The sequence below is a fragment of the Perca fluviatilis genome, chromosome 7 (assembly GCF_010015445.1).
Source record: "Perca fluviatilis chromosome 7, GENO_Pfluv_1.0, whole genome shotgun sequence".
In the NCBI taxonomy this organism is placed as follows: Eukaryota; Metazoa; Chordata; class Actinopteri; order Perciformes; family Percidae; genus Perca; species Perca fluviatilis.
Genome location: NC_053118.1, coordinates 10,657,122 through 10,773,666, shown reverse-complemented (window position 1 = coordinate 10,773,666; position 116,545 = coordinate 10,657,122). Strand labels below are relative to the sequence as shown.

General features: G+C 42.7%; 3 protein-coding genes and 1 long non-coding RNA gene across 6 annotated transcripts; 1 reads left to right on the top strand and 3 right to left on the bottom strand.

Annotated features, from left to right (window-relative positions):
- Positions 1-21,070: 21,070 nt before the first annotated feature.
- Positions 21,071-21,651, bottom strand: LOC120562885. The gene is made up of 2 exons (XR_005639862.1): positions 21,266-21,651; positions 21,071-21,166 (listed from the first exon to the last, which is right to left on the bottom strand). It is a non-coding gene; the product is annotated as an uncharacterized LOC120562885 (long non-coding RNA).
- Positions 21,652-22,475: 824 nt separating this feature from the next.
- LOC120561920 lies at positions 22,476-27,316 on the bottom strand. Its single transcript, XM_039805262.1, has 6 exons — positions 27,126-27,316; positions 26,943-27,020; positions 26,693-26,776; positions 23,084-23,194; positions 22,901-22,978; positions 22,476-22,738 (listed from the first exon to the last, which is right to left on the bottom strand). The coding sequence occupies exons 1-6, from the start codon at positions 27,210-27,212 to the stop codon at positions 22,643-22,645; spliced, it is 534 nt and encodes a 177-aa protein (XP_039661196.1). The 5' UTR covers positions 27,213-27,316; the 3' UTR covers positions 22,476-22,642.
- A 4,857-nt stretch (positions 27,317-32,173) lies between these two features.
- Positions 32,174-32,976, top strand: LOC120563133 (hepcidin-like). The gene is made up of 3 exons (XM_039807256.1): positions 32,174-32,364; positions 32,470-32,547; positions 32,714-32,976. Exons 1-3 carry the CDS (start codon positions 32,278-32,280, stop codon positions 32,807-32,809), a joined length of 261 nt encoding a protein of 86 aa, XP_039663190.1. The 5' UTR covers positions 32,174-32,277; the 3' UTR covers positions 32,810-32,976.
- An 11,569-nt stretch (positions 32,977-44,545) lies between these two features.
- Positions 44,546-111,189, bottom strand: rspo2 (R-spondin 2). 3 transcript variants are annotated; one of them, XM_039807254.1, is made up of 6 exons: positions 110,981-111,189; positions 110,096-110,440; positions 82,929-83,117; positions 72,243-72,386; positions 71,054-71,242; positions 45,922-46,037 (listed from the first exon to the last, which is right to left on the bottom strand). In XM_039807254.1, exons 2-6 carry the CDS (start codon positions 110,193-110,195, stop codon positions 45,922-45,924), a joined length of 738 nt encoding a protein of 245 aa, XP_039663188.1. In that variant the 5' UTR covers positions 110,196-110,440; positions 110,981-111,189. The 3 variants fall into 3 exon arrangements, with proteins under 3 accessions (XP_039663189.1, XP_039663188.1, XP_039663187.1); XM_039807253.1 differs by lacking the exon at positions 110,981-111,189 and adding an exon at positions 110,739-110,880; XM_039807255.1 differs by lacking the exon at positions 110,981-111,189 and having other exon boundaries at positions 44,546-46,037; positions 110,096-110,195.
- Between the last annotated feature and the right edge of the window lie 5,356 nt (positions 111,190-116,545).

Sequence of the window (116,545 nt, the reverse complement as noted above, 5' to 3'; positions counted from 1 at the left end):
CCTAGATTCAGAAGACTACCTGATCTCAGGTCAGTTGTTTAGCCTATATAAATGTTGGGGCGTGACCGTTCTCTTAATACACCCATGGGCATGACAAAGTTACAGGTCTTGGGAGGTTGACGTCAACTTCCAGCTTTATTGAGATTCACCCGTTTTCAGCGGCAGTTTCAAAATATGAGATTTTCATAGTAAAGGGGTGTCAATAGGATTTTGAGCTTCTATGTATGTCCTATTTACCCACCGAACTGTCGTTATTCATCTATGACAGGGTAAAATCAGTTTTGCATTCTATCACCCCTTTAAAAAGTGGGATTCAGTTCAGGTCATGGATTTTTTGCCCAATTCCTTACGAGAACAGTGTTAAGGAGGGTTCAGTTTTAGAGGTTGATTGCCATCGTCATGGGGCATCGGTCAGAATGCATGAGTAAGCCACAGAGAAGTTCAGTCCATGCCGCCCCATGTGAAGGTGTAGAAAAGACTGACTGAGAGGGAGTGCAGTCTTTAAATAAGGAGTAACCAGGTGAACTCAATCAGGTAATTAGGGTGGAAACAAAAGCCAATCAGTAGGGAGGAAAGGAAGTGAGGTAGGTGTGGAAAGCAAGTGCCAAAATAAGATAAAAATTAGGGATCTTTAGTACAGCCGCCCCCAGATTTCTAGTGAGAAATGTGATTACAGACCAAACCAAAATTAACGGTCATCAGGTAGGCCAGGAAGTGGGATTAGATGAACTACAGGTCTGATATAGGGCTTGTCTTTCACTGTAACTGCAGCTGTCCTATGTGGCCATCTTTGCTTGGTAGGAGGCGGGTCACCTTTCCTACAGGCCAAAGAGCTCTTGGTAGCTGGGAGTCTACAATCATCACAACGGAGTTCAATTGCAGATCTGGTTTGCCCTGCTGCCATTTGTGCCGTGTTTGAAGTGATGGTAGATAGGATTTGATGTAGTGTTTCCAGAAATGGTCAGACAATATTTGGGCATGGCGCCAACGCCGTCTACTGAGAAGATCTGAGTCTGGGTAGGACACTAGAGGGAGCGCTGCATCATGTTGTCCCATGATGAGAAGGTTGGGGGTGACTGGATCAACATCTGCAATATCTGAAGACACATAGCCGAGTGGTTTTGAATTAAGGATGCCTTCAATTTCAATTAACACTGTTCTCAGAACCTCTTCAGTGACCATTTGTGCACCAAAGGTTGTCCTGAGAGCACTCTTTACCGAGTGTACTTCCCGCTCCCAGACGCCACCGAAGTGGGGTGCGTGTGGAGGATTAAAATGGAAGTGGATTTTCTTCGTTACCAGTACTGACTGGAGAGTGGGAGAAAGGTTATGTAAAGCGTCCTGTGATTCTTTCTTTCCTCCTCTGAAGTTGGTTCCTTGATCACATAGGATCTCATTTGGTTTTCCTATCTGAGAAGTGAATCCTTGGAGGACCATGAGGAAGGAGTCTGTATCCATATGACTGAGGAGGTCAAGATGTACACATTGTGTTGTGAGGCATTTTAATATTATACCCCATCTTTTCTCAGATCGGCGGCCGATCTTGACATTGTGTGGTCCAAAACAATCTGTTCCTGTCGAGTAGAAGGGAGGTTCAAATAACCTGAGACGAGCAGCAGTAAATCAGCCATCTTTGGGAAGATTGGTTTCGCTCTCTGGAAAGCTGGATACGTTATTCGAGACATCGTTTGGAAAGCTGGATATGTTCTTCTGAAAGCTGGATATGTTCTTTGGAGCCGTGAACCTCTTCAGGGGTCAGCTTGGCCACATAACCAGCCTTCTCAAGGTTTGAAATTTTATCACAGTATGATATGGCTTTCTCTGGATCCTTGGATAATTGATATTCAGTGTTACGAAGTAGTGACATCACTGCAGAATGAGGAATGTTCAGAAGAGGAGAATTGGCTAGCCTAAGGAGGGGAGTGGTATAGCGTTCAACTCCTTTGACTTGAACCCTTTCTGTGGCCTGTTCAAGACGCTTCATGGCTTGTTGGTCTTGCCTTGATCTGATGCCTGCTTTCTCACTGCGTACAGGTAGAGTGTCAAGTTTCCAAAGTTTTTCAACATGGTAGTGCAATTCATCTGCAGGGGAACTGAAAGATGTAAACAGACATTGGACAGGCACAGATGTATCTTGTGGTTGAAAGTCTTTGATAGGGCCTTGAAGTGTCCATCCTTGACAGGTTTTGACAGCTGCTGGTGACCCAGAAGGGCCTAGTTGGACAGGAGCAATAGGTGTGATTAAGTGGATGTGATCTGAGCCTATAAGCAGCAGTGGTGATGCTTTATTAATGGATAGTAATGGAATGCCTTGGAGATGCTTGTATTTCCTTTGAAGATAAATCACAGGGTAGGTGATCCAAGAGTGCTAACTGGCTTGCTGTGAAGGCATGATTGACGGTGAAAGTCTTCTCAGGGTATGCAACAGGAGAGAGCTGAAAACTTACAGATGAGCCATGAAGAGTTTCAACATCTTGGTAAACAGTTCTGAGCGATAGTTTTTCAGCTTTACCTTTCAGGTGGAGATGCTGAGCAGCTGACTGCAGAAGAATGGTATGTTGAGAACCATCCATCAAGGACAGCATAAGTTTCCAAGGTTTTCTTCCCAAAGAAGCACTTTTACAACTTTCAGGAGTACACCATGGTGGCACAGAACTTCTGCAGGTCACACTTAGCGGCTTGGTGAGTGCGACCACAGTGCCAACAGCGTTTATTCTCCTTTATCCAGTTTACCTTTTGAGCTTTTGTCTTATTTGTGAACTCCGAACATCTGCTGATATGATGTTCACATGATGGGCAGTATGCACAGGTTGCTCTTGACTTTGGAAGGAGTTCTGGAGTTGGCGTGGATTCATTGGGTTTGTGTGCCCCATGTAGAATTGTGGTTGGAGCAGGTATGAACTTACGGGGATGTCTTTGGAAATTTCTTTTCTGGGTTGACACCGAGCTTCAGATTGCAACCAAGATGAGAACACAAGCAAGTCATAATTCATGATACCTTGGTTTCTGAGACATGTATGCCATTTAAAGCGACTGGAGTGTTCTGCAGGCAGCTTTTCAAGTAGACGATCCCCATGAGAGCCACAGAGAAGTTATGCATGTCCTTGATCTTCCATAGTGCTAAGTAGACCAACAAGTGCATGTACAAAAAGAGCAAAGTTATCAAGAGCATGACCATCACCTACTCTGATAGGAGGGAGATCCATGATGTTCCTGAGCTTCTTCAGTGCTGGTTGTCTAGGTTGCCCATAACGTTCATCAAGAGCATTGATGGCTTGTGTGTATGGGTTAGAATCATAGGAAAATGCAACAGCTAGGTGTTTCGCTTGGTCCACTTTGAGATATTCCAGGAGAACACGATATTTGAAATGCTCTGTTTCATTAGGTTCAAGTAAATTACTGAGTGCCATCTGTAACATCCTGTACTGCATTTCATCCTCTCGAGTAAGGTCTGGGAAAGAAGGACCCTCAAGCTTGTATACATGTGTTCTGCCTGTAGGGGGTGCCAAAGGTCTCCGTTCGTGGTGACTATGAGATGTAGAAGACTGATGCCTTAAAGGAGAATACTGCCTCTGCTGGCGGAAAAAGGAAACAAGAGGCTGAGCACATGGACTTTGTAGGTTAACCTCTGCTGGTGCTGCAGGAAAACTGGGCTCTCGTAAAAGGATTGGTCCGGGTGGACCAGCTGAAGGAATTGCATTATCGAGGTTTGGAAAGTCAGGTAAATAGGGCAAGCTCAAAGAAATTGCAACAGGATGATGTCTGATCACAGGTGGACAGGAGGAAGAGGCATTAGGCATTAGGCTCGTTCGAGATGAGCCAGATCTGCGCAGAATCGATCACCAGCGATCGCCGCCCAATGCATGCCGGTTAGATTTGTGTCCGACTTGATCCCAACTTGCTCTGACGTCATGCACACGTGGGCAACGATAATCTCACGAGACCAAGGCGGCCGCAGTTCTGAGACGCAGGCAGTGCAGTTGCTTTTCTCCAACTACAAGAGCCAGGCGGACGCAGGCGGACCCAGTGCATGCTGGGAAACGCCGGCCTCTCAGCTGATCGAACAGCTGATTGGTTCAGAATCGACAAAACACGATGACGTTTTATATAAACTTTTTATCGATTTTCAATCGGAGGGATTTTAACTGTGATTTGTCTGATTTAAAAGCTTATTCTGTACAGAACACATGTGTGGCTGATAGTATAGACTAAATCTGCGTTGTTAATTAAAATCAGCAACAGATCGCATGTAGAGAATTTTGACAGCTACTCTGTCATAATAAAAACAACTGGAGACTGTGTAGGAGCTGATATATGGGTCTGATAACATTTTATTAAATCGGAATCGGACCACAGTGTTTCTGTCACTTCCTGTTCAGCCTGAAGGCTGCTGGAATCAGCTGGAAAACTGTCTGACTTGAGAACGGACGTTTGTCACCGCCCCAGGCTGCTGCCACCTGCTCTCGTCTACTTTACAGGCGAGGCGCAGTTCATCTCGAACGAGCCTATTATTTAGCCAGTAATTCAACACTTGGAAATCCAGCAGCTTGCGGTTGTGCTTGAGAAACTACTGTTGGGCGACGCACTGAGTGTCTGCTCTCTGTAGATAACACAGGCCTGGATAAACAGGAGGAATCAGGAGTAGACGATCTATCCATCATACACTTAATACCCCTCATTGTCACTAAAAATTTCCTTCATGATTTCAACATGAGGATCATTCATCTCATCTTGCCCTTTAACGTCATCCTGCGACCCGTGTGTGTCTGTTGTATGATGTGGGCATACTGTCTGGCAAGCAGCACCTTTCACTCCAGGATATTGGACTTCATAATCTTCTAGATAAGCAGGAGGTTGAGTTTTCTGATCAGAACGTCAAGGAGTCTCATCTAATAACTTTGCATCCATGACAATAGTCTTAATCCGGAAGGATTAGGACCATGTTAAGGAGGGTCCAGTTTTAGAGGTTGATTGCCATCGTTACGGGGGCATCGTTCAGAATGCGTGAGTAAGCCACAGAGAAGTTCAGTCCATTCAATGAAGATGTATTTAACAAATGATAATAACAGAACAGACACACATGGGTTGGAGAATCAGCTGCCGCCCCATGTGAAGGTGTAGAAAAGACTGACTGAGAGGGAGTGCAGTCTTTAAATGAGTAACCAGGTGAACTCAATCAGGTAATTAGGGTGGAAACAAAATCAGTGGTGATGACAGGGGAGGAAAGGAAGTGAGGTACAGGAAGTGAGGTAGGTGTGGAACACAAGTGCCAAAATAAGATAAAAAATAGGGATCTTTAGTACAAATAGTCTTATTAAAGCCATTGGAAGAAACTCTGTTTTATCGACTAAGCCTCAGACATAACATTTGCCACATCAATGGACATCATCCTATCCCTCAAGCACTTAACATTCTCCAGGCATCTACTTCCATACCCAACGGAAATACCACCTTAGCCAACGTGGGCCTTTTTCTCTTTAAAGCATCACAAGACTGGTATTTTTTAAATCTGTTTGTGTGATGGAAGGCACATATTTTCAGAGAGCGTCACGCCAATGAAGCCAGAAAGTAATGACTGAAATGTGGAACGCTGTGGGAAACATTATGTTCATTCTATATGATTTACGTAAACAATAAATGGAAAGACTGAACGCAATCTCTCCCGCAATGAGTCACTTTTGGAGCAGACTGCATCATGGGAGAGCTTGTGCAGGCAGTACGAGGGAAGCAGAGCGCTTTGAGAATGTGTTTGCTGTAACATTTGACTGTGTATCAACAATATTAAAGTGAATATATAATGTGATTATTACAAACCGCCAAACACGCTCGCACACACAGTCACACCACACAGGCGTGCAGGATGCAGCGCTGGCTAGACGCACACACAAACACACGCATAATCCACACACATGGCGGAGTGGGAAACCACATATACACACAGGAGCACTCATTCGCCATAACCACATTCATACACACACGCACACTCCTACAGTGCATACCTCGCCACTATTGGTCCAGACCCAGACACCGCATGCCAGTGCACCTCGCTCCCTGAGCCGCAGGCCGCAGGAGTAGAAGAAGAAACAGATGGGTACCAGCTGTTTGGATGAGAGCCTCGGGTACACAGCTACTGTATTGCAACCCCACACACACACAGACACACAGACACACACACACATGCATGCATGAACACAAACTCATTCAAAGTTGTTTAACTGTGCCCCTGCCTATACTGCCTCTAGTATTTATTCACACAGCATTTACAGGTGATGTATTGTTAGGGCTCTGTTAAACAGCTGAAGATGTGAGGTCATCAATCCACTGATGTTAAGATGCTACACAGAGCAACTTTAAAGAGGATTTACAGTGCAGTCTGTAACTGTTTGGACGGAGCAATTAGTTTAGCTCTAGGCGGGCAACCTTCATTTAAGACAAGAGAAAAAAGGAGAAATGAAATATAGAGAAGAAAATGTATGAAACAAAGAAGTATGGCTGAAGAATGAAGAATCAAGAAATCTCCAAAGGAAACAAATGGGTTTTAAGATGTGCACTGATTTGGCTTCTCTGAGACGAGCACATTCCATTTGAATTGAAAGAATAACTACGAGGTTAAAGTGCTGACTTTGAATGTGTTCACATCCATGTAAAACAGTGTAGGAATGGTACAAGGCAACCAAAGGGTTTTTTTAGGCCAAAATGTTGAATTCCCTTTGACTGTCCAAGCCAGTCACCCCACTGAACTTGTGTTTCACTTTCTGAAGAAAAGAAAGAATTTAAAAAGTCAACCAGAACTAGACTGCTGCACTACAGGCCGGGCAGGGGAGACACCAGGTTTCTGCTAATGTCTGTGGTCAAATAATTTGCAACCAAATATTAAAGCTGCCCCAATCAATATTTATATGTTAACAATTGGTCAAATGACTGCATAATGTGAAAGGAGTCGCTACAAACAGTCCCACAGAGAATTATTACCTGACTTTGCAGGTTCGCCTCAGCTGTATGGAGAGTTTTCAGGTTGTTTTGGCACCTTCACTCTCACGACTATCAGTGTAGTTTCCAGCGGTAGCTGTTTCCAGCAAAATGCTCTGATGAGCTCACTGTACACTACCTACCCACCACCAAACAGTAAACAGACAAAGTTAGCACCTAGCTGGCCAACATAGCAGAGCATTTAGCAGCTAAAGAACCAGGTTTTCTCCTTCAAGAGTTGGTGGAGACCAAAACAGAGCTAAAAGGAGAGCGAACATCCAAATTATATTTGTCAGTTGGAGACAAATAGGCTACAGCTTGAAATTAATGTTAATGTTGCTTCACAGCTGCTGGATGTGTAAATACCTGTAGGTAAGTGTTTTCCATATCAACTTCAAATGTCCATAACATATCAGCGTGTTGTTTACAGCTTGTTCCGCTGACCTTAAATGTAAAATATATATTTTTTTGTTTTAAATAAGAGGTTTCTTTTTTAAATTGTTTATGTTAACTGTCAAAATTAGTAATGGTCTACTAAATATGTGGGAGGTATGTACTGTATAAAAAGGGACTACAATTCCCTCTATAATTAATTTGATCTAAATATCCTGAAACTGAGGCGGACAGTTTTTTGACAGTACTTTAAAAACTTAATTATTATTAAAAGGTTTATTTAGATAGGGACAGATACAAAAAAAACATAGATAAGCTTCAACAGTCATCTGATGTATGTATCATAGTGTTTTTAGCCGAAGCTAATTCTCAAATATTGTTTCAAGGCAACAGAAAAATGTGTCACTTGACTGTACTACTAGTTACAGGCTTCACTGCATAATGTAGCAATGTCATTAGTACTGGTGTAAGAGAGCAGGTGTATATGTTGAAATAGTATCACTTCGGAACAATACATGTAGAGAGTTACAGTATATTTAAAAAAAAAAAAAGATATGAAATGAATATGTCTTCAGATGTTTGTTTTCTCAACAACTGTGACCACTGTTGCTTAAATAGACAAGTTAACTGTGTACAATGAGGGCAGTGGATGCTGTTTATCCTTCAGGAAAGGATTCTTTCTTTCTTTCTTTCTTTCTTTCTGTTTTCTCCCAGAACCCAGCAATTTGTGATCCAACCTCAGCTATCAACTTTCTTCCTATGAGTCAACCGAGGTGGTGACTCCTTCAGCTCATTACAACATGACTTATTGAAACCAAAACTCTCCCTGTAATGCCTGAAATGTGCGTTTCCTCTGTCTGATGCCATTAGTTACAGCCAGCGGTTGTTCCCTCTTATTACATCCACTTTGAACCCAATCTGTCTCATTAAATAAAAATAAAAAAAGATTCTGCATTGTGTGATGTACAGTAAAAGTTAGGGTTTAATCCATCAGTATTTGAGGCTGCTTGTGACAGTCCTGCCACTACAAACGTGACATTAAACATCACAGAACGCCATCTGCGCAGCTTACCGGCATCCTGGAGCGACACTCCACACTACTGTACCAGCCATTGAACACTGTGCAGGAAAGAAATGACAAATGGAAATGGTATTGTGTGTATGGTTGACCACGGCCGTCCTGAGATTTCCAGCTTCGGCGCTGATGTGGTCGGGCCAGTGTGGGTTTAGAGGGCAGAGCGGAGCAACAGTAGGCTGGTTCGGGATCTTTTTCCCTCCCGAAGCCAACAGGATGTCTTTAATGAACCACAGTGTGTTTGAACTGTCGCATCTCACCATACAGCAGTCAGGGCCTCATCGCTGGCGTGCACAACATGAAAAGGAAGACGCAGTGAAATAAGAAACACACAAAAAAAAAAAAAAAATAGAAAGATGTATCACATCCAGTAAACGCCGTCTCCGAGTCAACGACCACAAATCAAATGTTGGCAATAATGGAGGGGAACATCTTTGGGTAGCGTATTGTAGAGGTTTCAAGTGACTGGGGATGGGCGGGGGCGGGGGGGGATTGCAGATTGCAGCCAATGTTTTAGTGAAGACTGTAGTTGCTTGTTGATTTATTTCTGAGTTGTTTTTTTTAGGGAAACCCTGTTGTTTACAACGGGGTCCACTGTGCTGGGGTTGACCCTGCTTGATTTCTACTTGCTGCTACTTGAGTGAGTTTACCTGCTCAGTCCACAAGATGGTGTTGCTGGTGTGTGGTATGAACTGAGCGAGCTGCGGGGCCATCTATTGTGGCAGCAACAAAGGGAAAACAGGCTTGCATCATTATCACGATATATCTGCAAACTGTGCTGATGGTTCAGTAACTGGGAGTGTTGATATGCTGCATATTGTTTCAATTACTCCAAACTGTTGTTCCGGACCATGCCATAGGAAAATGCTCAAAATACTCCATGTTTGATCTTGTGGGCTCTTGTGAAACTGGAAATGAATGGTGATTAACTATAATGATGATCATCATGGTGAAAGGTTTTGTGCCACAGGTTATTTGACTGTGTAGAGTAGGCCTTAAAAAAGGAAAGCCCCTCAAAAGGATTACAGTTTGGGAAGAATATTGCACGTGGATCTAACATTCAAGTCACATTGTAGTTGAGGAAACAGAGGCAACCATAACTTACAGTCAGCAAATAAACTTTTATCATATTTAATGCAAAAAACCAAAAAGAAAGGCCAATAGCTCACACAAATTCTATAAATGTGTGACAAAGTGGTTTTCTTTCCACGTTGCCTGGCAGTGGGAAACATGTGAACTGCTTAGGTCTAGCTCAGTTTTATTTATGTGTGTACGTGTGCATGTGTGTGGTGTTGTAGTGGGAGGCTTTGTCGTGTTGAGTGAGGAAAAAAAAAGGATATGGCTATGATTAAAGTAGGCACTAAAGCAAAGGTGGTAATTGGGGTCATAAACACTCACTTTTCCATTTACCCCCTTAATGAAGCATTCCTGTTTATTCTGAGCAGCCGATTCATCAGAAAAAAAAAAAACAGCATCCACTCCGAGCCAGATCTGCTTATGTTATGGTGGTGGCATGACGAAGGATGTCAACAAATACGGAATGTACAGGACGCAGCATAAACAGGCTTACGCTACTTACTCAAATCAGAACACGAAATCGGTCCACACAGATCCGATGTTTTCGTCTACCGCAGTGAAGCTTTAGTGGACATTTTACCCTCTGATGTGTGATTTATGAAAGCCTGAGTCAAAAAAATTTTTTAATGTGTTTTTACTCCTTTCAGGGCATGAAAAAAAAGAAAAAAGAAAATCACTTTTTTTTCAAAAATATGATTTTTTTCAAAAAGTTACAGACATGTCCACTACACTGGACTACATGTGCATAAGCACTCAACATTAACAGTATAAACTTAATGGAAGAATGAATCAAATTGAGTTTTATCATAAATCCATGAACAATTATTTGATGTTATGCTTTGAAAACATTCTATAGCCCTATTGCAGCAGCAGTGGCAGCCAAAACTGTCCTGTCCTGTTAGTAGTGTCCTGAGGAGACAGTCTCGGGACAGTCAGACACTGTCCTGTGACTCCATGACTGTCCCGGGACAGTCAGACACTGTCCTGTACACTGTCCTGTGAGTCCCAGACACTGCCCTGTGATTCCCAGACATTGTCCTGTGACACCCAGACACTGTCCTGTGACTCCCATGACTGTCCCGGGACAGTCAGACACTGTCCTGTGACTCCCATGACTGTCCCGGGACAGTCAGACACTGTCCTGTGACACCCAGACACTGTCCTGTGACTCCATGACTGTCCCAGGACAGTCAGACACTGTCCTGTTCACTGTTCTGTGACACCCAGACACTGTCCTGTGACTCCCAGATACTGTCCTGTGACACCCAGACACTGTCCTGTGACTCCCAGACACTGTCCTGTGACACCCAGACACTGCCCTATGACTCCCATGACTGTCCCGGGACAGTCAGACACTGTCCTGTGACACCCAGACACTGTCCTGTGACACCATGACTGTCCCGGGACAGTCAGACACTGTCCTGTGACACCCAGACACTGTCCTGTGACTCCATGACTGTCCCGGGACAGTCAGACACTGTCCTGTGACACCCAGACACTGTCCTGTGACTCCATGACTGTCCCGGGACAGTCAGACACTGTCCTGTACACTGTTCTGTGACACCCAGACACTGTCCTGTGACTCCCAGACACTGTACTGTGACACCCAGACACTGTCCTGTGACTCCCATGACTGTCCCGGGACAGTCAGACACTGTCCTGTGACTCCCGGACACTGTCTGACTGACTATGTGTCGCTTCTGGCTATGTCACGTACGGCTGTTATCTCATTGGTTGCGCTTTCGAGAGGTCAGCGGCAACTATGTAAAAGTTGAACTTTGAGCGCAGCTCAAAGCAGCAAATCCGAGCATTGCGCAACACCAGGGATAGCGCAGTGTATAGTTGGGCGGCACTGCTCTTCCCATAGGAAATCAATCACAAAGCGGTTTTGCCAGCTATCATGTGTACCCCCGGGAAGTGTTAGAATTTCTACTTAGGGCTGGGTGATGTATTGATATTATGTCAATATCAATATATGAGGCTAGATATCGTCTTAGATTTTGGATATCATGAAAATCATAATATGACACACATGTTTTTTACTGGTTTTAAAGGCTGCACTACAGTTAAGTGATGTCATGATGACTGTTCTAGCTGTTATATTATTTGCCGTTACCCACTTAGTCATTATCTCCACATCACTTTTGATTATTTATCAAAAATTATGTCATTGTGTAAATTTTCTGTGAAAGCAACAATAGTCAACCCTACAATATCGCTGCAATATTGACATCGATGTAGTTGGTCAAAAATATCGTAATATTTAATTGTCTCCATATTGCCCAGCTCTATTTCTACTCTATTGTTTTTAAATTGCGAAAAATTGAAAATGCGCATAAAAACAGGAGGATAGAATGTACTTACTTTCCTTTGGTTAATATGGAACATAATATGGAGTTCAATAAGGAGATGAAATATAAATCGTCCTGACTCTCAGCTTTTCTGTCCTCATCTCTTCCTCAGGTTTCTGCACGCACAAGCTGAAAGCCTATTGTTAACCAATCTCTTCAGACAGGAGACATTTTGGTCTACAACCTCTCACCTTTAGCCAAACATAACTCCTCCCCCCATCCTTAATGGATGAAGTGTTTTAAGGCTGGTTTAGAAAAGGGCTCAAAACAATTAAGGACCTATATATTGGCACCATGTTTAGATCTGTCCGCAACTCTCTAATACAATCTCCCACATTCATCTTTTTTTATATTTTCTAGATCGCCACTTTGTGAGAAACACCAATTCACAATTCCCACACCCCTAAATCTGCCTTCGATAACATCTTAGAGGTCAATATCAGTAACAGGGCTTCTATTTTTCGCATGCGTGGCTCATTTCATTTCCATGAGACCTGCTATCCTCTCTTTACGTACTACTGTATTGTTTATATTGGTTCTGGAAAATAAGAATAGAAAAATCAGCCTTATGATAACCTTATGGTTGTTTGTTTTTCTTTTAGTTGTAGTTTTATATTATTTCTTTTTGCATCTTTTTACATGATTTAAATGACAGATGAAACACGTAAGTGATAGCTGGAAATGAAAAGAAAAATGTGTAATATGTATGTATGTATGTATGCATGCATGTGTGTTTATGTGTGAGTATATATGCATGTATGACTTTGTATGCATATATAAATAAGTGAAAAATTGTACAAAAGTAGAAAAAGGGGATAGGACCAGAAAAGTTTTTTTTACTTCTTCCTATTCATCTTTGAACATTGGAATCCTTATTTGAATCATTTGCAATCACTTTGAAAGATATGTTTGCTGAGTATTTTTTTTTTTTTTGCTTGTGCTGAAATGTTACATGTTCTTATTTATCCTTTATCTTTTTATTTTTAACATGTTCAAAATTAACTAAACCGACATTTCTTTTACTACTTTACTACTTACTTACACACTTACACACAGCACTGATGGTGTGTGTGTGTGTGTGTGTGTGTGTGTGTGTGTGTGTGTGTGTGTGTGTGTGTGTGTGTGTGTGTGTGTCTCTGTATTTCTATATCTTGTTTTAACTTTTTTAAGTTTAGGAGCCGGAGGTTGAGGGCGGGGCGTGGGGTTGGGAGGGTGGATGGGATGGAGGAAGTTGCATTATTCATTATATTATATTCATTTTATATATTATATTAAGTGCCCATTACACTTTTATTGTATGGTTGCCTTTGTCATGGAAAAATCAATAAAAAGATTTGTCAAATAGTTGGTGGGAACACAGAATCCACGGCCCGCATGGATCAAGGCTGAAACAGATCCTGACAATGTGCACTGCAGGAGGGGGCCAGCCTGCTGATCATCCACACACATCAAGTTCCACCAGGACCTCACACGTCTCTAATGATAATAACTTCAGCCCTATTGCCAGCACAGAGTGGCATTTGTTTTGCTATATCATTCATCTGTTCAGCCATGTTGAGAATCACTGCTTACCCAGTTCTTACTCAGTTAAAGCTTTTGTGCGTAACTTTTTGATATTAACAAACGTCCGTTACATTCAAGCCATTACTAAATGAGTTGCTACAAAGCTAATTAAGACTATCAGCTCCACACCACGCTCTCTGGATTTCTCAGTATGACTATGTTCAGAAGATTGTGGCGTCCGGCGACTTTCCCGCGCAGAAACTCGAGTGAAGATAATGACCTCTTCCGAAGAGTCCATCATGTTTTTTTAATCCTCCGTGTCCTCCTTGGCTACTAGCAACTGTGTGGAGGAGGGCGGTCTGTTTTGTTGTCATTACTTATAATTCCTCATGGGGGCGGCAAAAACAGATTTAACTCCGAAAAAAAACAACAACTTGAAACATATAACACATCTCTCTCAGGAGAGCCCTATCAGCGTAGAACAGCACTGAGCAGAACAGCAATTACAAAATTGGTAAAGGTTGAATCACTGTTGTAGAAACTGGCAATAGAAATGGACATTTAATCACAGGAAAATATTAAGCAGAATTACTTTTTGGCAGGGTGAGGTCGGTTTTAATCGCAGGTTATTACAGACTGCCACCTCTGAAGCTGTTAAACAAAACAGAGACCAAAAAAAAAACGATTAAAAAATGTAAAAAAACATTCAATAAAATAAGTATATCTAAAAACCTGACCCATTGGTTTCATCCTCACACACACAAAACGCTCACAGCCGTGCAGGAAGATGTAGTGTCTTTAGTCTTTGGGAAACTGCCATCACTAAACTGAGTATTTCATGATGTCTAAGAAAGGGGAAAGTAAAACATAAGATTCAGGGGTTATGACAGGGTCAGGCCTAATTCGTAGCTTAACAGACATTTTTGTATCTATTTTTCTGCAATTGACCTGACTCGGTTTGCTCTCTGGTTGTGTCTTTACGGAGGTAGTCATAACTGGAGGACAGCGCTGTCACGTAGTCCAGACACAGGCTTGTTTTACTGCTCATCGGCCTCTGCCAGCTTCTCCGCACACACTGGCGGTGGCTGCTGCAATGCAGAGTGTCAAGACATAAGAGATATAAAGTCACAGTAACTGGCTGCTCGTCATCGTAAATATCAGGAGGGAAATGTCGCTGTTGACTCATAAGCAGTATCAGAGGACCCACGATGTCACAAAGGCCAAAAATTATAAACAGCTCATAAAACGGTGTGTGTGTTTTTTTTTTTCACTGGTCTGACAAATGCTTTATTACGACCGGAAGTGTTTAAGTAAATATAACGCCTGCCCTCTAGCTGCTTAGATTAGGATCTGTTTAACGTTCTTCTCTTTCCTTTTAAAAAGCAACACATATCTGTTAGGGCCATCTGCGTTTCCAGGTCAACCCCACTTTTAAACCTGATTCTTTTTTCGACTTTGCCGCTCGCCCCAGTACATGGAACGTTAATTTATCGTAATCCTTTGAAGAGGGGACCTGGAGGAAGCTCGCCCAGTCAGTGTGTTCCCTTTTGCCGTTTCAAGTCCAAATGATGTGTGGCATGTTTGACATAGGGAATGAAAGGAACAACGCAGGCTGTCAGCTAGGAGAGAGCCAGGGTACAAGGCCACGGCAATCAGGAAAACTTGGTCCGGCACTAGGCATGACCTCAATAAAATACCTCCAGTCCTACTTTTAAAAGCATTAGTCCAGGGCAAATTAAAAAGTAGAGTGCAATTAAAAGAAATCACTGTGTAAATGTTAGCATGTGGAAGTTTTTCTTTTCCCCCCTTCCTCCTAGCTGAACAAAGAATGCCCCAGAGGCAGAGCTGCGCAGCTGCTGAATATTACTACACCCATGTGTTTTAAATAAGACCCCATTATAATCAAAATCATAAAAAAGGTAATGTGGCTCTCTTAAACGTTTAAATTTAAGTTAACCAATGTAGAGTTCAAGCCTTTGTGAGCATTTTTGTAGTTCCTAATTGAATCTTTGGAAGGAACAGATTGAGCAGCCATCAAAGGAGCCATCATTATTTGTAACAAATACAATGCTCTATTGAAAGTACTTAAAGGAAAAGTACATGTGATTACCAGTTCTATTTCTGTAAACATTTTGTGTTTGTCCTTATGACCAGACGATGCATCCAGGGAAATGCCTCTGTTATGCAAGACCGAGAGAAAGAGTTTACAGAGCATGTTGACTGATACAATCAGCTGCAGCACACTGAAAATGTGTGTGATGTTATTAGGTTATTTCCAAAAAACTCAAAACTACATGGACTATGCAGCTGCACACTGGTAACATCAGAATTATGGGATGTCCTAGTGGTCTAGCGGTCTTGTAATGGATTCCTGGGTTCAATACACTAAGAGATAACTGTATTACCAGTTGTATGAATTTATATTTTAACAGATTAAAACAGATAAAAAAATGTATAATTAAGATGTAGTGTCTTTAGTCTTTGGGAAACTGCCATCATTAAACAGAGTATTTTATGGCAGCTAAGAAAGGGGAAAGTAAAACTTAAGATTCAGGGGTTATGACAGGGTCAGACCTTAACAGAAATTCACAGTTGTATTTTTGTTTATTACATTTAAAATTACACAATCTGTGCTCCATCATCTTTTATCCACTTATATTTATATAAGCGACTTTGAGTTCTTGAAAGGCGCTATATAAATCCAATTTATTATTATTATTATCCGCCACAGAGGTTGGTTTTCGGGGATTAAAGGACACGGTGTCGCTTTTTTGACTTGCCGCTTTTTTCGACTTTTGTGACCCTTTATACAATGTTTTTGTTGCTTTTTTCGACCTCTCTGAGGCCTTTCCGATGTTTTTGTTGCTTTTTTCGGCGTTTGTCGCTTTTTTTGACGTTTCTTTTTTTCCAAATGTTCCGTATTTCAAATTGTAGCTACACATAGTTTCCATTTTTTTAATTACGGGGCAGAGTCCAGGTAATGAGCTGCCAGAACTTTTTCTGTTTATTTACAGATTTATTTCTTAGAGTTAGCAATGGCTTTCAGCTTCACTGTGTCTGGGACGGCTGCTCTCGTGCATCCTCGCTCATAGCTCCTCGGAGATCCCTCGGAGATCCAAGCTCCTCGGAGATCCCTCCTCGTCTTTGGGACGGCCTTCACAAAGGAGGGCCAGAACGACTTCTGGTTCAGGCTAGGAGCAAGGCGATATCAAATGAGAGACTTGGGAAGCAGCCGTTGTTGCCTAAACTTAACTAGTTCCATTTCACAACGTTTACTACATGTTTAAACCTGCACTTGTGAAGTTAAATAGAACGGTCGCATGATTACGGTCACATGATTAATCCGCCACCGTGAAGCTGTAAATAGAATGGTCGTATGTGTCGTTTTGAGTCCATTGGAGTTTATCCAGAGCAACTTCCAAATTACTCTAGTAGACTCGGATACAACCGTCCTGTAGAACAAAACCCCCAAAAGAATAGACAAAAAAATATATACACTTCATTAAAACAGCTGACTTACTTAGACAACCTGCAGTAGTCAGAGGAGCTCATTCAAAGTGGATTTGAAGTGAATTAATTTTCAGAGAAACCATAGGACCAATTTGCGGATACATTCGGTGGGGCCTACTGGTCTGCAGAAGTCTGCTGTATGCTCAACCCTTTAGTTAGAAGTCACTGAGGGTGTCGCCTCACACCAGGACAGATGAGTTTCCATGGGAGGAACAAAGATGTCTGGCCAAATCCACTTTTCCCCCTTATTAAAATGGATATTTCCGAGCTGTCAGAGGGTGAAGTCTGGGTTTTCAGAGAGTCTCGCTGACTTCTCGCTGACAGAGGGCTTCCTTTCCCCATAGGTTCAATATCTCCTGTGGCTCTCCCTCCCACCGTGCGGTATAGCGGGTTCCCATTGGGTCCCGAGCCAGTACAGCTCTGGCAAGCTGTTCACTTTTCACTTAGCGGCACACACTAATTTACTGAGACTCTACACTGTTTCAGGTCCGCGGTGCATTTCCCACGTTCCAGCTGAGAAAATATATCATTAGTCCCTCATCGTGTAATGCTTGCCACGTTACGTTATAAAAGCTGGGTGTAAAGCGACATGGATAAAACAGGAGCGATTTCCAGTGTGCCTCATTTTGACTGCCTGCTTGGAATAAGTGGTGGGTGTTAAGAATTTAAAAAGGGGACAAGACGCGGTGTTGAAAAGGCCATTTTGCTTACTAAATACTCCTGGGTGGCTGGAAAACTAAGCATTTCCATTGCAAATGCCTCCAATAACGTATTACAGCCATACGAGTGTAAGCCTTTACGAGCCTGCCTTGAAAGTTAAATGGATTAATTAACTTTCCAGGCAAATTAAGATTCCATGCTAATTGTAGTCTAGGTATGTTTAATGAGATCGAAACAGAAGATGGGTACTGCACAAATAAGTCCCCCCACATATGGTTACGCTCTGCTGTAACGCTCGATAAAAGAATAAAAAGAAGTTTGTTTACCGCTCAGAGGCAAAGACTCCACAGTTAGGCCGACATCCACAGAACTGTCGCAGAGTCCAACCTTTGTGTTGCTCTGTCATTACGCGCCGAGTGTGAGCGAAGACCCTTTTTTTGGCACGAGACCACAGCTTTCTGGGTTCTTCGCTTCACAAACATTTTTACAGGCGTGACAGGCTGCGACCGAGCGGGCCGCAACAGACAGCTCTGTCACCTCAAAACAACCGCCCCGCAGGGCCACACGGGACGGCTAAATATATCGCCTCCCAGGAACTGTTGAGTCTGACCGGCTATCTTGTGGCTTAATTAACTAACACAGGACACAGGCGCAGCAAATTAGAGGCCAGTGGAAGCTCTTTGACTGGATGCTTTGCAGGCTTACCACATGGCGACCACAGTGCAAATGGCCTCTTATATCACTCATTGATGCCATATTGTACACCCAGTCACCCCACTTCATAGGGCTGGGATGACGTGCTTTAGTCCCGATTCGATTCTTTCACGATACGTGGCTGCCGATTCAATTTGCACTGCGATTTTCATTTCCTTCTTTAACAAAACCAAAAGTTGAAAAATACACTTCTAGAGACAATATATCATGGGACATTTCTATGAACTGATAGTTTTTCTAAGAAGAATGCACATCACGTATCATCAGTCAGTCAGTCAGTCAGTCTGACATTTATTTCATTTGTAAAGAAACTGCTTTCGCTCAGTTTTGCTGGAAACGGATATGATGTAGCGCAGCCGTATTAACAAAAAATATTTAGGTAAATCAATAGTAAAAAAAACATTTTTTTTAAAAACTATCGATTCGAAGAATCAATTAAAAGAAAGATAGTCGCAAAAGAAAATGTACCACTTTACATCATTACTCTGTGTTTAGCATTTTACCCAGTGCTCCTACCCGTCCACATTACTTAGAAACCATCTTCTACACCTCCATCCCTCTGTTTCCTTAATCACAAGTGCACAAGCCATTCATGTGGCAGCAATTTGGGCCGGGCCGACACCCAGTGGTGAATGTGCCTGACCCCCTTTCTGCCCCCTTTATCCCCCTGCCACACCCCTCAGGAAAGCCACATCTATGGCAGGAGCCTTCAGGGCCCTTACTGTCGGCCCCAGCCCATTAAAGTCAGGGTTGTGTGTGTTGGCATCTACGAATCAGAAGTATTACAGGTTACAAAATGTTGTTCTGGGCATGTAAGCGACTTCAGCAATGAGCATGGCATAAACACAGTTTCAGAAGCACTATAATCCTATTTAAATACCATTACTGTGCAGTTCCTATAAAAGTCTCTCGCAAGGATCACTGGCGTTTTAATGAAAGTCATAAGCATCCATGTTACCTAGTTAAAACCAGTGTGCCTTTGCAGTGGTATCTGCTATTATTTATATATTTTATCAGGAGTAGTGGAAAAGGATAAAAAGAGCTTACATTAAAGCAAAAATCCATGAATGCATTTATTACATCCTCATATTAGGAAATAGAGTAGCAGTTTCACTTTTTTTTGCATCCACAGTAGCAGAACACAGGTTTTGTTGGTGCAGGGGCTCCTGTTAAATTGTTTCATTGCCACAGAAAAGCAGTGCCCTTTGACTCCGTGCAGAAGACATCATCCGCTTACAAGCTCTCACAATAAAACCCACGCGCGCTGTAATAAGCCCCGCTTTGTTTCGAATACATCCAAGTGAAAACATTTATTGGACTAATTACAATGGTCTCCCATTGGATTTTCTTCCTGTCTTACACATGCTTTGGCAAAGTTCCCAGTATTGTGTCAGAACGTCTCACCAGCCAAGGCTGTGGTTCTAACTGCCATGCATGGAGAGGCGAGGAGAGGAAGGAAGGGAAGGAAACAAGGAATAGTGGATTAACACTGTGGCGGTCGTGTGCTTTCGATGGTCAGAGGCCATACTTGTCATCTTATTTTCAAACAGAAACGCAGATGGAGTTTCTGTCACGGCCTTGTTTTGAGGGAAGATGTAAAGATCGAGGTGCAAAGGAGCATGGGGGATGCTTTATGGGTTTGGTAGCGATTAGTCTGTCGTAAATAAGTCGAGTTAATTCCTAATAGGAACAGCAAATGCATAGGAACGGGGGGGTGAGAACTGGTCAGAGATGATGTTGAGACAGGGACAGACGGGGTCAGTGCAGATAGGTATAGTAACCCTCTGAGGTCATACCTCTTATGTCATATTCAGTATTTCCAGATCAATACAGTGCAGAGACTTATATAGCCTACAAATCTATATCTCTTTTTAACAATATATTTATTGTTTTGCACATAGAAAATATACAGTCACAGGGACAGTAACGTTATGAACATCCCCCTCCCCCCACCCTCAACAGCGTAAACATTCAAGGAAGAAGAAAGAAAAAAAAAAAATGAAAATATATAAAACAAAATCAATGGTGGTCCTATTTATTTTATAAGAGGCATGCCAGCTTCCACAAGCGCCGCCATTCAAATTGAATCATTCATTTCAGTCTGGTCACTTTCCAGGAACTGCATAAAAGTGTCCCATATCTCTGTGAACTTATTTAGTTTCATAAGTTAAACTAACATAAGTTAATTTCTCATTTCTCATAACCACATTCCAGGTGTAGGGCCGTCCATACTTTTCCACCTCAATGCCATCACTCTCCTAGCCTGCAGCAAGGACAGATCTCTCTACATTCTTAGATATTGAAAACAAATACAGTTTTTGCAGTGATGAACCGCACGTTTATTTTACATTCAATTACTTTTTGGACACAAATTATGCATTATATATTATGTAAAACCAATCATTACATCAAAATTGAATGTAAATATGTTTTTTTTTTATTTTGAACGTGAGAAATGTAACACTGAATTCATCGGTAACTTACTGGTTTTATCTGGCAAATTGTTACTTACATAAAATACACATTTTTATGTGTATTCAAGGAATATATTAAGTCTCAAACTCAAACTTAGACACAAAAAAACTGTCAAAGTGTACGGTGAACTTTTAAAAATTATGTATTTTGTTTTGTCCCTTATTGTTATTTTATATAATTGTTTATTCATCCCCTTCTACATAGATTCTTTGTTAACACTATTTTTGTGGTCATATTATTGTTTCTCTGGATCAGTATTTTGATTAGGTTACGTGTCTGAAATGTATATTTGAATGTTTTTTCAATAAAGTTGTGAAAAAAACACTGCAGACTTACTTTTTTTTTGTTTAGAAGCAGAACAACGTGCCGTTTCAACGAGGTCTTCCATGCGATTGTAGGCCATCCAGAAGCTTCTTAATACATCATGGAATTGCAGTGTCTTTGCACAATAAATCCATAATTATGAATCCATAAATCAAGTTACGTAATGTTCGATATTTCAGCATCATTTCAAGATAGCTTTGTTCTGATTGTTTACCACGATAGCTAGAATCTGGCCCTTTCCAGGGAGGTCTCCCACTAGGCCTTCCAGAAGCTTTCTAATCCAGTCTGAAACTGCAGTGTCTTTTCTGAGACTTTGAACAATAATTCAGGAACCATAAATCCACTGTTTACTGGCTCCAGCCATCTTGACTCCCGGAATGTTGTCAGGTGAGTGTGTCGACCAACCAGAGGCTGTCTTCCTGATCTGAATATCTTCTTTTTTGGTGTTTTCAATCACAATGTTGGAGATGCTGCCCCCTTCCTTACGGTGTTACTTTGACGCTACGTATATTAAATGTGGAACGAACACTAAATGTGGAGCGAACGGGCCAAAATAACGATATAACAGCATAAATGCAATCAATAATGCATCGATTCTCAGAGCCGAGCTGCAGGTTATTCAGGCAGCCCTGGATGTGTCGATGAGTGCGATTTGGATGTATCATAGCAGACATGAAGTGCATTGGAGATGGCACAACTAACTTTTTGGATAAAGCACATGGACTTTTCAATCTAAAGAGTAGTTTTTTTGTAAGTTACAGTAAACAGTGCTTAGTTTAATGCCCTCTGATTGCTAAGACGTGGGAGAACAATTTTCAAAATCCAAAAGCCTTACACATTATTGATCTCTGCGTGAGTTCAACCCATTTCTGTGAGATTCAATTCCAGTTTAGTCTTTTGTATTTATAGTCATTTACCAATGTATACATTCATGTGACATCCCAACAGCATACATGTCTTGATAGCCCAGGTTGTCCTGGAAAAAAAGGTCTATAACATGAATGTGCAAAACAGGGTTGAGATTATATAAGCATTATTACAAGGAAACCAGGCGAACCAAAGATTGGTTAAAAATGGCTTAGACCTCTGAGTGTTAAACACGACTGCAACGTTTTGTAAAGGTAAAAATACGATACAATGACGTTTTTCCCCTTCTTCAGCCATTGGCCTTTGTTCACAGCAGACATTTTGACTCGGTGTTACTCCTGACATTAAAGACGGCTCAGTTCTGTCCAAGTGTCCCAGTAAGTCGTGACAGAGTGACAGTGAGCCAGCGTGCACAAAACCAGGACCCTGAAACTGAAGCAGCTAAATGGAATTCTGCCATCATAATTAATGTTATTATGTATCCACCTGTGCTTTACCTACTGTGACTAAATGGCTTCTGTGAAAAAGCTCCATTTCTAATTAAAACACCGACAGAATTTCATATAGTGACATTCAACTTTATTGTGACAATCCACAGCAGTATCAGATATTTAGCAAAACCAGTGGACGATGCAGTCACATCACTGAGTACATGCACATTAACTACAGCATGATGAAGTTTAGAAACATCTGAATTGTACAGTAGTTGTTGGAGCAGGAATCCTCAGAATCTGCAGCACAATCCGCAGACACCGGGGGTGCAGCAGCCGCAGCAAAAGCGACACTTAAAGCCACGCTTGTGTCTGTTGTTATACGGCATCTGTGTGAAAGACAAAAGACATGAGCAATGTGTTCATCTCCAGCATCATCACTCACTCTATTCTCTCTCCTTCTATAGAGAGCATCAGGGCACTTTGTAGGGAAAACACACATTCACTTCCATTTAAATTAGCTCAACGTCCATTCAGTTAGCTGAACGTACCTTCCACGAGTCCACTGATGTCTCCTCATGTTCAGCAGCCAGATTCTCAATGCCCATTGGCTCCTCCAGCTCTTGCACCTGTTGAGGAGTTGTGCACATTTACAGAAGGAACCAAATTTTAGCATTTTGACAAAACATTTAAAGCTGATAAGTGAATGAAATGAGTTTAAGTCAGGCTCTTACTTCAGTGGCTGGGACAGCAGAGCTCTGCTGAATACAAATAAAGGTGAGCACGACGGCCACTGCAACTGCAACACTGAATGTCTTCATCTTAGGACGGTTCAAACTGTTCAATCAAGTAGACTTCTTCAGACCTTTAGGTGTCTCCGTCAGCTCTTTGAGTGATTTCCCCTGTGTGATGGCTGAGTGTGTAAAACATGCTGATATTTATACTCACTCAGGCCACTGTTGCTCCATCACTGGCAGCACTGACATGGCTCCAGGAATGGGCTTGCATCACTCCCTGGATGATGCTGGGAATGGTTGGAGGAAAGTCCAGAGGAATGGGATGTTCCTTAGTTTTGATTGTAGGATTCTAATGTTAAAAGGAGACTGTACACCATTCAAATGAAAAATAACATCCATTTAAAACAACACTGATGCACGACGATGCACATCTTACACCTAAGATAGGCTTAGATATGTACACAGGGTTTGGCTTATTAAAGCTGAGGTAATGTAAGACATTTTAAATAAACTCAAATACAGAATGTTTTAGTTACGAGAAACATGTAAAAATGAAAATAGCATTACAAAAGTTTACAATCCAGCTTAACATTTGGTCAGAAATTCAACAGCCTGCTGGTAATACTGTCAGAAAATGACTATTGAAATATAAGAAAGGAAGAGTTTATTTCTTAAAATGATTAAAACATAATATATATATATATATATAAACATAGCATTTAGCTAGAAAACATGACTGATGGATACATTTTGATAGAATACTGTACCTACATATAGGCAAGGTTGTAAACTCAAGGGCTCTGTGCATCACTGTCTCTTTTTCCTTTTTTTTCCCCTTTACTTTTTATAATTTTCTAAAATGTATTTATAGTTTAGTTTTTGTCTATGGTCGCACTATGTCTTCCTTTCATTCTATTTTGTTGTATGTGTACTGCTTCATTTTTCTGATATGCATGTGTGCTTAAATTTTCTGAAAAACCAATAAACTGTTAATCATAAAAAAATAAAAATTAATAAAATCCATTAAAAAAAAAATAATAAGCACACACACCAATTTTCCCTGGATGGAAATTCCCTGGATTGGACAAAGAAAACATGGTTAAATAAAATGTTAACATCATGTGGGACATCTTTTAGACTTCTTTTTTTTAGAGAAAAAAAAAAAAAAATAAATTAAAAAAAATTTTTTTAAAAAATTTGATAAAAGCTTCATTAGAACAAGTACACAACCAGGCCACTGAGAAGTTTTATTGTAATAATTGGTTGTATTATTAAAAGATAAGGTGATGAGTCCTCTTAAGATGAAAACAGATGTGGATCCATTCATGGTTTTATTTGTTGACACTGATGTTGTGGTCACATGACCATCACACAGGCCAGCAGGGGTTTTCCAGGGTAAATGAGAGGGAGTAAAGTCAGGGAAATTGATTTTTGCACAAGATACTGGGCGTTTCCCAATATGTGTTCTTCTATTGACTTGTGTGCTTGTGTCCCTGTGAAACGTCATCTCGTGTTGCCAAAGTACTGTCCCAATACACAAGTTCCCATTTCGCCAAGAACAGTTAAAATTCCCGGATGTATTCTTGACACGCCCATTTACCGAGGATACATCGGTTGGTAACTTGTATGAACTTCGCAGCACCTGTATCCCAACATTCATTTCGGCATTCAATGAATTCATCGGTAACTTTCTGGTTTTATCTGGCAAATTGTTACTTACATAAAATACACATTTTTATGTGTATTCAAGGAATATATTAAGTCTCAAACTCAAACTTAGACACTAAAAAACTGTCAAAGTGTACGGTGAACTTTTAAAAATTATGTATTTTGTTTTGTCCCTTATTGTTATTTTATATAATTGTTTATTCATCCCCTTCTACATAGATTCTTTGTTAACACTATTTTTGTGGTCATATTATTGTTTCACTGGATCAGTATTTTGATTAGGTTACGTGTCTGAAATGTATATTTGAATGTTTTTTCAATAAAGTTGTGAAAAAAACACTGCAGACTTACTTTTTTTTTGTTTAGAAGCAGAACAACGTGCCGTTTCAACGAGGTCTTCCATGCGATTGTAGGCCATCCAGAAGCTTCTTAATACATCATGGAATTGCAGTGTCTTTGCACAATAAATCCATAATTATGAATCCATAAATCAAGTTACGTAATGTTCGATATTTCAGCATCATTTCAAGATAGCTTTGCTCTGATTGTTTACCACGATAGCTAGAATCTGGCCCTTTCCAGGGAGGTCTCCCACTAGGCCTTCCAGAAGCTTTCTAATCCAGTCTGAAACTGCAGTGTCTTTTCTGAGACTTTGCACAATAATTCAGGAACCATAAATCCACTGTTTACAGGCTCCAGCCATCTTGACTCCCGGAATGTTGTCAGGTGAGTGTGTCGACCAACCAGAGGCTGTCTTCCTGATCTGAATATCTTCTTTTTTGGTGTTTTCAATCACAATGTTGGAGATGCTGCCCCCTTCCTTACGGTGTTACTTTGACGCTACGTATATTAAATGTGGAACGAACACTAAATGTGGAACGAACGGACCAAAATAACGATATAACAGCATAAATGCAATCAATAATGCATCGATTCTCAGAGCCGAGCCGCAGGTTATTCAGGCAGCCCTGGATGTGTCGATGAGTGCGATTTGGATGTATCATAGCAGACATGAAGTGCATTGGAGATGGCACAACTAACTTTTTGGATAAAGCACATGGACTTTTCAATCTAAAGAGTGTTATATTTGTGTAAGTTACAGACAGTGCTTAGTTTAATGCCCTCTGATTGCTAAGACGTGGGAGAACAATTTTCAAAATCCAAAAGCCTTACACATTATTGATCTCTGCGTGAGTTCAACCCATTTCTGTGAGATTCAATTCCAGTTTAGTCTTTTGTATTTATAGTCATTTACCAATGTATACATTCATGTGACATCCCAACAGCATACATGTCTTGATAGCCCAGGTTGTCCTGGAAAAAAAGGTCTATAACATGAATGTGCAAAACAGGGTTGAGGTTATATAAGCATTATTACAAGGAAACCAGGCGAACCAAAGATTGGTTAAAAATGGCTTAGACCTCTGAGTGTTAAACACGACTGCAACGTCTTGTAAAGGTAAAAATACGATACAATGACGTTTTTCCCCTTCTTCAGCCATTGGCCTTTGTTCACAGCAGACATTTTGACTCGGTGTTACTCCTGACATTAAAGACGGCTCGGTTCTGTCCAAGTGTCCCAGTAAGTCGTGACAGAGTGACAGTGAGCCAGCGTACACAAAACCAGGACCCTGAAACTGAAGCAGCTAAATGGAATTCTGCCATCATAATTAATGTTATTATGTATCCACCTGTGCTTTACCTACTGTGACTAAATGGCTTCTGTGAAAAAGCTCCATTTCTAATTAAAACACCGACAGAATTTCATATAGTGACATTCAACTTTATTGTGACAATCCACAGCAGTATCAGATATTTAGCAAAACCAGTGGACGATGCAGTCACATCACTGAGTACATGCACATTAACTACAGCATGATGAAGTTTAGAAACATCTGAATTGTACAGTAGTTGTTGGAGCAGGAATCCTCAGAATCTGAATCCACACCGAGACACCGGGGTGCAGCAGCCGCAGCAAAAGCGACACTTAAAGCCACGCTTGTGTCTGTTGTTATACGGCATCTGTGTGAAAGACAAAAGACATGAGCAATGTGTTCATCTCCAGCATCATCACTCACTCTGTCTATTCTCTCTCCTTCTATAGAGAGCATCAGGGCACTTTGTAGGGAAAACACACATTCACTTCCATTTAAATTAGCTCAACGTCCATTCAGTTAGCTGAACGTACCTTCCACGAGTCCACTGATGTCTCCTCATGTTCAGCAGCCAGATTCTCAATGCCCATTGGCTCCTCCAGCTCTTGCACCTGTTGAGGAGTTGTGCACATTTACAGAAGGAACCAAATTTTAGCATTTTGACAAAACATTTAAAGCTGATAAGTGAATGAAATGAGTTTAAGTCAGGCTCTTACTTCAGTGGCTGGGACAGCAGAGCTCTGCTGAATACAAATAAAGGTGAGCACGACGGCCACTGCAACTGCAACACTGAATGTCTTCATCTTAGGACGGTTCAAACTGTTCAATCAAGTAGACTTCTTCAGACCTTTAGGTGTCTCCGTCAGCTCTTTGAGTGATTTCCCCTGTGTGATGGCTGAGTGTGTAAAACATGCTGATATTTATACTCACTCAGGCCACTGTTGCTCCATCACTGGCAGCACTGACATGGCTCCAGGAATGGGCTTGCATCACTCCCTGGATGATGCTGGGAATGGTTGGAGGAAAGTCCAGAGGAATGGGATGTTCCTTAGTTTTGATTGTAGGATTCTAATGTTAAAAGGAGACTGTACACCATTCAAATGAAAAATAACATCCATTTAAAACAACACTGATGCCGACGATGCACATCTTACACCTAAGATAGGCTTAGATATGTACACAGGGTTTGGCTTATTAAAGCTGAGGTAATGTAAGACATTTTAAATAAACTCAAATACAGAATGTTTTAGTTACGAGAAACATGTAAAAATGAAAATAGCATTACAAAAGTTTACAATCCAGCTTAACATTTGGTCAGAAATTCAACAGCCTGCTGGTAATACTGTCAGAAAATGACTATTGAAATATAAGGGAAGAGTTTATTTCTTAAAATGATATTAACATAATATATATATTATATATTTATATAGCATTTAGCTAGCATGGCTGCCATGAATAACTGTGTATAGGTTACTTGACATATTGGCAAGGTAGTACAACTTGAAGATGGGCGCTGTGCAGGCGTCAAGTATCACTTTCGTACTCTTTTGCCCTTTAATTCGTTCTAGCTAATTTTTTTTTTTTTTTTTTTTTTCTAAAATGTATTTATAGTTTAGTTTTTGTCTATGGTCGCACTATGTCTTCCTTTCATTCTATTTTGTTGTATGTGTACTGCTTCATTTTTCTGATATGCATGTGTGCTTAAATTTTCTGAAAAACCAATAAACTGTTAATCATAAAAAAATAAAAATAAAATCCATTTAAAAAAAATGAATAAGCACACACACCAATTGTCCCTGGATGGAAATTACAAAGAAAGAACAAAGAAAACATGGTTAAATAAAATGTTAACATCATGTGGGACATCTTTTAGACTTCTTTCATCTTCAAGTGGAAGTAAGCTTAAATTGTTCAACTTCAGTTTCTTTAACGGATTTGATAAAAGCTTCATTAGAACAAGTACACAACCAGGCCACTGCGAAGTTCTATTGTAATAATTGGTTGTATTATTAAAAGATAAGGTGATGAGTCCTCTTAAGATGAAAACAGATGTGGATCCATTCATGGTTTTATTTGTTGACACTGATGTTGTGGTCACATGACCATCACACAGGCCAGCAGGGGTTTTCCAGGGTAAATGAGAGGGAGTAAAGTCAGGGAAATTGATTTTTGCACAAGATACTGGGCGTTTCCCAATATGTGTTCTTCTATTGACTTGTGTGCTTGTGTCCCTGTGAAATGTCATCTCGTGTTGCCAAAGTACTGTCCCAATACACAAGTTCCCATTTCGCCAAGAACAGTTAAAATTCCCGGATGTATTCTTGACACGCCCATTTACCGAGGATACATCGGTTGGTAACTTGTATGAACTTCGCAGCACCTGTATCCCAACATTCATTTCGGCATTCAATGAATTCATCGGTAACTTTCTGGTTTTATCTGGCAAATTGTTACTTACATAAAATACACATTTTTATGTGTATTCAAGGAATATATTAAGTCTCAAACTCAAACTTAGACACTAAAAAACTGTTAGAAATTATACGGTGAACTTTTAAAAATTATGTATTTTGCGAAAATCTTTGCCGAATTGACAATTTGCTCCAAAGTTTTCGGAGCTCCATAAATTGATGCGGCCGCCAGCTTACGCCTGCCGGGGCCACTAGCTCGGCGCTCGGACAGTCACACTCGGAGACCCCGCTGTAGGACCCCAGAGGTCTTTTATACCCATTTCTTTTCGGGAGACTTGTTTAAATTATGCCATAATAATGATAATTCCACATAATACTAATAGGAACACATAGGACACACCAGTGCATATGCCTATTTTTTATTTAAACTGACTTAAACTTATACACTAATAACAGGGATCGCGTTCCACTCTTTTGAATAAGTAAGGGGTGTTTGAGCTAAACCATAAACAATAAAATTAAAGCTCAATTAGTTTTATTTTTCAATATTATTGCAATAGTTGTAGAATTATGAGGTTTTCTTGTCCGGAGATTGTTTTAATACAAAGTGGTTATATTGTTGTGGTTTTTATTTCTAGCTGGTATTTTGGAGCCTTGCAGGTAGCCTCTGTGCTGGGAGTGTTGAGCAATAACAGGAAGAAGGCATCGTCTCAAACTGTTAACAGCGTTTTCTGTGCTTGTGAACTTGCGAGTTAATTCTTCCAAGAACAACCAGCAAGAACGTTCTCCCCAAGAACACAAGTCCGTACTTTGCATTCTTGGTATTGAGAAACGCCCTCTGTGTTTTGAAAGACTGAAGAGAATACAAATGGCCTCTGTTTTTATTAGTGCTACCAACGGGGGTCAACTTGGGTTTGATAAGATATGAATGAAGATAAGGAAATCAAAATGTGCTCATCATGATTGGACGTAACAAACCAGATCAAACGGTAGTTTCAGGAAATGCTGAAGGTGATGCTTCCCTTTCTATATTGTAGCACATGTGGCTGCCAGCGTGGCTTGCCCTCGGCACAAACCACAGCCAAGACAGACGATTCACAAGTAGGATTTATTTTATTGCTGCTGACTCATATCTAACATAAATTCACACTTTGAACGTACGTGTCACACAATTGTGTGAGGTCCTTTGTTACCAGTAAAACAAGGCATTTCCACTGTTTTCCCATCCACCTCAAACAAGCACATCATCAGGCAATTAACCATTGTGTTGTGTCTCTCTCACACACACACACACACACACACACGCACACACACACGCACACACACACACGCACACACACACGCACGCAACGCACACACACGCACACACACACACACACACACACACACACGCACGCACACACGCCAACCTTGCATTTGACGCATTTTTCAGTTTGTTTTTGCTTTTTCCAACGTTTTAAATAGTTACATTTTTCTTCTACACATTTTCAGCGCTTAATTCTACGTCCCATATTTTCTGATATAAAAAACAAAAATTTAAAACGGGTCAACATGACCTGAAGTCAACACAATTGTTAACCAAAACACGTTGGGAACAAAATGAAAAGCTGCCTGAAGTCACTTTCTGACCATACGTCTCTGGTTTCCCAGCTTCTCTCGCGCACAGTCCAGTCGCTCAGAGTTTTTAACAATAACATCTCACAGAGCAGCTTCCTCCTGTGTGTGGCCTGTGGCCTTCATCTGAAGGTCCAGCACAGCACTGCTTATAAAGGGGGGGTGTAATTAGAAAACAAGCTCCAGCTGAGTCAGTGAACACACCTGGCAGGCTCTGCTCCTCTGCAGCTGATTGCAGACCACGCTCACCTGCACACATATTCAAAAATAGGTATTAAGAAAGAAATGCTAATCATCTGTATATTGCAGCAGATGCGGAGCCCTTCACGGAACTGTTTGTTGACACTGACGTGATCATTTAAATCATTTACTATGGTCAAAAGTTTATTTATACTTTTTTTTGGGGTGGGGGCATTTCTGCCTTTATTGGACAGGAAAGCTGAGATATGAAAGGGGAGAGAGAGGGGGGAAGACATGCAGGAAAATCATCACAGGTTGGACTCAAACCCTGGACCTTGCGTCGAGGAATAAACCTCTGTATATATATGTGCCCACTCTGCCAACTGAGCTAACCGGCCACAGGTCAGGAGGCTTTTCAGTAAATGGGACAGAGTAACTGTACACAAAGAAAGGGCTTTTGGTTATTGCACAAGATATTTGGACGGACTGAAGTTCCTAGAAATTAAAATGACCCCTGACTGTATCAGTGTTAACTACACACTGATTACTTTATTTGTTTTTTGAATGTGTTTTTACAATGACAATCTTAAAAAGAAAAATAATAATGCAAAAATAATAAGTTGGGTGTTTTCATGTCAGAGTGTTTAAAATCTATTATATATGACATTGATCTATGAACAATCGGTAACAACCAAGACATCAGGATAACTATTGCAATAAGGTTCAATAAGGAAAAAAAAAAAAAAAAGCTTTTACAAAATCAACTTTCATTATATATGCCATCTTCAAGTTCAAGTTCAATACTTTATTACCATGTCAACACAGTTGATTGGCAATTTTCTTGGTGCCAATCAGGTTAAAGGCAATACATACACAGGAACATACAGTACATAAAAGACAATCACATAGACAATCATTCAAACCAGTAAAAAACTGTGAAGACCTTGTGCTATTGCAACTTCCCATGAAGTGTCTTGTGCAGTCTATAGAGTGCATTTAGTACAGGTTTACTCTGCAAGGTGCCTGAGCATTAAAGAGCCTAATAGTGGCGGGGTAAGTACTGTTACAAAAAGCGGGATGTTTTGCCTATGAGACTTTGAACTCTCTTTCCAGAGGGCAGTAGTTGGATGAGGGACCTGGCAGGGTGGGAGGGGTCATCAAGCACTTTCTGCACTTTGCTGAAGGACATCCTTTCATGACCCTAGGAAATGTATATACATTTTAAATAAATCTCCTATAATTCACATTTGTGCACACACACACACACACACACACAGTATATTTTTCTTCCATACTATTTATTTTAAAACATGTGCAGCAACATCTTCATGTATGGAACTGTGTGTTCTTTCTGTAAAAAATAAAGGTTCATGGTAGATGTCATATTGTCACACTGGGCCCTGACTTTTACCTTACCCTCCCGTTCCCATTCCTCTGGACTTTCCTCCAACCATTCCCAGCATCATCCAGGGAGTGATGCAAGCCCATTCCTGGAGCCATGTCAGTGCTGCCAGTGATGGAGCAACAGTGGCCTGAGTGCGTATAAATATCAGCATGTTTTACACACTCAGCCATCACACAGGGGAAATCACTCAAAGAGCTGACGGAGACACCTAAAGGTCTGAAGAAGTCTACTTGATTGAACAGTTTGAACCGTCCTAAGATGAAGACATTCAGTGTTGCAGTTGCAGTGGCCGTCGTGCTCACCTTTATTTGTATTCAGCAGAGCTCTGCTGTCCCAGCCACTGAAGTAAGAGCCTGACTTAAACTCATTTCATTCACTTATCAGCTTTAAATGTTTTGTCAAAATGCTCAAATTTGGTTCCTTCTGTAAATGTGCACAACTCCTCAACAGGTGCAAGAGCTGGAGGAGCCAATGGGCATTGAGAATCTGGCTGCTGAACATGAGGAGACATCAGTGGACTCGTGGAAGGTACGTTCAGCTAACTGAATGGACGTTGAGCTAATTTAAATGGAAGTGAATGTGTGTTTTCCCTACAAAGTGCCCTGATGCTCTCTATAGAAGGAGAGAGAATAGACAGAGTGAGTGATGATGCTGGAGATGAACACATTGCTCATGTCTTTTGTCTTTCACACAGATGCCGTATAACAACAGACACAAGCGTGGCTTTAAGTGTCGCGTTTGCTGCGGCTGCTGCACCCCCGGTGTCTGCGGATTGTGCTGCAGATTCTGAGGATTCCTGCTCCAACAACTACTGTACAATTCAGATGTTTCTAAACTTCATCATGCTGTAGTTAATGTGCATGTACTCAGTGATGTGACTGCATCGTCCACTGGTTTTGCTAAATATCTGATACTGCTGTGGATTGTCACAATAAAGTTGAATGTCACTATTTGAAATTCTGTCGGTGTTTTAATTAGAAATGGAGCTTTTTCACAGAAGCCATTTAGTCACAGTAGGTAAAGCACAGGTGGATACATAATAACATTAATTATGATGGCAGAATTCCATTTAGCTGCTTCAGTTTCAGGGTCCTGGTTTTGTGCACGCTGGCTCACTGTCACTCTGTCACGACTTACTGGGACACTTGGACAGAACCGAGCCGTCTTTAATGTCAGGAGTAACACCGAGTCAAAATGTCTGCTGTGAACAAAGGCCAATGGCTGAAGTAGGGGAAAAACGTCATTGTATTATATTTTTACCTTCACAAAATGAACACACCTGGCAGGCTCTGCTCTCGTTAGCCATGCCCACATCTGTCTCCTCTGCAGCTGATTGCAGACCACGCTCACCTGCACACATATTAAAAAAATAGGTATTTAAAGAAGAAACATCATCTAATCATCTGTATATTGCAGCAGATGTGGAGCCCTTCACGGAACTGTTTGTTGACACCAGAGACAGTATATAAAGTGGACCAACAGATCCCGTTGCTCTGGTTCAGTGAAGGATATTAGAAACACATTTTTTCCGGTGAGCGCTGAGCGTTACTGCGCAGCTTCCAACTGAGAGAGAAGATGTAGATGTGACGTGAGCAACCTGTCTGAAAGTTGTAAGTCTTCTGGTAGCTGTGCCAAGAGAAATCTCAATTATTCCCAATCTTGCAGAGACGGAGAGCGTAGGTATATGTAAGGAGATAACATGGGCACAGGCTAATTATTGCTAACTAAAATGCTAGTTAACATTAGTAATTAAGCCTAAACAGCTCATGTAAGAGCTTCTCCTGTACTATACAGTAATTCCTATACTATTGCGACAGTAAGTCTCGTGGTTATGACACAATCGTTAGCCTATTTTTATAAAAGCGTCTGCTACGGAGCCATAATGTGAGATACAAGGTAATGGAGCCTTTTATACATTGTCGTGTTTCTTTAGAAATAAACAATGGACAAATAGAGTCTTTAAACGCTTCAGATGTAAAGTTATTCACTGTCAAAGTGACGTCAAAATGAATGGCAGTCAGTGGAATGCTAACGGGAGGTGATCGTTTTGTAGCATCAAAATGGTGCCATAGGAGGTTTGAGTTCTGAAGCGAAGCTTACCCTTGGTTGACACTGACGTGATCATTTAAATCATTTACTCAGGTCAGAAAGGTTTTTCAGTAAATTGGACTGAGTTACACAAAGAAAGGGCTTTTGGTTATTTCACAAGATATTTGGACGAACTGAAGTTGTATCAGTGTTAACTACACACTGATTACTTTATTTGTTTTTTGAATATGTTTTTACACTGACAATCTTAATAAAAAAATAGAAAAAAAATTAATTATAATAGTTTTTCTGGACAATTCTTAATATTATGATATCACTGTGATTACATTCTTGTCAGAATGTTTAAAAAGTATTAAATATTTGTATGACATTGATCTATAAACAATTGGTAACAAATGCCAAGACGTCAGGATAACTATTGCATTGTGCTCAATGAGGAAACAAAAGCTTTTACAAAATCAGCTTTCAGTATAGATGTCATCTTGCACTACGCTGAAGGAACGTTCTTTCACATTTCTCCTAGGGAGTTTATATATTTTTTTAAATAAATCTCATATAATTCACATTAGTGCACACAAGCACAGAGGAAAATTTTGCTGCCTTACTGTATATGCATTTTAAAAAAAAGTATGAAACTGTGTGTTCTTTCTGTAGAAAATAAAGGTTCATGGTAGATGTCATATTGTCACACTGGGTCCTAACCTTGACCTTTACCCTCCCGTTCCCATTCCTCTGGACTTTCCTCCGACCATTCCCAGCATCATCCAGGGAGTGATGCAAGCCCATTCCTGGAGCCATGTCAGTGCTGCCAGTGATGGAGCAACAGTGACTTAAGTGCGTATAAATATCAGCATGTTTTACACACTCAGCCATCACACAGGGGAACTCAAAGAGCTCACGAGAGTCAACAAAATCTTATAACACCTAACTGATCTACCCTTGAAATAATTTACAACTAATGCTGGGTACACCCCACGAGAATCAAGCCAGTTTAGGGCCTGATTCTCAGCTCAACACAATGGTCAGCAAATCCCCGAATTATTATTATTTTTGTTCTAAAAAGTGTCTTATGTCTTCGCCTTAAGTATTTTAAAAGTGGCAAATATTGAACAAGTTCGATATTTACGATCCAATATCCTGTTGTGAGTGTGGACTGCATGCGGACTGTCAGAGTAGGATGAAACCATTACACATTACATGTCTGTGCTTCAATTGCGTACAATCAATAACACATAACTGTGATGATCAGGAAGAGAGAGTATAATGGTAATGGTACGCTGTAACTCTAACACTTAATATCTGCCATGCAGGCCAAAATACTGAGGTGTTCAAGTCAAGTCAAACAACAAGTTCCAGAGGCAACATCCATTTCCAAGGGTGATCTGCTGTCCAAGTGCTAAGCGGGGCCCAGCTCAGCTCTGCTACGCTCCGCCTGCTAGTGAAGGGAGGTATGGCATCTAGCCATGGTGGTATGCATGCTATTGTGTTACTTTCAGCATGGCTGGATCTCGCCTCACAATTATAATGACCACAAATGTCAAATAAATGGTCTGGTGTTAACTCAGTGCAGAAATAATCAGGGAACACACACAGATAGACTCTGTGATAGAGTTATGAATGGTGAACAAACATACAGAGAGGTCCACATGCTATAAGTGACAAGCAGAGCAATGGCGAACCTGTGGTTGCTATTTAAACCTATGCGATTACGATTTTATTAACCACACACGCACACAAGTGCGTGTACACGTCGGAGCACACACATTTGCTCACAGTCACACATGCACAGACTAGCAGTCTGGAGCCTGGCGGACTCCTGCTCTGATCCCACCCTCATGTAGCCTTGCAGGGGGTTGAGCGCCATGCCAGGCCTGCCTCGCGCCCAGACGGATGCCCATTACACGCCCCCATACCAACGGAGCTGCTGCCAAACCACACAAGGAGATAGTAAATGAGAGCAGAGGGTTCTGTTCAGCTTCCTCACACACACACACACACACACACACACACACACACACACACACACACACACACACACACACACACACACACACACACACACACACACACACACACACACACACACCATGTGGTTTATTTTATCTGACTCATACCCACATGCACACACAAAACACAATGCAGGCAGGCAGGCAGGCAGGCATCAATTAGGAGCCTGTTCATCAGTAAACTACAGTAGCTCTATAAATCTGCAAACTAGTGTTTTAAAGTGTACAAAGTGCTCAAGTGGAAAGCTTTTCAAAGGATGCTACTGTTATTGAGAAGAACTGGAAGCTTTCGTTTTCCAAATTTAATGTCAATTCTTCCAATAGTTGTCAAGACATTTTACTCAAATGTCAATTACACTCTGGCACTAGAGGAAGTCAGGTCATAGGCGCCGATTTATGTTTTCTTCCGCGGGTGCTCACAGGCGCACGCCCTTTAAAAAAAAATAAAAAATTGTAAAAAAATGTTTGCATTTTAGAACCTTAGGAAATGGACAGTGGTCGACACGAACACACATGCCTATTAACTCGATAATAAAGCCGTAATGTAGGCTATCTTTCAACTCAGGACAGCGCCACTTCTCACAAATACAGATAGGATTGGAGATAGAAGTTTAACTGACACATAACCACGATCAGCTTCGTGGATATGATATGATATGATATGGAGCAGGGGACTGACAGCGACATAACCAATCACACTATGACAGACGCTCCACTTAGCACCAACTGCAATGTTTAATTTTAAATGAATGTAGCCTACTGGCAGTCTGGCACACGTATCAGGTATCAGCGCCCATGAGTCACCAACGTCCTCAGGACACATTATCTGGGAACCGTGAATGTCACGGAAACCCATCTATTAGTGACTGACATGGCCTTCCCTGCTGCCAGCATGGCTAAAAATGACAATTGTATGGTATTTTCTAGCAAATTATATTAGCTAGCTTAAAATACGAAACATTTTACAGACCAATTTCTCTTTAGTGAGCCTTGCGAGTAATACGTTTTTTTACGTGAATATCTAAAACTCTGGAATTGCTTTCTATTAATGGCCCCCTTGATTGGATCCAGAGGTCCACATTATGTACAATATTGCCTGTAATATCTCATTTGACTGCTATTGTTTCAGACTCCTAAACGACAGATTAGTCATCACTTTCTACAGTTAATCACTTAAACCAGCAACAGCAGAGAGCCGAGTGTGAACCAGAGGCTCCACCGCAGGTCACACTCCACAGCAAAGGCTGGGAGCCATTCACACACGCACACACGCGCACACACGCACCCACCCACACACACACAGACACACTCAGGGCTAAGAACCACTGACATTAGGTCAAGACCTCCCCTACGACTGAGTTGATTAAACATGTTTCTACAACCCACACACTGCCCAATAAAATGTGTTGTGCCGAGGATGAGGACTGTGTTGCACACACTGGGAGCATCACTGGCTCCAGGCTTCCCAGAGAGCCCAGCCCAGCCAGGGAGACTGAGGTACAACACGCTGCTCCAGCGGCTCCACTTCCACCTCCTCGCTGTGCCTTGAGGGAGCAATCAACCTGGCTTGTTATAAGAAGGATAATGCCCGGGTGTACGTGTGTGTATGTATGAATGAATATTTCCTCCACAGACCCTCCAAGTGGAGGCAAAGGTTGCTTCGGAACCATGGCGCTGCATAATCGAGTCTTGAATGAAGGCGGGCGGGGGGAGATAAACATTCCTGGACAATGAGACCCTCCGTTACCCCCTGCTGTGCTCATACCCACTTAAAATTTGCTTACCCACAATGCAACACTTGGCTCAAGTGAATAGCCCCCCTGGAACCAGTGCAGTGCCACTACAGAATAACACAGCCCCGCTCCTAGAAGCCACAAGTGTCAGCTATGGTTCAGATACAAGCCTTCTGGGCCCTTAGTGAGCACATTATATCCAATTCAACTGGTCTTAATATACTTTAATAAGACCTGTTTTTGATTAATTCTCCCTTGAAACCGGTAGTAACACGGCTACTAGGCACATATAAAAATTGAATGAATGGAGTAAGGCTGCCAGAGAGTCAGAAGGGGGAAAATAGGAATCCTTGTGGATTTGTCCTCACCGGTTGGCTCTTGAGCCCTATATAATGCCTGTGCCCATGGCTCTGAGAGCACCAGTATAGAGGAAATATTTGCCCAGCCTGTAATGTGTTTAAGGTGCGCAGTATGATTCAGTTCAGATCATAAAGCCTGTGCGTGTCACATCCTGAGAGAGGAAGGACAGAGCTGCTCTCCTCTATATTCCCCTCAAGTGAACGGGGACAATGGCTTTGTGTTGTGTTTGGATCCCAATGTAAAAAAAAGAAAGAAAAAAAAGCCAGGCTTTTTAGAGCAATGTGAGGTTAAATAAGCCCAAAATACTTACAGCACCCATAGGAAACACCACACTGGGTTGTCTGTTCCATGTAATAGATGGTGATAAAAAACAAATCCCGTGTCCCCCACTGCACCTGTGGTTATGAGGCCTAACCGCAGAAACACTAGCACAGCAAGTGACCATAAATATTCCCCGATTTGTCAAATCAAGCACAGCATGGTGATATTAATGCGTAAGGTGAGCGTGAAGGACATTAATCTTTTGTACTTCCTGTTCAGCAGGTGAAGCAGATGTGGAGGGACTAAATAACTGGGATTGTACTTCCAGTATGGCTCGGGTTCTCTCTTTTTTTCTTTCCAGTTTCCCGTTTCAAATGTCTTTGCAGAAAAGCAAATAACTGTCACAGACAATTAGCTTTTACTGAAGAACATATTTATTTTTGGGATTAACTTGTAGCCTAGCAACTCCAAATGAAGCCAGAATCTGCACTGAGAGTTGACTTTGGATTGCATTTTTGCAATTAGGAGCGAGTTTAGTAATAAAAGTCCCCCATTAATGCCACCATTTAGCGGGCTTGTACACACCATGATGGCTCACATATGGCAAACTTCTTCAAAATATTAAGATCTGCTTGTCCTTTGACACCACTATGTTCCTACTCATTGCTGTTACAGCCTCTGCCAAACACCATGGCTAACCCATATGAAGATTAATGATTCCAGATTTCCCTCAGCTCTAAGGGCAAGCGATGGCTCAGTATATAGTTATTAAAAACTGCAAATTATTACAACATTTATTATCCCGGGCAATCTCATTTGCCCCACTAATGTCATAACTTCCATTTCTGCCATCTGCATTGGAACGAATGTGTCACATGTGCCACAACTGCACACTCACAGTAGGTTAATATGTAGAGCAGAGGTCCCCTCCCTCAGCCTCTCACTGCATTGCGAGCAGTGGTGGGCAAGTTACTCAGGAAGTGTAATACGTTCCTTTTGACTTATTACTCCTTAAAAAAGCAATGATATTACCTTGATTCTTACTTCCTATCAAAAGTAATTAGTGAACTAGCTCTGCGTGCACAAGGCGAGAGAGGAGAGGGATGCTACTCTGCTCACAGTGTCATTTTCCCACCCAGACAAAGCCTTTATACCATTTTATTGTTTATTTATCAGGGACAGTAGCTATAACATTATCACAACCAGATGTGAAAGATGCAAGGTGTTAAGGACATCTAGCTTAGATGCTAATTTGCAGTCCTTGTCCCTGGTCAGGCTTTTACAAAAACAACAAAAACAACAACAACTACAACAACAAAACAAATCTATAATCTATAAAATTCTCAGAAAATACAGAAAGAAAAGAAAAATACATAAAAGAGCTAAGAGACACCATTACTGCTCACGTCTCTGTTGTTGTTTAAACCATAATTTGGCTTTTGTGTTAAACACTTTTAGTTCTGTTTTAAAGGGATTTAAAGGGGCGCTATACAGTTTTGGCCATTTCTTCGCTGTTTTCTCGCTTTTTGCTCGCTTTTTGCTCGCTTTTCGCCCCCCCCCCCCTACAGCTTCGGAATAGATATTTGGCAGCTCTGATGTTTACTCGTGTCTGACTCCCCGCTCGGTCAGTCTGCTGTTTCCTCTTTCTCTGTTCCTCCGACAATGCTTTCCAAGCTTTCTCCTTATCTTTTTGCCGGCTCAGCCATGATGACAGTGTGAAAAACTCCATCGCTACCTTGTTAGCCGGTTCCTTAATGGGGGCGTGTATGTCTGCAGTGCCGTGAAGCATTTTGTTACATGGCGAGATCTGACATCACTTCCTGACGCTGAGGCCGGCGGCTCGCCGGCCGAAAGTTACAAGGGTGGCTTTTTCGCTCACAGGCGCTAGGGGGGAGCGAGACGGCCACCATTCAACCCGAAAAAAGTCATATAACCATTCCAATGAATCCGAAGCTGTTCAGTTAAAGGAATACGCCACCGTTTGTTGAAATATAGGTGGGCCAACGCATTTTTTGTCTCAGTGCAAGTAATTAGGTTGTTTTTTTGTCTTTTCTTGGCTCACTTTTACTCACAACATGCTAACCGGCAACATAGGATTCCATTCACTACGCTAAGCTAACTAGTGGCAGCGCTGCCGGAGTTGCACCGGACTAAAACGATGCATGCACAAAAAATGCGTTGGCCCCCCCTATCTACAGCTAGGGGAGACCAACGGTGGCGTATCCCTTTAAGGTAAATTAAGCTAAAAAAAACTGCATAGTTCCCCTTTAAGTTCCGTGGGTAAAGAATTCCATAAGTGTTCACCTTTTACTGACCTGAGGAGGTATTGACCAAAATGCGTCTGCACATTGGGACTCAATGTACAATTCTGGTTAGCTACTCGTTTTGTCGTGAACCGGCCATTATTTCTCTGTGTAATGAGTTCACGCCAGGGGCCAGCCCTTTCCAACACTTAGAAATAAGTTTAAAAAATGCAAAATTTATAAAATTGTCAAAATTCGAAAGTATTCCTCTCTCCGTCATCGTCCATCCTTTGTTTCACTTTTTGGCCAGTAGCCGATGTGACTTGACCTGCCGCGCGCTAAATTACAACAAGCTCACACGTCACGTCGTCATATAAGAAAGCCTGCCTGGGACAATAAAAGCAAATCCCATCCAGGTAACACAGCGTTTACTTGGATTAATAACTGTAATTCAATCAGGAGAGACTTTGTTGCAGATATGCATGATTTATTTGTAAGTTACATATGCAAAATATGAATTGTACATAGTCTTTGGAGACTATGGAGACTCCATCGTATAAAATGTAGATATATTTTAAAGGGTTATGAAAACCCGAACATATCCCCGATGGAGTCTAGACGCTGGTGGTGGTGGTGAAAGGGGATGAAGACCAGAACGAAGGAGTCGAAGGGAGCGGACAGCTGGAAGAAAGCCGAGAGTGGCGTGGGTGAAGATGCCTGGAGGTGTAAGGGGAGGAGGTGGGTCGCACTCTTGCCTGAAATGACAACTGACAGCTGTAGAGGAGAGAACACATTTAAAACCTGGATGTCATGCTGTGATTGGCTTGTGAAACACGAGGCCGAATCTGATTGGTTTGACTGAAAATCGACTCTCTCTCAAACAGCTGATCAGTTTAGGAGAAAAGTGATACAGTTATTGAAGTCTCCCTGAACGAATTTACGCTGAGCTACATTAGAAGTACTGTTTTTTATAATTCCAGGGAAGGAGCGCGTTAGTGCCCAACAGTGTATTGTGAGGTACAATATAGTGTGTACAGTAGATGCTCTTACGTGCCATAACAACCTGCTTTGAAAACACAGATTGCTGTCACTGATCTATACAGTAACAGTGTAGAGCCCACTGGGTCATTTCCTCCTAGTGGTTTCACTTGTTGTGCCTTTGAAGCAGGCTTTAATAATAGGACCCAACAGAAGTAATTAAAAACACTCTCTGTCAGATTAAAAGGGAGCTTCAGTCCCAGCCACCTAACCACATTCAGCACAAACAGTAAAACACACGCACACGCACAGAGGCATGCGTGCACACATACATACAGTTGACAGAAGTGGTTTACACAGAGAGGACCATTACTTCTGATGTGTGGATGACTGCTAACCCTCTTAACAACACTGAGAACAATATCAGTGTCCAGTTTCTCACAGCAGTAGTTAAAAAAAAAACTGGATTGATGTCAGTGGGGAAAGGTGAGGTGAAATAAAGACACCCATTTCTTCAAAATGTGTCATGCGATTCTCTCTGTATCCCTTTTTTCCCGTTGTAGATGCTGCAATGTGTGCTGTAGTGGTGGTCTTGTGCTTAATGAATCCACTTCAGTGCAGTTCCTCTCCGTAAGCCTTTAGGTTTAATCCCTCAGTCTGGAGCAGTGATAGTCTGGCCCAGGGGATGACATCTGTGAATCGTTCATTAACTCGTAACCAGCAGCAGATGTCTTCAAAAACAACTCACAGCATCGACGTCTCATTCCTTTTCGCTTTGCTTCATTCATGGTGTGCCCAACTGGCTACACGGAGCCGCTTATTGACCTAATACTTTAAAGGAATATGCAATTTCATGACAATGAAGACTCATGCGATGTTAAGGATTAAGCCTGTTTGAAAAGAATATGCACTTTTAGGACAACAATGTTGCGCGATATGGAGGCCTGAATGAGAAAATGTGATAAAAAGTTATCAGATATAAAGTACTTTTTTTTCCTTATCCACCAATCAGTTGTCTTAATGAAATAAAACATAATTAACTTGATTTTTTATTAGCTCATTGTATTTCTTTAACACAGCGCTGTGGAGGAGGGTCTGGCTACTCCACATAGCATTCGGGGATGGGAGAAAAACGTGCTCTGGTTTATCGGCATTTCTTTAAACCAATCACAATCGTCTTGGGCGGCGCTATGCGCTGGACGGAGCCGCTGTGCCGCTGCAAAACCTGTGTACAACAGAAAACTCCGATTGGACAGATAGTCTAGCTAGCTGTCTGGATTCACCCTGCAGAGATCTGAGGAGCAGTTAACCATAGTCCTCAGAAATCCACCAGAGTTTAGAATTACAACACAAAGAAGGTGGAAGGAAACGAAAAGAGTGGAATAATTATAGTTATTATAAGTTGTTAGTTGATACATGTAAATGTATTGAACCTTTAGAATTTTGGCACTTTTTACAAAATATAGCGTCAGTTTGTCTGTGACACTGTCATCCTTGACATTTTGTAGATGTCCTTGCTTGGCTCTAAGGGGTATCTAGCCCTTCCCCTTAGCCCTACCCCTTGATCAAAATGAGCATGGACAGCCCTTACTCTCACGTGAACGCGCAAAACTAAGGGGTGGGGGTAAGGGGAAGGGGTAAGACAGGGAAATGTGACGCAGCCGAAGTGTGAGATTTAATGCCTTCTGTCTCTTTAATATCATAATGTCTTGTTGGCTAAAATGCTTTAGCTAAGTATATAAATATTATAAGTTATGTCTTGTTGGCTAAAGTGCTTTAGCTAAGTATATAAATATTATAAGTTTATAAATTGCTGAGTTTGAGTTTATAAATTGATGCGACAGGCCGAACACAGCATGCAGGAAGTAGGTGACTAACATGCACTGGTTGGACGAAAGTTAGCTTTAGCTATGTCGCTTATTATTCTTTGCATAGAATGTAGTCCATTAGGTTTTTGCCTTCAACCCTTTATTACATTTCGTTAGTTTTCGGGGCTCCATAGCGCAAATGTCACTCGGTTGGAAGTGTTAAGCTGTGAAAATGAATAGCCTCCTCCTGTGTAAAATGTGCCGTGCCACTTTGAACACCTGTGAAAGATGTTTAGGCGAATAAAACTGCTCAGCATTAGGCCTTGAGATGGGCATGGAGCATATGAAGAGTTGGGTATTTCAACACTGACAGCCTCTCTATGGAAATATCATGTGTGACTTCAGGCGGGTTAACCAGAGCAGGAAGAATGTGGTCTGTGTCTCCCAGAATGATATATATGTGACACAGTCTGATTCATCTGCTACTGTGCATCCATAAGCTGTCCGGCAGATTTAGCTTTTTTTTTTTTTACTTTTGGGACAATGATTACATAGAGTGGATCTCGAGCTAAATCAGCCATGACTTGTATTAAACATTTTAATGTTTATAACATTTTTTCTTTGCCCATGTACCAGTCAGATTTAGCCTAGAGAGGCCTTTTTGTATGTGTTTATTTGATGTTTTGTGGACCACAAAAGTGAATAAGTGTGAATTGCATCGCATAAAGAGGTGATCGAAACTGTGTGTGTGTGTGTGTGTGTGTGTGGGCGGTGGTACGGTACGGTACGATGTTGGAAATGAATGAGCCACCAACAACATGCACTGGTTTTGTACCATTCCTGAGGATACGTCATCGTGAATTACAAGCCCCTTAACGGTGCCGTCATGCTGTTTAGGCCCAATCGACCATATCCAATCCTTTGGCTGGAGGTAGCACTTGTGTCATGCAGCACAACGTGATGGATTTCACAAATGTTTTTTTTTCTTTAAATCACATAATTGCACACTGAAGTGAGACAAGGAAACAGCAGTTTCGGAGTTCAGCCACATATATTATAGCCATAGACAATAATGAAAGGCTTCATCGTACAGTCACATGAAATGTATTTTAATAAAACACAATGTACACATATGCAGTCCTATGACCATACATTTGCTGGATCCTAATCATTAAACCTAGAATATGTCAAAGCATAGTTTTGTCTTTTTTGCTTCTTCTTGAAAACATTGAAATCAGTAGATGAGGTCAAATGAATGTAATACAAGACTTTGCATGACATCAGAACAAAAACCTTTTCCACGTGTTAAAGATATGCACTGTTATAAGGACCTCAAAGAATATTTCAGCATATAAGAGTTAACAGTATGAGGCAAACGTTCTCACTGAACAAAAAAAGTACAAAATAGAATTAATAAATAAATCAAATATATACCATATAAATGAAACAGCTATGTGGCGGCTATGTTTATTATTTGTTTTTAATCATTTTAATCTGTAGCTTGGTATTACAACCGTTTAATCTCTAAAACATTTAGAATGGTGAACAAGTCAATACTGAAAATACAGTAATAAGCTTTCATAATTCGATAAACTATGTACACATGAGTCTGTTGCCATGCTTGTCAAACAACTAAATTTCTTCTTTTTTTATATCCACACTATACAGTTAGAGCATAAAAGCGGTTTGAACGTAAACAGTTTGTGCTGAGAATAAAATACTTTGCAACTACGCATGGTAATTTCTTTAATATTACTCTCAAAAATGTACATAACATAAAGGCCACACATGGGAACGCTCCGTCTCCATTTAGAGGGGGAAGGTGAGGGTAGTTTTAACATAAATATAGGAACAAAAAAAAAAAAACTGTCTCTTTCAGTTCCAGATGCCCTTTTCTTGTCCATCAGCATCATTCGCTTCAGTCGAATCTCTATTGTCGCTTCATCTGCTCTCTTTTTTTAACATCCTCCCTGGTCTGATCCCACCCCCCACCACCACCACCCCCTTCTACGAGCAGTTTAGCTTGCCAACTCCCTCGCTACCTCTCCTATCCGCCTCTCCCGCCTCCACAGTCTCTGGTCGCCCCTGCGTCTTCCATCACTCTCTGCACGGTTAATGGCATTGTTAATGACAGGAAATGAGTTTGGTAATGTCAACTGTAAAGGTCCACAAGGCAAGGCAAGGCAAGGGGTGGGGCTGAGAGTCACCTGGCTGGTTACTGCAGCTGGGGGGGGTGGGGGGAGGGAAGCAGCGGGAGGCATGAAGCATGTGTTTAGTGTGTTGATACTGATACCGTACGTTAGACATATATATTTGTAGTGACGGACTTGTGAGTTATGGTTGTGTATCCCGGTGAGAGCACGGGGGTGGGGGAGGGGGTCAGAATATGGGTGCAGCAGCGGCTAGCAGCGTTGGCGTTGGTTTCTTTGTTCAATGGGAAGTCTAGTTTCGAGTTTTTAAGTCCTCACTGGCTGGAGCGCGCGGAGGCCAAGTGGTCGCTGTGCTGGTTCTGGGCCCGAAACCGCAGCCTCTGCTTGTTCTTCTTCTTTGGTTCTTTGGGTCGCTGCTTCCCTGAGCCATCTGTGGGGGGAGGGGGAAAACAGAGAAGTGGTTATCCCTTTGATCAGTGCTACCCGCACTTGTTCGATTCTCCAGGTAACGGCTTTCCTGTGTTTCAGACAACCTCATGTCAAAGTCCTTCTACTCCATGCAATGCGATCGGTTTCTATAGCAAATGTGACACGACTACCAAGGCTGGATTACCAGCAGGGCAAAGCGGCCCCAGACACTTAGGGGCCCTGAAGGCCAAAGGTTTTCAGTGTGGCAATTACTTTTACAATTACTACGTGGTAACTTGATTAATTGCAAATCAGTGTGTAAATCCGTCAATAGGTGCCCACATCTTGTTGTTGCCTCAGGGCCCCGTGGTAGCTTAATCCAGCCCTGCATGTAATCCCCCCTAAACCAGTATTTCTTAATAAATTCTCAGCTTTTTCGACACAAATATGTACTTCTGTTAACTTAGTCCTTATAAGGAGACAGACGAGAAGCTCTGACGCATCCGTACGAGAAAAGAATCTCAAACGTCAGCACGTATCAGGTATTTTGTTTGTGAAAAGATCCATGCAGTCCCACACAGAAAAACAGATCCATCACATAACCTCATTGACCTGGCCTCGCTTTAAAGAGATTGTTGGCAGCAGCATGGTGCTGCACTAAGCATATTTGCTTTTAGTGCGCCAGGGACAGGGCTGTAGTATTGGTGACTGCACTCACACTTGAATACTCGAATACAGTCAGACTGAATGTTGTGTTGAATTTGTACCTGTACGTAACAACCAGTGATTGGATGACGCAACGTATTGATGGGTGCAACGTATTGCTTTTCAAGCATCAGATTGATGACCAGTGAGCTTCACTTCTATTGACTTTACTGTAACACGGAGGTATGTAAAAGCACAGTCATGAAACAGACTGCTGTGGAATAGATTACATGAACTCAATCTGCTTATTTTGGGCTGGAGCACTCAGGTTTTGGGCCTTGGATTTGTTTCCACCATCCAAGAGTTGAGAAAATGTAAAAAGATAAAAGGTGATGGAATAGGAAGATAAGCACTTGAAATCTGTTTCGATTTGCACTACAAGCAACTACAAAAGAATCAAAGTGTGCTTCGGGTATAAAGCTTTCGTAAAAGCCCTAACAGTGACGTCTTACAAGTTCTCCAACTTTTGCCAATTTAAAAGGCTGCGCTACATAAAGAAGTGAACCTTCTATGAGGGAACATCACATATCAGGTCTTTGGTTTGCTCCACCACTCGGGACTGAACCTCAGTTTTCACTGCCACTGCAATAGAGAGGGGAGATAAGTATGGGAAGTTGCATAACTCTCTATCCAAGTTGGAAAGGTCCCCCCAGCCCAAGGTTAATCCATCCCAGGTTTCACTGGGACGGGCAAAGCATGCTGGGAACTGACTTCCTGCTCTCATGGAACCTTGTGTGGTGGAGGTTCTGCACCCACGTCTCTCGGTGACAGAGAAAACTCTGGCTACCGAACCGCAAGGCAACAATCTGGCTGCCAAGGCCACAAATAAGATAACGAGGTGTGTGTGCGAGATGTATGCGTGGGAGGGAGGGAGGGGGGAGTGAGTGTGAGGGAATTTAAGGGAAAAGAAAATCTAATGGGGGGAAAAGTGGAGTAAGGCTTGGATGATGAGACGCTATCTGAATCCTGATCTAGAACACAAAGAAACAAGCCACGCCATGGTTCGCAGAGGGGGAGCACAGGAAAGCCGCTACAGAAAAACAAGTCTCACCGTTTCCTTGCCTGATTCGTGGCCTTATTACTGCACTTGTTGGAGATTTTTCTCTCACGAAAAACAGGTAACGGTGTGTAACATGTGGCATTATCTCTAATTGCCTTCTCATATGTGCTGGCATCGCGGTGGCCTTTTAAGCACCCCTAGAAAAGACCTATTTCCCATTCTCAGGGCTACACTGTGAGGTCGATTTGAAAATATTCACTCGTTTAAGCCGACACGCATGAGAAAGCAAGATTTTGCTCTGCTAACAGGGTCTCCCGATGAATAATACAGATGCATGCAAAACATCAAACCATCTCAGAGCTATTTCCTGCAATTAATCTAATCTTGTTATTTTGAGTCACATTGCCAATCTGAGCCGTGGCAATAAAGTTTCTCGCGCACAGCTCCTATTTAAAATCACCCTTTGAACACAACTTTTCGCATCTCTTCCATCAACATCTCATGGCCTTCAATTGAAAAATATGACTTTGGGGGACTTTGTACACTTGCTTAGCTGATGCCACTTTGGATTTTTTTTTTTTTTGCATGATTTACGCTACGTCAAAGTAAATCTGGAGCTGAAAGGCATTTGGCCTACAGGTTTGTTTTCCTAATTGCTCTTTAAAGAGGTAATTTTCATTCAAAACAGTGTTGCTAGGTGCCTGATAAACACAGCTTACAGTGCAATCAACTCAAGACGAATTACATTTGACGGCAATAAAGTACATGATGCAGCATTAAACTCCCTCTGTAACGGGCAAAGCCTTCGTGGGCCATTCCTGGGACGCAGGGCTGCATTTAAACTGAAAAAGCCTGCATTTACAGCAACTGCTTGAAAAACAAAGACATATGTGGGTGTTAGGTTAAAACATACTTTTTCCTGGCTAGTTCGGGAATGGGCAGGAGATGTGTAATCCAAAGAGTTTTAACGCTCTCTGTAACAGCGCTTACAACACACACACACTCAAAACTGCAGGAAAGAAACAAATTCAGCAACTGCACATGCAGACTGAGTTCATGCCAAGCAGATAGATTGCATAGATACCCTAATTAGTCAACTTACATTGATAAGACACATTTTGAAAGCTTTGTGATCAAACTAACTCGTATTATGTCACCCCTTACATCCTTCTTTCCTTCCTTTTTTTTGTTGTTGTTGCAGTAATTGCAAAACTGAGCCATAAAAAACTAGCCACAGCTAGCCTTAGCTAACTCTAAATGCACCCAGCTGTTATTGCAAATGATAAAAATCCATTTTGATGAAGTGATATCTTGCTTTCCTACATATCTAAATAAGGTAGCTAAATCTTGTCAGCTGTCAAGACAGCGTACAAGTCAAATGATCATGCTGCACATGGGATTTACAAAACACTCCAAACCAAATCCACTCAGTAGATGCCAGATGCTGAAGCTTTCCAATTGTACCCTAAGAAATCACCAGATTCTGGATATTGTATCTCATATGGATATGGTATTCTAACAAAATCCAGTGTGCTGATAAGATCCACTCCATGTTATGTTTTATTTTGCTTTATTATTTTGTTTCCCTGCAGACACCGCATACTTTCAATCAAACTCAACACAGAAGTGCTAACTTGTTTCAAGCTTCAGCTGAAACTCCCCCGAATTAACTAACTGATGAGACATCATGAACTCACCTACACAACCATCTCAGACCACATTTTATAACCCAATCTCAACGCTGACAGCTAGAGGGCAACCAATCCCCACATAAGCCCCTCTCCCCCCATGCATCTGATACTAGAGAGATGCTCTATCATATCTAACCAAGAACTCCCGTTTAGCCTTTCCTCAGGGCACTGCGCACTCACTGAACACTGGAGCTTTCATCATCTCATATTTACGGCCGATGTAATCACTTAAGCTGATTACCGGGGTTCACAGAGGAAACAGTTTAATTTGCCTGGAAAAGAAATGATTAACTCATCTCAATTGCTTTCAAAACCAACAACAAATTCTTAAATCTTAGGGCATGTAAAGATAATTTTGTCTTGGAAGGCACGGTAGGTTTCAAATCATCTACTGTCTTTGTGTTGCGTCGTAACTGTAACAGGAAGGATCCAATCAAAGGAGTATGGCTTTTATCAGGAAATCAGAATCCTCTTTTTTTTTATACTTTTCTTTCCATTCTGGCTGCATTTTCTATCACTACTGCAAACCATAATTTCACCAATGTTTAGTTTTGCTTCGTAGATACCATCTTCCTCTGCCAGCTTGACATTTGGGTTTGAGTATGAAAATGAAAATGAAAATTCAATCAAACAAACAAACACAAATCTCAAGAGCAAATCAAAATGTTTTGTATTTCTGAATCAGAAACAGAGCCTGTGGTAGGACGGTTGTTTATCGCTGTCAAAAATGACCTCTGTGGAAGTCTTTTATGTGTCTGCGAGTGTGAGTGTGTGTGTGTGTGTGTGTGTGTGTGTGAGTGAATGATATACAGTACATCCCCCTTTATGTCTGTGCATAAGTGATTGTAAGATTCTATATCACCTACGTGAGCTTGAGAAATACTTAGTGTCATTTTCAATCGTTTCAGCTGCCAAACCAGTGCGAAAAAGAAATATTAAACTCCTGTTGCACGCTGTGGTGGACGTTCCTCAATAACCTCTCAAAGCCAGCCGAAATCCACCGCCTTTTTCTTTTTTCTTCCCCACCATTCTACTTCTCCCTTCTCCCTTTTCCCCTCTCCGTGTCCCTGCCGTTGCTATTTGAGGCTCTCAGCAATAATCGAGACGAAGGCATGGTGAAGGTCCAACTAAGAGTTAAGCGCTATTAGACGTATCATATTATTAGGCTCGCGCTCCAGAATAATATCTCCTTGCGGAACGGCAATATGACTACTCGTCCAACTGATGCTCTGAAAGATAATCAGTCAAATCCATATCCAGGGGGAAGGAAGCCAAAGCCAATGCTCCCTTCATCAGTGTCAAAGCTAATATCTTTGTTTTGGAAAAGGGGACCGAAGTCAAGAATATGCATAAGTTTACACGAGAGTCGGTGTCATATTCTCTGAAATAAGGCTTTTATTCACCATTTCGTCACTCAGCATAGATTAGAAGACTTCTCCGCAAAAGAAAAAAACTCTGTTGTATGTATCTGTATGTTGTCCTACAGTACAATCCCAGAGGCCACGACCTGCTTAGAAAGAGCAATGCACCGACTGTCGGCACAGGCCACGTGATTTCATCCACTAACGGCTCCGGCAGCACGGCAGGAATCGAAGGCCTAATCTTATCTCCTTTTGCTTGCGGTTTTAGAAAAGAATCGATGGCTGACCTCGAGAAGGCATTAAGACATACGGTAAATGGGATCCTATACTGCTGAAAACTCTCCCCTGCTCTCCTGTTACCTCATCCCTCCACTCGACGCAGACGGTCAATTAATAACTTTCGTAGGACAAAGAGAGGGCGGGGGATGTTGTTGGGCAGAAGAAAAAAAAAATCCTAAATTTTTTGGTGATGATTCGGGTGGATTTAAGGAAGGCAAAAAAAACGGGATTTTTTTTTTTGGCGGCTCGTGTTTTTCATAAACAGGCCAAAGCGGAGGCCATCATTTGTGAGGGAAGGAGAGAACTACTGGCGCCAGTGAGATTTGATTTCAGTGGCAGAAATTGGATTAGCAGCCATTAAGGGCCTCCTCACACATACATTTATAACGCTGTGAAGGGGAAAGGATCTGTAGCCAGCCAGTGCTCTCTTTACTCACACACCGACAACTCCTCTGTCTGGGAAAAGGTTACGGACGCTGACGCTGCCCTATTCTGCTGCCGAACCTTGTTTGCAGTTGATTTATAGGTGGGACACAGTGTATGACCTCAGGTGACCAATAGTTCATTAAGGCGTAGGCCAAAACTTTTATCGGCGCTTTGTACTGTTGTCTGCCTGCAGGGAACTGCTCTAGAAGGGTCATTTGACATTTGACAGATGAAAATAATGTGTTAAAAGGTGGGACTTTGTAACAAATACAGACCAAGTGAAAAAGCTACAATATTTGGGAGGAAAACTACCGGGGAAATACTGCGGCAGAGACCCAGACGTCAGATGTAGGAAAAAAGAAATCAGCCTTTTGACAGAGAGGACAATCATTTACAAGAAGCTCATCTTGCCAACCAACTGACAAGAGGCTCTCTGCACAGCATCACTTAGCCCTAACAAGGTTACTCTGGATCACACTCTTTCATTCACTTTTTCATTCTTTCGTTCCCTTTTCCCCCCACTGCTCTGCTTACTATCACCGCGCTGCGAGGCGAGGATGATGTAAAACATATGCATTCCGATTTTAAAAGCTAATGTTGGGATTAGGTCGGTCATTATTTTCTCATCTATGACCCAACGGAGGATCTGCGCGGAGATTAAAAAAGCAGGTTAGCTCACCGCTCGGGCTCTTTGATGCTTCGTTTCACTGACAATAAGTTAAAGCGAAAACCCGACTCGGAGATTAACGACTCTAAGCGGAGAAGTCCCGGCAACACATGCATGACTGAGACGGTGATTAATACGCCTGATGGTCAGTGCAGACAGCGTGTTCTTTCCCCCTCTGGAGAAGGTCGATCACACCGGCGAGAAGCAGCCACAACCTGCCCAGTAAGGGTACCGAACAGATGATGTTACATGTGACATTAACGTTCTTCTCCATCAGTCTACTCAGAGTTCAAAGTCACGCTCTGCTGCGTTTCACAATACGGGACTGTTTCCATTTGTGCTGTTTGGGTTCCCACCGCTGGCTCGAGCGCTCAAAGGTACGTTATCGAGTAGAAACCTTCGATGACAGATGTTAAATTAGGCCAACTTCCAAAAACGTTCAAACGGTCGGAATTGGCTTTCCAGAGCTGTTTCCTCTAGTACAAACTTCCCTTAAACACTTATTCTGTGTTTCAGAAATGTTGGAAAGTTGGGAATTACTTCTTCCTGCTGTACTAGGAAAAATTAAATGGCATAATCCCTTGGGTCAGATTTCCAAGTTGGAAACTTGGGGCATGATCTCTCAGGTTTCTGAGACGCACTTTGATGCCGACATGTCAACATGGCACTTGTAATCCTTAAAATACTCCTAAAGTCGATATACAGCGTTGTACTCTACAAATGCATTAAAACATCTGTGTGGAAAACTTAGTTAATTTAAGTTAATTGAAACATGTAAGCAGTTTCTTGTTACTCATTCAAAAATGACATTATTTTACATTCCTCAGCCCAGCTCAGTGCCTTTAAACAACTCGGAAGCCTTCATGCATCACATCTTCTGAGGTATATACAACTAGCTTAGCAACTGTGACTGCACGTAGAGCTCCAGAGGTCCCGTCCACACAGTGAAGCTGTGGGGCTAACACACCATGAAACTCTAAATGCAAAAAATGCAGGCTAAACCAACGTGGGCAAATGCTGCATTCACGCAACTTCGGCAGAATAGGAATTTGGAAGTGTTCATGCATTATTCCAAGAGGGTCAGCCCACTTTAAAAACTCATTATAGGCTACTAAGCTACATTTGCCTACAGTTAGCAATTTATCTAACATTGCACAACAAAATTGAGCTGAGCCTGTCGTCATTTATCCTATTGCATTGCTAAAATCAGGTTTGCAGAAGTAATAACGTTTGAGCACTACACGATTTCACAAAATCACAATGATAAGGACTTTATTTTTCAGGGGTGCTGAGATGATTTTTAGGGGTGCTTCAGCACCCCTAAAAATAGCCTAATGCCGCCTATGGCCAGGGGCGATTCTAGGATCAGACCTTTAGGGGGGCTCAGCCCCTAATGAGAATATGACACAGATACAGTGCCTTGCAAAAGTGTTAAACATTATATATTTATTGTTAAACAATAAATATACCTTTGTATTCAATTATAATTAAATTATCTTTATTGAGAAACTATTTCTTGTATTTATTCATACTGTATACTGTACTGCAAAGTAACTTATATGTCATACTGTTCAACTGTGTTAGTGTTGCCACACTATCCTGATCATTATAGCAGTAAATAGGAACAACCAAATGTCTTCTATATAATTTAAAACAAATACCATGATGACTAGACCTTGGTTAGGTGTTCTTATAATGGATGTAAGTATGGTGAACAGCAAGCAAATATTGATTATATGTCAGTTACTGCCTTTTGCCTTTGCATGACTCCTTGTTTTTGGCACATGATACAAAGGCAGAGTACAGTAACTGCCAAACAAGGGTCAAAGGTCAATTTTTAACTCAAGATTTTTTGCTTACAAACATTTCTTCATTATAAAAACTAGTTGTCAAATTTTGGGAGTTCTACCTATAATACTTTTGTCTGGACAAAACAGAAACTTTAAAGTCATTTTTCTCAGTTTCACACTCTAGCGAGTTAAGGTCTTTTGCCTTTGCAGGGCAGAATACATGACTAGTGCAGCAGGAACATTCTTGACTGGAAAAAGTAAAAAAAAAAAAAAGACAAGTAGTTTACATGGAAAAATACACCGTAGCTTTTGAGCCTACATTTAAAAATGGGCATCATTGTTGTACCTTTTTTGCCCAAATTCATTTCTAGTAACAGCTTTGTATACAACATAAAAACAGAAAGTGTTTCATATAAACTCCACATCAAAATATAAACATGTCTCTCCTAAACTGCGGCAAACGCTAGATTTCCTCATCCCAGTGGTAAAGCGGTTCAGCCATTATTCCTAAATGTCTGGTGGGGGTACCAGACACAGAGAAGAAGAAATTAGTTCTGAGTAGTTAAATCACATGACGTTATATGGTTTCTGGGCTATGACATCCTGCCAACTGTTAGGGTTTTCCCACTTCCGCTCGAAGCTGCCAACTCGTCGTCAGCTCAAAAGCAAAAAAATAAATAAATGTGTACGCACGCTGTCGCCCCCTGCAGCAAGGAGACGTCATTTAAATAGAAGCCTGCTGTTTATGTGACTCAGCCACTACATAAGTTAGAAAATGTGCCAGCCATTGAGGTTTGATACTCTCTCTTCATTATTCAGTTTTTTAAACGAAGGCATACAACTGATCATTATCGACTTTTTTTTTTCCCCCACTAAATGGAACCTTGCTGTATTGCGGCGGCTTGACACAGCCAATGGTGTCACGAGGCTAACGTCAGCAGCCAGGCAGCGAACAGGCATCGCGACCGGCCCGCTGAGTCTGATGCGCCTCGAAACCGCAGCACACAAAGAGTGAAGTGAGCAGGCCCCCTCTGCGGTCTGCTATCTCCCGACTGACTCATCGACACATCTGGGCCTAAGTATATGGGGCTCTCCTGCCGTTGGGCACTTGGGTAAATGAGGGATAATTAGCTTTAGTTGACTTTAATGAATGGCTTAATGTTGTGTTTCATTTCTGATGAGAAAAATATAAAGCTCAGCACTTATCAAAGGGAGGCCCTGCGCTGATGTTCCTGTAGGCTTGCCTCTGGGTGTGGGTCTGTTTGTTTTTGTATTTGTCGCGCGCGTGGGGGGCGAGGTCGGGCTGAGCTGTAGATTGCTGCAGCATTTGAGGGAGTGGTTTCAAAATGTGACCGCAGATCCACAGATCAGGAAACCTGCTGGGATACACGGTAGCAAATCCATAATTCTAGCAGCGAAGTTACTGCAGATGTGGAAAAGGGCCATAGCACTCCACTTTGATTCCCATGTCTTCTACTGTGAATAAAGATGAGACCTCTAAAGACCTCTTTGATCCATTTTCTAATTCCCACATGCTTTGATACTAATCTTAGTTTCCGAAAAGTGTATGGCATTGAGCTGATGAAATCAATCATACAACAGACACAAAATCCCTCATGGATTTAGGTGTTCTATTTAATCTTTGATAACCAGCTGCTCTCAAGCTACTCTGATATAACTGTCATCTACATTTCTGTGTCTTTACACTGATGCACTATCGCTTGCCGCTGCAGCTCAATACTGTTCATTATCTTTGCAGAGCCATTAAGAAGTAAAAGCTAATAAAAGCTGTACTTGGCAGATCAATTTAGTGTACTTTTACACACTACCTTTTTACAAGGTACCCACCTCGCACTGCTTTTAAACACATATTTGGAACACTTATTATTTATCCGAGGAGGGGAATCGGCATTTCCAGGATCTGTTGAGTATAATGTAAGCCTGGGCCTCGGGTAACGGAGAGGGGGGGCGGGGGTGTCAACCCCCAATGGAGGGCCCTGGCTTGGGGGATTTACCTGGCTCTGCCCCCTCCCATGAACCTCTAGGTCTTCACCAACAATCCCTCTGCATTATAGAACCCCAACTCACTTTATGGAGAGGAATAAAATGGTTGTTAACACAGCCATGAGGAGGCACGCAATAAGGTGTGCTAAGAGTAAAGGGCTTTCTGCAGGCCCATGGGGGCTATGAGGTGGAGCAGGGAAGGATGAATGATGGTTTCAACAAACAATCTGTCTACTACTGGCAAGTAGTACATGCTTAAAGTCAAAGTCCACGCTAGGTTGGATTTTGGTATGTCAGTGCACACTCACAGTTTGCCCTACCGCCCTGAACAGGGATGGTCCAATTATATCATATGCTGCTTCTCAAGTCTCCTATTTAATAGCTCCTCTTTCCTACCTTGAACCGGAAGCTGTTTCCGAGGAGCGAGGAGGGATCCCCGAGAAGCTAGGAGGGAGGATACACGATAGCAGCATTCCCGGAAGCCGTGCAGCTAAAATCGCCGCCCATAGAGCTGACAAATTCAAGTGCACTTCAGAGGAAAGGACGTCCCAGCTCTCTGAAAACACATTCCCTCGTTTCCTCTCACCTCGCATGATTTCCTCGCAGAAGAAGGGAAGCAAGTGAAGGAAACAGGGATGCAATTTAAGAACATGGAATGTACCAAAAATGGCATGCCTATCAAGCTTTCGCCGTATGTCCTTGGGGCTGCAGTAAGAGCATTTTGGAGACTTTGGAGAGGGGTGTCTTTTTTAGCCTTTTCAAAGCCAGAAACACACAAACAAAAATGTAAAGAATGGATTAGGTATTGTTGGTCTGCTCTAATGTTAGCTGCAACCAATTACATGACCAGCTAACTAGGTCCTTGCCTAGTAACCGAGCATTACTTCCAAGGCCAAAAAGCATTACCTAACTACATTAGTTTATGTGTTTCCAGATTACGATAAAAAAAAAGCTCCAGTGTTACAGTAGTGTTCCTCCACTGTGTGGAAGTCTGGTCCTGGATTCTATCAGAGTTTAAGGTCATGTTAGCAGCTCTGTCCTGCTTTTTATTGGAAGAGCAACCCCCGGCCAAACTCATTACCAGAGAGCGGTACATTTGGAAAACATCGGACAGTCCTGATCCTAAAAGGCTTTTCTGTTGTAATGTAAAAATTTAAACATGCTGTTTGAAAATATGAAGTATATAAACTCAGCTGCCAAAAAGAATGCAATAAACGTCTGATCTTTCACCTTTCCTTAATAGCTATATAATACTAGGCCTACCTCTACACGGCACTATAGGAACAATGCCGTTTCTTTACTTCTGTGTCTGTTACATGGATCATCTCTTAATTCGGGAACAATCGTGCTCTCATATTTAGTTCTTACACTGTGCTCTCTCTGTATACTTTCTTTCCTTTTTCATTTCATTCCATTTCATCTTGTCGTATTTTTAATAATGTAAATCTGTATTTCTATTTTTAACCAAAAGCCCTACTAGGGACTAGTGAATTAGCTTCGGCTAAAAACACTATTATACATACATCAGATGACTGTTGAAGCTTATCTATGTTTTTTGTATCTGTCCCTATCTAAATAAACCTTTAATAATAATACAATCATCAACTGGTGAGGATCTGACTAGGGATGGTAACGATTAACCTTTTAGTTAGTTGAACGGTTAAAAACAATATTATTAAAACAAAAATAAAAAAAGTTATAAAAAAAAAACGTTTTTGCATGATGAAAGAAAAACAGGCTATGCAATCTATTTCTTAACTGCTAGTTCATTTGCTAGTGCCAACTTTGCACTAGCGAGTTGCTTTTTAAGCTGCTCTTTTGTTTTCTGTTCGTAGCTCTCTTGTTGGGTGGTGCTCACAATGGAGAGCTACGAGACACATGCTGGTATATCGATGAGGACTGGTGGGTTAAATCGGCCGTCCTACGCAGTAGGGTAGAGTATGCCAGGCAGACACACCGCTAACAACCACGCAGGTGGTTGCGGTGGAGACAGGCTGTTCCAGGAAAGTGGCTGCACGTGTCCACGTCAATGCACAGAACATCGTGGGGTGAGCGAGCGGTACAAGTCCGCATCTGTCCACGGAACGCGGAAAGTATGTCCGAGCCTCCTGGACGGGTAAACTGGGACTCCGTTGCCTGCTTGTCGATTAACGGTTAGCGATCGGGTTAGCTAGGATCCGCTATCGGTAAGAAAACCCCCCTCTAAATTAGCATCCCTAGTTATGACTTACGATATAATTAAGGCTACATAATTAAGACAACTTTAGTATCTCCACAGCGCTGCGTCAGTGCTGGGGAGAGCCTGGCTGCCCAAGTTGACATTCTGCGATAGCTAGGGGGAAAAAAACTTTTGTATTTCTTTAAGCAATCTGTGTCCTTGCAAAAATAGATAGCGGAGATAGCGCAAAGGGAGGAGAATTACGGCTATTATCCCAAACTTGTAACCAATTCTTTCCATAAATCAATGCTATTAGTCCCCCTATACGTTTAAACAGTGCCAAGGCGATTCCGCCTGAATTCATCTGAAGTAAATAGCTTAGTAAAATGTTTCCAACTTAGCCTTTTTTCATTTCCTGAAAAACAACGGTTTTGGACATACAAGGTTTTCAACCAACAGCGATGATGTGAGCCCTGTGCCGTGTGAGAGCAGAAAGCTCGACATAGCAACAATAACTAAGCGGGGCAGGGTGCTATGGGTATACTGAGAGAAAACAAGGCGACCATGTGTGATCCACACAGTCGCCCTCTCCACCTCGCATGCGTACAACAATGTGTGTTCATGCACGTGTGCGCACACACTCTCCGTTCTCTACTTCCACCTGGTCTGCATTTTTCTCCCCCCCCGGGGTCCCCACAAAAAAAAGAGATTTTTGGGAATTTTTCCCCCATTTTTTTCTTTTTTTTTTTTATTTCTGCACAAGTCCCTTTATCCATTCTCCTCTCTACTAGGAAACCCCAGGAGGAAATCCCTCACATGTTTGGACGTGGAGCACAACTGTCCCCGAAACAGGACCAGACCCTAACAAGCTGGGAGCCAAGCTAAGTCAGACGGGCTTAGACACTAAAACAGAGACAGGGGCCATCAGGATCATGCCGCAATCCCCGTGCAATGTCCAGTGATGAGGGAATCAAGTCTGGCCGGCCGTGTTTTGTTTTCTTTGATTGTTCAACTAACTCTCGGAAGGCGCTGGTGTTCAGTCTCCTCTGATGATCCAACAGACTGCGCATATTTTTTGATAAAAATAGTTCATCAGATCACGGCGGAAGAAAGGGGGAAGGGTGTGTTTGATGTGCTCGCAGAGCTCCTGTTGCATTGGGAGAGAGGTAAAGCCAATCCAGGAAGGGCTTGATCCCCTCTAAGGCCTGTGCTGCATCAAACACTTGTCAAACACCAGGCAGACGGACAGCTGAGTGGCTCTGACAGATCTGATCACAGACACGGGCAAATAAGAGCCATCACCGCTCAGCTCCCTCTATCCAGGCAGCGCTCTCCCACTCTTGTCAATAATCCCCCTTTGACTCACTAAAACACAAACAGAGGGCTCTGAGGCATATGGCAGACATTTTCTTGTTGTTTTTAGCTGCGTATGATTACAGTGCAATTTCAACGGTCATTTCAGGGTCTCACCTCGCCGAGGAGAGGTTTGTGTACTCCAGAAAGCAGCAGAATCTGTCAGAAATGCAGCAGGGGAGAGAGAAAGGAATCAAATCAAAGGGATGCTTAAGCTCCCACTAATCCGAAAGAAATGTCTCAAGGCCTGCCGGGATCATGGTCCTGAACCTTGCCACCCAGCGGGAAGGAGCATTTATGTTTGAAGGGATTTGATATGGTACCTGGGAATGGGTTGAGTTTCGTGACACCGACCACTCAATCATGTCTGGAGATTTTTCCTCGGAGAGCCATCATGTTAAATTCACTGAAAAGGCAATATCATAGGTATTTCTCGCATAGCAGATCACTCAAAATACGGACATGGGAAAAGTACTCGCCACATGCGAGTATCCCAAATTAGGGAGGTCGTCACGTATCCTAGAAAATGTTAAGAATCAGACGCATAGTTATTTTATAGCTCATAACTGTATAATGTTGTGCAAAAAACTGCATTCTTATCATTGACTCTATTATATTATAGTCTTTGTGTTAACGTATCAAATATAAATTCACAGAATTACATATTTCACTTTTTGACATTTTAAAATGTAAATTTAAATATTTAAACACTCAATATGTTTACTACATTTGGCTGCAACCACCAAAACTGAACAAATACTTAAGTTTGAGAAATCATCCTTGCATATACATACGTCTAAAATGACAGTTATATCACACTCATAGCAGCATATTTTAGAGAACAAATTCCCCTTGTCTTTGACTTACATGATGCCTGGGACTAAGGAGCACAGAGCATCATTAAACGAGCATACATTAATCTGTAACTTTACCCCTATTTTCCACTGGGTGTGGAGACTTCATTATATACTTTTAATGTAAAAAGAAACACATTATTTTTCTGAATATAATGTATTCACTCTCTGTCTGAAACGCTCCATTTTAGTGCCTGTCTCTTTAAGCCCCACTCCGAAAAATGCCCAGTTTGCTCTGATTGGTCAGCGTTTCCAGGTCTTCTGCATTTGCGTTCTCAGAGTCATTGCTGCCGGGGGAAAGACTGTAACGGCACTGTTGAAGCACTTTCTACATATATCTATATATAGTATAGTTGTGACATCACAACCGTACAGAAGTCCTTACGGCTTGTTTAAAGGCACCGTTTCTGAATACAGGCTGTGGATTGTACATTTACTTTCACAGTATTTATATAGCACATCGACATCGTATAAATCCCCTGCTCTGAGCAGGCTGCTCATAGTTACTGGCTCCAGACCAGTGACTTTTCTTTCAACTCACAGATAAGCAGCACACAGGCATGTGTCACTAACTTGTGCTAGTATTTTCTCCGTTAAGCTGAAATTGCTAACCTGTGACATCACCTTAGTGTTCAGCTTTTTTTTTGTTTTAATGGGGGTGTAGTGCTCTACAACCTTGGTAAATTGGCCTTGGCCTTTACTTACCACTATAATGGCACTGTGATTAGTCTGCGATCCCCCCTGTATTTGTCACTGTTAATTCATACACACACACAGAGAAAAACACCCAGACACACAGAGAGCACACAGCCAAAGGTCTGGCAGGTCTGTACTTGCTGCGTTGTTGTGTCTGCATGTCTGTGCTCTGGGTCCACGCTCATGGACGCGAGTGGGTCAGAAGCCACAGGCTCTCTCTCAATCACCAGCTGTAATTAAAAGCTGTGATGTCTCTATAAAGATGCCCACCAGAGATGGAGAAAGAGAGGGAATGAGGGTGGAAAGAGTAGGAGTAGTAGTGGCTGAGCCAGTGCAACTGTGCACCAGATGTTTTCTGGCTCCCCCGTTCGGCTTCCTTCTTTTCTCCTCCAGCCAGACCACTGGAGAGGGAGGACTCAAGCGCACGCAGCAGCGCTGCCTCGCAACACTGGTGCGCCACGCGAACACATCCTCCTCTGTGGCGTGCACATTGTTCCTCAGACGGCTCCGCGTCGTGATATGCGATACATGAGCGAGAGGGTGTCATTCGAGTGCGAGACAGGAAAAAGAGAATGGAAACAGGGACGAGAAAGAGACTGAAAAAGAACTGACTTGTTCTGCCTGTGAGGTCTGTTTCTTTATTGTTTGGCGGTGTCAATTACACGTGTCTTGCACTCACGGATGCGTGAATGTGTGTTTGTAAGTGCGTGTGTGCGTGTGTGTGTGTGTGTGTGTGTGTGTGTATGCGTCCTCATCTGCCTGGTGTGGTGGAGATGTGGAGATGAAAGTGTTTGCGGCCCACAGGAGAGCTGGCAGCAGCGTCGGACTGGAGGTCTGGCAGACAGAAAGAGGTGGCGCAGGGATGCAGCGCCATCAGACAGATCCCACGCTATGACGTCTATACGAGGTGAGAAACCTCGACACAGGGGCTTACTCCAGCGTAGGGGTCGGACCGACACAGGCACTTGATGTTTTTTGACCAAACTGGAGCAGAAAACTTTTTTTTTTATATGGTTGCATTTCACCATTCCAAACACTTCCAATAAACTACAATTTTCCAGTTTTCCAGTTTCCTATGAATGTTACGCCTATCGCGGTGGAAGAGCCTCTGAAACTACATTTGGATCGTCACAGCACACTCCAAATCCGTACTAATGAAATGTTTTAAAGCAGGGTAAGCAGGTTTCATTATAGGTTTTACAGATTGCCACCCCTGAAGCTGCTCTGTAAAATCCTTTAAACACCTCACTGTATCGATTTCTCTGGCCCGCCTTCTGATATAAAATGAGGAAGATAATCACAGACTGCGGTCAGGAGCAAACCTCCATCGTATCACAAGTGGACCGTTCTGGCTGGTAGTCACCAGATATTTCATAAAACAGAGGTCCATGTATGAATCCAACCCTACTTCAAAGATCTCATCACAAGCTGTTGCCATCCATCCCTGTAAAGACACAGACCGTGTCTCGTCTGCTGTAAAAAAAAAAAAAAAAAAATCACAGGGTATAACAGCACAAACTGCCCATCAAGGGAACGTTCAGTGAAGGCGCGCTTTATGGCCCCGACCGTGTCATGGGCAATATCAGCCCATATACTGCTCAGCGGGGGGAAATAGCTCCCGTTTGTGGGACTTGAGAACATGAAAACATTCCACCTCTGTACAGTATTTTCCCCTTCACCTCCTCCTCCTCCTCCTCCTACTCCTTCTTCTTTCCCCCCTCCAGTTTGCTGCCACTTTGTTTGTTTGCGTACGTCTGTTTTTGATGGGGGTGTTGATGTCGGCCCATATGCCTCATTTCCTCCGCCAGAAGAACGACAACGGAAGCCTCGCAAACCAACGCGGCGTTCCTCCTCTTTGACAAAGTCACGCCGAAACAATATGTGCAAGCAGGATGTCAAGCTTACAAATAATCCACTCGGGTCATGATTTCATAAAACTATGCAGCTTGTAAGTCACTGCTGAGAATGAACATCAACTTTTTGTCCGTGTTTTGGCTGCCGAATAGACATCTACTTGACATCAAAGAGCAGTCTTGAAAGATATCTACATCCGCTAGCTTGGATTTATTGGAATAGCGTTGCTACCGGTGCACACTTCACAATAAAGCGAGTTAAACAAATAAGAGGACTGCTGTATCTAATGTGTGTACATGAGTCTACAAAAGGCAGCTCAGCAAAACCACAACTCAACTGGGCCAAAGAGTGTGAAAAAAAAAACCTTCACTAACACCCCCTCCCTCTTTCTTCCTGCTTGGAAAAGACCAGATGACAATAATGTGGAGTATGGAGCCCCAGTGAGCGCTGCTGACCCCTCCTCTTCCACCTCCCTCCTTCCATCCCTCCACCCCCTTGGTCTTTGAAAGGCCTCCACATGTTTATGGCTCATGCCTGTGGTATGACGATGGATTCTCCATATAAAAGCCAGCAGGATCATGGGGTGTTTCAAATATTGCTCTCTGAAGACAGTTGCTGACAAAATGACAGCAGCCATATTTATTTTGGTCAGAGAGCACGGGCACTTAGTGGGAAGTTAATCAGAGACCCCCCTCCCTCCTCCTCCTCCTCCTTCTCCCCCCCACCCCACAATAAGGAATGTACCCAGGGCAAAGAAGTCTCTGAGACTGCTGGTAATGACTTTCTCCTCCGACAGAAGATTTAACGCTGCTAAACTGCACGAGAGGCAGAAAAGTAAACCCAAAAGTTTGGTTTGGGAACATCAGCATAAAGCAAGTGTTGATTGCCTGTCCAGACATGAGCCTAGATAATCAATTTTCATCTGGTTAGGAGGAGATATGAAACATAAGCGTGGAGACTGGGGGTTGGGGGTTTGTGGGGGGAGAGAATAATCTATGGCAGAGATTAGCAAATATGTTATAGCTGAAACAGAGCTTGTGTTAATTTGTGACTGTGACCGCAGCGGTGACCGTAACTGCCATTGGCATTGGGATGCTGGAGACCTGGCCAAGTCAATGACAGGTTGATGTGTCATTCCTCTTCACCCATACTCTTATTCACTACAGCGCAGTGCAAAGCTTCCAAAAAAACTCTCTGTCATCTCAGCTCTACAGTTTCGCAGTCGTGTGTACAGCATGTGGAAATCATCATTATGTTTCTGTTTGAGTTTCTTTTTTTTCATCTTCACAACCAGATTTCTCCAGCATTTAATTCAACTAATGAACGACGCAAGCGCTGGTGCGGTGGTTAGGTCTTGGGTGTGGGGTGTGGGGTGTGGGGTGTGGGGTGTGGGGGTGTGTGTGTGTGGGGGCGGGGGTTGTCACAGTCAGACGCCAATCCAGGCCCTGTGTCCGGAGCCAGGCCATCCATGCTGTTCAAAGGAGGCAGGGTCCTTCTGAGGCCTTCTCACCAGCTACTGTGTCAGCCCCTATGGAGCTGCCTTATTAAATGAAGATTAAGCTGTGGCTCCTCCAATCACAACAGGCTGCGGTGTGAGGCATACATAATCACTATGACAGGTCGGCTGCCAATTAGTGCTCTCCTTCTGTCCTGGGAAAACGCTCCTCGCTCCGCTCCCGCTGGCGGGACGAACTGATCCGGATTGTTCATGATATTACCCGGGCCAGAGGTCGCCGTTAATCACCGCCCGTCATTCCACTGTGGCAGAAATGAGAGTGGGACTTGTCATCTGTGCACCAGCTCTCCCTTCCGACTCTCCTGACTTCCCGTAGAGCACACCCGGGGAACATTAATTGGAATAATGAGATAAGTACACGAAGGAGCAGAAGTGCAAACCTCTGTTCTCAAGTGCTTTGGGTCGACTTCAGAGCGGTGGCTCGAGCAGGCCTCGATTTGTTGTTTGGCTTGGACAAACTGCACCGTGAGCGCTGAGGCTGAGAAGAACACACTCCATCAATTAGCTTTAAGTTGAAAGCGTGCATCTGTTTCAGAGAAAAGCTGGCCCGATGGTAAAAGGCTACATCTGACAAAAACACATCCAGAAATGTGTTTGGATGTCGGGGTTTCCAAGCCAAACACAAGCCAGACTCAGATGTGATCACACTGACTGCGTAACTAGAACGCTCAGAAGTGAATGGCATCTTTCGCCAGAGCTTAAACCTCTTGGCTCAGCGAGCGTAAACACCCCAAATTGTGTGTCACACGCTCGTACGCACGCACGCGGATTAACTGCCTGCTCGTACGCAAAGACTGCCAGAAACCGGAATTGTTTGGTGTCTCGAGCAGCGTGCGCTACAGACAAGGCGGTTGAGCTTCCTCCAGAGCGGATTTGAGGCAATCACCATTGCTCTGTGCATCGTTTTACAGGAGCAGAGACTTTGGAGCAGATGGTTCGCAGACGGCGAGGACCAGGAGGTCCACAGCACTGTGGATTCACCACAGAACCACACTGCCTTCAGACAGAACCTGGCTTAAATCCCACCAGTCAACCAAATCCTGCTGGTCTGGTCGATCCGGGGCGGATCTGGGTTCACTTTGGTTCCCCTGCCCCAGTAGGTGCTTGTTGGGGGAAATTAAACAACTGCCCGCCTCTCTGTCGTGTCCATGGCCTTAAATGTAAAGATAAAGGACCTCGCGGGGCCTTCAGATGTCACACTGCGGAGGAGTGATGACGTGGCAAACTGAGTCTAGGTGGGTTTATCCTGTGTACCAAAACTTGTTTATCCAGGGTTTCAAATTGATGGCAGAGGGAACAGACTGGGCATCATGGCTACAAGAGGTAGTTATCCCAGTTACAGTACAAACACAAACTGCACGCAGAAGTTATGACAGACAGTATTAGTGGTGGCTGGAACAGAGCACTCAGATGACTGATGGGATGGAGGGCTTGGCCTCGACCGAGCCCTACAGCAGAAATGGTTTCTCTGGTTACACTCAGGGGACATCAATAGCCCCACAAAAGGTCTGTAACTCTCCAAGCACAGGTACATAATCCAATGGCCAAATATAATCATTATGTGCTCCTTCTTTCTTATTCTTCCCTCTTTCTGCTTTTCCTTTCCTTTTCCTTTCCCTTTCCACGGGGTCAGCAGGGTGACTGTGAGTCTTCATGGGCTCGTAGAAGCATTTAGAGTGTAAATCGAACTGCATTGTTCTGGAAAAAGCCAGGTCTTAAATACGTTTCTGTTTTCAGTTCCAACATTTGCTAAGCTATAACCTTCTACTGTTCCATAACTTCATATCGTAAAACTCCTGTTCTCGTTTGGGTTAACTTTGGGCTTGGCCGCCTCCTGCACTACAAATGCCCCGCAGATTCAATCTACTTTTACCTACAAATCAAGCAAGCAGAGCTGCACAAAAAGTCTGTATGGTAGCAGGCAGGAGTGACATGCCGTCTGAGAATCTGAAAGCCGATTTGTAAAATTAGCCCAAGTTGCAATGGTGCGTTTGTGTTGGACTTTAGTCCCTCTTAAATTGCAAATCAGGGATTACATTAAGAGTGGGAGTTTGGAGAGCTTTCACATTTTAAGTTGTTTACACAAGATCTAATGTCAATGACATGGCAGAAGCAGCTGTTGTTCAAAGATTATAGTAGAGTGGGTGGGCAAGAGAGAAAAAAAAAGGAAAATAACCAGATGGATTGATTGGCAACGCAGAGCAGCAGAAAAGAAAAAAAACGAAGCAGAGAAAGAGCGATCTAACCTGTCACACATGTCTGTTTGTAAACCAGTGAATCTGGTGACAGGGGTTGCTGGGAAATATCTGTAGGGAATTCCATAATGGCATCAATGTGCAACAGCCGGGTGCTGCGGCTCTATCAACTCCGCTCACCTTCCCTCTTCTCTCCTCCCATCAGCTCACAAGACAGAGAGGGTGGGGGAGGGGGGGGGGGGACCCAGTCTGTCAATTGTGATAGCGCCGGAGCAGCTATTAATATAGTCTCTTTATTGTTTATAGTCTGTTCAGAGCACCACTCCAGGGATACAACGGATAGAAGAGTGTTTTACCGTCTCAAGGGTGCTATGCAAACGCCTGGCTCACATGCCAGCCATTAGACAAGACTTCCTTATTCCCTAGAGCACTGGTTCTCAAACTGTGGTACAAGTACCACTGGTGGTACGCGGATGGAATCTCTTATATAAAAGAAGAAAAAAAAAATGTAATGAATTAATTTAAAAACAATACTATAGAAATACTACAACATTTCCAATAATAATATTATATATAATATAATATAATATAATAATATATAATTAACAATATGATCAGTTAAAAGTAATTTAAAATAAGTGTTCAGCTTGCTACATAGGAGGGGCGCATAAATCCATAATTAGTTACGCTGTGATGGCAGGAGAGTGGTTATAATACTGCAATCGTGGCTCCAACAGGAAGAGAAGTGTGGATGAGGAGGACAATATTTCGAACAGCCCTGTTGAAACTATATTGGACGAGCACAAGTGCTAGTCGCTACTTAAAAAGCGATGGTGAAGTCTCCACAGCGCCTGCTAGCAGCAAAGCGGTAAGGAGATATGACCCGAGTCACCTCAAATTTGGAGCGGGACGGAGGAAGTAAAGTACAGCGTGGCTGTGGCTGTCGACAAGAAATATTGTTTTAGGAATAAACCTGCCTCCTGCGTGAACTGTCCACAGCTTAGTCTAAATCCACGACGTTCCGCTTCCGGGATTGCGCCGGTGGCGCCGGAAATTCCGCAGTATGTCACTCTTTTCAGCCGGATGTCCCGTTACCTTCCGCTTTCTTTGTGTTGGCATTTTAAACTGCGGTGGATTTGTGAGGACTATGGTTAACTGCTCCTCAGATCTCTGCAGGGTAAATCCAGACAGCTAGCTAGACTATCTGTCCAATCGGAGTTTACTGTTGCACGACAAAAAACAACTTTAAAACGTACACACGTTCCACCAAAACAAGTTCCTTCCCGAGGCTATTTTGCAGAGGCACCGTGGCTCCGTCCGGTGCATAGCGCCACCCAAGACGATTGGGACTGGTTTAAAGAAATGCCCAAAAATCAGAGCACGTTTTTCTGCCATCTCGGAATGCTGTGTGGACTAGCAAGACCCTCCTCCGCAGCGCTTCGGAGGAAGATCTGGCAATGCGAGACTATATGTAGCTGAATAGGGTAGCGTACGCTACTCTATCTTAATGTGGGCCATAATGGTGGTACTTAGACAGCCTAATATTTTCTGAAGTGGTACGTGATGTAAAAAGTTTGAGAAACACTGCCTTAGAGAGAGATTGTCGAGCACATTTTCCATTGAAGTATTACATAAAAGCTATCCACCAATTTTAAACAGCTGGTAGAATTTGACAAAGATTTTCATCAACAATGCACGGACGGTTTTCTAATCACTCGATGTTTTCAAAAGTAATGTGATTAACAGCAATTGGAATACTTTTTTTCCAAATAAATAATGCTGCGGTTGTTTAATCTCACTGCCAAAAGCACACACAAAAATATGATGCTTCGTTCAACGCAGACGGTGGAAACGTACCAAATTCTCATTTTATTTTTTGCCAAACTTCAAACGTTTGCTGAAAATTTCGCTTGACAGTTGCATGGAAATAACGCTTGTGACATTGGACCACCACATATATTTGTCTGTCCATGTGCTCCACACAATCTTTCCCTACGATTTTGGGGACAGAGTGTGTTATCAGGAAAATGCTGTTCTGGCAAACACCGGCTGAGCTCAGCAAATGAATCCCAGCAGTGCGAATGATATATTGTTTACACTGATCAGCAACTGGTACGGAACACATCAGACACGGTTTACACAACTCGTCATGTTTGCTGTGAATGCCTCGCCTCTTGACATTATCTGGGCTTTACGTCCTCTGCTTGTGTGTGTTGTACAGAGGGATTAGATCTTTGCCAACACAGAGGGAAAAGAAGAAGATCCTTTGCATTGTCCTTGTGCGTCTCGGTTAAGCTGAAAGACGGGGATCGGTCTTTGTCTTTGACGTCCAGTGTAATTTAAATACGTGGATATGTAGAAATGCAAGCCCGGGTGATCAGATAAGCATTGCCATAAATAGTGCGTATACCTACATGCTGCGTCCTCTTATTTCCTGTCTCCATTTAATCCGCAGCATCCTTACGGTCTGCAGTTATATAATCCTGTGCTTATCCTAAACATTGGTGTCTGGAGTCCAGCAAGAAGAGCTGATAAAGTCTTAAGTTCCAAGTGATCATTACAAGCACTTCTTATATTTAGATTTCCTTCTGAATATAAAACACATACAGTACGTTGGGGTTACAGCTTTTAACATTCTATTGAAAAGATTCAATTTACCACACTGCATTGCAAATCCTGTTATTTTAAATAGTACTAGGGACCTACAGTATGGCTTGCAAAGTCTGTGAAATTTGTATTAATTTAAAAGGTCACATAGCAACATATTTCATTATGAACTCAGCCATATTGCAGCCCTTTCTTGAACCTTCACTTCCCGATCACCTGCATTTCAGAGGGTGGCCTGTCCTCCCATTGGACTGTGCTTTATTATCACTCACGGGAAGTGATTATTTTACAATGTCAGTCGGCTGAGCTCCCATGTGACGGCGCTGGATCGCTTCCCGTTCGACTTTCGGCAGCTTACATTTTTACATTGTGTTTATTTGAACTGAAGAGTGTTGCATTTCACTGGCTTTTGCCAAGTGGGGATTTTTCACTAGCGGTGGAGCTGCGGGGAATTAACAACACATGCCTAAGTCTGAAATGTACCTTTATTAAACTGGCCACCACAGCTCTTCACGAGCCCGGAGAGTCCTAAGATGCACACAGGGTGACACGTTTACACACAGCTTTTAACCAAAGAGCTGAGGCCACTGATCTTCCAAAGAGACGTAACTCAGCCATTGGATAAGGAACTGCACTGAGCGGTTTGCAATGAACAGTTGCTTCAAGTAAGATGGACATGGGGAGTCTGCTGTCAGTTTATAAAGGACTGAAGAAGAATGGTCCTGCTACGCACTCAATTTAGACTTCACGACAACTTCCCATCAGTGACTTCATGCTTGGGATAATTAACGGCAGTAACCATGCGCAACAATGCTAACTTTTAATTAAAGGAGGTCATAAAGTTTTTTGGAAAAGGTCAAACAGGCATGGCGAAGTCATGAAGAGGCACGTAGGGGTTGGGGAGAAATTCCCTGACAAACAGCACAGGGCTTTAGGAACTAAATGTGCCATGGAATCACAGTTTCCTACCCTTGATAGTGCTGAAATATGAGAAAATATCAGGGTTTATTTCAAGTTTATTTACTCTTTCACCACTTCACTAAATGATCCTCCCATCCAACACTCCAGGCCAAAAATGGAGAAAACTCCGCGAGGTTAGGTTATTTTCCTCTTTCTGTTAAACAATGTTTTTCTTCTTTCTTTTTTTTTTGATAGCCTGAATGATATCTGCCACTGTAATTGCTTCCTTATTTGGTGAATTAAATATTTACACTTGGCCTATCCTAATCCAAAGTTTATGAGAGACCTAAAAGTGCATTAAGGGAACAGACATTTATTTTAAAAGCACTGCTAACTGCGGCCGTCACCCCCAAATGGTTAGTTTGGACCGTCTGAGAGAAACGGTTTACTTTTTGAAAAAAAATATTTCCCTTAGCTGTATTCACACAGAGAGAAATTCCAGAATTGACTTCTCATTTAATGGCCTGACATACATGCTGTGTGCACCGCAAATATCTCTCAGGCTGACGGGAGGAAACAGAGACGGCCATTGAGGAAACCTGCAGTCCGTACTTTGAAGAATTCCACTGAGGAGAGGAAAGGAGATGGGAGAGACGGGGGGAAAAATATACCTCAGAAAAAGAGCTGGCTTGAACAAGGCCGCCATGGAAAAATACTGATATTTCGTGCATAGGAACGCCACTGTGCACCTCAAAAACACAGACGGTAAAAAAAACAAGGCTGAGTGGAAGGTACAAAGGTTACATGAAACAGGTGGAACTCTGAGATGGGCTGAAACAGTTCTCCAATGGAACAAGTGGGCTGTTTTCTTTAATATTCACCAGAGTAGTGTAAACTTTGAAGTGAACATGGATGGAGTTTGGACCGGTTGACAGAATATCTCTCTCGCACACATTAACATATGGCTGTATAACATCCTTACCTCTCCTGCAGTGCCTCATGGCCATTTTGCACATCCTGGACTCAGCGATGGTGGGACAGGGTATTGTGTCCTTGGGTGGTTTCTTTACAATATGCCGCGTCCGGGTCTCCAGACCCCACTTATAGCCACAGGTTTTGTTTCTCCTGGTGCAGGCTCCCCATTCGCTCCACTGGCCCACCTCACAGCCCTCTGTGGAGACACGCAGAAACAGGGATGTGCAAGTGAACCCACGGCGGAGTGTAATTTAGAGGCAACTCAAAGACCCCAGGTCGAGCTTTAATACAGGGCGAAGGCGCTTTACCGGGATGCTATAACCTATTTGTGTGTGGGTCCCAGTTCAACTGGGAAACACCTACCAAACCGAACTACAGTCGTTATATGCACATTACAAAAGAGAGCAATCAGAATCGTCAATAACGTTGGATATCTGGAAAAGACAAATCCATTATTCTTTAAGTCACATATACTGAAGTTGACTGAGCAGGTCCAATTTAAGATGGCACGAATCAAGTTCAAAGCACGAAATAATCTACTTCTGGGAAATTTACAAACTAATGTTTATGGAAAAGCAGGATGGGTTTAATCTGAGAGGAGAACTTCACTTTAAAAACGTCACTATCTGTGGGGTGAGTTTGTGGAATGGTTTGGAGCAGGTGCTAAAACATTGCACAAACATTAACAAGTTGTATAAAAACACTTTATTAAAAGGATATGAGGATGAAGAGAGGCTAATTGTGGGTGTGGGTTGTCGTACTGACTGTACTGGGACAGGTGAGTATAGAGGGATGGGTTGAGGTGTTTAAAATGACTGTATATTTGTTATCTTGCAATTAATATATAATGACATATGTAATATATAATGTGTACAGGAATGAGAGTTGAATAAAGGGTGGGAAAAATTACAAGCTTCTGCTTCGTCCACGCTCCTTTTTGGAAATTTTGCATGTATTGTTTTTCAACACGCTTAGCGTATTTTTATATTTCATAATTTTTTTGTTGGGAAAAAAACAATTTTTTTAATAAATAAAGAAACCAGAAACTGCTTGTTTTTCAGTCCAAAATTAACAAGCCAAGTGAGAAGTTATAAATACTGTTTACAGGTAAAAAAAGGTGTAAAAGACAATGTTGTTCACTCTCTCGATCTTGAGAACTTCTTTTTTTGTTGACATATTTGTGTTGCTTCACGTACCTCCGCACTCCATGGTTTCCTCCAGCGGGGCGAAGCCCTCGGGGCACTTATCAAAGCAGCGCCCTTTGTGTAGGTAAAAGCCAGACTTGCACTTGGTGCAGAAGTCTTTGCTGAAGCAGGACTCACAGTTCTCTATCCTGCACCCTGGAGGAAGAAGGAGAGAGGAAGAAGAGAATCATCAGAGTCTGAGCAACTCTCTCATCTGGAGTTGATAGAAAGCGAAGGGGTTTGGGGAAAGGGGGTTCTTCAAAGGATTATCCCGAAAAAAAAAAAGAAAAAAAAAAGGCCGCCGCCGATGCCCTGTGAATCATTTCTCTCCGGGGCTCAAGTGTATTTCAGCGAGCGTGTTTCGCCTGACAGATATTTTATTTTTCATCTTCCTGTTCTTGTTTAGAGTGAGAAAAAAGTCAACAGTGTGAAAACACAACAGCGGAGACAGTGAGGGATTATGTCACGCTGACCTCTTCCAACAAATTGCACTAGTGTACTAACACACGAGCTCACATGTTTTCAACTAATGGTGTGCTGCGGCAGAAGAATACACCCCATTAGGGCTCTAAATAGTGTCCTACTATGCTATCCTATCACGACACATTGCTCCAATCTGTGTCTGTGTCCATAACTGAGGAATATTGGGAAGTCGGGTTTTCATTATGATGGCTCATGATCACAATGCTCGCCTGCTGTGTGGATCCTTTCAGTTCTGGCTATGATTTTAAAAAAAATAAAAAGGTTGGTTAGGAGTGGGGAGGCGTGGGGTACAACGACATTTCGCGCCACCTTAATTGCCAAACAAATGCTGATGCGTTCAGTCGGCAAACACAACGGCGCACTTATCCTCCCACGCCACACCCTGCCGCTGCGCATGACACACAGCGCCGCGCTCGCAAAGAAAGGCACGGCGATGTGTCATCAAGCTCTTACTCTACAAATAGCACGTCAGGCAGGGCCAAATTACAACAACCACACCAACACGGCGACGCACAGGCCCACATGATTAGAAGGGGGCCTCCCAGAGCTGGCTAATTTATGACGTTCCTCAAAAGCTCTATGTGGCCCTATTTTCCCAATAGGCTTCCAATGCCGGCGAACCACAATCTATAACCTGCAGCCACTATCACCCACCGCTCGCGGGGGGGGCTTCCCAGGTAGGGTGCCGTGCGCCCCTCTGATTTTGTGTCGCACGGTCTCGCCGCGTAAACCTGCCTTACTTTGATTTTCCACATGTGAGAGGGACGGAGGCTGAGGGCTGCTCTTTTATCTGTGACCCTTGCAGGGCCCGGGGAAGGGAAGGTTCTCACAATCACACCCCTTAATTATACACCATCTCCAGCTAACCATCAGGCCTCCTCCTCGGCATTCCTCCGAAACGAGGGGGTCCCTCCCCGCTTCACTTTGAACCCTAAAGTATGGCCTCTGCCCACTCACTCTGGTCTCACGCTTTCCCGACCAGTCTAAACAAATCATGGACACACACACACACACACACAGAAACACACACATACCAATCAGATATGGCTGGAGATAGACCCACTCTGCAATGAAGCTGTACTCCACATTCTGAAAACCGTAGATACACTGACCATAAACTGCTGATCTCTTTGGTAATTTCCTGTGTTCTCACATCATGTTATTCATTTAATCATCTGATATTATTTATCGCATCTAGGTATTATATTTTGCTCAATTTAATCTCACATCTCGACATACGTCTTGAACCTCACTGGAGTGCTGTGGAGATTTTGGTGTTGCATGTGTGAGTCTAAGGGAGGTATATTGGCGTATTGTTTTTTAGCTCTTATCCTCTTTGTTTTGGGTGATACGAGACAAACCCAATACAAAGAGCAGGCCAATTAATCACCAAGCTATTTGGAAAGCACAAAGCTGTCGTTTACCGTTCACACTTCCCAGGCCTGTCATCACCTGAGAGACTTTGAGCTCCCAAACAAAAAATAAAAGAGGAAGAGTGGAGCACAAGAACATCTGGCAGTACTTTCAAGCACTAGGGCTATTGTGCAACCCTCAGTTACTGACAGTAACTAGGAGCAACGCAGATGTCTGAAAAACGGTATCCTTGCAGCAGCAGTAGCACTTGACAAGGTTTTTGATTCGAACATCACTGTCGGTTTCAGATGTAAGGCAAGTGTGCAAATGCCCCGGAAATGTCGTTTTCTAAATCGAACGTTCTGTAATAATGTCACCCTGTGAGATGGATGAGGTGGATGACACATGAATGCGGCTCCAGCTCCATGGGAATTAGAATGCAGGGAGGCAAAGCTGGAGGGTCAGAGGGTCATCAGAGAACGAGGTGGGTAGGAAGGGATCACTATGACGGACATTCATCCCTCTGTCCAGTTATCTGGCAAAAAAAAAAAAAGGTTATCTGGGACAGCGTGGGCTATCTGCGACACTGGAGAAGCTCCCACACTGATCAATGGCCAAGTCGGCGGTTAGGCTGCTCGTCCAGCAGCTCCAGAAACTGATACAGGGGAGCGGGTTCAATCTCCCTGGAGGATTAACCTCTGGACCACCTTTAAAATCTTCATCTAGGTGCCTCAGGGAGACTAATGAGAAATAATGAGGTCATTAGATCCCATTGAAGGCCCGCTGTTCCTGGGACTTAAACGTATTATCATCATTATCTCCCGTCCTGGTTCTGGCCGTGAGCTATATTATGAACACAAGAGGAAAAGCCTTAGATTTCAGCTCTGAGGGGAATTTCAGAAGCTGCGGGTAAAGTGGGAGGGATGCATGATGTGAAGAACAGTACCACCGTTATGGTACGTGTCCAAATATGTGGGGTTTTTTTTGTTTATTTTCACGGAAGGGATAGCCCTGCTTCCCAGCATTGCACGCTAGTGGCCTACACCCTCCTATGACGCCCGATGGCTGCACATGATTGGATGAGAGCTTCGCGTGGGGATGTCTGCCTCCGGATTTAAAAATGGATCATAATGGCGGCTCATTTGGAAAAGTCTCAGAAAAATGTGCTTCTGAAAACATTTTATGCAAGAAATAGGCTACGCAGTTGCCGAATCCGTCTTCATTTCAGATGCACAACGGTCAGTTTTTAAGATTTTCATGAGTTTTTAAGCCGAGCTGCCTGCACCTCATTTGCATAAAGTAGCCCGGATTCAACTTTATGCGAATGAGGAGCGGAAGGAGAACGCCCCACTTCTCCAAAGTCCCCGCGACGCTACCAGAATGCATTGCACATAGAAATGAATGGAAAGTGTGGAAATGACGCTTGACAGCGGACACGTACTATTAACTCTATCACTGTTTTTGTTGTTTGTTTGACTTTACACTTGAATTGTATGTGGTTTGCGTGTCAAGTGCATTTGAAGTTGAGAGATGAGTCACTAAATGACTGTCACTCGTGATCTAATGGCGCGTTCTTGGCAGAAGTTGGTACCTCAGCTGTGGTCTGGATAGGGAACCCACCGATTGTATCACAGACTCTCAAAGCCTCAAGTCAGCTTCAGTCGACTGCTGTTCCTCCGCAGCCAGACAGCACCGTGTGTAATCTCTCCATTTATTTAAACGAATGTTCACCGTGTAAAGAAAGGGTGCTCAATCATTAAGTGAAGATGGATGAATCGCTCTTGTTCCAGACGGGGTCTTTTACGTTATCTGAGCTGAAGGTGGGTTGTGAGACCCCTCATCATCAGTCTACTGAGAGAGCCTCAGCCTCCCCCAGAAAGCTAACCAGAAGCAATGTTGCGCAGCAGGAGTGTCCATGTCGTAAAAAGGCCTGGCAGTGTGAGGGGGAAAACAAGCCCTATTTTTCCATCCTTTGCCTCCAAAGCTGAGTCGAACAGCTCTGACCTACTCTCTAGGCTCTGGGTTTGGCTGACATGGAAGCTTTGGCTTGCTCGCTGCCACCCAGCCATGTCATGTGGAGCTGCGGAATGGCAGGAGTTCATGGCAAAGGCCAGAGCTGCCATGTTCTTCCCAACTCTTTCAGCGCAGTTTTTTCCACCTGGGTGCTCCTCCGCGCGCCAGCGTAAAGCTAGGTGAAGCAGAGTTGGTGTTCCTGTCGATCAGCATCTCCCAGAGAGAGAACTGCGATGACAGATGTGTCAGCGGCCATCCGAGCTTCTTCTCTCCAAGGAACACAGTCTGTGATATACCAGGATCTGCTCCTGTATCTGCTCAGCCAGCTCCAGCATACACACAGACAGCTCAAGCTTCAGACAGTGGTCAAGCAAAGACAGCCCTTCCACTCACACTATAGCATGCACAATTAGAGTTGTGAGAAATAACCCGATTCAACTCTGCATCTGGCTGCAATGTCCTGGGGGCAGGGCTTGGTCCATTCATTGTATTGTGAAAGAGCAGTTAGTAATGCTGTGAAGATTAAATGTTCATGGTAAGGCTCAGAGGCCAAAAGCAACTGGTCTTTTTGTTGGTAAGACTGTGCAATTGAAATACCCACAAGCTCAGAATTAGAGTGAGAAAGATAGAACTTGAATGAGAGACATGGAGAGGCTGTCAGCGCTGCCAACTAAAGGTTGCAAAATCCATGTTAGTTGCTTTATACAGCCTTGGTACCAATTTGGCTGAGGCCCACAATGGCTCTTATCCGCCTCCAACCCAACAATTTCCCATGATGTACTTTAAAACTAAAACGATCTTGGAAAAGGCATATCTACTTCCAGCCCTAATTTAATGTGACAAAGCAGCGGGAAATACAACAATGGGATTTAGTAACATATTTCCTCAGTCCGAGAAATGCAGTAAAAAATAAATCACAATTGGCAATCCAAAGAAATTACCTCTGACAGAGCAGTCCCTAGTGGCACATTAGGCTGGCACTGACGGAGCTGTGATATTTAAACCACCAGGATATTGGCAAACCCGGGCCTTGATCAGACTGGTTGTTGGTTGGCAGCGAACACAGCTGGGATTTCTGCGTTTTTTTAAAGTCCGCTGCAGTGGGATAAGGCAACTGGGTTGGTGGCTAGAGTGTGTATGTGTGTGTAGCAGTGGGGGGTCCATAATACACCCTGAGGGAGGATGTTTTGAATACAGCCTTGCTCCAATGCCTGACCCTCTCAACACTTTCTCACTTTTAAAAGACAGCTCTTATAGTCGCCTTTCAGCTCATAATTCTTTCAGCCAGAGAGCTTGCGTGTGATACAAAATGACAGAATACGCTTTGGCTTGGGAATGTATGTTAAAACCGAGGTATTATGAAATGTGACTGAGGCGAGAGCATGACTGCACCGCATTCACACAGATTTGGCTGTACATAAAGCAGCACACTGTGTGCCCGTTGCTACAAATCTTCCCTGCAGAGCAGTGGGTTGACACCCACAGACACTGGTGTGGGGCCTCTTCTGGGCGGCTGATAAGAACCCCTGTGGATAACACTGGGTTACTGCATATGGTTTATTGCTCATATCAACACGTCTGTTAGCTGCTGAAAGGAGTTCTTACAAAGCAGAGACCCAGGAACATAATATATGGACATGCAGGAAGGTATTATGCAACAAAAAAAGGCATTGCTAACAAACTGCTACATCTCAGTAATCTGGCTTCTATGAAGGTCCAGCTGAAGTGTAGCTGTAAATGGGCTTCCAGTTATGTTATGTTGCGGAAAGTATAGTTCCTATTGTTGTTGGCTCTAATTATGGAGTTATTTTCTCTGCAGTGTAGAGAAAACCCCAGAACAGTGAGCCTTACATCTTACGTCCTGAATGCAATAAACTTTTTTGAAGTTTTTCTAACCAAAACCAGCATGAACGCAGATTTCTTTGCAAATTGCACAACTGAAAATAATCCAATATTTCATTTTCTTTGTACCTCTTTATTACAAAAAAGTACAATATGCCATCATTTTCTGTTCAAGTTTTTAACATTATTTTTTGGGCATGAAAGGGGAGAGAAGGGGAAATGACATGCAGCAAAGAGCCGCAGGTTGGAATCAAATTTTTTAGGTGAGTTAAGGTGAGACTGTGATAACTATACCTATGTCCCAATTCAGGGGCCACAGTTTATCCCCTAAAGGGTGATGCCCATACTGGTGGGTCTTTTAGAGGACTAACCTTATAAAGAAATAAGCTAATGGAGGTTGATTTAAAATCAGAGAGAAAAGAAAATACTGGGGGACTCACCTTTCCTGCTCTTGATTTCAATAGTCAAAGTCGAAAGCTTATCTTTTCCATTCAAAATCACGACACCCCTACTTACACTCTGAACTGTGACATCTTACTTCAACGCATGGCGAACAACTGGCAACAAATGTTAATGGTGAAGATATCACACAGCTAATGATTTAGCCCAGCGATAAACTGATGACCTGTCCAGAGTTTAGGGGGCCCAGTGTATGCTAAGATAAGCAACAGCCCACCCATGGTGCTGAAAAGAAATACTTAAGAATGTTCTTTAAATGCTGTTTGGGAAGTTAAAAAATTAGGGTTAGGTTTATATATATCTAGGCCTATATATGTACATTTCAATAATAATAGTGCACTGGCCTTAAGCTTCTTATCGCTCAAACTATCTGTGTGACTTGCCTTGCGTCAAACTCCATAATATTGCTAGAGAAGAGTGAGTTCATCCCTTCTCTCCAGCCATGGCTCTCTCTGTCACAAGCCTCAGGAGACCCTTCAGAAAAAGTGAAAGTGAAGTTTCAGCAAGCGAGTGGCTGGGTGTACAAGCCTCTTGCTTGCTTTGCTTGTTTTCCTTTACACAGGCAGTCCACAAAAAATATTCTTGCATGAGATAAGATCACATAGACAAACTGGGGTAATAATACGCAGCTGCTCCCTAAGTGATTTCAGAACCTGTGTTTAAAAAGCTCATGATAACAGAGACGTAATGCCACGTTTCAGGCCTCTTTGGAAACCAGGAGCACCCAGCGGCTCTGACCACATCGGGGGAGAACCCCTCACCCTCATTTGTCCACCGTGCCTTTGAGCTCTTGCGTACCAGTTGCCTGTTTCAATTCCCAAAAAAATATTCACTGACCCGACAATTAGCTTCCAAAATATCCTCTTATGGAGGTTGGACGTGAACTGTTCAGCGAAAATGACATGCGGAGCGCAGCTGAGAATGAGGCTCAAATAGGAAACTGGATTAGAGTGCCATGACTGAAGCAGCGATCACATCAAAGTAGGTCTCACTTTGAGATCTGATGTTATGTGACAATACAAGATGTTGTTCTATGAGCAGTTTGTACGGAGAGAGATTCAGATTAACTCGCCGCACATCAGGATCAGTTAAAGTCAAAATTCACCCAGCATGGGGATTGTACCAGAGAACAAGATGTCTTTCTTTTCCAATTCTCTGAGTCATAAAAAATAGGGTGAGTCCCGACCTCCCAGTGAAACCAGGGTTCACACACTCTAAAACTCTGATCCAAACCAAGCCATACCTGAATGTAGGCTTGCTGGGACTAAAGTTAGCATGCCAGCTAAGAGCACGCAGCACGTAAATGAGACAAGTTTTCCAGCTGGAGGCGCATTTTTTCTTGTTAGCGGCTAACTACATCCTCACACCTGCTAGCTAATTAACGGAATGGTCAACTGAATGCACAGAGAGGATATAAACCCTTCATCTAATTCCTGGTAAGCTAAGGAACAAGCCTACCCCCAAAATATCGAGGTAACCGAGCATTTGTGGAATCAGCAACTGTTATGTTGGATGCATCTTCCACTGCTACATTTAAAAAGTCATCATTGTGACAAGGTGCTAATTAATGCATTACTACCCAATACTGATGTAGAATCACAGCTTGTCCATCTTAACATGAACATGCTCATGCCATTAAATTGCCAGATTTCTGGGTACTGAACTGCTACAGCTATTATTTCTAGTCAGTTATATTACCTGTATTGTTACTACAAGTGCCACGGCACATCGTGCCAAATGCTATAATTACAACAGTGTCTCTGTGTCCCAAGCGGCAGCGGCAGATGGCCACCCCCCCTAGAGCCAGGGTCTGTCTGAGGTTGCTGCCTGTAAAAAGGAAGTTTGTCCCCGCCACTGTCCAAATGCTTGCTCGTGGGAAATTGAAATTGTTGGGTCTTTGTAAATCATAGAGTGTGGTATAGACCTACTTTATCTGTAGAGTGTCCTGAGATAACTCCTGTTGTAATTTGAGACTATAAATAAAATTGAATTGAATTCATTTTCTAAAACCATATAAGTTACCAACATCCAAAGTTAGCTGGTGCAGCTTTAACTTGCTTTTATTTTCAAAATCAAATGGACCAGCGGATGTACTTGCATCTAGGTCGGCAGTGATTGGTTAAGCAGTTTTCTTTCTGCGGTTGCTAAATATTCGCATTATTGGGCCTAAAGGTCCGGACAGCCTCCTCTGGGGCTTGCGTCTGTCAGGAGTTTGGCTCAGGGAACCAAATGAGTTCAAGTTCCTCTCTGTTTTTTTATATGAAACACTCAGCCAACACCTTGGGCTCGGTGTAAAGCTATAAAGACTCTTGCTCTCTCTCTTTGAGCATATTCCATGTTAAAATAAGGTTATGAGAATGGGGTGCTACATGACGAGGAGAGGGAGACATTTCATTAATTGGATTTTAGAGTTATTCTTTAACGAGAATCATGAGAGCACATCAATTTTTTGATGTCATTGTTTGGAGTTTTTTTTAATAGTATAAACCATAATTTAGAGTGTGTGAGAGCGAAGGGGTGGTCTGTTTCAAGTTATTAAAACCAAAACAGTATTTTCCACAAAAACATATGGTGAAAAAATGACTTTGACTACAGACCACAGGAGTAATATGTGTAACAATGAGAATATTAGAAAAATATCTAATGTGATTTTATCGCTGAAACAAAGTGATTAAAAGTGAGTTTTTGATCATGTCCACCTTCCTCATGAATACACTACTAATGTTAAGGGTTAATGCTTTGCTACACATGATATAGATAGATAGATAGATAGATAGATAGATAGATAGATAGATAGATAGATAGATAGATAGATAGATAGATAGATAGATAGACAGATAGATAGACAGATAGATAGACAGATACTTTATTTATCCCCAGAGGACAACTCTTCATTCATTGGATGTGCTTATTAAAAATTATTTGTACAAAAAGTTGCAGAGAATGTAAATGTGAGTCCAGTTACAGTTACTGATTGAGTCCAGAGGGACACGAGCAGCCTGCCAGTCCACTGATGTCCATTCTCTGTGAGGATGAATTAAAACAGGCAGGCAGGGATGACCCCCCCCCCCCCATGTGCCGCTCGGTGGAACACCTTGGGGGTTTAGGTCTTTGGCTGATGACGCTCCTCTTCTCAACCACTATGTCGCGGAGGGGTTGGGAGACGTTGTTCAGGATGATAACCAACGTGGACAGTATCCTGTTCTCCGTCACCGCCTCCAGAGAATCCAGCTCAACTCCTCCTCCAATCTCTGGACTAGCTTGTTAAGTCCATCACCCTCACGCTCCGTCCCTAGCACATGGCAGTATAGAAGATTGGCACTGGCCACCACGGACTGGTAGAACATCTGCAGCATCGTGCTGCAGATGTTGTAGGCGTTTAAGCCTATGAGCCACCGCAGGAAGTAGAGCTGGCTCTGACTCTTCTTGTAGAGGGCCTCTGTGCAGCCTGTCATCCAGGTGCACTCTGAGGTAATATAGGAGTGAGCCACCTCAACATCCTCCCCTTGATGGATACAGGGGTAGGGCTGCACGATATGAAGAAAATATCTAATTGCGATTATTTTGACTGATATGCGATTGCGCTATGATTCACGATATCACTGTTCTCATTTTCATTGGAAAATTTAAAATTTTCTAAATTAAATTATTATAGCGTAATTTCTGCAAGGATGTTTTTTCTTTAGTCTGTAGGATATGATTTGTAGGCTGGAACGTCTCTGCAGCACCACAATACTTTGACACATATTTTGCCACATTGACTCTGTGTGGTGAACAGGAAGGGGAAGAGGACGGTCCCCTGGGGGGGGCCCCCTGTGTTGCTCATCACAGTTCCTGACATACACAATGTTTTGGTTTTTTTCTTATCAAACTTCAATGAACGCACGGTTGTCGGTGAAGAGTCTGGACACGTCAGTTGTGACTGGCTTTCTGTTCAGAGTCAAAAACTACTTTTGGCTGCCAAGAAATGACACTGTCTGGTGAAAGTCTCAACCCACAAGCCCTTGCATGCAGTCAACAAAAGAAGTTTCATGCTCGAATGCGAATATCTAATAATCTTTGTAGTTCAGATGATGGCCAAAAGGCCTGGTTTTTACATTTGAATGTGACGATACAAGTCTCTGGAGTAGGTTTGGCCGAATCTTGCCTGCATCTTGGTTGCATTTGCACCTGGGTTTTATGCTTTCAAACATCATCGTGACTGTAGGAAGTTTAGTGTTGTAGGTGTAAAGGGAGTGTTCAAGAGAAATGAGAAACAGTGCTAATCCTAGCTGGAGTTCACTGTTTAATCCCAAGGGAGACACTGCTAACACGAGGCTTCACTACTTACATCCACCTGTGTGAACAGATGAGCCGTTCAAATTGTGAGGTATGTGTGTCTCCTCTGGATAGTTGACAATAAATCATGTGTTATGGGAAAAAGGGGAAAATGGAGTGGTGGGGTTGTTCAGGAAAAGGAGAGGAAAGTGAGCGGTGTAGGAGATTGAGGGGTAGGGGTAGGTGGTGGAGTGCGAGGTAGACTGGGGAGTTAAAGTTGATCGTACTTACTGGAGCACATGTTGAGTTCAGGGCTGCGCATGCCGTAGTATCCGGCTGGACAGTCGTGAAGACACTCCCCATACTGCCTCATCCTCTCTCTCCGCAAAAACAGGAAGAGTTTGGGCTGGCAGTTCACACAGCCGTTGTCCCTGGAGCACACCGAGCAGCCTTTACAGATGGGGTACGCTCCATAGCTAGCTGCAGGACAAACACAGAAGAGTAAACAAACAACAAAGGTGATTAAAAAAGATGGAAGTACATACGTAAAGGTGTCACTGTCAGTATGCTTCGAACCAAAGTGCTCATTAAATGGTCGATCTGAAACCACCTGCCTCCACACACGTTTTTGATGCTGACTTGGGGCTCCCTCCAACAATTTTTTTTAACTTTCTGAAACGAAAATCCGATAAGCATGCCAGCTTCATGCAGCGAGTAGCCAGGTGTACGCATGTGAGAAAACAAGATTAGAATTTGTATTTCATTCCCTCTTTTTCATTCTTTACAAACATGTCATACGTACAAATGAGTGCCGTTTGAGTGCTTGAATGCCTTTGAGGAAAGATTGTCCAAAGTGTGTGCAGTTATCTGAATTTGACTGATCATCATATCTCACCAATCTCTATGATGGCAGAATTTTTACCCTTTCGAATGGATTGTTTAGAACAGCTTTAAACACGTTTGCCTTCAGATGTGGTTGTACGACACGCAGCATAAACTTGTTCTTTTTCGAGCATGGTACGTACTATACATTGACAAAAAGTTGCCTTAGAAATAAATTAAAGCCTACAAGCTATCTGGCTTCAAAAAACTATGCTAAGGCACACACACTGGCATGATTTTCACCGTTTTCCTGTCGAGAGAGCAAATATACCAAACCTCTTGGCATTGGTACCTTGGGCATTGCACAATGCTTGCATTTTACACCTCACCACTGTGCTCAATATACCTTTAAATAAGCAACATGCGAGATGACCATCTACCGTGACATAACATGAAAGCGACCAGTGATCGCCAAAAAGGATAAGAAAGTTTTAATGCACCCATCCTTTATTGATCTTCAGATTGAAATCCATCTCTTGCTCTGAAGGACAATTATTGACCTACTTTTATGCTAAATTTAAATACGGTGCGTTAAATTCACATTTGGCTCATTTTGTTATTCAATTTTTCTGGCAGTTTCCTGCTGCCTTGTGCCATGATGGTGACGTAAATCCAATTACAGTTAGGGTTAGGGTTATGCTACAGTGAGCATATAGCTCATCATGTGTAGAGGGCAGAAGAGAATGTAGCAATGTTTAAAGCGCTATGGTTAGTTTTTTGCTACGGCCACGTTGGAAGCTGGATCTAACATTGTGGTTGAGGAGGCTGTTTATTCTGCACTAGTTACAGAAAAGCAAAGTTCTTTTAGATCGTTGTATCATCCCTCTTTGTGTGGATGACCCGGACTTTACCCCTGATGACAAAGACAGGGTGAACTCGAGGCAACAGACTCAACTGTGGGAGGGCTGACCAGTAGAATACAAGCCGAGTACAAGAATGAAACCAAAACAACCATAATAGATATATCAGCAGGATGTTCTCTAACTCATAGTAAATATGTCCAATTCAACAATTTGTCATTCATACAAACTCTGGCTCCCCTCTCGCCGTTCGAATGCTGATTGGTTATGAATGTGAATATTGCATTAATTCTGGTCAGAGCTGGCCTCTTGAACGATTTTGTTGAGACAGCCGATGAAAGCCCCAAAAACCGCAGTGGCTCTGGCCTCGGCTCGAGTTGCCTGCGGAAGACAAAGGAGCCAGTAACAAGACAGTCCATTCCACAATAAGTGACTTTCAATGTAAACTCCTTAGCGTCCCGTTTACAGGAAAATGTCCTTGGGCGAATCCAACCTCTCCAAACGAGAGACACTTCAGCTGAGCTAAGCCAAGTCTTAAATATCACAAGCAGGGACCGCGTAACAGCGTCGCTCAAACTGAGCGACCTACCACAACGCTTAATAAAACACTGTGCAGCAAAGTGGACAAACCCTGAGAGACAAAGCAGAGCATGCATGCGTTCCTGGCCGTGGATTCATCAGCATATTAGATTTCTCCCGAACAGATTCACCCAGACGAACGTGAGCGCTAAGTGGGCCCAGTGCAGGCATCAGTTTGTAATCATGTAAAAATCAGTCAGCGAATGTCAGACTCATCTTCTTTCATTTCTTTTGTTGGTGTGCTGGGAGACGGTCTTCAGAGAGGTATGCCTGCTCTGCCAAACTACACTCATTCTCCTGAAGCCGGAGTGGATGGAAGTAAGATTAAGTGCGAATCAGAATGTGTCTCTGATGGTCTATAGGGATGAGGTTTACAGCGACACCCCATCGATCACAGCAGCGCCGGGAAGTGCGCTCCAAGCCTATTCATCACACAGACCGGCGATTGTTCATCTCCAGTCGGCACTCGCTCGATAAGACACGAAGGAGAAAAGACAGAATTGGCTGTTCCAAATCTCAGATGGAAAATTGTGTCTTATGTTCAACTGACAATCCAATATCTAAGATATTATTTCCTATTTCAGTTGTGCCAATGCGGGTTGTCTCTCAATTCAGTACAGCTTCTTCAGAGTCACTTGGCTCTACTTGGTGGACACAGGAGCTGTTTATCAAGTTTACAACTGGCTTCTAACTAAGTACAGCATGTCAAATGTAAAGCTGTTTTTTTATTTTTATTTTAGGATATAGTTTTTAAATCATATGCCTTGCAGGAATTGCTAAAATAATGTGCAGTCATTCATAGCTTGCTATATATGTTCGTTTTTATGTATTATCACACATAAAATTGAAATAGGCCTACTTACATTTAAATACTTACATTAAATTAAAACGATAGTAAATGTCGATTTTTTTTTTTTTTTAAAAACAACTGTTGCAGCTGTATTAAAAATGTTTCAGGTAACACCACAAACGTAATTTCTAAAATATATCTCATATTTCATTCTGTCAGTCCTTCCATTCAGTAAAACTAAACTGCAACATTAGACCTAACCTCATACTTAAACATATATTTCTGTAGAATATACAGTCTGGATGTGTTTACAGCAAACTGACATTCACATTAGCTTGGTCACATTTACTCTCTCTGCCCTCGCCAAACTTGAATACAACACTGACAGGAAGGGAAAGCCAACTTGGCAAAAGCAAAGAACTGTGAAGCTGGAAAGCTTATTTCCCCAGTCTGTTATGAGTGTGCTCTACTCTACAACTATTGACAGAGTGCTAACAATACTATCCTAACAATAATAGAAAAATAAAGACAGGGCCTGTGGTTATCTTAGATCATTGGCCAGTCAATCAGCAGAGACATTACAGTCACTGAAAAGTTTCTTTATGACTCCGGCTCAAAAAAAGCCGGCTCACTCTTTGTTGTCAAACATTTGTTTTGCTGGTTGCTAATCTCGCAACGCACGCTGATTGAGGACAACATAATCACGCGCCGTTTGAACGCAGCAGATCCCACATCCTGGAATTAGCGTACGATTGGGAGGGAAAAAGGGGGGAAAGGAAAGGCTGTACACGGTGCAGAGAAACTCTTTTGGTGCTGATCTTGGGAGATTAGTTTGTGTGTGTGTGTGTGTGTGTGTGTGTGTGTGTGTGTGTGTGTGTGTGTGTGTGTGTCTCTGTGGAAAGGTTTGGAGGTTCAGGCCACAGGTATGTCAGGAAGGAGGCCACAATTCACAGTGTCTGGAGCAGCGCTGTCCAACTCTCGTCCTACACTACCGGCATAACGTCTAGCGCACTTTACGCCAATCTGTCGACCGCCAGCAGGTTTCAGCCATTCTTAAAGAATATACACGTGAATATGATTTTTGAGACTAGAAGAAATATAAGAGTAGCGTCTTTACAGCAGAACTGAGACTGTTGAAAAAAAGTATTTGGAAGAGGCTTAAAAATCTTTACCACAGGGTGCTTTATTGGCATGAAAATTGAAAACAGTTTGCCAAAGCATGTAGTAGCCATGTTTTAAAGTGGCACTGAAGAGGAGAAAATCAAAGGGAAATGGGTAAAGTGTTAGTTCTGAAGTCTCTATAGATCATTGCAGCTTAACCTAATTTGGCAGGACCATCGTGTTTAGTGTGCTGGGGAATGTGTTCTGAGTTATGGATGTGCTTTTTTTTTTTTGCAGATTGTTTCATTTGTCTTCTTTTCTCAAACAGCAGACAAAAACCAAACCAAACCCAGTCCTCCCGATTGATAACGGCGTTTGACACATGTTGAACTGCGCTCTCTGGCTTCTCCTTTCCCCGCAAATCACGTGACGCCTCGGCTCTTCTAGCGTTTCTTCTGTCAGTCACGTTGAAACCAAAGCGACCCAGACACATCGAAAAGCCACGCAGGAAGTGGCCATTGTGAAATTAGAGATACCAGGTTTACCATACGTGTTTTTGGAGACAGTAGAGGAGCGTGCACGCCATTCGAAGTGCCACTCCCTGCGCACGATAAACCGATGCCGTTTACGGTTTCAACCACAGAATACATATTACGTGAAACAAAACAAATCCACTTCCCACTTCTGACAGCTAACTGTGGATCCCTCTAAGCCTTAAGTATTGTATTTACAAAAGCCAGGGTCCATATGAACATCACTGAAGAAGCTTTTGCAAGAACCTTTAAACACAAAGACTTAATAAGTGCCTCAATGTGTCATGTCTACAGGGCAGAGGGCTGCTACAAAGCTGCTGCTCTTGTACAAGAACCACATGAAGGATCCTTCATTATGTTCTTTCTCACACATCAACAATATATTGTGACAGCTTGACTGAGGATGATTTTGTGCAACACATTTTTGTGCAGGTTTTAAAAGAATATTTCAACTTTTTGGGCCGCTTTCTTGCCGCGAGTTAGATGAAGAAGATATACCACCCTTATGCCCGTGTGAAAATATGAAGCCACAGCCAGCCCCCTGTTAGCTTAGCTTAGAAAAAAAAATCTAGAAACAGGAAAACAATCATCCTGGCTCCGTGAAATTTTTTTTTTTATATTAAACAAATAACATGAAATATGTTATTTAGTGAGCTTAAGAGGTGCTAGTAGGCTGATTTCGTTACATTAAACAGAGTCAAGCTAGCTGTTCCCCTGTTCCTGGTATTTATCCTATAAGCTAACCGGCTGCTAGCGTCAGCTATGTAGGCCAATAGACGTGAGAGTGGTGTGGATCTTCTCATCTAACTTTCGCCCCAAAAAAGTGAATAAGTTTACTTCCCCAAACACCGAGACAATTTTTAATAAGAACATCACAATTAAGACCATGAAATAGCATTACTCAGTGAAACGGCCTTGCAGATATTCATTGATAAGTATCTAGGATGTTCAGGTGACGTTTGTTCTTTCATTTATGCAAAACAGTCAAGCTCACAACATGAAGAATGACAGCATGTTTGGAGCGTAGCACCTTCATTCTACAGCCGCAGGCTTGCTGGGAGGTTTTTTCTGAAGCAGCTCAGGAGCAATTAGGGCCGCAGTAAGATCCAGCAGAAACCCAAACTCTGTCTCAGGTACGTTTTTATGAGTCCAAAGCAAGCGTGACAGACTGCGCTCGAGGCTGCCAAAAGCCTCCACATATACAGAGGGTTCCATCCCACAGCCGTCTCACTTCCTGCCTTCCACTCACCTAGCGTTACCCATGAAATCATTCACATTGACCCATTCCAACTTGCTGCAACCCGAAACCCTAACAAGGCAAATTGCACATAATTTTTGTGTTTCTTTTAGAGCCCCGAACTTTAAAATGAGAACAAGAAGACATTCTAACGTACGGTTTCACTGATGTGGGCTCTTGTGAGCTGACTTCGATGAAAAAAATAAAACGTTTTAGAGCCCGCGCTGCTGAAAACGGATACTTTGGAACCATTTGCAGCTCCTTAAATTTGACAATTTTATTATAATGCTAAAGAATAACAAAGAAAATGCATTATATTATTAGAAATATAGTATAATATAAACCTACTTTATCACATCCATCATGTCAAAGGTGTACAAACTGGACCGTATCGGATTTTTTATTCAAATAGTAGCTTTCCATGGACAAAATGGGATGAACTAATCCTAAAACATTCACATTCATGTTGCTTTCAGATGGATTCTTTGTGGTCTGCCGTATTAAAATTAAAAATGTTTTTTTAAAAAGTGGATACATGCCTCTTTCTCACCTCTCAGGTGTTTCGATTTATCACAGACTTGTCGATGAGCAGCTCCAGCGAGCATCGACGACATTTTCTTTGAGACCAAACCCCATCCAGTCATAACTTCTCTAACCTGCTACCCCTACTTTTATAAGGATTATTGATTTCGTTCCCCTGTAAAAACCCAAAGTGAGTGCAGCGGGTCACCCATAGTTGAGCCAACAAACCCAGTCTCATGGCAGTACGTGAAATGGTCACGTTATTTGGAGCATTAGACATGAACCGAAATGTGTCCACGGGGCACAGAGGTATAAAACAGAGGCATTTCAGATGGTTGTTCTGATGTGACCCTAGTTTATTTGACACGCATCATTTCAAACCACACAAAATGGAGAATGATAGCACAGGATACAAACTGGATAAAAGTTGTGTCTTGATTTACTACTAAGTTGATCTGGAAGTGCAGCAGACTTGAGGCAATGAATATCATAACGCAGCAGTGAATTCCAAACCCGGCGAAGGGAGGACAAGAGCTTGTATTAAAATACAACTGTTTCTATTCTCACAGTTCGCCTCCATTTCTCCGAGGGCCCCTGGTATGTAAATCTAATAATACAGCCTGTGAATGCAACTTACCAGCAGCCACACTGTCCATTGTTTGGTAAAGGCACTTACAGTGCAGTCTATATGAGAAGGTTCATCACGTAACACGACAAAAAAAGTTATTCACTACATAGATACTAACTATAAATGTCATATGAAGAGGCAGCGATGGCAAACCTCAAGTTTTGGAGTTGCATAGCAGCAGCAGGTCAAAAAGATATGTGCTCTCATGTGGAAAGCATCACATCCACCAACAGAATTACACACTTTCCTCGTGGCACTGAGACAATTATTGTTTATTGTCCACCCCCCCCCTAAATGATGGTATAAGCTTACTGCTGCTCCACTTTAGAGGAAAAAGAGAAAGCTTGGCAGAGAGAAAGGGCAGATACGGGACAGAGCAGCACCGCAGCCACCGGCCGACGGGAGGCGGACTGAACCGTGAGAAGCAACGGGGGCTTTCTGGATCTCTGTTCAAACCCCCCCCTAACCATCCAGGCTTACACGGTGTAGCTGTAAAAGGCAGCAGAGCAAACAATGTCAACCCTCGCACTCAGAGTTCACCAGCCGTTGTTACATCTCAACATTGTTCGAGCTCGTTAAAAGCTGGTGCATGGAAAATGAAATCAAACCGCCCGCTTTTCAGGCCCGTGACTTTATTTGTCAAGGAACTGGAAGTTGCACTTAGCTCAAAGATTGTGGAGAAAAAACAGAAGAGGGTAAGAGGGGGTACTTCGGGCCTGTACGCTAAAGGCACATTTCTGTTCCAATTTAGCAGAAAATATGTTGGACTTGCCTCCGACTCCTTTCCAGCTGGAAATAGTCAGGTTTTAGGATCTAGGTTTTTTTCCTCCAGTTTACTTTAACAGATCATACTGTAAGCACATGTTTATAATTCAGGACAGTCCTGCTGCTTATAATGATTTTGCAGCATGAGACTGAGCAAACACATTTGCTGTCAGACATAATAGTTTGGCTAAACTGACACAGATCCACCGGGCGAGGCGGGCAGCACAGAGATTTGAACCTTCACTTGAAAGGGCGGCGGTTTCCATAGTGAATGGGTAAAACAGGCAGCCGCGGTTCAAACAGGCAACTGGAAAACGGGGGCCAATTTAAAGCTGCACTTTTTAGTACACAATAAAACAGAAGCGCAAGGTAATTTACGTTGGTGTGATTCAACAGGTTGAGACACGTTCACATGCAGGTGAGAAAACTACATTTGAGTCATTGGATGACCACATCACCGTCAAACAAAGCGCTTGTTGTTAAAGGAATACTTCGGAAATATGCTAATTTGATTTCTTGCTCAGTTGGAGTTCAATGAGAAGATCGAGGCCATTCTCGGGAGCAGTAACTGCCTGCAGTCTCTGCTGGTATAGCAGTGAACTGTCATTTTTTAAATGAAGGTTTTTGTACAGATTAAACAATCAAGATATAACCTGTTAATCAGTGAGAATCAGAGGTGCTAATAGGCGGATTTTGTTTTCAATTTGGACAGAGCAATGCTAGCTGCTTTCCTGTCTCCCGTCTTTATGGTAAGCTAAGCTAACCACTGCTGGCTCTGCAAGAAATGTCTTCGTACAGATGTGAGAGTGGTATTGAACTTTTCATGTGAGAATTAGAGATATATATAAACTCTCAGCAAGAAATCCAAGAAATCCAATAAGTCAGACTATCTCTAAAACGTGTAAAAAAGGTAACAAGTTTAAGATAAGGCTAAATGCTACACTTCTGTTTAGGAAAGAAAGTAGGGTGAATTAAGGGTGATTGGGACATAAGGTAAAATGGGACAGCATAACTATATTGAGTTCATTATCTCTCCTGATAAGTGAAAATAAAACCTTTTTTTTTGCTGCGCCCTAGCTGTGACACCACATAATCAAAATTGCATGCCCTCATTGGTGTTACATCACCTAGGTGGGCAGGGCAAGCATCAAACAGGAAGTTGACCCTGAAATGGAGGGGGTAATGGAAATCAAACTGCGAATTAAATTGTGCAATAATTAGCTTACACTAGTCTAAATCAATAATAAGATATGCTGTACTAATCACCCAAATGTTATATAAAAAAAGGTTTTGGGTCAGTTTACACAAAAGTGTATGGCACGTCTCTTTGCAATGTGATAAAACCTTCTTTCCTCCGCAAATGGATAACTAACGTTAACACCTTCAGTATTACAGAAATGTATCACGTGTTGGGAAAAATTCTTTAAATTAATGGCAAGAAAACGTACACAAGATGAAAATTCCCAAACTGTCCCAATCACCGTTAATTCACCCTACTACTGTTACTAGCTAAAAGCTATGTTACAGTCGCAAACGTAGACAAAAGTCATAAAGTCAGCAAACTGACTCAATACTGTTTGTCAGATAGCGTTATTAGTTTGTTAACATTAGCTAACATAGCCACCATAAGCTACTGGTCATACCGGACCAAGGCTGCGACAGCACCTCAATGTATTGATGCGTTTTACTGCTTGTTAACTTAAATCCTAATTTGTAAGAGGAAACATTTGTTATTTCTCCTCTCAAAGGTACATAGTCCCTTCAAGTGAATGATTTTGCTGGTTAGGGTCATAGTGGCCACCAACTCGGTCTTAGTTTAGCTTACATTAAATCATATTTTTCCGTCATCCTATAATATAAAATTCATGAAACTGTACAGAAAATGGCATCTGTACAGTGTTGATAATCTGTTGCAGGAAGGCAGATAGAGCCATTGACAGTGTTCCTGAGTCAATCTGGAAACGCTCTGTGCACCTTTCGCCCATCTGTCCAGCTGAACTCATTATGGCTCTCACCCCTGCACTCTTTCCAACTCTATACGAAGACCCTCGGTTAGTTCGCTTCCTTATTAATATCTTTATGATGGATTATGACTTAAATCCCACGTCCTGGGTCAGATCCCACATCTGGATCCCCTGATGTGAAAGAGACCTCGTGATTCTTGTTTGAGGAAAATCAGAAATAAAAGGTGACCTAATCTCACGGTACGTGCTGCAGTCTTTTAACACCTTTTGCCACGTTGATGGACACTTGACACTAGCACCCTTGACCACAGCAGACACGTGATCGCCATGGAAAGCTTCACGGTCACACAGGAGGAAAAAAAAAAAACTGAGAGAATAACCTTGATGTGGTGGTCAAGTAACAGCATGGCCTCTCCACTGTGGGTTGCGGTCTTATAAAATGTTTTACAGTTCAGTCGGGCCTTGAAAACAACGGAATATCTGTGCACAGTCGATGTCAACATTGCTTAAACAATGCACTAAAACGACGCAAACCTCTCATCAGCTTAACGTTTGTTCCAGTGAAGGAAAAATCCATTCCGAAAGACAGTTTTAACACTTGACCAAAAATAACTACTGGCATTTAGAGGTTTGCTTTATTTTGGGAGGTGGATTTCATATAATAACGGTACAGCTATTAAGTGGTTACACCAAACAAATAGTGTAAATTGCAACACTTCATCACAATATAATGCATGAAACATCACACATTTAGTGGGATTTTATTCCCTTAACCTCTACGCATGCTAAAAGACTGAAACCAAAAATGTGTCTCTCTTATCAATGTTTCTTGTTCTTTTTCCCTTTCTCTTCCCGCTGAGTGGCACGGGTCATCTGTCTTTGATTCTCTTGACGGTGAGACTCGCTTCATACGCCATTGTTGGTCAGCGCGGGTGCAAAAGGACTTTACGACACTCAGGAATGGAAGCACAACGGGAGTTCATCGATGACTCACAGGGATAGATTTGAGCACTCTCTGGGCAGGCACTAGAAGATGAGCATGTGGTTTATGTTTCTTGCCAGCTCTTCCTCTCTCGCCCATCTTTATTCACTCTTTCAAAGAAAAAGGTTGACATTCTTGTGAAACGCCCCAGTCATTTTGGACTCATCTCCACCGTTTTTTCAGCAACTCGTTCCATACCTAGTGTAGTTCCATGAATGCAACATGATCTAAGATCTGTAGTTAAGCATTAAAGTACAGCTGCAAATGGAAATTGGCGAGCATCATAGAAATTATGGATGAACTAAGGATTTTGAAAGACTTTGCAGATTTAGTAAATATAAAACTTGAAAATTGTGTCTAAAGAAGTAAGATGATGAATAATGACATTGGTTGATATCTGAAGACTGGACTTGATAAATGATGGCGTCTTTGTAAATTTGCTCCAAAAACACATTGGACTTTTACTGCAAAACTATGTGGAGTATCATAAATAATTTTATAGCTTTTAAGTCGTGAGAGTCCCAAGATGATGCGCGCCACATTTGGAAATGATCAGTTCAACTGTCCGAGAGGTGTTTGCAAAACACAGTAGGTTTTTCAGAAAATTCAAATAATCAGAGAATTCCAGAAATCTAACAAGGAAAAAAAGAATGCAACTATGTGCAAATGATGGAGCTTCGCTACTATTTTGCTGCTGTGGGTCTTAAGACATTCATGATCTAATAGATAGATTTTCACCTTAACCAGGCATCAAAATGAAAGGACCTCAGTCAACAATAGAGCAATAAATAAATTGCCAATATATTAAGAGAAAGAAGACTGGCAAACAAATTATGGAGGTTTAGAGTGTCTATAGTGCCCTTGAAAATTTAGCTGAAATGTTTTACTTTATTGTAAAAGTTTTTCATCCCAAGAAATCCTATTGTCTGTGGGGAATGTGTGCCAGTCATGTCAGAGGACAGAGGAAAGATAACACAGATGGATGTAAAGATTGTGATTAGTATTCGGTATATGTCATAAAAATCAGTTTAGGTGCCGGAATCACCCTATTTTTTTCCCCCAAGTTCCTAAGTCTTTGACAGAAACCGATACAATACAAACTATTAAGTACAAGTGCAAAGTAAGAAACGAGCCCCAAAAGAAAGGGTAAAGTTTGAACTTTTCATATTCCAAATATTTTCAATATTTACACTCCCTCAAATCCACTCAAGCTGTGGGAGAAATGTGTTTTTCCCCAATAGAAGGAAGAAGAGGGAAAAGAGGAAAAAGGTGGGTGGAGGAAAAGGTGGAGTGGCTCCGATTAGGCCACATGTTGGTAATTTATCACACATAAACCTCACACCTAATTTTCACACCTGTAGCTCAATGTGCTGGAAGTCTAGTAATTCACTCACTCACACACACTCCCACACCTCCCACACACACACCCACAAACCCACCCCAACACACACACACACACACACACACACGCACACGCTGCTGAGTTGGACCTGGCTGTGGGTTTCCCTCGGTGCGGGAGGAGAAGGAGGACATCGCAGACGAGGATCAGTAAAGTTAGCGGGCATGCTTGGGATTTTTGCACCCCATGATGTAGCATTGCTCTGTCTCTCCCACCCTAACCCGAGTTCACTCTCCCTTCCCCATTTGTCATCACCTTGACTAACCCCATCCCGACTTCCAGATCACACATCTGAGACACAGAAAGTGTTGGACGTGAATTGTTCATCCTTGCCAAAAAAGCACAGCATACTGTAGCTGCAAAGCCAGATGGGAAAAACTCATTGGCGGCGCCAGGGAGGGGCGTGGGGGTGCTGTAGCTACCCCCTAGGATAGCAATAGCACCGCCCAAGTAATTGCTGTGGTTTATTTTATAAATAAATTTTCCTGTGTTAATATCATAATTTATATTCGAAAAAGTATACATTAATAAACCAAACTATTACAACCAAACTATTTTTAGATTAAAAAAAACATAAAGCCAACACAGGTGATCTGATTCGGCCAATGGGCGCGCACAGTTAAACTATTGACCTTACTTGCGCAGTATTTCACACAGAAGAAGAAGAAGCGCAATTTTTTGGTAGCCGTTAGCATTAACTAAGTGGGTGTAATAATGGATTGTTTTTTACTCCCTAAACATCCACGTGTAGAGACTCTAAACTAAACTAGAGAGACTGTGACTCTAATAGGGCTACAGGTGATGCTAATAAGTCTCATGAAGGTGTAGCTACAACGCTAGTGTTCACCGACCAGGACCAAGAACAGTCGCCAGAGATAAGGACGGCGAGAGCGTGCCCGCGATTACTGCGGAGGATGCTAACATTTTTGTTAGCAACCATCCCCAAGACGGCCCGAGACGACCAGTTCTTCACTTCTTCGTTAGAAAGAACACGCTTAGACGACATGTATGACCCGAAAACACACGCTTTCTATCCCACATAATTATGCACAGGTTGTGTAATGGAGATGGTCTGCTTTTCAACAGAGATAAATTATGTCTTGAGAGGTGTGCCAGTTCTAAGCCCCAAACACACATCTTTTCTAGACAACAACGCATACTGAGGACATACTTTCACCAGCACTCAGGAGTTGCTATCCCTCATGAGCGCCGTACAAAGCAGACATGGGGACTGGAGTTCGAGACTCGGACTCGAGTCGCACTTAAGTCGATCACACAGTGACTTCAGACTCTACTCGTTAACAATCCTAATTTTTAGAAAAACGTCAGTTGACTCACATTTAACGTCACGAACATTCCAGAAAAACAAGGTTAGTTAACAGTAGAAAACAGCATGGAGGCTAGTGAAAATGTTACAGCGGTTACTTATTTTGATATACCTGTTATGTCTTCAGTCTCTCTTTTTAAACTCCGTGCCGAATAATTTGGAACAATGTTCGAGTTCGAAAAGGGTTGGAAGTTACCCACGGAGTTTACCAGCGTCATAGCATGGCACCGGAAAAGTGGTGAAAATAAGCTGGGTGTTTATATTACTGCCAATCAGAGCTGGAGCCGATAAATTCCCGTGACTGCAGACTCATTTGTTCGTTTTTGAATAAATGCCGATTGTACCCTTTCCCGCTAAAGGCAAAAGCCAGATGTATGGGTGTTAGTTGTTTTTATCCAGTGGGTAAACATTCAATCGCTGACTGCTGATCCATTTACGGCGCCTTCCCACTGGCACTTGAAATCGGCTCTGATACGGCTGCGAAACGACCGGAAGTCCTTCATTTCCTATGGAGGTTCGCAGACCGAATGCGAATGGGGTCCAAACGAGTGCGGTGCGAAAAAAATTGTATCAGTTGGTCATCCGGATGCGTTAAAAAAATGAAATTCCAGCGGACGTTAGCGTTGCTATGGTACTGATAAACAAACCTGCTAATGCTAATTGCTTAGCTAGCAACAGCCATTGAACTATTGACATTATACCGCTATATCACATTTAACCGACCTGAAATGTCAACGTCCTGGGCAACTTTTCTCCAAGCAGCAGCCTTTCTATTTATATCTCTATAACCCTGATCAGAGAGGTCACAGAGAATCGTACATTCAGACACTTATCAGTCCTTCTAGTCTCGCCGCCATTTTTGTGAGTCGCTTTCAACGCTTTTCAGCGGTGCAGTACGACGTCCGCTGGGGGCGTATTGCGTATTACGGAGCTGATTTCAAGCAGCAGTGGGAAGGCGGCGTTAACTCTAATGATGTAGCTTGTGGGCAGTTGATAAAAGCTTTTACATTCGCTGTTTGATGATAATTTCACGTAGACACACAAAGTGCTGAGTTTTAAAATTCTTGTTTGTTTGAAATAAATAGAAGAAGCTGGTAGTTAGCATGAGCACATGAGTGCTGCCTAAACCAACTCAAGTTTCATCAACAGAATGGGAGAAGACGTCATACTGTTCGCTTGACATGTGATCTAAGTGGAGTGCACCACAGGGGGCAGATGGCAATGACATGGTCTCACTTTCACACATGGTGCCTGCCACAAAAAAACTAAACAAAAAAAATCCGTAGCCTTATTTTTTCTCCCCCAAAAAACTGGGCTGAATCTAATATCTACATTAGGTCTCTCATGGGAAAAGAAGACAACTTACTGTAACTGGTTTTCTCGCATACCTCAAGGAACGGCCACACCATTATTTGATCATTGTCGTGGTTAGAGGGTTAAATATTAGACTAATACTGATATTTTGCTACTCAAGCTGTCACCAGCCAATATGTTTTCCAGTTGTCTTTTAAGGTCCGATATTATGCTTATACATCATTTTAAGCTTCATAGTATTTTGATTTTGCCCTACGACATGTTTACATGCTTTAATGTTTAAAAAAAACACATTTCTTTCCTCATACTGTCTGTCTGAATATACCTCTGTATGAAACGCTCAGTTTTCAGTTTAAGTCCCCCTACCAAAAAAGTCCAGTCTGCTGTAATTGGTCAGTTTTTCAGTGGTCTTCCGCATCTGCATTCTCAGAGTCCTGCACCGTCATTGCAGCTGGGGAATGACTGTAACGGCCCTGTAGTGGCACGTTATACCTACAGTAAATATAGAATAGTTTTGACATCACAACTGTACGGTAGTCCTGACAGCTCCTTTAAAGAGATTGAGTACGGGCTGTGTGCCTTTCTCTGTGGATTGGGCGGTTTGATATTTTCACACACACACACACACACACACACACACACACACACACACACACACACACACACACACTTGAGACAGAGGTTCATCTGAGGTGTTTCACAGGCCTGATATACAGTTTGTTTTGTTGTATCCAGATGAGAGTGGCCACCGACTGCTCTCTCTTTCCTTTTAGTAAAAGTACTATGTGTCCTCCTGGCTGTGGAAATGTCATCTGTTGCCACAAAAGAAAGTGAGCTTTGGTATGCAGGTGAGCTAGAATCTAACAAAGGGGTTAGATGTTGCGATAACAACAAAACTTTTGGATGAAGAAACAGAGACTCGCATCCAAAAATCTCTGGGTGGCATGAGGTCGCTAAGTGTATCATTACATGCAAGCACCAGATGCATGGAGCTGTACCTGTCTTGTGCCTACACGCCACAGTGTTTACTGCTACAAATGAGCAGCAAATTGGGTTGTCGTGTATTGGCTGCTGTTACAACAATGTTCCAAAGTGCTGGATGTGCCAAGGAGCTATGCAATAAGTCAACCACAGGAGTTGTCTCATCTTCTCTAAACAGTCCGGGAAAAAAAAAAAACATCTTAGATGTAATCTCTTATTCTGCAAAAATAACCCCTCGACCTGTAAAGTTATGTAAGCTCTTTTTAGGGAATATACTCTTCCAGCCACCCATATGCATACATATGTGTTCCCTTGTGCTCGTTGATGATGATAACCAGCCCCACATTGTCCAGTAGACTTCATGCCAGTACCATCTCTCAAGCCATTAGCTGGTAAACATGTAAACTACATGTGACCTCTGTCTACAGATACCTATAAGTCATGACTCCTGCTGGTGACAGATGTTTACACAGCTAAGGCTGCCGCTCCTGAGACCTGGCCCCAGTCCAAATAAAATAATATCCAGTTAAGGAGACGTCAGCCAACATGTAATCCAAGTGCATAACTAGAGGGGTGGTGGGGTGGGGTTGGTGAAGGAATCTGGAATATGTTAATGGGCTTCTTATTCTTTTAAAGCTTTATACTTTTTTTTTTTTTTCCGTCTAGCATTTGTCACTACCACAGCCTTGTTTCATTGTCTGGACCCTAAAACAAGATTCGTGAGACACCCTGATGGAGAAAGAAAAGTCAAAAGCAGTCACCACAATTTATGTCCTCTTTGACAAAGCGCGACATAAAAATGTGCTGTGTTCGAATCACAAAGCCGTTTACAAATAGATTTCTACTCTCTTTTTACACTTCCACTCTTTTTACACTCTGTGTGAGTGTGTGTGTGTGCGTGTGCGTCCTGAGCCCGCATGGCGTGCAGCCAGAGCGAAGAACAAAAACATACATGGGCTTAAGTCAACACAGACAACAACAAGACAAACTACAACAATGGCCACAACCACACGACACCAGCCCATTCTGGTGGATACGGGGCCCAGTGGCGGAGAAACATCTCGGCTTAGGAGAGCAACTTACAACTCAACTGCATTCATCGACAGGTGAACTGTACAGTATTTATTACGAATAGAAATTAAAAATGTAACAGTGAAAACTCCACTAAGACAAAGCTCCTTCCTGAACTTAACATTCTCGTGATGAATGAATGCAACATAAAGTGTCTTGGTTAAGTGATTGATATCTGATGATTACGAAGGACAAAGCCTTTGATCCACATTACTTTCATACTCACCAAACCATTCAGTGACCACTGCCCTGGAGCATCTGCATTTATTTAGATTTTAGACTTTACTTTAATTTGTCACCCAGCTGTATTTCACTCATGCAACCAAACTGCAACAACCACGAAAGCAAATTGCAAGCTGTAATTGGATTGACAAGATGTTGGATCCACCCACAAAAGGCTGATTGTGAAAGGTGTCAGCAAGGACGCCATTCAGTCTGGCTGGACTCGGAGTGTAACAGTCCCACTTTCTATGGTAGGATTTGCAAAGCCAAACACAGACAATCCTAACCTTAAATATGCTCTAAAAAATATGTTTTAGATTAACAATGGATCAAATGACTATGTGTAGTATGGAAGGTGTTACTCATAGTTTCGAACACACAGATAATTATCATTGAACTTTGTGGTTCCCCTCAACTCTGCTGCGCTTCTTAGCATCTTTCAGCTCGCTGCTTTGGTTTTACGACCGGCGACTTTACTGCGTTCAGTCTCACCGCACGTATTGTTGCCGTTTGTAGACACAGCAGGTTGTTTTTTAGCAAAAGAAAACTCACTGTACACTACCTGTTCAGCACCAAACAGCAGACAAAGTTAGTGACTAGCAGGTGAAAATAGTGGAGCGTTTAACATTAGCAGCTAAAGTGCCACATATTTCCCTCAGAAGATGGTGGAAACCTAGTCTTGATCAACGGAAGTACATTTCCAACTGCCTGACATAATTGTGCATCATTCTCAAACTCCGTTCGCTTCGGTAAACAACAACAAACTTCGAGCCAGCAAGCCACACGCTGGAAATGGCAAGTTTGGAAGAAAATTTGGAACGTGGAACAAGGCAGGCCTGCGTGGTTCTTTCAGGAAATGATTGGAAAGATTTACAAAGAACATGTTTACGGCATTTACTCTCTAACTGGGACGTTTCGGGACCCACTGGCGAGGATACACTGCTAAGAGCATATTACGTTTAACCATATATCGAGCTAAATTATATAGCTCAGGTTACTGTATTGTGTGAACAGTTAACTTCATTTTATATTGTATGTGGCGTTTTCTTTTGCGGGGCTGCAAATGTTCCACCAAAACAAGTTCCTTCCCGAGAATATTTTTGCAGAGCCACCGTCGCTGCGTCCGGAGCTTAGCGCCGCCCAAGACGACTGTGATTGGTTTAAAGAACTGAATGTTCCAGAATGTATGTGTGGTAGAGCCAGACTCCACAGCGCTGGCAATGCGAGACGAGTGGAGACAAGACCCCCCTCAACCCCCCTACCCCTATGGACGCACATTTGTTGCATTGCCACAAACACAACTCCACATTAATGCTAATGTTGCTCTGTATCTGCTGGATTTGTAGTTGAGCAACGGTTTGCTAACAAGTAAACCACATCAGCTTTTAATGGAATGATATAGTGTCAAAGTTGTGTTTAGCTTGTTTCCGCTGCCCCCAAGTGGCCAAGAAATCCGTTGCTGCAGGTTTAACCATCAAATAACACAAAGTACTGTTTGCCGGGGGCCGGGGCTGATGTGCTTACTGCTCGACACCTAGGATGCTAGCAAGTTAGCTAGTAGTCGTGTAAAGACATAACGGAGGTGCTCTCTTATCACAGACACAGCTCATCAAGAGGAGCGACAGTTATTGTGGTGTGAGCTTGAACAACTCTGGCGGAACCGGCGATACACTCTGCTGCCATGAGGCAAAGTATTGCGTACTGTAGCTTCCGTTACATAATTGATCTACAGTCTTATTGCTTTGCTCTGATAACAGACAGATGTATGTCTCATTCATTCAATCACTCCTCTGCCGCTCTGTGCATCCTCTCTTCCCATCACTTTGCTCCTTCTATTATGATGACCACATAAATCTTCAGGGGATGACCCTCTAAGACCTCTTTACATCTGACATGCACGCTATGTTGCCCTCTCTGTCTCCCCCCCACACACACCCCCTTCGCTCTCTGTCTTCCTCTCTCTCTCCTCAGAGTGAGTCAGAGAGACAATGAGCTCAACGTCGAGGCCCAGTAATGACTCCCAGCCTTGTCCCTGATTAAAAACACACCGGGTGCTTCTGCACTCCGCAGGCAGCCATGAGGCCTTCCCCTCTTCACACCACAGGGCCTGAGAGCTGGGAGATAGAGGAACAAGCCAGCCTCAACACAGCTCCATGAACCCAAAAAAAAACTAAACAAAAATCCAGTGTAAGCCTTAACCACTGTAGCATTCAAAGTTCCTGTCCCAACTAGTCCAGGCCTAATTCCGCAGGCAAGTCTTCATTTAATCTAAGGGTGCTCAATTACCATCATTAACCCCAACCTCAGCCAAAACCATAACAGAGGCTTCCTACAGTCCCTGGCTCCAATACATCAAGAGTGGGGAAAAATATGTCCCGTCACGTATTTGCACGTCTTTTACAGTGTGTTGGGTTCATCTTTCACACTTCTTCGTCATCATCATATTGGTAAAAAAAAAAAAAAATGCCACAGTTTTTCTGTGACTCGACAGATGGACACGTCAGACAGTCAGTATGCGAGAGTGGGGGCAGCTGCACCTTTACCTCTCCATGTCCATACATGGGTGGCTAAATTACAGGCAAGCTCCGCATAGAGACTCTTTATTGCATCTGACCAGCTCACTTCCTCTCCATACCAAAGGCATTGCATGCTGAGCTTTATTTTGATGTGGCGTGTAAGCATAATTAGAGGTCCCATAAAAGCAGGGAGGGGGGAAGGAGTCTTGTCCATCTGTCGAGTGTTAAGGGGTGGGCATGGGGGGTAGCGATCAGAGCCCAATGCCTCGCTGTTGTTAGAGCGGCAGCCATCCGAACAGGCATTGATGCGAGGAGCCTTTAGCGCCAAACTAGAGGGTGTGTTTGTTTCTGCACTCGTCGGTGTATTTTCTCAAGCGGCCTCCTTGAGTTTCAGATTTCCAGGCCTTGCAGATCGATGCAAAGTAGGTACTAGTCGGCACGCACACAGAGGCAACACACTGACATGGCAAACAAGGGCAGATTCAGAGGGCGGCCTATTCCAGAAACATTAGACATTAAGCATCCTTCCAAGTGCTCCTGGATCCCTAAATCTCTACGCCTCCTTTAAGGGCAGGTGAGAAATGTATGGCCTGTCAGATAGACTCAGTTACTAAATTAAAAAAAAAGCAGTTTACAGGAAATACACTTATGTACTTTCTTGCCGAGAGTCAGATGAGGTGATGGATACCACTCTCACGTCTGTACAGTAAATATGTAGGTACAGCCAGCAGCCAGTTAGCTTAGCTAAGCGTGAAGACGGGGAACAGCTAGCGTGGCTTCATCAACACCTCTATAGTTCACGAATTAAGTTTCACGTGGGGTTATGTGCTGGATTATTTATTATCGGCCCGGGACCAACAGACTTCTTGGAATCTCATCTGGTTGCCCTGGCATCTGCTCTCTGCCAAGAAATAGTAAAAGGATTAATGTTCACACTAGATTTTTTTTTTGCGTTAAACTAACAAGCCATGGTGGTTAACTTGTGAGCTTTAAGGTGTAGACACATATAGCCGACGGGCGACCGTTGACAGAAAACCCCGTTGATATGATCAGTCGCGTCCCCTAGGTCCAAAAAAGTGCCACAGAACAGACCAAAAAGATGAGAGGAGACGAGACGTAATACATCTCCATAACAGCAGGCGGCGCTAATCTGTAATGTTGCCCAAGAAATGAAAACCGGCAGCTGATTGGACGAACGCGTCACATGGGTTTGTTTTCTCCGGAAATTCAAAGCCAGACTGTCATGGCGGCCGTTCAGAATACAATCTCATATCGTACTAAAATAGTTCACCGAAACGTGTTTCTGAAAACATTTTAAGCGAGAAATAGGCCGTGCAGTTGCTGAATCTGTCTTCATTTCAGCTCAACAAAGGTCAGTTTAAAAGATTTTCGTCAGATTTTGAGAGACTCTAGTCACCCTCATTCCGCTCGCCATTTCCGGGTGAGTCCCGGCTGCCCTGCCGCCGACCGAACATGTCAGGTCGGCCAAAATGAACGCCGACAGCCCCCCCAGACTGACGACGTCACGGGACAGATTTGAGTCACTGACCTCGCCAGACTGTCCCACGGCCGATAATCGGCCTGGTGTGTCAGCGCCCTTAGAGGTGCAAGTAGGTGGATTTGGTTAACGTTCAGGCTAGCTGTTTCCCCCTGCTTTCAGTGGTCATGCTAAGCTGGACATGGACAGACCGCACAGACATCAGCAGTTAAATGCTTAATCTAACTAATAGAACAACAGTTCCTTCCTTAATTTTAGCTTTGGCCTACTATTTCAACAGTTTATCCATTAGGCTTCTTTTAGCTAACCATTTCAACAGTTCATTGTTTTTAAGCTAAGAATTAGCTAACGAGTTTTTACATCAGGCGCTTACTAAAGACACCAATTTATAATTCTGTTTATTTTCCACCTCATATACACAAATATGTAGACAGACCGCACAGACATGAGATTGGTATCGATTAGGGCTGCACAATACATCGTTTTTTTATCGTCATCGCAACATTAACTGCTGCGATACACATATCGCGAGAGGCTGCGACACATCGAAAGACACTTTTTTATTGAGTAGAAAACGGCACTTTAAAATGTAACTGTCATTCTTTTTTCAATGGTGCCCTTTATATTCAATTCAATGTGTTCCGTAAAAAAAATAATCTGGAGGTGATTTCCTTTTATTGGTTTTAAATTCAACAAGCAAATCGTTGGATTTTAGCACAATACTGAAAGCAGCAGAAGTGAGCACACTTCAACATCTGTTTATTCATCCCAAGTAATATCGTATCCAACAACGATAGCCTATCGCATATTTTTCTCAATTTTCTCATCGAACTCTTGACAATAAGCGAATACGTGGATTTTCAAAAACGTACACGTTTAGGTTCAAGTTTGATTTACGTACCTTTTCTTTTTTTGTAAACTGCAAAGGGGAAATGGTTCATTTTTCAAACAATTCCCATGATCAAATTTATTGGGGAGAAAACACAATGGATGCCTATTGTCCCCACCTCATTACCTCTAAACAGCTCTTCGCTGAATTCTTTTAGAGGTGTGTGTGTTAGTAATGTGAGAGGTAAGTAGTCTGGAAGTGCATTTCGGTGTTAAGCCTGAGGGGCTCCATCTCCGGCTCTGGGCAGCTCTCCTACCTGCGAAGCCCTTGTATGAGTCATTTTCTTTTTGAGAAAAAAAAAAAAATATATATATATATGCTCCTTTTGTGTTGTTGTTTTATGTGTGGAACTTAGAAATGATTCCCACATTAGAATTTTTACGGCCCAATAAACTTGAGAGAATCGGACCAAATTTGCCTGGTCATATTTAGTAGCTTTATAAGGAAACGTATTAAGGTGTAATTGCTTCAGGGGAGAATAGAGAGGAACAAGCATAGGATCACTAAACTGTCCTCGCGGTAAGGAGGGACACTGCAGTTTTTTGGTCTGCTGCTCGGGAGGTTTCAAATCACCGTGAGGAAATATAGAGCGTTTTATACGATTTGATATAATAACTTCATTTTATTTCATATTTCCGAAAAAAGAAGAAGAAAAAAAAGAAGTTTTACAGTGTGGTAAAATGTAGCCTGAAATAAAACCATCTGTTTGGCATTTAGCTTTGCCAGCATATGGGATTCTCTGATGACAGTGATTGAGGGTAGAAGAGAAGATCCCTTCGTGTATTTCCCCCCTCAGGGACCAAATCCGCTCACGATGAATATGGTTCTTCGTTGTGGTGCGGTAGATGGAAGCCTGCAGAAGTGTTACAAAACAAGCTTAGATAAATATAGATAAATGTAAATCCTGTCTCCCACCTCCTTGTCTCGTTCACGTCACAAACCTGCCACATAAAAACGTGGGATAAGGGATCACCTAGCCAATTCAACTCGTTTTGGATTCATTGAATTTTTTTTTTTAGATTACAGGTAAAACGGGGACGGGGGAAACAGATCATCCCGACTTTGTCACGTGGTGCCCGAAAGAATCTCTCTCTCTCTCTCTCTCCAGTAGAAAGTTCATGCCACCGCATGTTGGTTTTTTTCCCCCTCTGCTGGGGTTTTCTGCAGTGTAGCATGGCATGAGCGCACTGAGGAGCCTTTCACCGGCTTCATCTGATACCGCTGTGACTCGGAGCAGGAGCTGCGCTACAGGCCGGGATCGACATGCATGGGTTACTAGGTCACACAAGGAGCTAGTCTTTCGACAGAGTTCGGAGGCTGGGTCAGACTAATGTGATTTATCAATACAGCGCATAAGTGAATCATTGTCCTTAATGGCCATGATAATCCCCAAGACAGACCGTGGACGTGATTGGTCGAGGGGTTTGGGGTGGGTGAGGACGAGGGTGGGGATGGGGAGGGGGGGTATATTGTTCTGGACTTGATGTCTTGATTAGAGCATCAGGAACTTGCACCTGCAGGGTGTACATGTGTCTCCTTGTACTCCTTTTCCCCCACCCACACACAAACACACACACACACACACACACACACACACACACACACACACACACACACACACACACACACACACACAGATTTACACTTATGGAGGCTTGGCTGATGGGGCCTGGGAGAGAAAAAGACAGAGCTCTGTTTCTTGAGGCTGGAGCTCAGGCTCAGGTCAAGGCTCGGCTCGCTGTAATCCCTCTCAGGTGATGCTGTTCACATTCAGCCGTTTCCAGCTGATCTGCTTAAATATGCCTTCCTCATCCCCTAAAAAAAAAAAAAAAAAGCCCCCACCTCTCCTCAACCGGCACCACCTCCTCCACGCTGTCACATCTCAAATCCCTTTCCGGCATTTCCTTTAAGCCATGAGTTTTAAAGAACACATTTGCACATCCAAACCCTTCTTCTGCGCAGGTGCAAAGGACAATCACCATTTATCGACGCTGCACCATTTATTTAATAATCGGATGATGCTGCAGCAAGAGCAGCGTGCAGGATTTTCTCTTTCTTCCAGGTTCTTTAAGCGACGAGTAAAATAAACAAACTGTTTAACGGAATTCTCCAAAAATCAGCTTCACCTGGATTCGAGTGGCATGATGTGAGAAAGCCTTGTTAACAGGTGCCGTCTACGGGGCTTTTTCACTTTTTCCAAAGGCAAGAGTGGCAAGGCTGGTTTGAAAGCAGCCGTTTGGAGCGTTCCCTCTCCTCCCCTTTGGGCACTTAATCAATGTATTATATTGCGCTTAAGTACCGGCTTCCAACATTAACACTTACACCCACAAACCTGGGACTATAGTCTGAGCTTTCAGCACACTGAGGCCTGGTTTCCAAGGCTTAGAAAGAGAGGCCACAGTGTTTGAATTACTTATCTGCATCCAAAGATTCTATTTTTGTTATATTTTTTATTTTTTTATTCATACGGCCAAGAACTGCATTTGACTTAAGAATTTCCAAATCAGTCAATCTTTTTTTTTTTGCTTTATTATCAACAAACCGCAGTCAATTCATAAGTGACAATCAGTATCAAGTTTCCACACTCTTCTATATGGGATTCTTTGTCCATTCAGCCCCAAATCACAACTATTTTCTGCGTCTTCTGGGATCAAAAAGTCCCCACACACGCCCTTGTTGCAGACAGTCATCATCGGTACAAAATGTCACGCACCTCTGACCTCACTCCCCACCCCCCCACCCCCACCCTGCTAGGCTGCAACACTGTTAAAGTAACAGATTACACAGTTTAATATGATCTGTAACATGCTGTGGCCCGCTGGGAATACAACTTTTGGATTTGTGGGTAGATGGGGAAGGGTACACAGTATCACATGGCAACTTTTCACCACTCACGACTGCTATTGCCTATTCATTACCTGTTTAAACGTCTCAGGGCCCCACTGTGTGTCTCCGTTCCTTCAGGCAGCATTGGTACTCAAGCCTGATTTTATGTAGTCAGCAGGTGGCATCATTAGCCAGAGAATAAAAATGAAAAGTAATACCCTTGCGTCTGGCTATGATATCATAGAAGGGCTCATTGGCATAATTTCCCCACTTCTAGTGGGCAGGACAGGGGGTAAGGAGGTGTACATTTAATATGTTTTGTCGTCTGTTTTTCGTGAAGAAAGAAAAAAAAATGTATATGCACAATTACCGCAGCCAAATGGGAGGTTGGGTCATGCCATGCAGTGAGTGAGCGAGACAAGATCAGCCCAGAAAACCACACAAAGATCCCAATCTTGCCTCTAGTCATACGTTTCAGCGGGCTCCAGTCGTACGCAATGACCGTTTTTCTCCTTGACATCCCCCTAATTATAATGGCATCTCCATCCCTTACACCTCACTTGGTCATGTGGCTGCATGCACACACAGTATTTCATGGGGGAACTTTTTTTTTTGCATGCATGTTAAAAATGAACAAGACATTTGTTAAATTATGCAGGATGTGTTTTGTTTCCCCGTGAAACAGCTACGCTTCGGGACCCGAGTGCGGCCAAATTGAGTTTCTAACGGGTCTGGGTCTCAACACTCCTGAACGGTTTGGATAGGTCTCCGTGCATGCCAGACAGGCTGTGTATAAAGCTGTCACAGGAACCTTGAGGGCTAGAAAAATATTCAAGCATTTCTGGGCCTATTGGACAATGATCTCTTACACAGGCTTCTTTCAATATAACCATGATAAATAAAGGAAGGAAGCAAATACCAAAAACTTGGCCAGCTGCCACTGCTTGCTAGAAGGGCACGTTTGGCCCAAAGTGCTGTTTCAAACACACACACACACAAATTCAACGTTACTGTAAAGGCAGAGCCTGTACATATTTGCATGGGATTACTCTGACAAGTGTAACATCCGTTCTGAGAGCTGGTGGTAACAATGTGTAGCTTATTGTGCTCAGCCTAAAGCTGTTCTTAAAGGTCAAATGTGTAAGTTAACCTCTTGATCTCATCCCCATTGGTAACCCCCCTCCCTTTCTCTCTCTTTCTCACAGCACACAGATAAGGAGGCACCTAAAGACAAATGTTAGGACTTGATTTGCTGCTTGACCATCCAAAAATACCCTCCAGATCGAAGCAATTCCAACAACAACAAAAAAAAGATCAAGCATACTAAAAAAAAAAAAACATTCTATCTTGCTTACACTATCTAAGATCACACAGTCCTCAGAGAAAGAAAGACAGAAACACACAGAGGAGAAGAAAAACGTGTGTGTGCCAGTACCCCGCAGTGATTGCCTGATTATTTGCAGATGGGCAGTGGAGGGCTCTCAGAGTGTGGAGGTTCCCCCTGGCACGCAGCGCATATGATTAAATATGTGATTGCCTTACAATTTACAAGACCCCCCCTCCCTCTCTCTCTCCTGACTTGAAATGTTTCTACTGTACTGCCATACTGTGCGTAGCGTTTAGCGCTGCCCAAAAGTCCGCAACACGGTCCCCGTGCGCAAGCCTTTTCTCATGGTCACCCCGAGGGCCTTGGTGATGTGTTATGTCACGGGTCTGAGGAGGGCTCGGCGGGGGCCACTTTCCTAATCCCACTGTCTCCTCATTCATCCAGACTATAGAGCAGTGTTTACAAAGGGGCTGATCCCCTCCTCAACTCCTGCGCCTCCGCTGAGCGATTGTTATGCGGGTTTCCTACCAACTGTTCAAAGTGGTTATGAGATCAATTAAAACCAGCTTAGGGGGCTGGAGTGGAGATGTGCAATTCATAAGTCAGAGGAAGGGGATTCCGTATCTATTCATTAAATAACTCCAACAATACGACCCCCTCCCTCTCTATAAGCCGCCAGCTCTCTATAGACCGATCCGCACCAGCGGATTTTTTTTTTTTTTAGCAGTTTCACATGTAAATAATATAGGGACCAGGGAGCCCCTTTGTTGGGGCCACAACATTCGGGGATGCAGTGTTAACAGCCCGTCTGGCAACGTGGTTTAAATACAATTAGCCAATCCAATGACACAACATCTTTTCATATTCCTTTTTTTTTTTTGGACAGCCACACGCGTGGCCACATTTTGCGCACATTTTACGCATTAGCCACCGGCTCAGAAATCGTTACATCATGTGGAAACTCTTCTTTTAAAAGGCTGATTAGTTACATCAAGCGCTGCGAGACTAAATTGTGTCTTAATTCCAATTTTCTTTCAGCGTGAATTTTCGGGAATGTCCCTGGTTTAGACTATAAGATGTGCTGGATCGGTAACTCTCACCTGTGCCGTTTAAAATAAATCAAACGGAGATGGCGATCAGTACTCCGCCTGCTCTGTGCGCTGTTCTGTGCAAACGCGGCCGTTTAACAGCATGTGAGAGCAACCCCGTTCAGGGCCGTTGCCTCCCGTGACCCACACAAACTCTTAAGCCATCTGTTAAAGTCAGCCCGCTGGATACTGCTCTAAAAGACAAGCCCCGTGTTACCTCTTTTGTTTCTCCTCCAGCGGTGCGACGGCGCCTGACAGCTGCTGTACTCCATACAGTTCAATACGACCAGGGCAAATGAGAAGAGTCGAAACTGCATCTGGACGGCGATCGGTTGTTCGGGCTCCAGTTAAAAAAAAAAAAAAAAAAGAAAAAAAGGTGCCAGCAGGGCTCGGGATGAATTCTCGGACTTTGTTATGTCCTCCTCCAGTTTCTTCTTCTTTAGCCGATCCTCAACATGTGTCAAACATCAGACGCGATGCGACATGTTATCACGCCGCCGGTTGGGATCATTTTATGAAGCGCGCTGATCCTCCAGTCGCTAAAAGTGTCCGCTTTGGTGCGCTGCGGGGGGAGAATGACAAAGGAGGTTACAGCGTAATGAAATCAACACCTTCCTAAACAATGCTGAGTGGGGTGATAAGAGGGGGGATTCGAAACTAAAAAAAAAAAACCAAAGGAATAGATATTCTGTGTGTTAATGTGTTGGAAGTTGGAACAATCACAGATGCAAAGGCAATGCGCGCTGCTCAAACGCCCCTTCCCCAACAAAAAAAGAGAAGAAATTAAGATAAGCGCTGTAATAATAGCCGTGCGTAATAGTCGCCAAGACGCTCCGTTAAAATAACGTGTCTGTGTATACCTTGCATCAGATGAAGTGTAATTCCGCTCCGGTCTACTTTTAGGTTCCCTCTGAGTGCAAGTGCGGCTCGGGAACATGCAGCATCCCTCTTTGTGTGAGAAACTTGTGTCTCCAGAAGAGTACAGAGGTCCGAGGAGGAGGAAAAAAAAAAAAAAGGTGGTCGCGGACGGTGAAAAGGAGGGTGTGTGGGGGGGGGGGGGATTTCCTTCCCTCCTCTCTGAAAAAGCTTAGATTCCGTTTACCTGCGGTCCCCTCACTCAAACTTGTCCGCTCCGTGTCCAGTAGCGCAGCAGAAACAAACTCACATGTGTTGCTTTCTTTCCAAAAGGGGGGGAGACGAGAGGCCGGTAAGTGAGAGTGGGTTTTGCGCGCCGCTGAGGTTGAGCGCTGACTGACTCCCGACTGGTCCTGATGCTTGCTGCCTTTTTCCTCATATAGCGCCGTGCCGCTGTCACGTGTGGATGTTTTCTAGTCTTGTGTTTAAGACGTTGAAGATGACATTTAGTTAATCTCCCCCCCCCCCCCCTCCCCTCCACACCCACCCCCCACCACCACGCGCACTCACCCACAGTGGCGGTACGAGGTGGCCTCTGGGTCCTAGTGAGAGTAAAAAGCTGGAAACATCCCACAGGGAGGGAAAAAAAAAAAGTTATTTTTTTATTTTTTTATTTTAAAGGGATATGGGTTTGGAGCTCGTCTGTGGCGGGCAAAAAATGGCTTTATTGCTTGCTATTTTAAGATCCAGAATATTCCTTTAATATTTCAACGGGAATCCCAATTTCTTATTATATGATAACGCAATTACACTCTACCTTTTTTTTTTGTTCCCTTCCTAAAGGCCTTCGTTGCGAGCCGTCTCAATTGTAGATTAAAAAAGGAGAGAATAATTGCGACACAGTCGATCTAACTCTCTCAGTTCAGCTTTTTTCCTCTGACGGTATCCCTTTTGAATAATAAGAATAATTAGAGGTTGGCCAAATAAGCAATTTTCTACATATTGTGCGTAATGATGTGGGGCCCCGCAAGTCAACCATCTCGTCACGCCTCTTTTATTGCGCACCCAGGACTACACTCCTCCTCTGAAATGAATGATAATCGTTTTCTTTTTTGGCGGGGGTAACTGTGGGACATGAATAAATCTTTTAATACATTCAAGAGTTTTCCAGGGCAGGGGCCCTTCTCACACACTGACCCACGCGACCTCATCCACGGAGACATGTGAGTGTGAGGTGGCCAGTGGAGCCAGAGATTGTCCTTCAGTCAGAACCAACTTACCTTGCGGGGGGGGGGAGAGATTGCGAGACATGAGGGTGTTGGCAGCTATCCACCCCTCAGTGACATTCAAACGCTGGCTGCTCGTCAACTGCAAATTAGAGAAAAGATGTGACAGTGGAGTTGTGGAAGTCCGTGCCAGAGGCTCCTAGGACAGGAGTCAGACTGTAGTAATGTATACATGTGAGCAACTATGAAAATACTGACCGTTTCCTGAATACTTTTTTTTTTTAAATCGCCCTTTTGATTGCAGTCCAAGTTGTGAATGCTCTACCCACTTCAGCCACTAGGTGTGGCACTTAATCTTTTATTTATTTCAGGAAATGATTTTCACGTGGGAGTTCTATTAGTAATTCTACATCAAGCCAAACTAGTGTGACGCCCGGAAGAAACAAAACACATAAGACAAGGGAATATAAAATATATATATATATATATATATATATATATATATATATATATATATATATATATATATATATATGATGTGTGAAAATATATAACATATATACTATTTTCAGTGTAAACATTATGATGAAAAAAATATTTTTTTTACCTTGGGTGTCCACACAGATCTCCCATCTTAATAGAGCAAAATGTCATTTACACGCTGGTTTTACACATTAAACAGCAGAGAAACCAGTGAAAAATATGTTTTCTCTGCCCTCGGGCAGTAAAAAAAAAACACACACACACGTGCAAGTACAAGTTTCCATTTCGACAGTGGAACTGATTGAGAAAAGAAATATATGTGTGTGTGTATGGGGGGCTTTAACAATATGTAAAGAAAAAAAAAAAAGAAGGAATAGTGGTTGTTTCCTTGCCAAAACCTATAGTGACCTTTGTCCTGACTCTGTTTATTTCTTTCTCCAGAGAGAGAGCAGGGACCGACGCTGTGGTCAGGAGGGCTGTTAGCCGCAGCCAGTGCCTTTGGTTTGGACTCCTCTCTAAAACAACATGTGAGAGTGCACGGGTAAGGTGAATGTGATAATTTAGGCCTCCGGCACTTTTATTTTCATGATGTGTCATGGAGAAGGGGGCCGGTAAACCAATCACTTTATTCTCTCCATCCTCTCCTCTCCTCTCCTTTTCCTCCCTCCCTCCCTCCCTCCCTCCTACTCGTTGCAGCGCACATAAGAGGGGGTGACGTCAGCATTTGGATGGTCTGACTCGGAGCCCTCACTGCCATAACGGCAATGAGAGGAGCTGCTGTACACCCTGTCCTATCAGAGATCCACACTGGACGCTCTTCTGCGTGGCTTGTTTTGTCACACTTTTGCTAGGTAAAAGAAAAAGAAAAAGAAAAGGAAAAAGAAAAGAAAGTTCCAGGCCACAGTGGTCATCTCCAATCTCGAAAATGTCAAGGACGAGAATAAGGCAAACTGGGAAAGTTCAGGTTATACTTAGCAGCTTTCCACGTTTGTGGCTCCCCAAATGAAAAAGAGGCAAACTTTTCAATGTCCAGAAATATTCTAACATGACATTCACAAACAAAGCTGACACATTACAGCCCTACACGTATGAATACCATTTTATTGTCACTATGAATCTAGTTCTTCAAGTTCCTCCTTGAGTTACCTCAAGGTTTAGAAGATGTTCTGAAGCCTGAGGAATGGGGGGATATAAAAAGATACAAGATTTAAACACCGAACATGTGTTATGGTCAAAAGCGCCAGAAAAAGGTATTACTGTAAATGCACCTTCAGGTGAGATTGTTTAGTCGACTGCTGTATGCAAGATCATGAATGAACTATGAACCAACCGACCAAATATTTAATAATGAATCATGACATATTAAAGCCCATCCAAAAACCTTTTGAATATGCAGCTCTCAACCCCTGTAGGCTGTACAAAGTTCAGTTTTTCACTCCTTCACAGAGAACAGAGACTGTAAGTCAGCTTGGACACAGCTGATACAAAGTCAAAATGATCTTAAAATTCTCCAAAGGATATGAGATTGCGAAAACAAAGACGTATGCTCTTTTAAAGTGCTCATATTATGCTTTTTGACCTTTCCTTTATCGTGTTATATATCTTTTTGTTGTGCACGTTATAGGTTTACAAAGTGAAAAAGCCCAAAGTCCACCCCAAAGAGACTTACCATCTCCAACAGAAAACACTGTTCTGGCTAGCGGTACTTACTGCGCATGTGCGACTCCCAACAAAGACGGTACAGAAGTGAGATACCTCACTCTGTAGTTAAAACAGAGAGCTCAACACACAGGGTGAAAAGAGGAGCTGTAGCAATGTGCAGTACGACAAAAATATGGTGTTTTTTTTGAAAATTAAGCCACATAAACCTATTCTGGTACAACCTCTAAATACAATTACAAACCTTCAAATGAGCACAATATGAGCACTTTAAAGGCTTCAATCAGCATCTCATTTAAGCCACAGGGTCCTTTTTTTGTTATGGGTCGTTTCATCTGAGAGATTTCGGTTTTGAATCGGTGTTCTTCTCAATGGTTCCAAGTAGGCGGGGCTTTGTAGGAAACAGGCAATTTCACAAAACCTTGGCAAAGTAAGGGATCAGGATTTAGCAATATTTCAATAGTTGTAGGGTTCTGATCCAACCAAGCAAGAGAAGAAGAGATGTAATTTGACTGTTAAACTATTAATAAGATAATAAATCAACATGCTCAGCCCCAGTATATGTAGGTGGGTGCCAAATCCTTAAAAAGCAAAAATCAAAACATCAGGACACACAGCAGTCCAGCTGCTTATTCATGCATTTCACTGCCTACTCCAGTTTATTTACTATAGCCACGAGTAATGTTAGAGACAAATCTAAGATCTGAAACCAGATTTCCGGGGGCGTCAAGTCATAATGCTTTCCAGATTTTTATTTTATTTTTTTAATAGTTTTATTCATGAAAACCCATTTAGTAAGCTCCACCATTCAGACACATTGCAGTTACCACCTTGAAGCGCTGCGGTTGGCGGGACAGACTTATTATAGGTAAAAACAAACAGAGGAGTGCTGAACGCCTGGAGCTCCATGCTCTCAGTCTGTGGACGAACCACCTGCAACCAAACACAGTTCTCACTGACATGAGGCACTGCAGCTCCATTCCCTGTTTGGCCACAGTTCTATAATCACGTTGTAATGATTTACGGTGTAGTCGCTTGGTTCAGTTAAAGGGCTGAACACTCTTCAGGACTATTTTAGAAGTATACAGAGAAAATACATTTCACTCCGTTGATTGTTCGGTTGACGTCACTTCATGTAGCGATAAGACTGATAGCCTAATAACTAGGGATGGGCATCGTTTGGATTTTAACGATTCTGATTCCAATTCCGATTCTTCCTTTCGATTCCGGTTCTTATCGATTCTCAATTCCGATTCTTTGAGGGGTGGAGTTGAAACGGGTCACATGCCTATTTTCACAAATAAGAGCAAAGTTTTATTTTGATTCAATGGTGGTTTGCAGTTTTACAGCTTTTTCAACGAATAAACAAAACCCACTTACTGTGCTCCATGTCTGCAACACAACAAGCACCTGGCTGCTACGGAAACCAGAACTTGCGCTTGTTAAATTGGGAAGTGATGATCGGATATGAAACCAAATCCTCCAAACGATTCCAATACAGAAACGATTCCGATGGAATCGTAATTTTTGAAACGATTCCGATTAGGAATCGGTTCTCGATGCCCAACCCTACTAATAAAGCAAGTGTATGTCTACGTTGGGGATGCACCAAATCCAGGATTCGGATTTGGCCGAATATTGGGCTTTTTGACAGGGTTCGGTTTCTGACAAACCTTGGAATTTTTTCCCACCGAACCGAAACCCTACGCTTGCGCTACATGCTGGTCGACGTAGTGACGCCGCCGTTGATTACGGGAAGGTGTTTACGTAGGTGGAGCGTTCAATGCAGTAGGCTGTGAGAAAGTGGAAATGGAACAAAAAAAAAAAAAAAAAAAGTGTTGTTTGACAGTACTTTCAGTCAAAAGAAGGCCATTCAAGTCCAGCTACGTGTTCAATTTGCAATGCCGATTTGTCTCGTGGTGGCGAGGACCCTAAACATTACACAACATCGCCGGAACATCCGAAAGAATACGAGTTGTGCACGAAGGAATCTACAGACAGCGGCCAAAATGCAGCAACTTCAGGTACGGCAAAGGAAGGACAGAAAAGGACAAAAATACACTGCTGTGGACGTTGTTTACTTCATTAATGTGTTTACTGTGTTAATGGACTGAGGATGGGAGTAGGATTCGGGATTTGGTATTCGGCAGAATCTTAACCAGTGGATTTGGTAGTTGGCCGAACCCCAAAAAAATCTGGATTCGGTGCATCCCTAGTCTACGTAAAATCCTTGTTTAGTAGTTAAATTACATGTATGACGAAGAAAATGAAAAGCATGTGAAGAAATGCAAGACCGTTTGTGAGCAATTATGATAAAGGAGGGACAGAGAGGCAGGAGAGTGAGTTATGAGAAGGTCGAAAGCAGAGAAGAGCGGGGGGGTGGGGTGGGACATTTAAAAGATTGTCTGTCTGGCTAATGGTTCTTTATGGCTCTCTTACGTCCT

Coding starts and splice junctions, on each gene's coding strand:
- LOC120561920 (XM_039805262.1), bottom strand. CDS start 27,212: ATGAAGACATTCAGTGTTGCAGTTGCAGTGGCCGTCGTGCTCACCTTT. Junction 26,777..26,942: donor CATCAGTGGACTCGTGGAAG/GTACGTTCAGCT, acceptor TCTTTCACACAG/ATGCCGTATAACAACAGACA. Junction 22,739..22,900: donor CATCAGTGGACTCGTGGAAG/GTACGTTCAGCT, acceptor TCTTTCACACAG/ATGCCGTATAACAACAGACA.
- LOC120563133 (XM_039807256.1), top strand. CDS start 32,278: ATGAAGACATTCAGTGTTGCAGTTGCAGTGGCCGTCGTGCTCACCTTT. Junction 32,365..32,469: donor CTGCTGTCCCAGCCACTGAA/GTAAGAGCCTGA, acceptor ACTCCTCAACAG/GTGCAAGAGCTGGAGGAGCC. Junction 32,548..32,713: donor CATCAGTGGACTCGTGGAAG/GTACGTTCAGCT, acceptor TCTTTCACACAG/ATGCCGTATAACAACAGACA.
- rspo2 (XM_039807254.1), bottom strand. CDS start 110,195: ATGCAGTTTCGACTCTTCTCATTTGCCCTGGTCGTATTGAACTGTATG. Junction 83,118..110,095: donor CTGGAGGAGAAACAAAAGAG/GTAACACGGGGC, acceptor TTTGTCCTGCAG/CTAGCTATGGAGCGTACCCC. Junction 71,243..72,242: donor GGAAACCATGGAGTGCGGAG/GTACGTGAAGCA, acceptor GTGTCTCCACAG/AGGGCTGTGAGGTGGGCCAG.